The sequence below is a fragment of the Macaca nemestrina genome, chromosome 3, assembly GCF_043159975.1.
Source record: "Macaca nemestrina isolate mMacNem1 chromosome 3, mMacNem.hap1, whole genome shotgun sequence".
Lineage (NCBI taxonomy): Eukaryota > Metazoa > Chordata > Mammalia > Primates > Cercopithecidae > Macaca > Macaca nemestrina.
Window position 1 is genome coordinate 78,258,090 of NC_092127.1, and position 144,179 is coordinate 78,402,268.

Here is a 144,179-nt window from a genome sequence, read left to right on the forward strand (position 1 = left end):
GGAGTAGTTATAGCTATCACTTTAAATACTTAGCATTTCTTTGTGGTGGCAATGTTCAAAATCTTCTAGCTGTCTTGAAATATACAATACATTGGCATTTTCTGTAGTCACTCTACTGTGAAACAGAACACCAAAACTGAAAGGTTATATTTTAAAATAATCCTTTTCTACACTTCAAGTCTACATTCTTTAAAAATAATAATAGATCTGAATTCTACTCGTTCAACTATTAATTAAGAATAACTATAACTTTATAACTTTTTAAAATAAGATTTGTACAGAATTTTTGTTTCCTTGTTTGTTTGTTTTTTTGGTTGATACTTACACAAGTGACAGGCTCTGCTTATATGCATGGCCAACATTATCTTAGTCTAATCCCACAACAACCTCATCTGGTAGGTATATTTTCCAGATAAGGAAACTAAGGCATAGAGATGTTACATAACTAGCCCAAAGTCACACAGCTATTAAGCTGAGAAACCAAGATTGAGACCAGGCAGTTTGTTTCCAGTTTTCCTTTCCTTTTTTTTTTTTTTTTTGAAACAGAGTCTTGCTCTGTCACCCAGCCTGGAGTGCAATGGTGTGATATGGGCTCACTGCAACCTCCGCCTCCTGGGTTCAAGTGATTCTCCTGCCTCAGCCTCTAGACTAGCTGGGATAAAAGGCACCCACCACCATGCCCAGCTAATTTTTGTATTTTTAGTACAGATGGAGTTTCACCATGTTGATCAAGCTGGTCTTGAACTACTGACTTCAAGCAGTCTACCCGCCTCAGACTCCCAAAGTGCTGGGATTACAGGTGTGAGCCACTGCGCCCAGCCCAGTTTTCCATTTTTAATCAGTGGGCTCTTGTTTGAGAGTATTTTGTTCTTAATGATGGTATTACTCATTTTTGTACTTTATACAATTGAGTACTTCGTGCTTCCTTGTCCATATCTTTGTAAGGTTGAGGCCAATCTTTTCTGAAGGTTTAAAGATCAGGCCCAAAAGAGAGCCCACAGAATCACTTTGCAACTTTGCATTCCTTCCTCAGTAATCTCCACAACTCATTTTGTGTCAGAAATTCACCACTGCACAATAATGGGTCAATAGTGGCCAGAGTTGTCTCCCATGCTGTAAGGTTGGAGCAAGGACACACAAGGCTTCCTAAGTACTTCACACAAGGCTGCCAAAGGATTAGCTGGATGTTCCTGTGCCAGGTTCACTTAACAGGAACATGTCAAGTTGTGGAGACTAATTGGTTCTCACAAGTATTTGGGGTAATGTAAAAATACAACTGCAGGAAAGGCAATTTCCCCCTACAATGTGACTTGCTCCTGTAAATACAATATATTTTACAGATTTTAATGCATGTGAAATATTTATCATTGGCATGAAAATTTAAAATATATACCCTTTTCCTCTTCATGCCAAAAGGCTTCTATACGCACCACAATTAAAATTAAACATGGAGTAATAGCATAGCTTTTTACTCTGATTCCCTTTTCCCCATTTTGTAAATTCACGGCTTTAACCCATGGCCATGTGCCTGAACAAAGGCTTATTTCCAACTCAATGCCTCTTTGTACATACTTTATGAACATATGTATGTATGTGTGCGTGTGCATATATGTGTGTGTATATATATATATATGTATTATGTACTCATATATCATGGAGATTTAATTTCCATTTTTAATCTATGGTATAACTTCGCATTGATCATATCGTCGTGAGCCAGATGAAAAAGTTTCAGTCAATGACAGACCACAAATATGACAGCTGTCCCATAAGAATAAAATGGAGCTGAAAAATTCTTACCACCTAATGGCATTGCAGCCATCATAATGTAATAGCAAATGCATTACTCATGTGTTTTTGGTGACGTTGGTGTAAATAAACCTACTGTGCTGCCAGTCATATAATATTATAGCACATACAATTATCCACAATACATAACGCTTGATAACGATGAATATGTTACTAGCTTATATATTTACTATAGTAAACTTTTATTGCTATTTTAGGGTATACTGCCTCAACTTATTAAAAAAAAAAAAGTTAACTATAAAACAGCCTCAGGCAGGTCCTTCAGGAGGTATCCAGAAGAAGGCATTGTTATAGGAGACTACAGCTCCATTTCTGTTACTATTTCCAGTTTTCCATTCTTAAGCAGTAGACCTTCTACTGGGACAAGAGGTGGAGATGGAAGGCAGTGATATTGATGATCCTGACCCTGTGGAGGCCTAGGCTATGTGTGTGTTTCTGTCTTAGTTTTTAACAAGAAAGTTTAAAAAGTAAAAAACTTATATAAAATATTTGAAAAAGAAAAAAGCTTATAGAATAAGAATATAAAGAAAGAAAAGATTTCGTACATCTGTACCATGTGTTTATGTTTTAGACTAAATGTTATTACAAAAAGAGTCAAAAAGTAAAAAAAAAATACAAGTTTATAAAGTAAAAAAGCTGTGGTAAGCTAAAGTTAATTTATTATTTAAGAAAGATTTTTTTTTTAATTTAGTGTAGCCTAGTTCACTATGTTTATAAAATCCACAGTAGTGGACAGTAATGTCCTAGGCCTTCACCTTCACTCACCACTTACTCACTAATTCACCCAGAGCAACTTCCAGTCCTACAAGCTCCATGCATGGTTAAGTGCCCAATACAGGTTTACCATTTTTTATCTCTTATACCATATTTTACCTTTTATCTGTTTGGAAATGTTTAGATACACAAATGCTTACCATTGTGTAACAGTGGCCTAAAGCATTTAGTACAGTAACACGCTGACTGAATACTTATTCAGAATTCTACTATTTGTGTTGGAGTGCTGCGTCATAGTCCTCAGAGGCACACAGATCTCACTACCTAGGGTCTACAGGCATCAAGTCATAGATCTGAGAGAGAGATTGAAGGATTAAAAAGAAGAGGGGCAAAGATAAATTAGAGTCTAAGAGGGGAAAAGTGATCACATTCACCAGCCCCACTCTATCTCCAAATGTCTTTTCTGATCAATCTCATAATCAATTGATAATAAAAGTAGCCAAAAGATTATACTAACTATATATCTAACCCTTACATAAAAATCACTCTCTGCCAGGCACTATTCTAAGCTCTTCATAAATAATAACACATTCCATCCTTGTAACAACTTTATGACAAATTATAAATTGCCCCCATTTTTAATCTACCTTAACCTTTCCTTCTCACATCTCATGATTCTAAGCTAATCTAAAGAAATGCTTTATTTTCTTTCATTTCAAAGCAGATATTTCAGCAATATTCTTTTCCTCCCCACACCTTTTTGGGCCACTAAAAAGAAAACTAACGTGTGCCCCTTTGAGTCCTTTCATCGAAGGAACCTTTGGAAGGCAAACAGAGCCATAAAATCTGCCTATGGGCTTTAGACTGAAGTACTGGGTACTAAATCTAATCTCCCACATAGAAAGTCAGTTCCTGACTTGGGGTCAGAAGAGAATGAGAGGGACTCCCCTCAGCGGCTCCATAAATTATTTACCTGTATGCACACAGTAGCATTCAGGGTGTCAAGAGGGCCACACATTCAGAATATGAAAATAACAGCAACAACAATATTTGATCTGAATTTATTTTTTAAAAAAGAAAGAAAAATATTTGATCTCAATATTAAAAAGGAATTAAAGGCCGGGTGCTGTGGCTCATGCCTGTAATCCCAACACTTTGGGAGGCTGAGGTGGGTGAATCACTTGAGCCCAGGAGTTGGAGACCAGGCTGGACAACAAAGTGAGACCCTGTTTCTACAAAAAAAATACAAAAATTAGCCAGGCATGGTGGCACACGTGTATGGTCCAGGCTACTTGGGAGGCTGAACTGGGAGGATCAATCGAGCCTGGGAGGTCAAGGCTGCAGTGACCCAAGATTGCACCAGCCTTGACAACAGAGCAAGACCCTGTCCCCGCCAAAAAAAATAACAGTATTAAATAGTTGTAAATTATGATAGTGCCAAACTGAGCACTAGCCTATTGGCTTTAATGTTTGACAAAGCGATTTAATACTGACCAACATGAGAGCCATATGAAGAATAGTAAATTATATATATCATAAATTGTAAGTATTTCATAATTAGTTTTTCTCATAGTGTAGTAAAAAGCAAGCACTGAAACTCATTACAGTATTTAACCTGCTAATACCTTGTTGCCAGAAGTAATAATTGTAACTGTCAATATGGCCGTTAAATTTACCTTCACATGACCATTAACACTTTGTCTCAGTTTTCAAGCTTTGTTTGTTAACTCCTAGTTAGACTTTGAGATCTTTCAACACAATTAATTGTTATGATTTGCCAGTGATGATAGAACAGGCCACTGATTCACCCTGTTACCCAAAGCAGCCTTACTGCAGAATAAAGGTGCATTTTTGCAAACTACCTGTTTTCACAGTGCATAAAGGAGAGGCTAGTAAAAGTCTATTATATTGTATTATATTAATATAATCAATGCTAGATACAAGGTTTTCTTTTCTTTTGATACATGATTAAGAAGTTTTTATTTAGGTCACCTACATTACTCTGAATTAAGTTCTCCCCCCTACAACCACCTTTTCTAAGATTTCATTTCAAGGACTTGCATTTTGAATGGCACTAAATTCAAAAAGCGCTTAGGTGCAGGTGGCACTGAATTAAATGTTATGTTAATAGAAACCTATTAGCGTAATTCCTAACCTACAATAATTTTCTAGGGTGAAGAATAGTCATGGAAACCCATAAACCAAAATTTATGTGATCAAATAAAATATTAAGAGAATAATTGATAATCATGTGCTAGGCATTCCTCAAAGCATATTACATATAAAAAATTATTTAATCCTCACAACAACACAATGGGTTTCATACTATTATTTTCCTCATGCTGCAGATGAAGAAATTAACACAAAAAGATAGTAAGTAGCAAGCAGAAGATTCAAATCCCAGGGTCCATGCTTTTAACCCCTACACTCTACTACTGCCTCTTGCCCGTAAAGGGATGCAATGCCACCGATATATGTCTAGGAGTATGAGGCTGCTGAAAAATATGAGATTAGCCAAGAATGAGCTCCATATTCAGATTATATGTTTAAATCTAGGAAAATTCTTCAAAAGACAGGGTCTAGGATATTATTATATAATATAAATGCTTAGGTATTTCAATAATAAAAACTTTTTATGAAAAGGGAACTCTTCTAAGGGAAAGCCAAGACAAGGTAAGTAGAACAAAAAGGTTAAATTGTTACATGTTAGCATCAGATGGAAATGAGGCACAAAGGTGTAGGTCTTTGCAGTACAGGGTGAGGATCTTGGGTTTGCTCCAAAAATAATAGGAAATTGTGTGATAAGTAGGTCATGGCATAGTAACAGAGAGCAGCAGAATAGTTAACACCAGCAGTCAGATTAAATAGGGTACTAGCAAATAGAACAGAATCCTGACAAATTAATGATACTAATTCTTTACTAGATTTCCTATCTTCCTTTTACTGAGATGACTGATACAAGAACTGGGGCCATACATTGGGTTAGAAGAAGAGTTAGAAAAGACAGATCTTATCTGTCAAGATGTTAAATATGCAAACACTAATATACACAATTTCTTTGCTAAGTGCCAACAAGTTTTGAATTTTGAAAAATGCAAATGGCCAATGACTACTAATGATTTATAACAGTGATTTTTCAAATTATAACTTGCACCGGAATCAGCTGGACAGCTTATTAAAAGATTGCTAGCCCCCACCCCCAAAGTTTCTGGTTTAGTTAATCTGGGGTGGGGCCTAGGCATTTACATCACTAAGAGCTCCCAGGTGACGCTTATGAGTCTGGTCCAGGGACCAGGCTTGGAGAACCACTGATCAGATAAAAAGGAGTCGAACATTTTAAAAGCATCCTAAATGGTCCACTTAAGAAACTACATTGGCACATTATGTTTATAAATCAGAATCTAAAACAACTGAAATGATATTGCCAAGGAAAATAACCTGAATCCAACTCAACTTTCAATTTTTCAAAGTGCATAGGACACAAGAACATGTTTAAAACCACAACAGGAATATAATCAGCAAAGTTCAGACTGTAGGTAACCCTGTAGGAAAAATATGTAGTTTCTTGAACAAATAATCTACAGGGGGAAAAAAGAGAAAGAGAAGGACGGGAAAGCCTATTGATTAAAAGAGTGTTACGGACATATTAACCAGTTGTGACGCCTGGAGAGTTTTTGATGCCAATGCAAAAAACAAACTTAAAAAAAATTATGATTTTTATGAGACAATTGGAAATGTAAACAGTGCCTATATTTAATGCTACTAAGGTAATATTACTGCTAACATTTTCTAATATTTTAGTTATGATATTGATATTGTGGCTATGTTTTCTAAATCTTCAGGGATAGTTGTTAAAATATTTACAAATAAAATGAAATGTCTGAAATTGCTTCAAAATAATGTTAGTAAGAGGGAGAGTAATAAATGATACAAAATTAGCTATGAGTTGAAACTCCCTTGGAGATCAGTGATGGGCATATGACGATTAGTTGTACTATTCTGTCTACATGTTTATGATTGAATTTTTAATAATAAAAAATGTAAAGAGGCCAGGTTCTGTGGCTTACGCCTGTAATCCCAGCACTTTGGCAGACCAAGGCAAGTGGATCACTTGGGGAGAGTAGTTCGAGACCAGCCTGACCAACACAGTGAAACCCCATCTCAAAATTAGCTAGGTGTGGTGGCACAGGCCTGTAATCCCAGCTGCTTAGGAGGCTGAGGCACAGGAAACTCGAACCTGGGAGACAAAGGTTGTAGTAAGCCAAGATCACACCACTGTATTATAGCCTGGGCGACAGAGAGAGACTCTGTCTTAAAAAAAAAAAAAAGAAAAGAAAAAAGTAAAGATGACAAACCAGAAGTATATAGAGTATATAGAGATTATTTTTCTGGAAAGTTGCTTTTAATTTTTAAATTTTTCTTCTATACTCATTTTATGGCACCAAATTTTCCAGAGTTCAGCATGCTTCTCAGCTTCACCAAACAAAGGGATGATAGCTAGAGAGACAGTATAGCATATAACAGGTTCCTAACAAAACATGTTAAGAGAAAGTAAATACCAACTGATATGTTCTGGCTGTGTCCCCACCCAAATCTCATCTTGAATTGTAGCTCCCATTGTTCCCACGTGTTGTGGGAGGGATCTGATGGGAGGTAACTGAATCGTGGGGGTGGTTTCTCCATCCTGTTCTGGTGGTGGTGAATAAGTCTCATGAGATCTGATGGTTTTATAAGGGGTTTCCCCTTTTGCTTGGCTCTCATTTTCTCTCTTGCCTGCTGCCATGTAAGACATGCCTTTCGACTATGATTGTGAGGCCTCCCCAGCCACGTGGAACTGTGAGTCTATTAAAATTTTTCTATATAAATTATCCAGTCTCTGGTACGTCTTTATCAGCAGCATGAAAACGGACTAATACACCAACCAAACAGAAAATACTCTGGGAGGAATGCAACTAAAAACTGAGAAGATTCAAATATAAAATAGAAAACTTTTTACAGGAAACGGGTCATAGAACATGCTTCTTTGGAATGTACAGCTAATTTAGGAAAGCAGGAGGTTGGTCTGTGTCCCTTGATCGTCTTCATCTCCCAGAATGTTATCAGAGTCGAGTTGTTCCATGGTATTCAGACATTCTATGGAATTAAAGTTCTTTGTCTACACGATAACCATGCCAGAGAACACAAAGAGAATGACAAGCTATCAGATCCATCCACAAATAACGACATTCCAAAATACCATAGGCAGAGAGCCCTTGGGAAATCTTTCATTTTTCCAAACCACATATGTAACAGACTGACCTACTAATTAAATGAGACAGATGCTGTGTCTGGCCAGAGAAGGTGACACATGGCATGAACAGCTGCCAGGACTACCACAAAGTGCTAAGGGTAAACAAACTACTTCCTTCTTCCTAACCATGCCTTGCCTACACATACATAACTTGGGGCTACTTTAGTTCAGAAAAAAAAAAAAAAGTTTTGTTTTTAGTAGCAGTGACTACCTGAATGTAGTTAACTTATTGTATATGCTAATTTAATACAGGAGAATGGGGAACCAATAATATTTGTAAACTACAACTAAATATAAATGGACTTTACTATACCCAGATCTCACATGTTTATGCTAGAATAAAATTTGATACTATTGTGTTTTATTATTTTTTTTACCACAGAGATTATAGCACTTTAAAAGTGAAAGAGAAATTCTCCTTTGCTATTTTCAACAGGCAGGAAACAGGCTGTAGGAAAAAAGTGACATGTCTATAATTCTGCAGCATGTTAGCAATTCAGCTACAAATTCTCTGTGTTACAGAAAAATATCTTTTCATTAGTGATTACTGCGATTCATGCTTTAATGTCATTTAAACAAGTAAAATAAGTTACAGATGCCCATTTGGTGCCAGCTACTGTGCCATTCAATTATGAAGACATTAATATAGCTATAAAACTATAATTGATATTTATTGAGTGTTCACTATATATAAGCACCAAATTAACTATGATTCTCATCAGAACCCTGCTGTGTATTATTATCATTTCTATTTTACCGATAAAGAATCTGAGGCACAGAGATGCTAAGTAATTCATCTAAGGTCACACAGGTAGTAAATGAAAGAAGCCAGTGCAAAAAAAAATTAGGGATAGAATATAAAACTGAATATGTGATCTTGGCCCTTTATATAAAAGGAAAGATTTTAGTCTATAAGAGAGACCTATAAACAATCCTTAATAATATTAATACTAAAAAATGAAGTAAAATTGAAATGTGACAAAAAGATTTGGCAGTATTTCACGGTGAATAGGCAACTATTAGGTTGGTGCAAAAATAACTGCGGTTTTTGCCATTACTTTTAATAGCAGAAACCGCAATTAATTTTGCATAAACCTAATATTAAAATAAAGGTTTCCCTTTCATGCCAAACAACTTTCCCTGCAGAGAATATACCTTTAACCCTTCCTATGTGTATTGATGACTGCAACATGTAAGAAGGATGCCAAGAAGAGGAAGATACGTTCCCCGCCACATGTACAGACACCATGCACTGGGCTGACTCCCAAAGAAAGAGAAACTCTATCCATTGCTCACCAGAAGCTCACGCTTTAAAAAAAAAAAAAGAAGAAGAAGAAGAAGTGTGCACACGAAGCAAACTGTTCTAAATTAATTTTTAAAAGAAAGTATGTTTTATTGTTGTACTCTGTCTTCTCATCGTAGACACTACCATTGTGATCTGAGGTACTCACTTTTTGGTTTACGTTAGTGTATTCTGGCTGCAAATAGCCCCTGACTTTATAGATAATAAAAAGTTTATGTTTTATTTACATTAGAGGATTCTGGCTGCAAATATCCCCTATCTGTGTCTTCATTCTAAGGGGTAACATTTTTTCTTTTGAGGTTATAAAGAAAGAGCCCTATTTAAGTTACAAGATTTTGTGTATTATAGCTAACATCTTTTAAATATTATACACAATATTAATTATAGGTATTTCCATTCTAAGATGTACTCTTAGGACTTGGCGTACTGTAATAACCCTAATCACCAAACATTAGGAGGATATTATGAGTGATCCAGAATATGGAATTAATGCTAAATTTTGCCCGCTGAAGTTTCCCCCTTTGATCTGAATCTAGATTAAAAGCCACAAATTTGTCTCCCTCCCTCAGGCATACCAACCACTTATACTTTCCCAAAGATATGCACAGCCTTCTTAGAGAACACACAGCATCTCAACATGAATACCAATCAGATCACAGTCATGGTTATAACCTGAGACTCAAGCGTCTGTATCTCCAAGGTCAAGAGTGTAACAAGACGGCTTCAAAAGCAGCTCCAATGTGCTTTCCACACTGGCAGATGTCCAAATCTAGGTTCGATTCTAAAATATTCAAACTGAGAAAAGTCCAGTTTTCCAATCCACCAAAAATGAGACAAGTTGATTTAGGCAATTCTGAGCTCAGCACAAATAACCTAAAAATATTTCATGAAAACCTATCATAAGCAGAGTGGTCCCTGTCATAATATGCCTGTGTGGATCTCACAGATAAAATATATATATATATGTATATATGGGGTGATATTGATGGGTGTAGCCCCATGTGCTTATTTCCCAGCATACATTGCTTCAGTCATCTTAGTAAAATCAGTCTATAGACACACCGCAATTATGAAAGTTATATTTCTGGCAAATACCTTAAATGCATGCTGTTACTGTTTGATTGTATTGAAATGAAATGAAATTGCTTGACAATTATAAGAGGCTACTGTTAAAGAAAGCATGAAATACGTCAATATATCCTTCTATACTTTCAAAGGCATAATTTATTTTGGTACTCATGTTTGTGCTCTGATTTTTTCAGTGCATATTGTGGGCATTATCTAGTATTCCATCAAAGAACAATGGCTAGTGTTATATTACCTCCACCTTTTTAGGAGTTTTCCTCCTTCGGCAAGGCTGTCCTCCTTTTAAATATATCTCATTTTAGCATAGAGACTCAAATCTCATAAAAGTAAGAATGTCAGACTTGATAAATCTGCTCAAAGCCTTTTACTGAAGTGGGAATTCTCTGTTTCTGAGAAATTGAAAGATTTAATGAATATATTCTTGTCATATTATGACATCTCATTTTTCCCTCTCATAAATACTTGTCAGGTTTATGATTTCCCGCCCATTGGCCAGGAATGGCATTGCACTTGCTGCAATGGTGGGTGCTCATACCAAGTTTAATTTCTCTCACAAGGAGAGTTGACAAAAGATCACAGCCACTAAGCCCTGGAATTACCCTAGATATTGCCCTCTGTGCTCTGCAAATGAAATCCTACAGAAGACCCTTTGGAAAAGAAGAACATGATGGTTAACACTCAGAAATCCATTTTGCACAGGGCAGCATTCGTACACACAGAAGTGCGGAATGACAGGCAGAGCCGCCAGTTCCTCGATGAGAAAAGTCAGATGCTTAGCACTACACACACACACACACACACACACACATACACACACACACACAGTGCCTCGCAGATGCATGCACCCCTCCCCCTGCGGCTTAGAGTCCCCAGCTCTCCTCTCCCACCCATCCACCTCTCCCTCATTCTCCCTCTCTCATGCCCTTGATTGACTACCAGGTCAGATAAGAAATTAAGACCAGTGAAATCAGAACCAGACCGCACCTGTCCCTTCTGCAGCCAGAAGAGAACTGAAATAAAGCACTTATGAAACTGCTGTGATCATAACCTTCAAAACACTGAACTTCTCCCAGCTGTCGGCTTTCCCAACCCAAACGTTCCACAATAGAGATGCTGGCACCAAGTCCCTAATAATCTATTTGTAACAGAATGCTGTCATTTTGGGACGGGTCAAAGTGTTGCACACTGTAAAGGTCCCTTTATAGCTACAAAGATTCTGAAAATAGATGTTGTTCTACTGATTTAGACTTGCTAATAGGAGGATCAGTTTGCTTCTATTTAAAATGATTCATTTGCTCGGAGAGAAAAATGATAGTAAGCAGTGATAAATACTTTGAAATGTGAACAACGATTACTATCTGTCTTCATTTGACAGACATTGACATTTTTTTCTATTTCTTACAACCTAACTATTGACTTTTGTAAACAGCTACTGGATGACCTGCAATAAAGTTGAGCTCTTAGCTAGAACTGTCAGTTACTCATTACTAGCAGCAAACAAATAAAAAAGGGAACAATTTATTTGCACAATTGCCCATCTTATATGTCTGAGTGTATATTGCTAGCTATATTTAGCAAGGAAAACTTCAGTGAAAACTTTCAGGACTTCATTAAATAATAAAGATTTCATTTTTTAAACTAAGCTATGTAAACTTAGTCCAAACTACAATATAAAGTAACAAACTGCTAATTCAGATAGAGAAAGATCTCTACTCCGGGAACATCAAATGAGAATTTTAAAGATATAAAAGGATGTCTAACCACATTATTTCACTAAGGGGAACTTTATTATCATTCTCGATAACATTTTATTTCCAAGCCATGACTGGCAACAATTAAAATAGAATGCAACTGAGATGTGGCATATTAATTAGATGTAAGGATCCCTGCAAAAATACACATTTCTGTATTCATCATACTTGCCCTTATTTTAGCTTAGAAAAAGTTCTGCATCATCACATTGCCATAACAATTGCATATGGAAATTAGGTATTTGTTAAAATCATACAAAAGACCAAAGGTAAAAACATTCAAAAGCTATTTTTGCCCGATGTTAAATCCTCTTACATTTTCACGTGATGTTGCAAATATACATATACACAAGAGTGGAGCCAAGAAATAGGAAAAGTTTGTAAATATTTATACACAGAGAATATACACTATGTTCATATGCATACTACCTCTAATCTCCTTCGTCTAATGATTTATTTTATACTCTCTCAATAGACACAATTTTTCAACTGTGCTATTTTTCTTTTGAAATAGTAGATTGTTTACACTGGTGCTTCAAAATATTTATGTAATTAGGGTTCTATTTCTACGTTGGCTTTTAAATCCAAGTTCCTCTTGTTTTGGAATGTCATGTGCCCACAAATAAGCGTAGCCATGCCACACTGCGAGTCAAGCCTTCCACAGAGGCAGGGAGGGTGGTGGTTAAGCACACAGACACTGGAACCACATTGTCTGGTTTTGAATTCTGGCTCCTTCGCCTCCCAGCTGAGTGACCTCACCTACCAGCATCTCTCTTCCTCAATTTACTCATCTTGAAATGAAGAAAATAATGGCACCTACTTCATAGGCTTGTGAAGATAATATTTTTAAAGTGCTTAAAAATAATGCCTAGCACATAGTAAATGCTATCTAAACGTTTGTTTAGATTAAAATAAAATGAATATTCTTAACTATTACTGTGTAAGTTTTAGCATGTGAATTCTGACATATATCTAATAGGAAGGCTTTCCAGTATACAGCTATGTGTGTCATTTATTTTCTGTTTCTGCATAATTGCACATTGATACAACAAAAACAAGAACAATAATTTAAAACAATATCAACAACATATATTGTGTTTACTATAGCCATGCACAGTTCTAAGTATTGTCTCATATAATCTTCCCTATCAATCTATGAGATAGATACTGTCACTACTATTTCACAGATGAAAAAAACTGAAATTTAGGAGAAATTACATAATCTTCCCAAGTCCCAAAATTTGTAAATAGCAAACTAGGACCTCAAACAAAGCCTGTGTGACTGTAAAGCAAGCGGCCAGAAGAGCTGGGCACTCCTGCCTCCTTCAATACATGTTTATTCAACACCTTAGTCTTCTTGGGCTGTCATTTCTTTGTACTATGGTGACTCAGCTATCTGGGACCCTTCTTATACATAGTTATGGTTTACACTGGTTAAATAATTTTACTAAAAAATAAAATATTTGGTGCCAGGCCCGTGGGGATGATCACACTCGAATTTGTCTCAAGCCGGGATAGAAAGAATGCAGGACTGAGGATCACAAAATCAGGATCCCAGCCCTGATTTCACCACTAAGTCCCTGTGTGATTAAACAAGAAACTGAATGAATCTGGCTTATGAAGGGTTACTGTGACATAGTTAGCTGTGTTTTAGCACTTAGCTAGTACTTATGACATAAATTTAAATGGAAGACAAGGTTTTTCTTTAAAAAATACATATTTCCTTGAGCCTAAAACTATAAAACTAAAATTATCTGGTTTCTCCATATATTAAGATCATTTTAAAACTTAATTTTTAAACACAAGCCTAAACTTGATACTCTTTACAACAGAATGAAATTCATAGCACTTAGCTTCTCATAATTTAAAAGGACACCATTTAACATCCAAAACATATTATTACAAGAGTATCTTTTCCTGGTTTGTTTCTTCAAGGAAGAAGAAGAAAAGTTTGACATTTTAAATTCAACATTACGAGAGGTTTAGTGGCATTCAACCAGGTTAAATTGACCAAAGGTATATGTGTGTGTTTGTGGTGTGTGTGTGGGTGTGTGTATATATATGTGTGTGTGTATATATATATAGTTTTCTCTCTTTTCTAAGCAGTTTTGCTCTCAATGTGCTCAAGTACTTCTCTGATACTAAGAAAAGGGAACCAAATGGCATTGGAGGAAGAAAGCCCAGGGTAGTAAATAGTGACTTACTCCTGTGTTCTGCTTTTGAACAGCCACAGGACCATCAGCTGGACATCCCATAGAAGTCAGTCACAGGAGATAAGGCAGCAGAGGGGTATGTGGACAGAAAAGAAAGTCCAGAGCTCCTCAGCTTTATTAGCATGAGTGGAGTGGAGCAAATGTCTAGGTCCTGGAAAGAGTGAGACAACAGGACCTATGCCACTGTGGTGTGTGTCCAGGGACATTCGTGTGAGTGCTCACGTCTCTATAGATGGCCAACGTTCATCATGTCATCAGTCTCAAAACATCCTTAGCGACAACGAAATCATTTTTATATTAAAGAAGCAGACGACAAAGATAATTCACTGAGTTTTGCAAGAATAAAGCAGGCTCAAGAAGGATAAAGTCAGCCAATGAAACTGTGAAGTCCAACCAAATTATCTGAACGAATCTATTAACAACAAGCACACAGCGCCTGCCAACTTCAGTGGGTGGCAGAAAAAACAGGCTGAAAGATCGTATTTGACTTTATGTATTAAATCTTTCACATCCAAGAGACAAGGATTTTTAAATTGTCATATAGTACCTACAATATATATAGTACTAATATATTAAATATCCTCAGGTATAGTTTTTAAAGTGCCATTTATGCTTACTTAGTTACCACCCAGAAGATGAGCTTTTCAAGTTCCCAAAAGACCCTGCAAATATACTCAAAAATGTAAAGTTTTACAAAATTTGAAATATTATTTTAATGCCATAAATGTTCTTATTTGTCTTGACAAAATCTTGAATTAGAAACCATAGTTTAAACTCTCAGACTATGAGTTGGGGATTGGCATCTCTCTGGCGGTGTTAGGTCTCCAACACTTGTAAGAAATAGTTGGGTGACAATCAAATGTAAATTGGCATTCGACAACAATTCCACACATTTGTAAATTGCTTTGAAATTGTGAAACTCATTCAAAAAACACAATGGTAATTCTGAGAAGCAGAGATCTCTATGATTCCTAAATCTCTCTATAAAACAGTGACTCTCTAAAATGGATGTTTTTCTTTCCTCCCCAAAAATATTATAACTGAATTTTAATACAAAATATAATAGAGATTTACAAACCACTTCAATAATTTTTTACAGCTGCTCTCAAAAATTATGTTAACTGGAATCTATATTAATCACATTTTTTCCATTGGTGAATTTTATTGTAAATAATACAATTTAGGTAAAATATAAACTGCAACGTTTAGTGCAAGAAACTTCCACTTTATTTTTTCATGAAATTCCAAAAACGCTGAGATGAAAAAATACATACACTATCTATTATCTCACATTAAATGTATTCTGAAATTACTGCTACACTATAAACCACATAGTGGTCTTATCCAATGATTTCATTTCTACTTACAAAAACACATACATTTGTGTCCTTTATATTAGAAAGATACACTCAGTTTTCCTTGCTAAAATGCCTATTGTCTGTAGAATTTATAACCAAATAAATCTGTATTTAAACATGTAACAGTTTGTCTCCTAATGAATATGTTCTTTATAACAATCAATATCGGAGCCCTAAAATTGATTATATGAAAAAATGACCACTTCTCTCCTTGCAGCCTAAAATATCTCACATCCCTTGTGAATTGCCTCACAGGTAAGTCAATAGGAGCTTCACATGAGACCTGAAAGAAGAATTTTGCCCTGTAAGTGTAATCCATTTATTGGTTTATGGACCAAAAAACCTCTCGGGAGTGTTACAAACTCATATGCTTTCCTTGAATGATGAGTTTTGCACTTGGATTTCTTATTTAATTGAAAGATGTGTAAAAACTTATGTATAAATAGAGTTCCCTATTGGTTACATATTTCAAGAGTATCTCAAGAGTATAAATTATTCCATCAAGGGGTTAGAATAAATTATACTCAATAATTGGAATCAATTTTCCCTAGAGTAAGCACAAAAAAATTCCCATTAACATGGATAGAGGTTGCATATAAAACATGAGATGAAAATATAATATCACCTACAAATTAGCTTTGTATTCCTGTATAGCCAGAGAAGTAGCAGAGTGAGATAAGCCTACTCATCTTGAACTCTATCCTTTCTGGGTGAAGTCCCCACTGCATTTTGGATATGGCACAATGTCAGTGGATCAATAGCAGAAAAGAAAATGCGCAAGCCTAAGTGCGGAATCACAGTGTTTTTTTAGCTGTCTCCTATTAAATGACAGTAGCATTGCCTGGTTCACACACATCTTATAGTCATTCTGTGTAGAATGAAGAGTCATTACATAAAAAGTACCTCCTACTTCTTCAAAGAAAGAAAGGTTAAGCGAGCCAACCTTGGCATCACTAGCAGCAGTGATCATGTACTGGGAACTTAACCCAGACACTGTTCTTAAGCATTTTACTTGTACCATCCTGTTTACAAGGGAATGTAGCAAATGGCTAAGCACACACACTTTGGACCCAGATTTCATGGAGTTCAAATATATTTCCTTCTAGCTGAATAATCATGTGCAACGTCTGTGACTCAATTTCCCCACCTGTAAAATTGTGATAATAAAACTACCTACTTCACAGGATTGTTGTGAACATTAAATGTGTTAGTTTATATATAGCACTTAGGAGAGTGCCTAGCATAGAACAAGTGTTTTTCATTAACATTGCAACTATTGTTATTAATTAAGAGGGAAATAACAAGGTTGTATATAACCCATGTGATCTGGAAGCATTGAAAATTGAATGTTACTGCTTTTTTCACTTGCTCATATAGTAAAGGGATTCTTTCAGCTGCCAGTTTTGAATAATGTATCACCCAGAGTGATGTTATCTGTGACAGCAGTCACCAGCTTTAAGCAGAGCCATTCTATGAATATGAAATAAATAGTACTCTCTGTACTTTAAAAAAAAAAGAATGCATTTGTGGCAAGAGTCCCAAAAAGAGTCTATCCTGTACAATGACCACCGGAGCAAGTATAGAGCTCAAGTCCGAAGCCAAAATTGAGCAACTACGTAAAAAGGTCTTTATGGGCCTCCCAGAAAGAATGTCGATTGGAGCTGATGACTAGTCACCTAAACTGGGATTCTTGACCCAATAATGGGGGAAAGTTAAAAAAAAAAAAAAAAAAAAGTTATCCTTTAGCCTCTGTGCAGAATGCATCACTCTTCGCCAAAGGTTTCTCTCCCTGCTAGAGGATTATACCTCCTCCTCATTATACTGAAGTCTTGTTTGTTCATCTGACTTCCTGGGACCAATTAAGTGTGAGAAGTAATATAGTATCACTTCTGGGCAGGAGCTTTAAAAGCCTACATGTGTCGCACCAAGTTGTTTTTTCCCTCTTCCATAGTTCTGGGCAATGTTCTCGGCTGGTGTTTTAGAAGGAGAAAAAATGACGCTGAGAAAGAGAGCCCTTAGGTGACTCCTCATGGGCATATAACACAAGCAAGAGATGCATTCTTTTTGTTGTGAACTTCTGACACTTTGAGGTTGTTTGTTATTTCAACACAACCTAGCCAATCATAACTGATGCAACCGCCAAGACAATGTCCCAAGTGAGGAAAGGGACTCACCCTGAGGTGATGAGAGCCAGTCTGCTTTGGTGAGAAGTATCTGCTGCAGGGGTGTGACCTGGTCAAGATGCCAGATTTGGGAGTGGCTAAGCCAATATCACACCTGAAACAAAGAATATTTTCTAAAGGTGGCCACAAACCTCAACAAGTAGAAAACAATTAGGACCCCATACTTATATGGAGAATCAGAGAAGACAGAGATCCTGGGACAGAAAGATTGAGTGTCTCTTCAGAGGAAATGGTATATCTCCCCTTGTCTCTTCCGATTGGAAAGAGGAATGGGAGGAGCGAGTACTCCTCAGATTCCTCCAGTGGAGGCTCAGGCCACTTTCATTCCTACTTCGAATGTAATTCAAGCCTTTTTTTTTTTGCACCATCCTCCTGATCCCTGACTCTAGCCAAACTAGAAAGCCTTAAGAAGTGGAGTTACATATAGAAACAAACATCTAAAAAGACATCAACAAAATAATTAGGCAACAAATATAAACTGAGCACTTGCTGGTCACGAGGCACTATAGAGGTGCTACAGATACAAAAAGAACTGCCAAGATCCATCCCCGCCTTCAGAGGATACCAGTAATTACTGAGGGTTTTCTATGTACTAAGTGTTTTGCTAGGGACTTTACATGATTTATGGCCTGAATCCTCAAAATGACAGAAGAGGGTTCTACTGGGGCCGGGCACGGTGGCTCACGCCTGTAATCCCAGCACTTTGGGAGGTCGAGGCGGGCGGATCACCAGGTCAGGAGATCGAGACCATTCTGGCTAACATGGTGAAACCCTGTCTCTACTAAAAATACAAAAAATTAGCCAGGCGTGGTGGTGGGTGCCTGTAGTCCCAGCTACTCGGAAGGCTGAGGCAGGAGAATGGTGTGAACCCGGGAGGCGGAGCTTGCAGTGAGCCGAGATCAGGCCACTGCACTCCAGCCTGGGCGACAGAGGGAGACTCTGTCTCAATAAATAAATAAATAAATAAATAAATAAATAAATAAATAAATAGAGTTCTACTATAGTCCCCATCCCCATTTTAGAGATGAGAAAGTTAGGCTTGCAAGGGTGGGTGGGATTACTTTCCTGAGGTCCTACAACAAAAAGACACATGATTCATTTGATCTTTGAAATTCTGACTCCAAAAGGTGAAGTCATAATCACCTTCTCATGCTCTTACAAAGAACCTTTATTTTTGTTGGGGGACAAAAGTATAGAGAAAGATAAAATTCAACTGCAATGGCAACCATAAGAGAGAAGATGATTAATTGCCAAATGATTGGCAGAAGAAAATGAAGAGTTGGATTCACACAAAGAAGATAATCACAGTCATTTTTGTTGCTGATGGGGCTTCATATGGGAAAAGGACTCTGAACAAGGCATTAGGGAATGGTCAAAATCAGACAGGTGGTAAAGAGGGTACTGTCTGAAGACCATTCCAGAAAAAGAAATAAAAAATAAAAACCCCTAGTAACCAGGTACCACTGAGAAAAAGACCACCAGAAAATCACTACTAATAAAAGGCAGATCAAGTCTTTCATCTCAGCTTCAAATACGAGTCCACTGCTAGCATACTTCAAATATTTCTTGATTCTAAAGCTGAGAAAAAGAGAGCAAAAACTTCAAAAGGACCTTTTTGACATTTATTTCCTTGATCTAAACACAGCTATAACATTATCAAGATTTCATCCTTAAAGAAACTAATCTCTGGCATAGGCACCACTAGTTGGGTAGCCAAACTGCTCTTATATTTATCTTTCTGTTTAAAAGGCAGCTATGACTTTAGAAAGCCACTTTTTTGGAAATATTTCCAATTTTGCTCACTTGCCACACCGATGAGGAAACTGAGGTCCAGAGAGACAAAGAAATCTCCTGAGGTCACACAGCTAGAGCAGCCTCTCTTAGGAATCTCCAAATTCCTAGAGAGTGGTGGCTGGTGCTGCAGTGACAATGGATTTGTGGATGCCTCAGAGAAGCTGGACAGCTAGTTGCACTGAAAAAAACAGACTGTAATATAGAGACTGAAAAGGTCTGGAAAATAAATTTTAAAATATGAAATGTTTTTGACACCATGTATCCTATACACTGAGCTTCAGGAATTTCCAGAAATTTTCACACTTGCATCTTACACAATGAATAAGATGAAACTGCCTGCATAGCTTAGAGCATTTCACTCCATGTCAGAAGAGAACACTAGATTCTCCCCAAATCGGATAAAAAGGTCATAGCCATCATAAGAGTTCCATCAACTTTATATATTAACATTAATCTTTTGTTCACCACACACACATATCTCTTAATGCCACATGAACTGCAAATTCATATTATTCCTCTTAGTTAATTTGAAAAACAAATTTTTTAAAGATATTCAGGTGTGGCTGGGCGTGGTGGCTCACACCTGTAATCCCAGCACTTTGGGAGGCCGTGGCAGGCAGATCACCAGGTCAGGAGATTGAGACCATCCTGGCCAACATGGTGAAATCCATCTCTACTAAACTACAAAAAATTAGCTGGGCATGGTGGTGTGTAGCTATAGTCCCAGCTACTCAGGAGGCAGAAGCAGGGGCAGGGGAATCGCTTGAATCTGGGAGGCAGAGGTTGCAGTGAGCCAAGATCGTGCTACTGCACTCCAGCTTGGTGACAGAAAAAAATAAAAATAAAAATAAAAAAAGATATTCAGGTGCAAATAAAACTTCCTTAGAAAGTACATTATTGTGGACCAGTTAACAGGGTATTTTGCCTCTTGTTTTAGAACCACCATGCACCAAAACAAATATACATCTAGAAACATGTTAAGTTGATGTGCTGGGCTGTGCCTGAAGAGCTCTTGGAAAACTCTGAAATTATGAGTGCAGCAAGCAACTTCCAGGGCCTACTCTGTTATAAAATTCTGCTTGGCAGAATTGGTTAGAATAATGCTGAAAGCAAAATTTATTCCCAAAGCAAAGGCAAAACAGTGGAGTCAGAAATCCTTTCCAAAGATATTGTAAAATTCTGCTTTTAAAAAAATTAATGTTTTTATTGCTCTGTCTTTCAGCACACACAAGAGTGGCAGGAAGGGAAGAAATTTACCTCAGCTTAACCGATGATTATATTTAATTTAAAAAAATGTTCAAATAGCATGATCCATTGAGTTTAGATGATTTAGATGTGGTAATAGGATTGCTATACTAGCTTTCAGTTTTGACTACTTAAACAAAAGAAAAAAGGTTTACTTGCTACCCAGAATCTAAGTTCTCTTTTGCTGAGTTCTCTAACCACAATAGCCTCAAGCAAACAAAAGATAAGGAGATGAGGAGGAAAGATGTAAAGAAAACGATTTTTGTTTCATATTTCATGAATGTTATCTCTAATTTGGGGTCCCACCAATAGAATTTGAATCGGATGAAATAAATAAAAGTAGAGCTGGCTCATCATTTAGAAGAAAGTCTCTGAATCATAGAAAACATTCCCAATTTATGATCCATGAAGCCTTACTACATTATTCTAATTACTATGAACCATTTAAATGTAATAATTATTGAAGTATTATAGCATAAAATCTCTCCATTAAAAGCATGCTAGGATTATCTAATAGTCTAATAACCATAGGAAACTCCATATTTCTGCTTTGGTTGTTAACAGAGTGGTGCTTCCTCAGAACTATAACACAATTCAAAACATTTCAAAAACTTTTTTATCGCATTGTTAACCATAAAATCCATATTTAAAATTGAAGTTAAGAAAGATATTATTCCTATGTTTTTCTTTGAATATTGCAAATTTTATTGCATCAGTCAAAAAATGTGACTCGGGTAGTAAAATGTTACTGTTGCTCAGTGTAATGGTATGTGTTTGAAATACAATCCATTTGCTCTTCATTCATTTTGCCTTAGTAGTTGGCAACATTACAAGATTTTTTCTATAAAATATTCTTTGTTGTGCTGTTATCATATTCATATAATTTCTCTATTTTATCTTTCTTGATAAAATACTTTCCACCCATGTCTGCTTTTTATCACTTTACAACTTACTACCACATGCCCTTTTGTCTTGGCAAGGTTTATGAAGTATCTTGGCTAAGAAAATGCTTGAACTGGCTTATCAGCGAGCAATTGTCGCCTAGGACTTGAATGACCACAACACATTATCTGAGGGTCGATACTGGAACATCCTCCCTTTTTCTCTAGCATCATGTTATAGGATTGCCTTCAGAAAATGAGCCAGATATTTTTCATAATTTACAATATAACAACTAAATGCATACTTCATTTTTTTTGTCGTCCATGTGTGGATTTTCCATAAATCACAAACACGTAGGGGGTTCCTTGATACTCTTTGTGCCAATGCCTTGGTGGCTGGGGCGTACACTGTGGCAGCTGAGCAAGTTGAGCATTTAAATACCCTACTCATCCCTGGTTTTGGCTTCTTTGCATTCATCTAGCTGTTTATGGACACCCAAAAGCTCTAAAAGCTGTTTTTCTTGGCTGTGAATTGGACTCTATAAAGTGTGTCTTAGTAAGAGTATTGTATTCCTGTCCTTTAAAACCTAGCCAGGTACTTTTCAGCTTTGGCAGCTTTTCTGTTGCCTGCATTGGCAGGGCTTTATTCCTTTACAATTACTAACAACACACAGCTCCTACCACTCTGCTTGACAAAGTCATCTTTACACTTTGTAACATGACTTTAAAAAACAATCATGATCCTCCCAAACAATAGGTTATACTTGTTTAGCATTGTAACGCAGCTAATTATGTCTTCCATTGATAAGGAAAATATTGAGACATAAGTCAGTTCATTCATTTAGAAAAACAAAAAAGTCTTCATTAGACCTTCACAAAAATGAATTACCCTAACATGGTTATGGTAGGCACTACCCTAGGAAGTTTATAGAACACAAAAGAGAAATTGTATGATCCCTGTCATTAAAGAGCATTGCTAGAAAACTCCAAACATGTGTCTCTAAAATAACTGGAGAATATTTATAAAGCAGTTAGTGAGAATAAGCAACACACTATCAACTAAATATGTAACTGTGAAATAAGAAATTATTTTCAGTTCTGAGAAAAAGGTGTATGTCTTTTAAACTGAAAGAATATTTCAGGGGAAAAAATTAGTAAACATCTCATCACAAGGAAAGAACCTACATGTATCAAAAAATACAAGTAAGCATTAGATTTATTTTAAAATGGATTTCCCAGACCAGGGTAGTCCTCTAATATTAACATTCAGGACAATATATGGTTGTTTGTATAAATTTAAAAGAATCTTAAAAGAAAGGACCTGAAATTTAAAGAGTCTTCAAAAAGGAGATAGGGTAGACCAGAAAATAAGTTAGTTTGCAAACTTCACCCTGGAACTCTCCTTCATACCAATGAGCCAATGTAAAAGGGGAGGTATATTAGTTCTCACATAGTATTCACCATTGTAGACTTCTTAGTTAGCATTAACGACCAGGATTCTTCTTGGTTTTACCACTTTGGTAGTTCATGCATAAATGCACATGTCACTCGAAGACAGATAGTTAATTTTGCAGGGGGAACATTCCACTTAAGAACTTCGTTAAAAATATTTTTTACCAGTGTGGTATCTGTGGAGGGCTTGTGACCATGGTGAATAATGGTTTCTGACCTGCTTTGAGTAAAAATACTGTAAGTCAAATATAAGTTATCACTTCTAAGGTACTAAAAAGTTTCCTATTGGACACAAATTTTATCTAGGTCTATACAGTATTAGATAAGAACTTCCTTTGTTATATGACTTTGTGTTGTCTTCTGAAAGCGACCATGGAGTCTGGAAAAGGAAAATTAGCTGGTTACACAAAATTTTACCTGTATTTATTTTCATTGACATTGGCAATTACTAACCTATTAGTCTTAGTTTACAATAAAACAAAACATTCAGCACATATTTGGAGCCAGCCACTGAATGAAACACCTTACATTCTGTCCGAAAGCAAAGTCTGAGGCAAAAGTTTATGGACTGCTATTGTATTAAGGAGTACAATCCCAAATAGCAACAGTGAGGGACAAAGGCAATTAGGAAGCAAAGAGGGAAAGCCCTGTATGAGGATGCATTACCGGCTGGTCACCTCGAAGTGTAACTAATTGCCTAATCTCATTGCATCATCCTTCCAAAAGCTTTGTAACTACATCTCAGCACAGTCTGTACAGGAGGAGAAAAGAGAAGATTGTATCCTCCACCCCATCTTCCAATTGCTGGAGTTCACCATAGAGCTCATTACTGCCCCCACGTTTCTGGGCCGTTCATGTGTGAGCCCTGAGCAGTGTCCCACAGCGTCTCCTCCCCAGCATCAAAAAGAAACACCCAGGGCAAACAGCGAAATGCATTTGGCACAGGCCCTAGGGTGAAGGGCTGTGAAGTTGTGCTTTTGTAAAGTTGATTCCCTTCCAGCTGCTGCACCTGCACAGAACTGATCACAGCTGGAACAGGAAGAAGGTGAGCTGGGGGATCTGAAGTGGTTTGTCAAGGTGTCTGATCACATCCATCACTTCATTTAATCCTCCCAGTAATAATATATATAGGTGCGCTTACATCTCCACTTTACACATGAGGAAATAGAGGTTCAGGGAATCTAAGAGGCTTGCTTAAATGCACTTAGCCATTAACAACCTGTCATTTAGAAATTTTAAATCCATTCCATTATCATCAATTGGTCAGTTTAGCCAAGACAATATATAGTATTTTCCATAAAAATAAGCATAAAATTATAAACACATGATCTCATGTAGTAAAAGGAGAAATTCTTAACTTGACCTTCCTAAATATCACACCTAAAAGTAACAATGACGCTGAGCAGATGTCAGCCTTCTGGTCCCCACCCCCACCCTACCTCTAATAATTTAGGATAGACATAAATTCTCAGGAGTGTGTCTCTCCAAGAGTGAGGAAACACAAAGAACCTCACAGCAGATGACACTCTGTGTTCTGTGTCCTAAATCCCATAGAAGTGATTATGTGAAAGCAAGCAGCACAGCCTCAAGACAGAAGCACCCTAGGCCATATGCCCAATGCTAAAATCATAATTGGAATTAGTAAATTTCCTCATTTCCACTTGTCGCTGTAAATTAAGTTGTGAGTTCTTGGAAAGCAGGAGCCGTGTCTCTTTCATCCTCATAGGCCCATTTCCCAATCAAGTACCAGGCACCTTGTTGATGCTCATTCATTATTCTTTCTTTCGATAAATATTAAGGCTTTCCTATGTATCAGGCACTATTCTTTGAGCTGAAATGCTGCATTAACCAGAGTTGACAAATTTCTTGCCTTTCCGGAGTTTACATTCAAATGATCTTCAAGTTTCTAACTTATGTTCAAACTACTAAAAATATAATTTTATGGAGTGATAAGTGCTAATAAGAAAATGAAGTAAATATTTGGTGGGCTAAACTGGACTTAAAGAGTCAAAGGAGAAAGAGAAATAGAATTATCTGGATGAAATACCAAGGGAAAAAAACCTTAAAAACACTGACCAGTGTAAATGTTTTAAGACACAAACAAAAAAGGAAACAAATTGTTCAACTTCTCTGAGCTATAGTTTTATTTGTAAAATGAGCATAAAATCAACTTTATAAGATCACTGAAGATTAAAGAGACACTATATGTGAAATGATTTTCTAAAATACAAAAACACTCAAGAAATATTAGCTGTTGAATGGCCCTAGTATTTGGAATCCATCTTTCATTCTTAGAACACTAATTCATCAGTTTTTTAGAACTGTAAAAACTGCTACAGTATACACACATGTGCACACACACACCTTTTTTAGATAAATATTTCGTCATTTCACAAAATAATTTTTCTCTCATCATTGGTCAATTTGAGAAATTTTAAAAAGAGAAAAAATGAACATTTTTGAAAAGGAATATAATCAGCAAACAAAGCTTTGTTGATTAAGGAAGTTATTTCATCATATTTTTGCATCATTTGAACAATGAAACTCAATTTTGCACAAGCAACAAGGCTTTTTTAGGCCTTTTTGAGAGTTTGATGAAATTTTTCAATTGTCTTTAAAGTGCAGTTATATTGTGTTATTCATGTGGCTCAATAAAACAGACACGGACATAAATCTATAAATTACAAATATTTCTATATTTAATTATTTCTTAAAGGTTTGTATATTGTCTAAGAGAGAAGAGGATGCGCTAAAAGTGAAAAGTTTGGTTTTGCAAACATTTCACAGTAACTGTCCAGAGAGGAAAAGAAAAGTTGAATTAAAATCTGTGATTGCAAAACAATGCTTTGCTTTCTGTGGTCCCTTTAGTAGATAAATTGCTGCATTAATGTTCAAAATGCAGCAACCTCTGCTGAAAATATGACTCCTACTTTATAGCTGAAATTTTCTAAGGGAGGTGGAATACATTCAAGTTGTAATTTAACAGTGTGAAATTTGCTGGTAATAGACCCTCTTAATCTAGGGTCCTTAATCCTACTTAAAGTGTTTTTATCATGAGAAGTGATTAAGTACAGAACACTCATTACATTCACAACATAGTTATTATTTGAATCCAAGTCTCTAAAACTGAAATTTATATATTGAAGAATGGCACCAAGTTTACAACTTAAAATGCCATACATATTTGCATGGTACACAGTAATTCAACAAAATATTGTCCTATCCTTCATTTTTCAGGCCCACTCAAACATGAAAAGGAAATTTGACCTGCATTTAGTGACCAAAACTGTTAACAGTTTTGTCATAGTACCTGCATCCTAGTTTGCCCCAAATGGAATATTTCTCCAGTACCAGATGTCACAGTCTTAGTTTTGTTAGTGTGAAAAGTCATGCGTGGCAGTTGTTAACAGAGGCTGTTTAAAGAACTGTATTTGTGTAGCATATTAAAACTCTCCATCATACTCCACAAAATATTTGAAGAGGAGCTAATACATTTTACAACAACCAAAATATTCAACCTATGTGAAAAGGCCTCCATTTCTCTATATAGTCAATAGGGGATGATTTATGCTTCCCAAGAGTATTTGCTAGGAAAAACTACAATTAGATGCCACTATTAGATTTTCTTTTTACTCCTTTCTTTGTATGATTTACTCATTTGATTTCATGAGAGCTTAAGCACCTAATTTGACAATCATATTTAAATAATTTCCATATATATTTGTCAGCGTTTTCTATGGATAATAGCAAAGAGTTAACAATAAGCTCACCACTACCACCCACCTCACCTGACACCACACGAAGAACTTGGAAACAAGTTTCCATTCTGGGAACACAGGGCATAGTAACTGTAAAATGGATCATAGAGAAGATGGCTTAAAGACTTAATTGTAACCAGGTGATGTGTTATATATAAATGGGAAAAAAATGGGCAGTTATATAGAAGTTAGGTCAGTCCCTGAAGCCTAAGATCAAAAGATGTAGAGATGGAGATGTATGTCTATTGTAGGATTATAACATTAACCCTCAGTGCTTTCTATCTGTCAACTAACATGACCATCCTGACAAAATGTTATGAGTGGGTATTCAGTGATAACCAGTTCATTTGACCTTCATTCACTGTGAAATAACATATTGGTATGCTGCTTTTATCTATTGGTCTTTAGAAAGCTTTGTTAGCATGAATCAGAATGACTGAACTTGTCCTGGTCTAGACCAATGAAAGTTTCTCAGCCAGCTAAGAGGGTGATAGCACAAGACGACACCTCTTGTGTTGACTGATGGGAAATTCCATTGTTCTTTCTTGGTGAAAATCCCTTAATTTTTCATTCAGACTTCCACAATGCCCTACTTTTAAGAAGAAGCAAAAGCCTCAAGAAACGTCTTTAACTTCCTGTTTACTACTCCCAGTTTATTTTCAGCAAAATTGACTGTTTCATAAACTGAGGTTACCAGCAGGGAGGGTTATTGAAATAACAACTAGGGTCTTGTCACTAGACCTAAAACCCCCCAGCATGGTACTGTGACTATGCGTCAAGAAAAAAAAAAACAAAATGGCATTTTGGATTTCTCTAAAATCAATCCATGTCTCTGCACAAAGTTCTGCTTTTCCTATATTGTATGCTGCTATGAAGACAATAGCAACAACAGTGATAAGAATAGACTATTATGTAAAATATTCCTGTTATCTTGAAATTTCCTCTTTCAGAATTGTTTATTAAGTTTCAAAAATATTAACTATACATACTTGCACATGAGAATAATGTTTACTCTTATCCCTTTTTTTTCAGACTGAAGGAATTTTCTCTCTTTAGGTACTCTATTGGCAGCCTCCTCTAAATGATTCCTAGATCTTTGATAAGCTTCCTCTATTCTTACAGGTCCAGCAATGACAACAGCAAGCAGCACTGCACAAGCAGACAAACTTTATTTTGAGCAATGTGTTGCTTTTACCATGAAAAATGTGAGAATGAGAAAGACTGCAGGTATAGGGATGATTTTCTTAAATATTTATAAGGTCATCAATAGATAAGATAGATTAGATTTGCTTTGCAGATTACCAGAGAATAATAATATCTAAAAATAACTGTTAGAGGGAAGATTTGTTTCAAACAAAATCAAAAAATTCCTTGTAATAAAGTTTTCTGAGAATGCAGTGGATTTGGCTCCAAGACAGAGAGCTGGAGATCTCTGAGCAGAGTTAGAAGACTCCTTTGTACAAATATTGGGATCATGAGGCTATATTGTCGCATGACAATATTCCAACATTCCATAATTCTTTTTGATGACATTTAGCTTATCTCAAGCTTAAAAACCCAGTGATTGGTGTCTTTAAATACACACACACACACTCACACACACATATATGTGTGTGTGTATATATATATCGATGTTTTTTGTTTTTTGTTTTTTTTTTGAGATGGAGTCTTGCTCTGTTACCCAGGCTGGAGTGCAATGGCGCGATCTTGGCTCACTGCAAGCTCTGCCTCCCAGGTTCACACCATTCTCCTGCCTCAGCCTCCCAAGTAGCTGGGACTACGGGCACCTGCCACCATGCCCGGCTAATTTAATTTTTTTGTATTTTTAGTAGAGACGGGGTTTCACCATGTTAGCTAGGATGGTCTCGATCTCCTGACCTCGTGATCTGCCCGCCTCGGCCTCCCGAAGAGCTGGGATTACAGGCATGAGCCACAGTGTCCAGCCGTCTTTGAATATTTTTATTATAACTGCTACACCTTTTTGAAAAAAGTTGGTCTAAAAAATGATTTTTTAAAACTATTAAATAATAGAACTAACTTCAATTACACAAAACAATTATTCTTCTGATTGAGTCTATATTGAGTAGCATTGTGGATAAGGACCAGGTTTTTTAAAAAATGCAATCTGTCAATTATTGTTGAATGTTTATGCTATTGCTTTATATTAGCTAATGTTAGTATCTGAGGATGAAAGAATTAGGAACAAAACATTGTCCTTGATAAGAAAGAGAGAAAACTATACCAAAGTTGGCAGGTGCAAAAATAAAGGTCTGCATAAAGTTTGAAGAGACCAAAAGAGTAAACAGTGTCTTCTTACTGACTTAATGTGATAAAATAAGACTGATTAACATGAAAATTAAGCCAATTATTGTTACTGCTTTCTTTTTTATTGAGATCCTGCCTCCTCTTTCTTCTTCTCAACACCTACATTATAGATCCTGACTTCATTAATTTTATCTTGCCATATATTATAATAATCAGATTGTGAAAATGATTTTTACATGTTTGTAAACTTTTTTCTTCCCCTTTTAAGTATTTATTCATTAGACTCATTTTTTATTTTGAAATCAGATATATTTCCAATTTTATTATATAATAAAGATATTTAAGCTCTCTACTCCCAAGAATTGAGGTATTATTTTTAAATGTGTTATTGTCATGCACACAATAACAACGATCCTCTGACAAGATGGCACAAGCTTAACGTTGGAATTATTTTGAGTATCAAAAGGTTATAGGTTTTCCTGCACATTTCTGTTGACTTATCTATGTTTACTGGGTATTTCATTTCCTCCTCCTTACCTTTGACAAGTCAGAGATAAAAGTATAATTCACAACAAAGGGGCAGAAGACAACTGGCCGTCAATCACATAATCAGTATGTTCTAATCAACAAAGCTGGCCAAATTAAAGAGTGGCTCAGAATAGACTTTATCATAATGAGTATTTCCAGTTTTTAGACCAAATAACAATATTTTCTGAGAATACTGAGTTAATGCCACGTTTATCAAGCATATCTGATCAGAAGAACCATCTGATGACATTCAATTGGTAGACCTCTCTCCTACAGAGTCATATTAAGTAGATCATTGGTGGAATCGAAAAATTCTTTTCACAAAAACCTAACATTACTCTATCAGGAACATTTAAGACAGATTTAACATATCATCATAAGTCACTGTCATCTTCTACATATTTAATTAACTTGTAAACTTTATGATACAATTCACTAATGATTTAATCCAATCCATGCCTCTTCCTAACAATGAATACTCAGTGTACTAAAGGCTTCCCAAAATAAATGATGTGTACCTTTCTATATGTTCTAAGAAAAATCGGTATTGGATAACATAAATAAGGAAGAGTTATTTATACCAGTTTATACAAATCTGAAGAAAGAAATGGAAACATTATACCAGAAAATGAAAAGAAATAACAAATACGCATTAACCACAAACTTTAAACCCAACACTAATTAGACTCAAAGAGTTATACTCTCCTTTCCTGACCAACACTCATGGTCTGTTGTTTGTAGCTACAACAATTCAGGCTCTCGTAGCTGCTGAGCAGATAAACATTCAAATTTTCTATATGTTTACATGCATCTAGGATGCCTCATTCTCAAATCAGTATTCCCCAATGTTTTCCCAAATGAATACATTCCTAGACCTTCAGCTCTCTTATATTTGGGAACCCTGTTCCCTACTACATCAAACATACTAAGATGATGTCTCAATCATATTAAATATAATTTCAAGATTTTAATAATTTGCCTTTTGATATTACTTGACCACAAAGAACTAATTTAAGTCACAGCTGGTCATGATTTCTCAGCAATTATAATGCATATTTGCTAATCCTTCCGAAAGAGAAAAGAACCTAAACTACAAATTGCTAATGTAAAAATCTTTATAAATAATAAAATTAAATATGAATGAATGGCAGATATTGTATTGAATATTAATCTCTATTTTATAATTTATTCTATTTAGAATCAAATGAAGGGTATTCTTTTTCTTTTTTGATGCTCTATAGTAGTTGTATATATTTTGGGGATATACGTGATATTTTGGTACATGTATACAATGTGTAAGGATTATGTCAGGGCAATTGGGATATCCATCACATCCATTCAAAGATGAATGTCCTCAAACATTCATCTTTGTGTTGGAAACATTCCAATTTTTCTAGCTATTTTGAAATACATAATAAATTATTGTTAACTATAGTCTCTCTACTGTACTATGAAATGAAGATTTTTTAAAATATCAAACAATAAGCCTCTGAAAAACTGAACAGCCCTGTAGGCTGTTCCAGTAGTGCCCAATGGCCCTGCCCCATTTACGCTTTGAAATAAATCAACTCATCTTGATGCTTCTTTCACTGTTCCATAACCCTTCCAGAATTCTTCAACTTTGGAATAGACAAAATAATGCTTGTGGGGTAATCAGATTTGGTCATCTAAGAAGAGCAGGTTTAAGAGAAGATGTTTAGACTGTTATTTATGTCTAGAAATTTTAGCAAATTCTCATAGCTTCATTTGGCAGTTTGTTACTTTTATTCTGAACTTTAGAAAATTATTCTAGATGGTTAGGCCTCCCTGCTGTTGCCATCTGTCATGAGGTGTCATTTGCATTGCAAAGAAACTACTGTTGGAAGGTGACAAAGGCCAATCAGTATGATTACAATGAGTCACCTTACTTAACTTGCTAACTTACCTCCACGAATGAAAGATACTTGTGAACTTGTTAGAATTCTGCTTCTTTGTGCTTATATACACAATTAACTTATTAAAACAAATCATCGACTCTTTCTCAAACACGTGTCTAAGGACAACAATTCATTGTCAATATGAGCTAAGTTAACTACCACCTTGGGGGACTAGGAATGAACTGGGTCTCAAATCCTGGTCTCAAATTTCACTTTTTCATTTTGAGTTTGACAATGGAAATTAGATGTAGAAATAACAGAATGCCAGAAACAGTCTTCTTTCTTAATATTTGTATCTGAGTTGGCAGCTAAATGCTGACAATCTCACAAGCAGTCCTGCTCTGCTAAGATTTGCAGACTTAACTGTGTTTAGGTAGTTCAGATAAGCTTTACATAAGCATCTGAATTTCTGGGTGCTTATGGAAAATGAACCAAATTCCTCTCCTTTTAAGACGTACTTATGTCTGATGCTAACACATTCATGTAAAAATAATAGAAGGTCTTGCTTTACATACCTAAGCTTACCATTAATATTAAACAATGAATTTAATGTTGTCAGCCACATGGTACTTCACTCATTTCAATGAGCAGGGATCTTTTGTGTTTATTTTCTTTGCAGCCAGTAAAATATATCACTTTCTTTTTTCTAAAGCAATGGCTATCGTTCCGAGGAATAAAGGCATTCCATGGCAAAGTGAAATCATGATTCCAAAAGACTGTATGTTATAAAAACCATAAAATTGTACATAGTGTCAAGATAGTAATATAACAGCTGAGGAGGATAATGATGACAGGCATTGTTCCCCTGGTCCGGTTAAAATTCAGTTACCACTTCTATTTGTTTATATATTAGATTCATGTTAACATTGGTTATATGATGTTACTGTCCTTTACCAAAATAAATTCACAAGTTAAAAAGTTGAACGCTACTAAGGACCTCTATTCCCTATAATTTATTTGCTTGCAATTAGGAAAAACTGTCACCTATTTGTGAAGCACATGTAGTTTATGGGTCCAAAGGTTTCAAGATATGATGCTTTCTGAGTCCTTGGGAAAAGTTACAAATATATGACTTCTTTTCTAAAAATCAAAAAAAGGTAAGGTTTCTGACACAGTCAAGCTTAGTAACAGTGTATAATAGTTTCAGCCACATTTTAGAACCAGATGATATTTAAACCTAAGTGCAAGTTTAACCCTGAAAATAAATAAATAAATAAAACCCATTGACTTATGTTTTAACCTTCCACCGTCTCCTAGGCATGGCGTTGCATGCTTCTGCCACACTGCTTCATTTCATTCTCACAGCAGCTTTTTAAAAAAGGTAGTATGCCCCCTCTCATTTTATAGGTGAGGAAATTCAGGTACAAAGTGGTTAGGTAACCCACCCAAGATCACTTAAGTATTAAATAATTGGACTCGGATTTGAATCTGTTGTCTATAACTTAAAGACACTGCTCATTTACTAGTATGATTTCAATATAATATGATCCATAAACTTGTTTATTATGAACACACTTCCCAGCTTCTGCAGCTCCACCTGGTGTCAAAGTTCGCAAAGTTTTTCTTTCTCTAGTCAAAGTGAACTTAGCTCCCTTAACCCCTTTACTTCTCAATGCCCTCATCTATAAAATGGGGCCATGTGCACCCACTTCAGGGGGTTATGACAAGGAGTACATGAGATGACATATGGGGGGAGCCTTGCCAACTGTATGATGTATATTCAAAACTCATTCTTCCCATCACCCCTATAACTCTATCTGCCCCACACCAAAGCAAAGTTCTAGTTGGCTTTTCTAATTATCCTTTTTTTAGTGTCTTCTCAACAGTGAAATGCGGAAAGAGCAGTTGTATCCTACTACAAAGTAATGTCGTAGAAACGTGTGCAACTTAAGCTCCTTGTACTAAATCGAAGATTTCCTGATGCTTAATTAACTAAAAACTATTCTTATTAATAGCTTAATTCTGTAAGAAAAAGTATGCCTAGCATATAAACAGCCTATTTATAATAGTTATTTTTTAAATATCTCAGTTTATCTCTAAACCTATGTATTCAAAAATAACTAGTTTGAAAACATTGTATCTGTGAACTATATAAGAGATATAAAATGTTTAAAGCACAAAATTATAGCCAGTTTTATATTCACCCCTAAAATTTACTTTACTAAAATTTATGTTTAAAAGATTTCTGTTTAATACATGAATTTAAATTTACTGCTTAATCAACTAGTCAAGCAAATGTTACAAGTTATGCTGGAACTCCAGTTTAGAGAGAACAACAAAACTTTGCTATTTTCAACATCCTTAGGTAGGAATAAAACAACTACATCAATTAAGTCTTGCCTAGCATTTGATGATTTTAAAAACAAACAAAAACAAGCACTTACACATACATTTTATTACCACTAACTACCCTACAAATAGATATTATCTCTTTTATTTAGATTAGAAAAAGGCCTACAGAGTGAGTGGCTGGCTTTAGGTCCACCACCAGCACACAATAGAAATGGGAATTAAGCAGTTTTTCTGATTCTAAATTCCTCACTATTTCCAGCACATATGCTAAAGGTAAAACAAGAAGCTGTGACATTAATACTATGAAACATTAATATTGTTTCAAAGGGAAACGTTAATATTATCATTGATATCCAATAATCATAATATGATTTTTTAAAACCTTGCAACCCAAAATATAAAGAAAATTAATGACCTCTCTCTTTCCTTAACACTTTCTTCCTCAAAATTTTATCTTGGGTGCTGGTAAGATTGTGAAGAAAAGGGAATACTTACACACTGTGGGTGGGAATGTAAATTAGTTCAGCCACTATGAAAAGCAGTTTGAAGATTTCTCAAAGAACTTAAAACAGAGTTACTCTTTGATGTATTATTGGGTATATACCCAAAGGAAAATAAATTGTTCTACCAAAGGATACATGCACTTGCACCACTGCAGCATTATGCACAATAGCAAAGACATGACTAGGTGCCCATCAACTGTGGATTGGATAAAGAAAATGTGGTACATATACATCACGGAATACTACATAGCCATAAAAAAGAATGAAATCATGTCATTTACAACAACATAGATGCAGGTGAAGGCCATTATTCTAAGTGAATTAACACAGAAACAGAAACTGAATATTGCATATTTTCACTTGTGGGTAGAAGCTAAATATTAGGTACACATAGACACAAAGATGGAAACAATAGATACCTGGGGCTATTGGCAGGTAGAGAGAGGAGGGAGTAAGGGCTGAAAAACTACCTATTGAGTATTATACTCACTACCTGAGTGATAGGATCATCCATACCACAAACACATACCCATGTAACAAGCCTGCACACATACCCCCTCAATCTAAATAGAAGTTGAAATTATTTTTTTAATGTATCTTGGGAAGTCTAGAATTTTTCATTCTCCATCTGAGGTTTCTAAACCTTGTTAAATTGAATAATTTTCACTTTCAACCAATTTCAACCGTAGACTTCAAAAACTTCAGCTAGAGTCTCAATTCTGTTATCATCACACATCTTTACATCTCTGCAATCTTAAACTCTTAAAACTCTAACCCCATGTTCTACCACCCAAGCTCCCTCAGATCCTTTCTTTATTCACCCTTCTCCATTAATTTATCAAAGTCCTGACCTTTTCAAGTTCTTCTGAGATTGTCAACTATCTCTTGGTTTCTCTCTTTTCCTGGTTCGACCTCAATCCCCATTGTTGATTTTCTAACTATACTTTAACCTCTAGAACAGGGGTCCCCAACCCCCGGACCACAGACTGTTACCAGTCTGTGGCCTGTTAGGGGGCCACACAGCAGGAGGTGGGCAGCCAGTAAGTGAGTGAAGCTTCATCTGTATTTACAGCTGCTCCCCATTGTTCGCATTACTACCTGAGTACCACCTCCTGTCAGATCAGCCGTGGCATTAGATTTTCATAGGAGCATACACCCTATTGTGAACTGCACATGTGAGGGGTCTCTGTTGCATGTTCTTTATGAGAATCTAATGCCTGATGATCTGTCATTGTCTCCCATCACCCCCAGATGGGTCCATCTAAGTGCAGGAAACAAGCTCAAGGCTCCCACTGATTCTACATTATGGTGAGTTGTATAATTATTTCCTTATATATTACAATGTAATAATAATAGAAATAAAATGCACAATAAATATAATGCACTTGAATCATCCCAAAGCTATAACCCCCATCCATGGAAAAATTGTCTTCCACAAAACCAGACCCTGGTGCCAAAAAGGTTGGGGACCACGGTTCTAGAACATTCCATTTCTTGTACCCATAGTATTAGTCCGTTCTCATGCTGCTAATAAAGACACACCGGAGACTGGGCATTTATAAAGGAAAGACGCTTAATTGACTCACAGTTCCTCATGGCTGGGGAGGCCTCACAATCATGGCGGAAGGCAAGGAGAAGCAAAGTCGCCTCGTACATGGCAGCAGGCAAGAAGAGAGCATGTGCAGGAGAACTCCCCCTTACAAAAAAAAAAAAAAAAAGCAAAACGGGTTTCCCCTTATAAACCATCAGATCTCATGAGACTTATTCACTACCATGAGAACAGTATGGGGAAAACTACCGCCTTGATTCAATTATCTCCCACCGGGTCCCACTCACAATACATGGGAATTATGGGAGCTACGATTCAAGATGAGATTTAGGTGGGGACACAGCCAAACCGTATTACCCATTAATGTCTATTACACCTCCCAGCTGAATACCAAACTCAAATCTATTATCTGTGCAAAGGAATGAGTACACCTGAAGATATCATACCAGAGTAATTTGTTGCCACTCACTGTTTTCATATCTTGCTCTAGCAAAGTGAAACACCAGCTACCAACACTTTTACTTCACTATAAGCATCATCATCATCTTATTTCCTTCATGCACATCAGATAATGAGTCCCACTAAGACTCTTGAATCATACCTGACCCTGGGACCTGACTCCGTGAGTCATCATGAACATGCCCAAGCCTCTCAGCCCGAAGACAGAGAATGGAGAAACAGAGAAAAGAAGAGATACCTCACTTGACTTCCAGTTCCCTTCAGAGTACAGACAATCTTTCACATGTTTACAACTTAACTTTTAAGAGTAACTGTATTCTTCAAAAAAGATACATTCCTCATTTCCAGGTCACTTCTCATCCCACTGAAAGCTGCTTTCCATTCCCTGTTAAACTCCAGAAAATCTCCAATGACTTCCTAGTTACCAAATGGCACTTTTTAATTATCATTGCTTTATTGACACTGTCAATTATTCCCTCCTTTAAAAAATTGCCCTCCTGTGATTTTTAAGATTTTGAGTAAATTCTTACTTTGCTGTGTCCTTTCTATTGTCCTCTTCCTCTGCTCGTTACTGAAGCATTTGCGTTTCTCAGGTTTCTGATATCAGCTCTCTGGTGTGCTCATTTTAAATGCTTTTCCTGATTAACTTCATTCATTCTGGTAGTTTCAACTGTATACTGATAACTCCCAAATATATATTTGGGTTCAAAAATATATGCATGTATATGTAAATGCAGATTCAAATATACATAGGTATTCGTATGTGTGTGTGAATGTATGTCAGTACACACACACACACACACACACACACATATTCATAGATATCCCCAGCCAGCCCAGCTGTCTCCCGCAAGCTTCAGAATCACTCACTTAACTGACTGCTAGATGTCTCTACTTGCATTCTATGCAGACATAAACTCAACACAATTAAAACTGTATATAATTTATAAGACCCCAAAATTAGAAATTGCCCAACTCTTCCTTAAACTTTTCCACTATGCATTTCTAATCAAACACTAAGTCTTGCCAATTTTACTCAATAAATATTTTCTCTCCACTGCCCTGGTTCAAAACCACATTTTTACTCTGCGGGATTGTTAAAAGACTCTCCAATATGTATATTGTCTCCATATGGTCCATCATGTGGAAAATACCCAAAGTATAAATACCCAGGTCACTTCCCTGACTAAATCTCATGGCTCCGTGGCCTGCAAAGAATCAAGCTTGGTTCTCTACAACTTTAGCCTCATCTTTCCAAGATATATTGAACTCAGAGGTGAATCCACTTTGGGTGAGATCTGAGGCACCTATAATTTAGGAGAGAGTTCTATTGAAGTAAAAGGATACAAAATTAGAGAAAAAAGTAAATATTTATCTAGAACAAAAAAAGAAATCACAACAAATACTGGGACTTAAAAATACGGGTCTCTTTCTTTGAAATCTCCTTTGGCAATTAAATAGAAATGTTTACACAGAAATGATTCCAGATTGCAATCTAGCATCCCCTTTCTACCTAAAACCCCTATAGTCCCTAGAAATCCTCAGAACTCATCAGGGACTGTTCAAGTGAGAAAACCTAAAGGCGGAACTTCCCTAGCTTTCTAGTAAACTCTGCTCTACTTGTATTTTAAGGCCCAAACACACTTCATGCCATTTGCTGCCTTTTTGCCTTGGTTCATGCATTAAATGAGCTTGTCAATTCCATGTCCTGCCCCGCCTTATCCTGCCATTTTCTCTCATCTTCAATCCATTTATCTTGCCAATTAACCATCACTTAACATCAAGCTAAAGTGTTGCCTGATTCAGACAAGCTGGGTGCCACCACTCCTCAGGACTCTCTTAATTCCAAGTGCAGCCCTCCCTTAATATTTGCAGGGTCTAGGGCAACAGTACAAATGGATGCTCACTTGTTATATACTCAAATATTTAAAAGTTGTAAATCAAGTTGACAAACTGTTAAATAAAATATATTATCTCCTCCTGCCCTGCGAAATATTTCTTTCTAGACAGTTAGGTTCAAAGTTAGAATTCTCAAACTCCTTGTACTTCTCTGAGTCAGAACTTGCCACGCTGGGAGACCTGCCCTTCAATCCCAGAACATAAGCTTCTCTTCTGAACCAGTCCTGCCACCTCTATCTTCATTCCACACTACAATAGCTTCACGTGTGTACACATAGGTATCTCAGCCCTGTCCACGTTCCATCCATTGTCCCTGAAAACAGCTAGGTATTTGGACGATCCCTTGGGCTTAGGTGTGTGCAAACCAGTGGCAGAGTCCAAGGAATGGACTCAGGAAAGAGGCACAGCCCGGGGGCTAGACCAGCAGATAATCCCATCGTCTAGGAGAGGTAAACTGCAGTTGATTTCATTATTTTGTCTCTCCAAATTCCCACTCCCATGGGAAGGGGCACAGCCAACTGGCAGACCAGAGAGAAGCTCTCTAAAGTACACAGGCCAAGGCAGGGCCTCCTCTTCCCTGGGCCTAAGGGTGATGCTGTTTTTAGGAATGATGTGTATGTCTCCTGGCTAGACTGTGAGCTCCTTATTTGCCAAGACTGCTTCTTATCCATTGTTGCCAGCAAATCACAAATGCCTGAAGAATGGATGAATAAATAAATGGATAAGGAAAAGAAAAAGAAAAGCATAACTCTGGAGATGGAAAGCCTATAATGTTATGATTCTTGGGATGCTTCTGTTCCAAACAATCCTCCCACCAGGATCCCCAACTAGTCTCTAGATTCTGTTCGTGGAAAAGATGCCTTTCCATCAAGAAGCAAACCTTCTTTACGTGCAGTAAACTGGGATGCATTTAAAATGTAGTGATTTAAAATACCTAGGTGGTGCTTAAAACTATGCCTTTTTACAAGTTAACTAGTGATTCTGATGTACACTACCTGAAGATTTAAAAATACTAATACAGTTTAGGTAACAAGAGGAATCACCTTCAAAATGAGGTACAGTTCTCTCTCGGTGAGTAAATACTATTGTACGGTAGCAGATTCTTCCCTGATTCAGTGGTGTGAGAGGAAGATGGCCTGATGTAGGCGAGGAGTAGGGAGAAGAATTTTTAAAATGGCAAAACCAGAAAACAATAAAGCTACACTACTTTTAAAAAAATGAACACAGAGTATCTAACTGGCATTCTAGCTGGCACAAAGTAACCACTTAATACATGGTAGATTAAAATGGGAAAATAACTTTCAGAAGTCTCTAAGCTATGGTCACAGCTGAGCAATGACAAATAGAAATAGTGCAGTGAGGTATTTTTATCATTCACAGCTGCATTATCTGCTATCACACTTAAGAAAATTCAAGGAGCATTTTTCAAAACATTTTATTATTATAAAAGAACGTTTTTTATCAGAATTCATTATCAAAGTAGCACTAAAAAGACCTAACTACCAAACAATTTGTAGATGAGTTTTGTACAAGGTCTGTGATGTTTCCTTCATTACATTTACAGAAAAGCAAGTTGCAACCACTGTGTGATGTGATAGAAAGAAAAAAAGACATTGGAATTAAAATCCTGTCTTTGAGCACAATCTTAGACCCTTGGAAAAATTATTTAAGTTGTCTTTGCTTTAACTTCCTCACCTCTAAAATGAAGTTGAGAATAAAATTGCCAAATCCATAGGGCTGCTCTTTAGGTTTAACTATGGTGGTTTACATGAGGCACCTCCTTGGCATCTCACAGTGAAGGTATCTGATAAATGTTTGATAGAGTCATTCACTCTACCTAAAATACAATCACCATACATATGGCACATCACACAGAAAAAAGATATGTTAGAAACAACCACTGCCGATTTGACTTTCTAGCAGATGACCAACTAGGTTTTCTTGTACTGGTGTAAACGTTCTTCACACATTGTATACTCGTTTAATCACGATGTATTTCTTACTAAGTCTTACTTTGACAGTCCATAAAACCCTGAGTTTCTCATATAAAACTGGGTACATTTACCAGAAGCTCATCTATCAGACTGCTTCAATTAATTGACATACATTATCACATTGAATTGTTCTTACCAAAAGCAATAAGGTTGGCTTGCATTGAACATAATTTGGGTTCTAACTTTGATTCGCCTTACTTAGTTCACTAATTTTAGCATTGTCTACTAGATTCCTATTAGATATGAGAATAAATCTGTTCTTTTGGATTTAGATTTTGCATGAAGAATATTAAGTAAGGCCAGTAGTTTGAATACCAATCCAGTAACTGAATCGACCTATATTCTTTTAAAATAATTCTCAAACCAAAAACTAAAATGTCAGACATGAGAAACCTTATACAACTATATTTTCAAAAATTAAAACGTTGTCACAGTCATTCTTATACATAAAACAATTTTTATAGTGCCAGTGTCACCATTCATGACAATGGTATCAGTGTCCTCAATGAATTTAGTATCAGAACTCTTGTTTGACTTTTACAATTCTTTTTGATGTCCTTATTTACATTCTATATGATGTCTCCTCATTTTCTTCAGCCTCTAAACCTGCAAACATCTTCTAATTTCTGTATATGTCATAAAGTGTGCCTAACTTCGAACTTAAGAGGATATTGAACTAGAAATCTAGAGGCACAGGCCGGCTGTTAGATTGACCACTACCCACAAGTGAATTAATTTAACCCTACCTGAAAATACTTTAAAGATATTATATTAAAATTGTAATTGTTTACATTTTTGTAACAATATTTCACACCTCATATTTTAATAGTTAACACATCACATTCAAACAACAAACAAACAAACCCATGAGTAAAGCAATGGGAATTTCTATGTTTTCAAGAAGCACTAACAATAACACTAACAAGAGGTCTTCCTAATTGGGTACACAAGCTTTAATTTATACACATAATTGTCCTTGTGCTTCATTTCTTAGATTCCTCAGAGGCTACATTTTACCTCAATTGGAAAAGTTGTTCTGTGGGTTTTCACCCCGAGACTGGCTAGGCTGCTCAGTGCTATTTCTACGAGTCGTGTCAATTTGTTGGAAACCATTAAATCGAATGGTACTTAAGTGTTTTCAAATTATTTAGACAATGAGCTCTACGCAAATATGAAACATCATCAAATTTTAACTTCTTAAAAGCATCTCCATGAGCAAAAATAAGAGAAATACTTTCTATTTTAATCTCCTCTAAGATTAAAGAGTGAATGCAGCTCGAAATGTCTCATAGCCCCCTCCACTCTTTCTACCATAAATGTGTCAAGAGCAAAAACAGAGGTGGCTCCTTTGGTGTCCATAGCTCTGTGTCTGTTAAAGATCTACAAATTGTACTCTTTCAATTAAAAATTATTTTTGTTGTTATTGTTGTATCCCCAAAATACTATTATCTGTAAGCAACATATAGTGTAGTATTTCTGTGAAGAGAATCAGGGAATTTACAGAGTTCCAGGAAATACTAGGTTAAATTATCCTGGTCCATTAGTAGCCATGTTGTGTAGTAAAAGCAGCATTGCTCTTTAGTTCCATTGCCACCTCACTGTTACGTTACCTTCATCACAATACTTCCTTACCTCACACCTCCATTTATTTATCCATATAGTAAGGAGACTAGACTATAAGATATTTAACATTGTAATATCTAATCACTGTTTTTTCTAAGAAACAAAATAAGAAGTTGATATCTGAGTTTACTAGCTATTCTGGTTTGATCTCATTAGTTTGAAATCTTAATGTACAACTTAAAGTCTCTGGTTTCAAATTTTAACAAGATATACAGTGAATTTAATGTCAGCCATTCAACTTAAGCTTGTAAACTAATCTAACATTTCTCTGAGCATGTCAGTAACCAGACTGATATTCAAATAATGTAGCAACTAACAATTCCTGTCTGGATTATGGTTCTATGCTTGTGGAATGAGAATATAAAAGAATTTTTGTAGCACACAAAAATAATTTGTAAAGAATGATAAAATCACACTGAAAGAATTTTTAACTGTTGTATTTAACCAAGTGTGTACTATTGGTATATAGTTCTAATTTATATGGTACTGATTTTTTAAATACTATGTATTTAAAAATATTGAATTGTAATTTACTTAATACAACTTAAGCTGACTTCTCCCATTATTCTGATGGCACACACAGTCAAATGCAGGCAGTTTTAAGTAACAGTTATCTCATAACAGAGATTCACAAGAAAATGCTGTTTGCCTCTCCACAGTTCTCTAAACCAAACAAACCACAAGTTGTAACAATAAGAATTAAGTGTGTTTCCTCCCATTTAACATATATGGTCTTCAAACATAGACATCAAAAGAAAACCTACTCAAAAAGAAGCTGAATATCCATTATGAAATGATAGTGTTATACACGAAGTTACAGAACATTAGCTTTTACACTTCCATGTACTTCAATACTGTATTATGTAGATGAAAACAAGTAGACTTCATATGTTATGTTTTGTTTCGAATAGTAATATTTTTTAAAAGCTCTAAAATAAAATGTCAAGACTATTGTTTTGATTTTGTTCCCATCCTTTATGTCTGGAGTTTTTATTTCTTCTTTTAACATTGGGTAATGTGAACCTCACCATAGGCTTTTATTTAAAGTTTTGAAAAACTCTGGATTCTTTCTTTATCAGCAAATAAAGATAAGAGTAGCATGCTAAAAATGCCAATCTTGCTTCTTGTCCTTAAAGGTGATAATGTGCTTTCCAAAGCAAATTTTCTTTCTAAATCCAAAGACCCAGTAATATCACCTTAATAATCTTTTCATCTTGAATAGCACGATTCTTTGAAAATATTAATTACTGAACCATTCACGATATCATTTTGAAATTATGTTATACCACTTGTAACACTTTAGCAAATTCAAAATGTTGTACAAAGAGAAATCAATATTATTAGAGGGCTGTTGACCAAGATCTTTTCAGAAATGCCACTGTTCTAAGCATAAGTGTGTACAACAAGCTCGAACATTAATTAGGTACTGAAAACAACAAGCTTTATTAGGGTGGAGAAACATGCCATTAGTCATAGGTCCTACGAGTGGAAAAATTTTAAGATACTTGAATCATGATCTTTAAAAATAAATGCAACTATCTATAATAAGTTCTTCATTCTAACCAGTTTTTTGCACACTTAATTGATGCAATCTTGTAGCAAATAACTATGTAATGAAAAGACATGGTTAAAAAAATGAGTTGCATGCTTATTTTAAAACCCAACCATTTTTATTGATGTAATAGGGATAACAAATCTGAAAGCATAAACGTTATATTGTAAATAATATAAGGTTTTTGACTTTTCATTTATGCTTCAGAATCCTAAACACATTGTCTTACTTATTTGTAATCCATCAACCCAGGTGACAAATAGTCTTCTATATTTACCCACCCAGAATATACAAGAAGCATACTGTATTAGCAGCTGAAACTACAAACGCTACTGTCAATCAAACAGTCTGGCAGAGTACCATATTTCTTGTCACCAAGAGGCTTAAAGCAAAGAATCTGTGCCTAATTCTTTTAAACCTTATAGGTCAAAAGGTTTTAAAATTATTTTTGACACCATTTCTTTGCTTTGTCAACAGGCCTGAGTACTTTTTAACTTGTAAAGGATATAAAAAATGACTCATTCTAACATTGCAAATTTATGGGTTTAAGACATCACTTTTCACGGTAACATAATTCTTCAGGCAGATTAGATGATTGCTATGCCTCAAAAATATTTTGATCTGATTTTGAAAACTGTGTCCCAAAAGCTTGGCTACACAGTACCTAGAACTGGGTCAAATGGCCAATGGGCACTTGGAGGTGTTTTGGGCTATGATAATGGCTATGGTCCTAGGGTAAAGGGTCTATACTCAATTGAGCTGATTACAGCTTCTAAGAACATTATCAATTCCCTGTGGCCTATACGGGAACACAAAGAACACATTTTAACAGTTCTTTTAAATTAATTCCTCAAAGACTAAATCATATGAATCCACAGCTTTTGATAAAAATTCCCTCTCTCTGTGTATAAGGAATATTTCAGTACACATGTTTTCTCCTTGAGTTTTTGCTCCTCTCTTACTTGTTTCATATTCAAGCTACTTCAGTGTACATCCTGACATTTCTAACCCCTGTCCCATCTTTCTTCACACCTCAAATATCTCCTCTCAATCCTATGAGCTAGACAATATCAGCTGACTCTCTCCCACTCAGGTACATTTCTCTCTATTTGATTCTTGACACTTTTGCTGAGGTTATTTTTCTGCTCATCAATCTCTTTTGCTTGCATTAGCTCATGAAAACATATCATTGTGTTTTTATATACCATTCCCAGGAAGCAAATCTACCTTTTGCCTTCCTTATTTAATCTTCTTACTCTAATAATAATAAGCCATCTTCATGACCACATATCTTACATCTAACACACTCTTTCTCTGCAAACTTAGTGACTTCACTCCCTTCTTAATCTCTGTCTCCATGAAGTTTTTCTAGACATACTGAAGGGCATTGACAAGCTCCTCCTGGCCTCACCCTGAGTAAACATGAAACACTTTTCACAGTCTCTCAGTTACCACCCAATAGTGATATGCCAGGCTACTGTGTAGGTTTTTATTATTTCTTTTATTTTTTCAGTATGTGCTTATGCTGTCAGGTGTATACCTTTTATGTCAGTCTGTGTGGATATGGTTGGTGAGCAACTATAGAGTTCTAGAAGTTATAAGTGAGGCAGCAATGCATCACATGCAGTGGCCACACAGTTAACATTTTCATGATGATGTTGACAAGCATTTAAACTATAAGGCTTCTCCAAATTCCACACTGACTTGATGTGTATCCTTCCTCCTTTATCCATTTATTAAGAGGCCCAGAGGTAAAGAGGAAATGGTTCAGAAAAGAGTGACTATAATATTCACTCATTTACATACACATAAGAGAAGCAAATATATATATATAACTACACAATCAAAATAAATATATAATTATACAATAAAAGTAAACCAAAAACAACTACATAAGTATATAATTTCCAGAGAGGATGAAACATCTTTTAGATGTCTTCAAATTCTCTCAGCCCAAACTCTCAACACTTAGAAAAACAATCACTATTATAGTAATGGTTGCTTACCTATGAATTTTTTAACGCTATCTTCAATAAAAATTGAGCTTACTGAATCCATTGCATAAAAATTCCCCAACACTTTTTTTTTTTTCCCAGAGGTGACGGTGGTACACACTAAGCCATAGCTTAGGTTTATACTTACTGCGAATGTGTTATAAAGCTAAGGATTTTGTGGTTTTTAAAATTTACCATATTATATCCAAATGGCATTTTGCAAGCAATATGTGTATAAATTTGGGCTGTAATTGAAATTGTAAATGAAGAATAAGTAATAAACATTTGCCCTGAAATGTTTTTCAGTTAGGATAACTTTACATGTGCTTGATTTTTTTCATATGAAAAAAATGTTACAATTACCAATATGTATACTATGATGATGTGGGGTATGGTTGTAAATCTCAGCTGAGCTTTGTCAGTAAGCTTTTTTTTAATAATTTTGTTTCTACAATTTTATTTGTACAGCCTAAGATCTTAAATAATTTTTGTTTTCTTAGCCTTTTTCTCCTTATTTACTTTCCTAGATATGGTTTTTTTAAAAAGGGGAAAAAAAAAAGTACCCTATGCCAGAAAATCTTAAAGTAAGCTCCCTTCTTAAATCCATGGTAAAATCTATGGCTTCTACATTTGCAAATAATTTTATAATAGACCCTTCTACCATATTACTTGGAACTAAACAAAACTGGGACTTTAGCAGAGAAGGTCTGCAGATATTTTATACATAGAAACATAAGGTCATTGTCTTATAAAATTCACCTGCTCTTAAGACATTTCTTCAGTACCAATAGTTCACTTGTTATCTACAGACATTTTAGTGCCGTGCATGTATGTACTAAAAAAGAGAAATATATATAAAGTTTAGAGTTAATCTATAAGTCTGTGGGAAGGCTTCCCGATTTCAGGGATATTTTATAGCTCACAGATATAAAACAATGATGTTTTGATAGAGTTTTAGTGGTAAACTTTACAAGTCATATCTTGTGCTAAATTACACTTTAGAGAGAATAGCATTATAATAAAGCTCTGGTTTATCATTTCCCCTTTTACATGACACATATAAATTATATTTTCCAAGTCAAGCCAATAGAAAGCTCATTACTGGGTAAAGTTTGAGCTGTGTTTGAGCCATGGTGAGCGAGCTTTTCCCACTCCCTTTCACCTTTCACTTTCAATTGCTCTGCTTTAAAAAAAAAAAAAAGCCAGGCAATAGAGATAAATTTGACTTTAATGACATTACATATTAATATTAAATATTCAGGATCTCCTTTTGAAGAAGATTACCATATAGTACTCGTATCTTTCACAATAATGTGACGAAGATGATTGCCTATTTGAAAAAATAAATGCTCATTATGCCTGCGCATAGAGGGAATTCAATCAATATGGAGTTTGTTAAAGGGAACTCAGCCTGCAACTGTGAAATCGTAAGTTAATAAATAAAATACAATGGTGATTTACCATAATCAAATTAGCCAGTAACATACATATATACACACATATATATATATTACAAGTCAGCTCTCATAAAAAGGCCTTTGCTACTGTTTCTGACACAACAACTGCATGATTCTTTTCATTCTCTGTACATTTATGTGATAAACTCTCATTAGAGTCTAAAAAGTTTGATATTCCCCTTATAAAACATACACAAGAAGAGCTCATTAAAGTAATGGATTTATTTAACAATTGTTTTTTTCTTCAATTTTATTTTATTTTATTGTCATCTAGCTGTAGGCTGATCTAAGTCAAATACAAAAGTTTCTTCTGAGAACCAGAAATGGCAGCTCTGACTGTCATGGAGTATAGAGGTATAGTTGCTATACACATACATTACTGGATAGACTATCCCTTAACCTATAGCTGATGAAATACTCTGTGCAGTGAGATTCAGTTCCCTTTTCATAGATTACACTGTGTTGATTCTGTTTTGCTTTTGGTCAGATGCCAGAGCAATACATTTAGCAACAAGAAAGCAGTGCCGCTAATTAAAACAACATATTCCATACCAACATATGCAAAAGAAAACAAATATTTAAATAAACATGGATTTGATAAAGACTGTCATGATTAAAATTATACAAAACAAAATGATAGCCTAACTATAGTGAGTTCTCTCCCCCAAACCTTCCATCTTAACTGGGCTGCAAAAGTACTCAAATCAAAGCATGTTTAAAGATAGATAGGATAGTAAATCTAAAATTAAAAAGCAAACACAATTAAAAGAGAGAAATTAGTATTACGAAATATTTGTTTTAAAATAAGGTTCGCTGATATTGTTTTTAAAGTTTTTCCATAACATTTTGAAGTATACATTTTTTATTTTGATTACATTAAATTATGTTTTAATTACCTATTTAGACCACACATTTCTAAATTCCGGTATTAAGTTATTCAGCATACATTGACGGAGCACCAGTTAGGCGCAGGGCGCGGTGCTAGGTGGCAGGATTAAAAGGATAAATAATACAGATATATCCCATTATCTTCATTGTTCAATGAAGCTAGTAGTGCAATGAGGGGGAACAGAAAGAAAACATATAAATAGATATAAAAGATAATACCAAGTATGACTGAAGAAGGTAAACTGAGTTTGAGATAAACTACAAAACTTTAGACAGAGTGGTAGGAGAAGTTCCTCTAAAGAAGAGACATCAAAGCTGAGACCTGAAGGATGAGAAGGAAATGGCCGTGCAAAAGAGAGAAGACCAAGGGGCAGTCAGAGAGACTACCAGATGCAGAGGTCATGAGCAAGAAGTGTTTAGAGAAGGACTGGAAGAACATAAGTGGGATCAACCTGGGAGGAATAACCTAAGTGGGGCTAGAGAAGGAAAAGAAGTTGGATTATACACTCTGGAAGGAATTGTGACCAGAAGAATGGATGCTGTTAAGATCTATTATAGAGGTAGAATCAACAGGACAGGACTGTACTGTTAAAACTTAAGAGAACTTGGGCAGTGAGACCCAGAAATGTTAAACACATCGGACAAAGTTACCCATTTAATGGCAGTGAGGGCACTAAATCTCAGGTATCCCAAGTCATAAATCTAAAGGCCTTATAGTACAGCAACTGTTATACTGTGTCACATCATGTCCCACACTTACAGTGTACGTCTTGCAATATCATCCCTGAGAATTTATTCAAAATATATTTATGAATATGTATATATATATATAAGTATATTAATTGAGTATAAAGTATAATCTTTGGAAAACGTAAACTTTTTCCCAAGAACTCAGTAAGAATAGATTTTTTTCTTATAGTCTCCTGGTCACAGTTAATGTTGGATAATACAGTTGTACACCTCAAATTTCTCAACAAGGCCTCTGTGGTGAGACTGGAGATTACCCTCCAAAAACCCCTTCTCCTCTTCATCTAGGACACAACGGCAGTTAGAGTACCTACCATTCTCAGCCTCTCTCCACTGAAAGCAGCCATGAACGAGGTCCCTACCAGTGGAACTAAGGGAAGGGTCTTTGCCACTTCTGGGACTGGCCTGTAGGCTTGCCTCCTTAGCATCAAGCATGCCATTTTCACTTTCTTATTTCTCCTGCCACCAGCCTGAACACAGACATGGTGGTGACCCAGCACAGACCATGCAGATTATGACAGTTCCCCAGGAGATGTCAGAAAAATGACTTTGAGCAAACCTGAGTCCTTAAATGTACACAAGGAGCATGGCTTCCTGTCATGTTGGAACTCTAATGTGAAAAGAAATAAAATTCCTTGTTTTTAAGCCACACTGTTATAGGATCTCGATATTTCAGTGCCCTTGCTATATACTAAACAATAAAGACTCCAAAATTTCTTCATGTCTGTGCAATTATACTTCCCATGTTATGAATAATCTTGAACCTTAATAAGAGGAAATATAAAAAGTCTTAATTGAATAAATCACTGGCTTACCCACGTGGTATTTTCAGGATGTCTTGTTGGGAGTGAAGGTAACTCTGACACATTCATTCCCATTCCATTCCATATGCACATACACAAGCACTGAGATCCATTGTTATACATGGCTTTCCTAGAGGAAGTGGCAGCTCTCAAATAGAAGGCAAATAATCCCCCCTGTGACGGTCAGTCACTCTCAAGTCTGCAGGCACAACTGCAAAACATATTACTAAGGCAATGCCTGTGGGTTAAATCATTAAACTGCATGGGTAGGCTATGGGATACTCTCGATGTAAGTACCTGTGAGGAAGGCATAGACTAGTTTCAGTTCAGTACTGGAACCGTGACTCATGAGCACAAAGGTGGGATGAGTATCACAAATAATTACACAGCCACATAGTGCCCAAGGCAAGTCAGTCACTGGTGCTATAACTGTGAATAGACTTCAATCTCTCCAAGGCTGGCGAAAGTTCTACTATTCAAAAGCTTGTCAACACGATAACTCAGAATCATTGGTTGTAGGTACCAACTGCCAGTTCCATCAGTTGTGGGCAGGACGGTAAAGTCACATGACAACTTTTACAGTAGGTAACATTTATGACTGTATTCCTCAGAAGGGTGATTTGGAAGTCAATGTTGAGTAATTCATCCACTATCCGATAGTGGTAGCAGTCATAGTAACAAACATTTTTTGAATACTTACCAAGTTCCAGGCACTATGCCAAATGCTTTATATATACTATCTAATTTAATCTTTATATAACCTTATTATCATCCCCATTTTATAACTAAAGAAACTGAAGCATAGAGACATTAAGTGGGACAACAAATACTCAAACTCAGGCAGTCTAATTTCAAAGCTTCATGCTCAATCATTATACTGTATTATAACCTTTCTGTAGCTAAAGCCCATCATATTCATATTTATGTTCCTAAAGCATCTAATGTATAGTTACATGCATGCAATAAGTAACAAAAACACAACTGGGAGACCCATGTTTAATTAACTAAAACAATGCAGTTAGAGTTTCTATTGTCCATTCTTACTACTGCTGTAATTAAAAACAATTTGCAAGGTGTAAGTGTCAACATAATAAAGATTTAGTGCAGCATCCTAGAGATATTTGCAGATTAACAACTTGTTTGCTAATTGTGTCAGTGTTCAACTTAAGTTGCAAAATATGAATGTAAAGAGTATGAGAGTCTTGCAGATGGGATTGTTAAAGCAAACAGCTCCACATATGTTTCAGCTTCAGCTCATAGAAATAAGGCTTCTACTGTCTCTCCATATGGAAAATCATTGAAGAGAGCATTTGTGTCCCCTCTCTTGCTGGCTCATTTTTCACTCCTATCTACTCCTATACTCAGAAAAATGAGTTCCTGATCCAGTTGACAAGAGCTGGGTTGATTTACTAATAATGGGCAGGGCTACCGTGCCTCAAAAGCAGGAACTAGGCTAGCACTGCTGTTTCTTTAACTTACTGGATTCAGGGCAGATCTTCGCTATTCTCTCACTCCCAGAGTTCACACACTGGAGCCACCTTGTCCTTCACATCTCTCTGTGGTAAGAAAATCTGTTTTTGTGGACTCACCTTTGTCTCTCTGCTTCACTTTGATGGAGATAGGATTTTAGCTTTCTAGCAACTGGCTCAATTCATGGATTCAGAGTTTGTCTTAAAGACTGGAAAAGCTCTACAGACAATCTGAAATGTGTGGATCCCAGGTCAAGACAGGAAGTCCCAAATGTGTGGATCCCGGGTCAAGATGAGAAGTCCCAAATCCAGCATTTGTAAGACAACACTGGATGGAGAGGTATAGCACACCTGAACAAATACTCAAAAGAGGTGCTTTATACATATGTGTGTGTTTATATATTATATATATATAATATATTAATATATTAAATGTACTATATATTATATATTAATATATATGTATTATATATTTTATACACATACACATATACTTCACTTTAAACATGGGTTCTATCAGTCAGATCCCTTAAGGGAGATAAGTGCCAAACAAAACCCACAAAAAACCTCTCTAATCATCAAGAAGTAAGACTTACAAAGTTTTTCAGACTTAAAACAGAAAAACTGCCAGAATCCATTGCCACATTAATTTAGGCCATTGCATCATCCTCAGAATAAATCCACATCTTACTGCTGACTATGGTTGAGATTTCAGTCACAAATAAGATACCTCCTTTAGGTAAATTAATATTGAAAATTTTATCACAAATAAAATAATAGAAGTAAACAAAATCAGTTCAATTCATAGGTCAAACGTGTAAAAGTAGGAGACACATAAAGGCAGACACGAAGATTTAATCTTCACATCAATCCCAACATTGCTTAATACAACAATACAGCAGGGAGAGTTGATGTATGTGTTCTATTGTTTTCAGAAAACACATATAAATAAAAAATGAAAATTCCAAAAGAACACTAGCTTCCATACCACAATATTTTTTAAGATATTTTAGAAAAAATTTAGATTTTAAATTTCAAGCTTTCAAATGTGCTTTGTGTACAGAAAATGTTTGATATATTTGCTAAATATTGAAGAAATGAACATCTTATGGGCTTTGCTCTTACACTTTAAGCTGTATTAAACAGTGCTGTGCGTATTTGTATACATATATAAAATAATTGACCTTTTTCCATATTTTATTGCTATATTATATATATATTCTGTGAATTGCACATTCTTGTGTTATGCCATATGTGTGTGTGTGTGTGTGTGTGTGTGTGTGTATGGGAATTTTTTGCCAAATTTTACCATTGCTTATGTGTACTATTACTTACATTCCCACCAACACTGTATAAGAGTATAAATTGCCCCTCAAACTTACTAAGACAAAGAAGTTTTTAAAGCAACACATAAGAAATTTAATTAAATACAAATGTTAAATTCCTATATGTCAAAAGGTACAAGAACAAAGTTAGAAGACATCCAAAAACTAAAAGAAGGTATCTTCAACATTTAAAGCAAAGATTAATATTTTACATTTCAGACAGATTATCCATATGAAAAACAGTCATAGCATAGCATTGTGATATTCACAGACTATATACATACATATAGCAATAAACATATGAAAAGAAGGTCAATTTCATCAATAGTTTAAAAAAACTTATTAAAGCCGTAATAATTTTATCGTTATTCAGAATGAAATAAATTTAACAAGTCGATACAACCCTTTGGTAAAGGGTATAAGAAAATTTAACTCCTGTATACTATTCCTGGAAGTACAAATGGTGATTTTGTATTGTAGAGTAGTTTGCATTGTCTAGAAAAGTTTTAAGTATGCAATATTCTACAACTGAACAACCCCACTTTCAAAAATTTATACCAAAGAAACAACATAGAGTAGGTACTTAAGAATGGTCAGGGCAGCATTGTTTTTAATAATGAAAAAAAGGTGGGAAGGAAGAGCCACATCAAGTTCCAATATGAGGAGGGGCTAAATAAATGAGAATATAACAATATAACAGAATATTATTTGGAAGCCACAAATATAAATGCTCCAGATCACTAAGCAGATGTGATAATAAAGAATTCAGTGAAATTAATAGGAATCAGAAGGTCTGTCACCAAAAGGGATGTAAATTCCATTTTTTTCAAACACATTACATGACTCAAACCAAGCAAAATTTATGTGCAGTCCCTTTCCCCAGCAGACCTCCAGACTGTGACATCTGAGATAGAATTAGATAGAAAGACAGAATAAGATAGAAAGCTAGCAATAGATAAAAAGAAAAACAAAGTTAAATTACAGGACCAATGAATAGCACAGTTAGCTGTTTTGTAGATATGCATATATAGGACTGCCTATAAACACATAAAACTTGAAAAACGTAGGTTAAGTGGGTTACCACTGTGTTGCAGAATTAGTGAAGCAGGGCAGGGCGTAGGGATGGCTCTCACTTGCACATCTGTGTTGTTTCCTAAATTGTTTAATTCTAAGTAGTTTTTGCATTTTGGGTTTTTCAGAATTTTTCAAATAAAATTTTACACAAAATAGAAGTAATACAGAAATTCACAGATATAATTTCAGGAAAAAGAATAAGAATTGTATTTAGAGTAAAGAGACAAAGCATTACTTCCTTCAATGTCATAAACTTTGGTTATTTTTAATTTGGGCTGTATCTTTTATAATTAGTCAATCATTCAACCAAATATTTTTTTCTAAGAGAAAATGTAATTAAAATTTAAATTAGCATAAATATTTAAATGCTGAATTTGCACCAAATAAAGACTTCAGGAAGAGAAAAAATAGTTTGGAAAGTTTTGACAAGACTTTTCAATATTTAAGAAATTTTAACTCAACTTATACCAAAACTAGCATATTTTTGATGACGTTACCAATTCACAGAATTGCATAAATGTTGAAGAAAGTTATTTGAATATAGCAAGGAAAGGCACAATTGAGTTCTATTTCTGTTTACTCTGTATAACTTTAACTTTGTGGTAGAAGATTACTTAAGTGAGCATTTTAGGTTAAAGAAAAAAACCTTGACAGGGCATTTTAAGCTGAAAGCAGCTGATTTTTTTATTTTTATTTTTTTTTTACCATATTATAGTTTTTAGCCATCAAGACTTGTGTGTTTAGAATTTGTTGTTACTAATTCTTACTAATCACGTATGTGTGTGTGTGTGTGCGTGCACGCACGCTTCCTTTATTTGGCACGTCATCATCCATTTTTACAGTCAGGTTGAATTTGAGGAAAGCATTACTACAAATACAGATTTTCTCAAGGATATAGAAAGCAGGGTTGATTTTGTTCTTGCAGAAACTCTAGAATCTTCAGGCCCAAGCAATTTAAACCATTTGTTAATTGATTACCTTCCAGCCCTATCAGTGGTACTTAATGTATCATCTATGGTCACTTAAACTGGCTTCTAGAATCAAAAGCAGAACCAGCATCTCTTATGTGACAATATAGAAAACATAATGAGGTATTCTCCTAAAAGAGACATAAACCATTAAGTAGCAAGGAATACAGGCCTTAAAATCTGTTATTAAATTAATTATTCTAATAATTAAATGTTGAAAAATGAAACTTTATGGCTAATCATTTATCTCCAGCTTTTTAGGGCAACTCTCATTCAGATCAAGTCCAAAGAGAGCTTTGTAAACAACAGGAAACATATGTGCATAGGAGCCCCAGACATCCTGAGATCCACCTCTGAGGTAGTCATTGAAGAGTCTTAAGTGCTGAAATAGTCTGGGCTCACACAGGACTCAGTAAGTGAAAGCTCATTTGGGGCTATTAACAAACAAATTAATAGTACAGGTAATAATGCCAGAGAATTCTTGTAGTTGTGCTGTTTAGAGATTCTCAAGCATACTCAAATGTGAAAAGGAATAGATTTCTTTCTCCTCCATAGCTCAGTCTCAGATTTTTGTTTCCAGGATTCCCCCAGGTGAAAGTAATCTCTCACCTCTGGAATTCCATTTCTGCACTTCCATTTCATCTCCCCTGTAGTACACAGTTTGTGTGCTTTTAAAACATAGATCAAATCACATGACCGGGTGCAGTGGCTCACACCTGTAATCCCAGCACTTTGGGGGGCAGAGGCGGGCAGATCACTTGAGGTCAGGAGTTTGAGACTAGCCTGGCCAACACGGTGAAACCCCTGTCTCTACTAAAAATATAAAAATTAGCCAGGATGTGCTGTTGCATGCCTGTAATCCCAGCTACTCGGGAGGCTGAGGCAGGAGAATCTCTTGAACCTGGGAGGCAGAGGTTGCAGTGAGCTGAGATTGCACCACTGCACAGGGCAACAGAGTAAGTGAGACTCTGTCTCAAAAAAAAAAAAAAAAAAAATTCACAGTACTCTTCTATTCAAAACCCCTGCCATGGTTCCCCCACCTCATGCAAGGAAAAAGTCATGGTCCCTAGTTGACTCTCTGACTTCATCTGAACTAACCTCCTCCCTCTGCCCCACCTTCTTCATATTATTCCAGTCACTCAGACCCCTGGCTATTCCTCAAACACCCCCAGCCTTTGCTCTTACTCTCTGGAGAATTTACTAAGAGAGCTACAAAGAAATAAAGTTATGTGTTTTAAGAAGAGGTGCCCTCATATGAATAGAATTTTGAACATTTAGTGCCACTTCTGCTTGTTGGCACAGAGGCAGCCAAATCTATTTGACATTTTCTCTCTATGTAGGTTGCAAAAAAGTCTAATAATTGTCAACAAAATGTGTTGATTCAGTAATACATCCTAATTAGTGTAGCAGACATTGCTTTAATTAGCAAACCTAGTCATTTGGCAACAAATCCATTTTTTAGTACTTTTAAAATTTAATTATTAATTGTGAATTAATTACATATCACATAACATTTACCATCTTGATTATTTTAAACATACAGTTCAGGACTACTAAGTACATTCACATTGCTGTGTAACTACCACCATCATCTATCTCCAGAACATCTTTCATCTTTCCAGACAGAAACTTCAGACCCATAAAACAGTAATTCCCCTCCCCTCCTCATTCCAGCCCCTGGCAACCATCATTACATTCTGTCTTTGTAAATTTGTCTATTCTAGGTACCTCATATAAATGGAATCATACAGTATTTGTCCTTTGTGACTGGCATATTTCACTTAGCATAATGCCCTCAAGCATTATCCCTGCTGATGATGTGTCAGCATTCCCTCCTGTATAAGACTGGATAATAGTTTGTTGTATGTATAGACCACATTTTGTTTATCCACTCACCAGTCAATGGACACTTGGGTTGCCTCCACCATTTGGCTGGATATGAATAAGACTTCAGGAAGGGAAAAGTTAATAGCTTGGAAAGTTTTGACAAGACGTTTCAATATTTAAGAGATTTTAACTCAAGTTTTCCAACAAAACTAGCATATTTTAAGACTATGAGCATAGGTGTATAAATATCTCTTTAATTATGTGGGGTACATATGCAGAGGTAGAATTGCTAGATCATATGATTATGGTAAGCTTGTTTTTAATTTTTCGAGAAACTACCATGCTGTTTTCCACAGAAGCTTGCGTGTTACTTTTTTTTTTTCTTTTTTTTTCTTTTTTTCCGAGACGGAGTTTCGCTCTTGTTGCCCAGGCTGGAGTGCAATGGCATGATCTCCGCTCACCACAACCTCCGCCTCCCAGGTTCAAGCAATTCTCCTGCCTCAGCCTCCCGAGTAGCTGGGATTACAGGCATGCACCACTACGCCTGGCTAATTTTGTATTTGTAGTAGAGACGGGGTTTCTCCATGTTGAGGCTGGTCTCGAACTCCTGACCTCAGGTGATCCACCCGCCTTGGCCTCCCAAAGTGCTGGGATTACAAGCGTGAGCCACCGGGCCGGGCCGCATGTTACTTTCTTACCAACAGTGCACAAGGGTTCCAATTTCTCTACATCTTTGCCAACACTTGTTACTTTCTGGCTTTTTTGATAGCAGCCATCCTAATTGGTGTGAGGTAGTGGTAACAAATCAATTTTTATAGCACAAAAAGTTTGCAAATTGATTATCTTTACCATTACCTAAATACCCCAGCTGACCATGTCTTGGCAGAGAGCAGAACAAAATTCGTGTTTTGCAAAGATTACATACTGTAGCACTTAGTCGAACGTTCCACTTCCTCACAGGTAAAGCAGCATAGCTATTTTTCAAATTATTAGGAAAACTAGAGTAAAATGCTAAGGACAAGTAAAAAGGAAGTAGAAGGGATGATGAAAAAATACACATCTTTAGGTGGCTTGAAATTGATGAAAAGCTTAATTAAAATTCTAAAGCTCCAAACATTTTGGGTTTTTTTGACGGAGAAAGAATGAAAATTTAGTAATTTTATATCACGTGTTTTTTCTTTTGCATTTTTCTTTTGCAACAACTTTATTTAGATCTGTTACTCAATTGTGATAATTTCAATGTCCCTGCTATTTTGAGGATTATTGTTAATATTTTAGTGGATGGTTATTTTCCTTTAAATATGTATTGTCAAAAATGTTGCATACTTGAGAGTGATCTTATTACATTCTAGGAGCAGCTTTTTTTTTTCCCCAGAGTAATAGTCAATAATTGTATAATGCTAGTCAACAGAAAAACAGGATTCACTTAAGAAAATTTGTTTTTCAGTTAGCTTTGCAGGGACACACTAACTCCATTGAGAATAGGATACCTGCACTGACATCCACTCAGAGAAGTAATAACTTGCCAAATCCTACTTATCAACGTGTATCCTTTTCTCAATTAATTCAAGATTTCCAGTTTGTTTACTTTCATCTCCAAAATAGCAACAACTTCCTTTAATATTTCAGACAGTCTGGCATTTAAGTAACTGATTGATGAATGTTCAATTGCACTCAGAAGGCGACAGCCGTTCTCATCATCCGTAATTCATTAGCATATAATGGAAATGTCATGCCAATCAAATTAAAGTTGCATGTGATAAGAGCTCTTTGTTATTGATTGAAATTTTCTTCTCAGCAACTGTTGTAACTGCATTTGATAGAAATAGGTTCTCTGCCTGTATCCAAGTTGTTTTTATTCTTTTTCCCTCCTCTAGGAGGTCATATTCTCTTTCTGTGCCTAGGCAGCAACGAGCATCATTTCTCCACCAATCTTGCTTTCAGCTGCATGTTTTTGTTTTTCCTCTCTTCATCTCTTTGCATTATTCATTGCTGGGCTACAGCAAAATATTGGAATGTGTAGCATATGGCAACAGAAGGAGAAGAACATCTCTTCACAGAATTTATGCTGTATACATTTAAAAGCTTTCTGCTTTAAGAAACTGCCATACAAAAATAAAGCTAGTTGTATACACACTAACCACTCTTTAACCTATGGCGTGATGCCACTACATAGAAGATCATCACCAAAAATCCATGTCCATGTTTTCTGAAAGACATAAAAATATGATTTATATACATTTTTTGTTGTGCTTTTTTAAACAAGGGTTAAGTAACAAAATAAAACATGTCACATTTTGTTTATTCTTTTAGGCCTCACAGCCGAGGATGCCTTTAGTCTGCAAACATTTAAAATTTTTAACTTCAACATTTCACCACAGAAGACATCTGAAGGTTATCCTCTTCCCTTTACTCTAATAAATTCTATAACTCAGAGCTTGATGAAAGCACTTCTCTCTTGACTCTAACAATGTAAAAAAAGAAAATTTTAAATTGAAGTCATTTAGAATTCCTCAGTAGTTAAAACGTTTTTCATAGACACAATCAAACCTTCTTCAAAGTTGCAATTAATTCTTAGTTAGGGGAAAAATACCATATGGAATAAAATTCTCTTTGGAAATCACATGTTTGCATTCCTGCTGTATGATTATTCTTACCACACCAGAAACTTCTTAATTAATTGCACTCTTCATGGCTACACTAAAACAGATGTAAATAAGTGCTTTTTATAACCATTAACTTTCACGACAGACTTTTCCTCAAGAACTGTATGGCTGAATTGTCGAGAGGCAGTTGGAGGGTGTAGGCTGCTGAAGGCTGGCACCCTCTCATTTACATAGGCAGTTTATTATTCTAAATCCAACAAATGGGCAGAAAGACATTTCCAAATGCAAAGGCACAAGAGTTGCCCGTGTTTAAAAACAAATTGGACTTAGTGTGTTGACTTTTGAGTGGTGATTATACAATTAGTGCTGTGAGTTGGGGGGAACCCGCCCCAGTGCTAAGTTGGTTTTATTTGTTTGTTTTTAAATTGGCAAGAAAGCAAGACTGCTGAGAGCTTAAACCAATGAAAAAGGCAACAGTGAGAGAAATTAGAGTAGTAAGAACTAATAAAAACAAAATACGAAGAAGGTTTTGTAAGGAGTCCAAAAGAAATCGACCTGGCCTGACGCCAATCGTCACTGATTTCAGGGATGGAATTCGTTAAGGAGGGAGCGTGTCGTGTCTTCTAGGAACTGCAGCGTGCAGCACGGTGGAAAAGAAGGGAGTGAGCCTATCTGTGTACACTCTAATAGCAAAGTATTAATTTCAAGTAGTCTTGTTAACATACTTTTTTGTTGTTGTTTTTGAGGTTGCTTGGACAAAAAAATAGCAAAACATGTTACAACTACACAAATCTCTTGTGCCCGACTCTAGTAGACACATGTTTACCTCTTTGCATTAGGATTTTTCGTCATAAATTGGCTTTTAAATTAGAAGATTACCCTTTGATCTGAGTGAATCTGAATGAATCTTTGACGGGAAACTTCTTCAATTAAGCCAGGGAGATTCTCCCAAAACAAGAAAAAGAAGTTTTCATTTCAGGGTAACAGGTGATCAGATGCAAATCAAACTTGAAGCATGTGCTCTTGTGATAAATCCAGGTAAATTTCATTCCAGAGATAAGATTGTCTCATGGGAAAAGGAAGACTATCAAAGTACAAACCATCATGCACCAACGAGAGCTAGCTAGTAAAGTTTAATCTGTGACAATTCATCCATAATTCCTCTCACAGACTTAAGTAGCATGTGTTTTCAGAAGACAGACCCCATCGTGATCTCACATGAGCCATCTGATTGTGATTTCTGAGGACTTTTCAGCTTTGCAATCAAACAGTAATATCAATAATAACAGCTACCAATTATTAAGTGCCAAACACTGTGTACTTTACTAATCATCCCTGTGTGCTTTTATAATCATCCCTAATTCCCAAAACAATTCTGTAATCTGGGTATTATCTCCATTTTTACAAATAACACTTGGGGTCAGAGAGGTTAAGTAACATGTCCAAAGTCACAAAGCTGGTCAGTGGACAGCCAGGATCCAAACTCAGAGCTGCTGCACCCCAAAGCCTAAGCTCTTTTTATTACCCCCTGCTTTGAAGAGACACCCTCATTCCATTCTCTGGATAACAAGAGCAAACCCAGGATGTCTTCCAGGTACCTACCATCATACCCTCTCAACATCCTTTCCCAAATTTCCATTTTGCAAAGATCTCTTGTTTTTCCTTAAGTAAAGCTGAAAGACAACTTTTCTCTTTATTTACAGCTACCCATAAAATAAGATTAATCAGCTTCACAGAATTTACAACTCTGATTTAAGAGATGGGGCCAAAGTCCAAATACAGATGTGGAAATGATTATTCTTACACCTATTATATATAAGGAGATCTCTGCATGATCACACAAAGTGAAGTTTGTATCTGTCTCTGTGACTTAAGCCATCCCATCTTTTATGTATGTCTTCCCAGTTTACCACCACAATTCCTGGTTTTAAGGCATATTGTTACACACACACACACACACACACACACACACACTCTCTCTCTCTCTCTCTCTCTCTCTCTCTCAAAACCCCCAAAGTTTATCTATCTACTGGTCCTTTTTTCCTTCCAAATATATGACACTGGAGGATTTAGAATATTTGTGATGCTCAATAACTATTTATCATCATTAATTCGTCAATTGCCTCAAGAAAGCCTAATGAAAAGGAAAAGAGTTTGGTTTAAGAAAACATATGATTAGACCTCCCTGAGGACATCCCCTTTCTCATCAGAGAATTTGCCATTTGGATTCACTGAGTAACTGCCTTCTCATAGCTATGTTTCCCTTATCCAAACTGATCTCTATGTAAAGGATCAAGACAATTACAAGAAATTAGTATAAATTAGAATTAAACTGAAATTCCCCACATTGTATCAAATTGAAGCCTTGTTACTTAATCTTTACATTGTCTTCCTTGGGGGTTTTCTCCTTCCTTCACTGTTTAGGCAGTAATTTCTCTTAGGCCTTTTAGTTAGCCATCTTCAGCTTACTCAGGAAAGCGAGGGCTGTTAAGAGCTGTTCTGGTGTCCTGGGATTTGTATGTAGAAGATTCCCTTTCACTATTTGATAGCCTCAGAGCTGAAACGGCTGTTACACACCACTCATCACCAACAGTGTCAGAAGTTGTATCAGCATCTTCAAAAAGAAAGTCAGTACATTTTCAGTTAAAAATAGCCATATTCTAAGCTTACCTATGTTCCCTGCACAACTTTTTTTAAGTTGAAATGAAAATACCTTTGAACCTGTCTTCGACATGTTCAATAATTTCCATCAGGTGTAAAACATCTTTCTTTTATTTCCAGAATTCAAGAGCTCCCTAGCAGCAGTCAAATCTAAAAAGTCTTAAGGTTTGACTTGGCTAGCATCCCAAAATGTTGGTCTAGTCTCCAGTAGATATTTCATTAAGAGAATATGTATCAAGTCACATTTATTTTAGTTCAGTGGCTATTTCATTTGCTTAAAATCATAGTTTTCCCACTTATGTAATAAAGGGCAGTGGAAAAAAATGCCAACACTGAGAATAATTATAGTTAGAATAATTATAGTTAATATAATTAACTATAATTTTATATGATGAATTAACTATGAATTTTATATGATGTTGGCGCCTTTTCTAGATCTAATAGTGGAGGGTGGATAGGAAGATTAGAGAGATACTTCTGATATGTTCTTTAGGCTATAAAAATTACATATAAGGCCACTGTGAATTGGATTGATTTTCAAAGATCTAAAGAACAGAGGAAGAAGTGATGATAGCCTTTTGTTTATAGAAGCAAACTTCTAGTACTAAATGACTGTATAGGGGGTAGAGCAAAGTATGGTTTTAATTCTTTCCTGGATCAAACCATCAATAAAATGACATAGCCCAAGCAGCCTGCCAGCACGTTCTTCTGCTCAGATAGTCCACCAAGTCTGAATCAGAGAAGGCTTTGACTCTAGACTTCTAAACAAGCTGATGTGGATGAAATGTATCATATATCTTATATAAATTAACCTGATCTTAATGTGACTGTAAGAAATCACTTAGAACATATTTTGTTCTAATTTTTCTTTCCCATTTTCTTGGTTTACATAGTTTATTTCAAAGAAACATGTGAGATGACTCTATAGTTTTGCACACTGAGCACTAAATGCTGAAGGGCTCTCACTTATTTGTATATCGCATAAATGTAAAATAAATTTCAACTCCTTGGGAAATTTTACATTGATTTACAAGAAATAGAGTATTATTTGGAAACAGTTTATAAATTCTATTTATAATTATCCTATTGAACTAACAGATCTCGGCAAACAAATCATGCCATCACTGACGACTTTAAGAATAAGCATTTCAAGTGGATTTGGATTAAGTTGTTAATGAGAACTAGGCCACAGGCTCAGTTCACTGGATTTTCACTTCTTGAGACATGGAATCATGTACTGAATAAATCAAGTGCAACTGGCTTCACCCTAGCCTCAATGACCAGCACCGTAAAGTCACTCTGTATCTAACACCATCAGCAGGCTCCAGCCCTGAAGCCTAGGAGCCCAGAGTAGAAGGAGGGCTACTAGCCAGCTTTGAAGGGATCTATATGAAAAGAATTCAGGATGCAAAGAGGGCATCAGGAGACAGAAGATCTAGTCATATTTTTGGGCCAGACTTACTGGGCCGGTTACCACCCCTCTCAACATTGTCTCTCTTGGGAGAAAGAGTCTAGGGTATTTTCTGCTATTCCTACAGGGCCTTATTAGAATTTACAGATTGTAGGAAGAGCACAAATATGACACAGACAGGTACCTTCTGTCTTCCTGACATTTATAATTCCAGAGGACTAGGCAAAAACATCAGAACTCTCTCAAAACCCCCAAAGAAGAAGGAATGAGACAGCTCATCTAACAACCCCACCACAGTGAAATACAGTCAGGTAGTGTAACTTGCTCAAGTTCTTCCTCAAAGCAGGTCCAAATCAGAATAAAACATGATTATCATTTAAGAATAATAATATTTGAAGGTAAAAAAAGAAACCCTTGTACCCAACTGACTTTTCATCCACTTGCTGTCATTACTATGATCAAACATGCTTATTAAAAATAAATGAAATAAAATGATAAAACTCGTAAAGGGCTCAGTGCCTGGCACATAATAAGCACTCAATAAAGGTTGGCTCTTAGGTCTTATCAGTAAGAAGATCAGAGTGAGTACTGTAAAAGAAGGCTAGGGTTTTAGGCAAAGGGAGGGCATACACATTTTCAACACATATAAAATTAAATTATAGCACAATTGGACCAAATTGAGAACCTCCTGTAGAAGTATGGAGTCCTGAAAATACCTTTACAGCATAACGGGGACTTGTTGGGACTTTATAAGAAAGGATTAGGAGCATTTGTTTATTTTTTAAAAGACTGCCCTATGGGAACCTAGAGTAAGATATGAGGCTTACAGACTTGGGCTGATCCTCCCCAAATTTGGGGGTTGTTTAATGTAAGTCATCTGGGGTTTTAAGCTGGCTATTCCGGACTATTCCCTTAACTAAAACAAGACGGCCCCCTACCTTCGCTGAGAGATCTCAGAATCCCCGAAGTCTGGCAGCCTCCGCTAAGCCAGCTGCTGTTTGCAGGATTCTGATGATCTGGGACTTCCCAGGTGTCAGAAGCAAACAATAGATCACAGCTGGCATTAATTGGCAGCACCCTGGTTGGCAGTCTTAGCAGAGAGAGGCCAAACACTGAACAGGCCACAGAGAGAGGACTCCCCTCACTCAGCTAATATTAATTGAAATGTCTTCATGGAATGCTGTTTTGCACATTGCAATGAAAACAGTTTGTTTTTAGGATTTAAACATCCCTCTGCTGTGTTTGCAATCTGAACACTACAGCATGTGTTAAAACATAAGATCCAGGGAGGCAAACTGACTATAAACAGAGTAGTTTAGGAGCTGGGGGGCGGGGGGCGGTGGGGAAGCCGTGTCTTTCTTTTGCAATTTTCAAGCTCAGTGAAGTGCACAGGAGTGATAATCCAGCACAAGCAAGAGAAAAGAAAGAGATATTTAAACTTCAGAGGAATTTTTTTTTTCACTGTGTGTATTGTTGGTTAGAACCCTGGAAAAGGAAAAATGATTTAAATCCATGACTTTCCCCCGATACTGTCCTTTTAAAATCCCAGGCCACCATACTAAATATTATCCTGGCTATCTGGGGCAATAGTCTCAATCCATCCAGTTAAAAGATACCAAGGAATGTGGTTCACGGCCAGTAATATAGATTAGTATGCTAATATTGTTCTAAGGGTAGCATTGTTAAATAAGCCTGAGATATCCCTGGAATCAAACTGAGCACACTATGCCAACCCATGTGTATCATTTAGGATTATACACGGACTGTTAAGAATACAGAACAATTGCTTCACATTTCTCTGTGCTGGTGTCATCTCCCTTTCGTCTCTGGGAACAACACCCATATCTCGTCTTCGGCTACTGACATTTGTCATAAATTTCAACTGACCTTTTGCCAGAAGAGCTTCAGTATGATTTTCTTTTTATCTTTCCACAGTCTTCAGCTTGTCATGATTCATTCCGGAAGTATTTGGGGCCCGGTGCTGTGCTCAATGTTATAGGAGATGAAAAAAAAGCAGGAAAATCAGTTCCTACTTGGGGAGTCGAAACACGTATTTATGACACAACTAGACAATCTGGAAGACAATGATAACTTGTTGATATGAACTGAATACATCAGGGTCAAAGAGGTTAGAAATAAGGCAAAGATATTTATGCATTTGGTTTATTCATCAAAGTTTTCATGAAGAATATAAGTTTGGAGCTGTGTTGTGAAGAAAATATAGAATTTGGATAAAGAAACATATTCCAGATATTTTTAAAAAGCAGAAAGAAAAAAATGATAAATAAGAAGGCCATAAGAAGAGAAAGCCATAAAAAGCGGGCTGACTAAGGGATACTGCCAGCTCTTTTATATAGTGAAGAAGGGCTGAAGCTGTGGTTATATTGGTCCATCCCCCAAGTTTTAGACTATTCCAGATTTTATACATTGATATGTTGACACAAAACAGTTAAATAATTCTGCAAAAAGTATGAATCCAGCCAGTGATAAGAAGTCATAATAATAAAATTGAAAAGATAATAAAAGCTAGCCCTGGAGTAGTATTCACTCAAGTCCTGGTCCTGCTTGAAATGTTTGCTTAAACTGATTTAAATATTTTCCTTTTCCTCCAGATCCTGAAGTAGGAACATTTCTCCAGTTCGTTTTTAGTACCTTTAAATCATTGTTTTCTCAGTGGGTGTAAATACCTCTTTAGTCTTCCTTACTCATCTGTGTACCTTTCTTCATTTCCTCTCTCCTATTTTTCTCCTGCTTTCCCCTTTCCCACTCATATTCAAAGGATGAGTGGATAATACACCCATATATTCAGAATGTTTTCTATATCTCAAAACAATCCTGCTTCGAATTTGCCATGTAAACATAAGCCTGCTAATGTCTTGGACTCAGTTTACACAACTATAACACCTAACAGTCAGCGTGCTGTGAGGAACAAATTTTGTATAACTGAAAGCATTTTGCTCAATTTCAGTGGACAGAATGTCATGCAAAGAATGAAACCATTACCTTAAAAATATAAGCAAGTGTCTTCATTGCCATACACATAGCTTAATGTAGGAACGCAATTTATATCTTAGATTGAAAAAAAAAAAAGAAAGTCCCATTTAACTTCCAGGACAAAAGAAACTTTGTTCACTTCTTATCCCAAGAAAAACTGTGTTATTTAGGACAACCCATTGTCTAGCCAATCATTACCCTGTGATAATCCTTCCCACCTACTGAGTATCAGTCATAAGGGTGAGGGAATTTAAGAAGAGTTTTAAAGTTAGGAGTGCTAATGCAAATTATACTAATAAATTTAAATGCAATCTCTGGGGAATCAACTTACCGTTATAAATAGTTGATTCATTTATCACAGTTACAATATCTAGTGGTAGAAATAAACTAACACATCACTCTCTATTAATGTGCTTAGAACCTATCAATCCAATTGTTTACCAACGGGATTCAAAAGGAAAGGATTCATTTATTACACTTGGAAAATCCTTTGTAACTTCTTGAAGAAAAGACAGACATGCAAAGATTCTACATTTTCATAGGTGACATGTTCACATGTTCTCCTGGATTTAAAAACTGCAATGAGAAAATAGGAAAGCCTGAATTTTTTTCACTCTATCTACAACCCTGATAAGCTACTAATGTGAACTTGAACAAGTTCTTAAGCATTCAGAGCTCATTACTTATGACCTAATAAACAAAAAGGTGTGAAAACCAGAGTAAAAATTGAAGCTTCAAGTCAACCTGAGAGATTTTGCTCTGGAATAGCTCAGATTAAGGCAAGCTCTCACCAAACAAAGATAATGCAGAAAGAAAATCATACAATTATAGAATTTTAAAGCCAGAAACAACCTCAGAGCACACAGATTCCCCCCTGCTCATTGTGCAGATGATGAACATGAAATCTCAAAAGAATAAATAAGGCACCCAAGGCCTTGCAGCTAAGTTGTGCAGCCATGAAAAGAACCTGGGAACTGAAGCATATGAGTACATGCACACACACACGCACACACACACACACAAATCTTTAGAAAGAATAATTTCATATATAATATTCGTGCAACAAGAAAGTTACTGGCAAAAAAAAAAAACTATATTAAAGCCTTTTTCGTTCTTGATTTCTTTTTTGTAGATGTGTTACGCAAAAGTGGTTCCAGACCCAAGACAAGACAAATAAGGCTGTTACCAAATGGTATGTGTGTCCCCTGCACCCATACTGGTTATGAAGCAAAAGAAAAGATTAAAGACAGAAGCTAAAAAAGAAAAAAGAAAATCATCACTACTAATACAGTCACCCAGCCCACAGGTAAAATCATATCAACAAGACTTCACTGTATTGTAGATTAAATGTGTTTCCTAATGTACTAATTTTGTCTGGTAACAATTAATAGTTAGACAGATGATAGACCTGAAATAAGCAACACCTATACTTGTTGCAATTATTCAATATGTTGCTGCTATAATTTATATTTTCATACTCTCCTTCATAATTAATACAATCTATATTTTGAGCTCTTAGTAAAGAAAAGATTCTGGGCCAGCCTAAAGCTCTATATTTATCTGGAATCACTGGCACTTCCCTATCAGTCCACCATGTTTCTAGTCTCATGTTCTAAAATAAGCAATCTCCCTATTCTTTTTGCCTCTTTCTCCTCTTCTATCTTTTCCTAACCAACCCCTTAAAGAAGTAATCTAGATTCACAATCTCCACTTTTTCTTGTTTATTCTTCCACCTACTGCAGTGTCACTTTCACATCACTCTTCGATAGCTGTCTATTGAATCCGTTTCACAATAATCCCCGGATCACCAAATCCAAAGGCCTCTTCTAAATTCTCATTCTCCTGGATAGTGTTTGACACCCAACCACCTTCTTTGGGGAACTCAGCCTTTTTGTGCTGTCTTGATGCCACTTTCTCCCAATCTTTATGAACACTTAATGGATCCTCCTTCACCACTTGATCTCATCCACTCTCCAGGTTTCATTCACACCCATGGTTCTCAATGGGGGATGATTTTGCCACCAAGAGACATTAGGCAATGTCTGAAGACATTTTTGACTGTCATCACTGCAGAGGGTATTGGCTGCTGGCATCTAGTGGATAGAGAGCTGGAATGCCAATAAACAGCCTACAATGCACAGGATAGCCCTCTAAAATGAAGAATTAGCAGATCCAAAATGTCAACAGTGACAGGATGAGAAATGGTCTACATCTACCTGTTTATAGATGTGGCTATATAGTTATCCACAACCTACATCTTTCAACTAAGTTCTAGACCTATTTTTAATGCACTCCCCCATACATGTGCAGTAATTACCATTATTTGCCTCCAAGCCTTCTCTTTTTATAGACCCTCACACAAGTCGTCTTCATTCACTCTGAGCTCAAGTTAGAAACCTTGGAATCATTTTCTATTCCCTTTGGATCACCACACACAACCTCTGTGTCACCATGTTCTATTTTATTTTATAATCCCATAACCTCCTGCATGATGTGGTTAACTTCAGCCTCTCCCCATTCCATTTCATTGTTTACATTACAGCAGTCATCATTCTATAACCAAAGTTTCTCCTGTCCCTCTTTCACTGAAATATTGTCAGTGGCACTCACTGCCCAGAGAATGAATTCTTAACCTGGATTCCAGGATCTGGGGGAGAAAATGGAAAGGGACTAGAGGGAATTTCCATCTACCACCTAGAATTATGTTTAAAATTCAATATGCAGTACATTTTCTGGAAAAACTAACAGCTTCATTAGATTCTCTATGACAGTGACTCTTAAAGTTTAGCATACATCAAAACCTCCTGGAGAGCTTTTTAAAACACAGATTGCTGGGCCCCATCATAGTTTCAAATTTACCAGGTCTGAATTTTGGTCTGGGAATTTGCATTTTTACCAAGTTCTTAGCTGATACTAATGTTAATGATCTTGGGACCACACTTTGAGAAGCACTATTTTGCTTCTGATCTTGGGACCACACTTTGAGAAGCACTGATGATCTTGGTACCACACTTTGAGAAGCACTATTTTACACTGAAAGCGTCTAGAGATTTCTGAATTACTGAGTCCTGGATCTCATTCCCAGAGGCTCTATGGGATGTGACCTAGGTTTTTGAACAATTTAAAAAATCTCCATAAGTGATTCTAATATGCAATGAATTTTGCAAACCACTGCTCTAACAGGTCCATGACCCAAAATAGGTAAGGAGCCTAGAGGATAGAGAAAAAAACTGCTGAGGATAGAACCTCCTCATCTGGCCTCCACCTACCTTCCGGGTCCCTATGCTACCCACTCCTCTCTCACTCACACTTGACTCTCTAAATGTCCACACTGTTTAGAATCTCACACTGTAAATGTTGCTGCCACCGCATTTATTCGCAGGCTTCCCTCTACCAGGAATTACATTCCCTAAACTTTCTGGAAAATTTTACTCATTCTTCAAAACCACCTTAAATATTACCCATTCTAATTTTCTATGATCAAAATCAAAACACAAGTACCACCAAGGCAGAATTACTACTTCCTAGTTAGTTTATGTTCCCATAGCACTTCATTAATACTTCTGTTTTTTCACATCATATAAAAAGTAGCTGTTTACATTGCTACATCTCATTAGACTGTGAGAACCTGGAGGGCTGCTAGTATCTGGGGCCTCAAGTAGAACCTGACACAGAGCAAGCAGTCAATATGGTGCACTAGTTCATTCATTCATCCACCCAAGCAGGAAAAGGGAAGTCTCCTTTGCCTAAACTTTTCCTATTTTATAATTTTTCTGTATTTTAAAAAGCAAACAAATTCTGAGTGAAAGTTCTCTGAATGAACTGGAGTCTTCTGAATGTTTATGAAAGTCAGAAAGGGAGTCGTACATGCAAGACAGAACTCAACAGCTTTATTTACTTAACTATCATAACTGAATATTTAATTTAACATATTCAAATACTTAAAAATTCTCATTGGTAAGCCTGCAAATAACTACTTAAAAGAGTGTGTGTGGTGGGAGAAACGACTATAAAAATGTTAAGTTAGGAAAACACTGATCTGTTTCTCTGGGTCTAATTATTGCCCTGTGTAACTCAATGGGAATTCTCACAGTGAATTACATAGACGTGAATGCAGCCCAGATGTGCTCCTCAACTCTTCTCAGCTTGGTTTCTAATAGACTTTTTAAAATTATTTCTCTTCCCTACCCTTCTGGAAGAATCACAGATAAATAAGGTGCATTCTATACTTTAAGCCATCAAAAAATATACTACACAGTATAAATCAAGTCTTTGTAATTTTGTGGTTCAAAAGGATGAATGGAGGGGATTATCATAATCTTAAATTTCTACAAAACTCTAGCAAAGATACTAACTGGTGTGACTTTTTTCTTTTTTGTATCATAATGTACATATGTGAATCCACCAAGAAGCATTTTTAAAGAGTAACAAAGCCCTGAGTGACTTTGATGGAATGTGATACATTCTGTAGTCACTTTCTTTGTCATAGTCACAACTGAAAGCAACAAATTTCTTAGAATTTTTGATAGTTGGACTACCATTACTTTTCATTGTAAAATTGTTAGGGAGAAAGAATTTGTCATTTTCCTGACTCTACAAATATTTATTATATTGAACAATATGCATTTTTGAAAACAAACCATTAAAAATCTACAGAAGATTTAAAACTATGTAATTTAGTCATCATCTGGAATAGTTTTTCTATTTTGACAGACAGAATATACACAGTTTTTACTCAGAAATTCCATCAAAGGACCAACACTATACATTCTGCCTTTTCATTTCCCACATTCCTTAAATATAGGATTTAAGCAATTCTCATTTGACAGAGAAAAGAAGTTTTAAGCATAACTTTTTTTTCCTAGGTTTAAAAATAGGAGTCTATTTTTCAGTTTATACTTCTTCACCTCATGAAGCTATTTTATTTTTACCTGTTTACTTGTTAGAGATAAACAGGACGCAAATTATCAAACAACATTTTTATGAAAACTTTTCGTGTGTGTGTGTGTGTGTGTGTCAATTTGGGTTGGTAGTGTCATCAGTTTTTGTCAATATGGGTTGGTAGTGTCATCAGTTTATAAGAATAACTCAATGCAACTATAGGTAACTGGTAGCATAATTTTTATGCGAGTGCCTCCAAGGCAGCCTTATACAATTATCTTTTTCTTTCTTATTGACAACTTAAATGAACCGTCAGTGAGAATGAGTCTTCTCTGACAGTTTTCCTGAATCGCAAAAGTCCATCGGCTAAATCAATGACCTGTAGTTAAAACATCATTAATCAGACTTAAAAATAACTACCAAAATTTACTGTGCTCTTTCTTCTCCACGTTCCTTAACTTCTCCTCATCACCCCAAGGCAACATGAGGAATAAATCTAATTATTTAATTTAACAAATTAAATTACCTCACTGGAAAGTTGCTATGCCACTGTCCTTAGGCGCCCTGTCTACCAAGACAAGGCATACATATAGGTGAAATGTTTTCAAATGAGATTCTTCTCTAGTATTAACTCTAAATAAATTTTGTTGGACAAGGTCTGAAATGAACTCAGCTTACCGTAAATTCCTGGCAAAAATAATTTAGCTAATTTTGTAGCAGTGATTCCACACACTGGCACAACTCTCAGTGAGTAAGTGGGTGGGCAGTGTGATGTGTTCTTCCAAGTTAAAAATACATTTTAGTTAGAAAGAGGGTTTGAATTATATTGCTTACCTATGACAGCTCTATAGATAAAAGATTCCTTCTCTGGGGTGACAATTGAATACTAAACAAACCCACTCAGGAATAATTTAGTGTTATAACTGTAATTAGTGATCTACATTTAAATTCAAGAATTATATAGACCTCCTCCCAAAAACGTAGGTGGAACATTATGCTAACATTTTCGTGGCTTTAGGAAATCTAAATCCAAGCTTAGTTTAGTGACTGAAATATTTTCAAGCAGTCAAAAATTATCCATTTCATAGTGCATAATAATTTCAAGGGAAATATCTTACTGTACTATAGAATATTTTAAATACTTTTTATTCAACATTATGGCCCTAGTTGGTTCTTGCAAATTATTTTGATGACCAGTAAAATGTTCGTATGAAATTCATTACGGCCAAAATCAAAATCTTCAAAATACATTTCAAGGAAAAATAAACCTGAACAAATAAAGCAGCCCTTCAATTGCTTTCTCCCAATAGAAAATTTCGACTATGAGAGACCATGATAATGGAATGTCGGAGGAGAAAAGGAAAAATACATCACAATAATGGATACCTAGGGATGTTTCTATTAGGTATAACAGAGATATTCTGTGGACCAGGAGTCAGTGATGAGAGAATTTATAATTCTGTAGGAAACAGGGCCAAGATGGCAATACCTAATAATGAAACATATTTGCAGGTATTTATAATATTCACCAATTGGCTAATGTACAACTAAGTTCATCAAATGACTGTGTTGACATTTCCTATAATGAAGACCATGAAACCCCTTAAAATTATTTTGTTAAACCTGGAAAAGTAATAAATTTGGCTTTGTTTAATCTTTTTTTAAACTCTGAATGTTGGTTTTTCTATAGTATTGAATATCATAGTAACATAGACGACTAGTATTCCAACATATTAACTAATGTGCTTTCTCCTCCGTGATCCTTTCTTAACCTGTGTCCCTTCCCTATCAAAGACTTTGAGATGTCTCTTGCTTTAGGATAGGGTTGATACTTTAGTGAAGAGAACAAAAGAATTAAATCCTTGCCTTTGGAGTGCCAAAGGCTGATATCCAGGCATAGGACAAAAAGATCTGTAATGATAAGTTTCTCAGAACCAGTTTTTCCTACCCACCCATCCCCAGACAGAGCTGAAGTTTGCCACTGGGAAGGAAACAGAAGGAGAATGCAAGAAGTAAAAATGGGGTTTGAGCTGCTCTGGGTGTCTGAACAAGAGGAGAGTTGATAAGACTGGAGTCTCCAGATAACTTTAGTGGATCTGAGAAGGGAGAGATACCATGGGCAGAGGTCAGAGAGGTGGTAAGCCTTGCAGAATATCCCCAGACACCAGCCTGCCACAAGGAACACTGTAATAAAGATGCCTGCATCTAAATTCTGGGCAATAGGGGTCTGAGATAACTGCAGAAAGTTCCCCATAGTCCCACCTAGAAAGATTCAGAAGAACAGAGAAATATGTCCTGCCCAAGAGAAGGGGTTCAGAAGTATCTGAGAGAATGAGAGCTGAGAGTATCTGAGAGAATGAAGACTATTCAGGGCTTGGAAAGAGATCTAAGTAGATCAACAACCAGAAACCTGATGAAATATGGGGATTTCAGTGGATACCAATAGGAAGAGATGACAGCCACCATGACCTGACACCCTGTAAACTTCCTAATTAGCAGGTTCAACCAGGGAATGCGGGTAGAGATCTTGAATGCATTATACTTCATAGGGAAGTATACTTCCCTATGAAGTATAATGTATGTGGTGCCAAGGGCTTCAGTTAAGATATTGTGACTCTACACTATTAAGCCTATATTAAAGCTAACAAAAGAACATTCACACCAAGGTTTGAATTTAGTTATTTCTCATTCCGAAAGCTGAGCTAATGCACTTTATTAGAGTAATAATGAGTCATTAACATATTATCCAATAAATAATGTAGTGACAACTGCTTCATCATTTTGAAAAGAAAGTGACTCCTCATGCCAAAATAAATTCCAGATGGATCAGAAATTTTGAATTACAAAATGAAACCATAAATGTATCAAAAGAAAATATGGGGGAATATTTCTTTAATTTTGTAATGTGAAAGGCCTTCCTAAACGTGACACAAAACCAAGAAACTATTAAGAACAATGCCAAAAAATACAAAGTTAAAAGATCAATAACAAAAAAGAAAAAACTGGCATCATGTTTTGACAGCTGAGAGCTAATTTTCTAATTTATACAATGCTTGTACAAATTAGCAAGAAAAGGACAAGAAAAAAGGTAATTAAAAACTGATCAATTAATGTAAATAAGTAATTCAAAGAAATGAAAATAAAATGACCAGTAAACAGCAAAAGGTATCAATCTGAATCAAAAGTAAAAAAAAAATGCAAATCACATGTAAGTTTTCACCTTTCAGATTGGTAAAATTTAGTAATGATCAAAATCAACAATGAATAAACATTCTTTGACTCAGTGATTCAATTGTTAGAAATTGAGTCTACTGAACAGATAATGTTCCCACTGACTAGAATGCTCTTTACAGAATTATTTATAATAAAAATAATCAGGAAAATAATCCGAAGACTTATTAATAAGACTAAAATAAAATATTTTGTGATACTGTCATAAAAAGGACATTGTACAACCACTAAAAACAGTATATTTCTAGGGACTCAAACAGATGGTCACTTAGCCTTCTGATTAAGCTAAAAAACCAGGTATATATCAGTATTTATAATACAACCCCATTGGTGAAGACTTTAAACACACACACACACACACACACACACACACACACACACAGATGTATGATATCCATGCTAATTTTTCTATAAAAATTATGTAAGAATCCAAGTGGTTACCCTTGGAGAAATCACTGGGGACACGAAGTGGTGGCCAGAAGAAAAAGGTGAGTTTTAGTTCTCATATGAAACTGTCTGTACTCTTTATGCATATATTACTTTCATTTTGACTTGTTAAATAACTTTTTCTTTTGAAAAATCAAATACATTGGAGTTGTTTTTCTTGGTTTAAAATTAAAAACCACATTTCAGTAAGTAAGATGCACCTCTAAGGACCCAGACAGCTGCAGATGCCAGCAAGGAAAGACTTTTGTCAGGCTTAACATATTTCTCAATTACTGCTTTTGTTATTACAAATACCTGATTGCATGTTCACATCTCAAATGACTTCTATGAACCCTAACTCAAAATAACTCAAACCCTAACCAAAAGCGAGTCACCCGGAGGATTCACTACTTAACGATTCACTACTCCCAGTTAAGTTAATTGGTGAGAAAGTGTCTGTATGTATTTCTAAGCCCCATTTCCTAGTGTGATGGCAAATGGGATATGGAGAATAACAAGAGCAATGGAAGATATGTCACCTGCATTCGGTCAGGCAAATATGTAACTGTACTCATTCATCCGCAGCCATGAGGCCACATGCCACAAGCCCTCCTGTCTCAGCTCTGACACCACTTTCTCAGAGAGGCATTGCCTGAGCACCTAATGGGCCTCTCACCCATACCCTCTTTATTCTCTACCTTGGCTGCTTTATTCTCTATCTTGGTTTCTATCTTGGCTCTGATGAATTGCAGTTATTTTTTATTTGTTTATGAAATTGGTTTTGGTTTGTGATCCTCATTGGAATGTATACTCTGTGGGAGAAGGACCAAGGTAAACTTGTCTACCACTATGTTTCTAATGCGCACCTAGTATAATCATGGCACATAATTAATATTCAATAAACCTATGGAGTATAAATTAAAAATCATAGTTATGTGTGTGTGCATATAGAAAGAGAGAAAGAATATAATATTAACAATTGCTAGGTTTATTGAGTGTATACACTGTGTATAATATTCTAAGTACCTGCACATTATATTCATGCCATGTCCAAAACAACTTTATGAGATAAATTCTATTATTATTACTATTTTACACATGAGGAAACTGAGACATAAAATGGTTAAATAACTTGATCAAAGTCACACCGAGCTAATGAGGAAAAAAGGAAATATATATTATTAATAATATAATATATAATAAAATTATATTGTATATATAATACATATTATTAATATGAGCTACACATGTAATATGTATAATTTTTATTTATATATAAAATACAAAGTAGAGATTTGCTATTTAAATTCCACCTTCAAGGTTGATACAAAATCAGAAAGAAATGGAAACTCTATCCCCAAAAAACCATCAAAAGAATCCCCAAATTAAAACACCCAATTCTACTTCTCCTTTGACATGGAAGGAGGAAGCACATTTCTGGTGACTAATGAGAAAGGATATCCTTCTCACACCATTCTTTGGAAAAGTACATCCAAAAGTACCTTTTTTTCCCCAAAAAATCCTATAAGTAGCTTCACACTTTTGTATGAATACAGAGGACTCCAGTGAAGCCAAAGCAGCAGTGATATATTCTACTGTATGCAGTATAATTGTCACTTCACTATTTATATCTGGCATGAGGTTATATAGTGTCACCATTATCATCAGCAGAAGCAACAAAAAGAATTCTGAAGCATAGTGCCTGGTGTCTTCAAAGACAGCATGAAAACTCATTCCCTTTACTTTATGGATTTTTCAATAAAAGAAGGTAGTATGGATGATAATACAAAAACACAGGGCATTTTCTATGAAAGTTTAATAAGAATGAATTGAAACAAAAGGATTAAAGCAAAAGGAAGATTAATTTACCTTTACAAAAATATCCTACAATTCATTGCTGAATTCTCATTCCTAAAGTCTTTCTTTTGTCTTCAACACACATGGGCAAGCTCTGTAAACTGATATGCAGCCTAAAACAGACACACTAATTTTAACAGTGCGTATGTGTTTCTTTCTGTTACCCCGTGGCTTCACTCACATCAGCCATGAAAATCATGCTAGCCACCCCCATTTGTAAAAACAGTAGTTATTCACAAGACTCTGTGAAATCAGATCTCCATTAAAGTGTATTTATGGATGTGGAACAACCGAAGAAACAAACTTTCAGCAGGCAACATGAACTACTATTATAACTTTTTAATATTCATGAGTGGAATATGATTGCCAATCAGTCAAAATCACCGTAGGCCGAGGTTTTCAACTGGGCACAGTTTTCCCCCAAGGGATACCTGTCAATACCTGGAGACAGTTTTTGTTATCGCAACTTGGGAGTGAGGTGGGAGTGCTACAAGCATCTAGTAGGCAGAGGCCAGGGATGTCACTAAGCATCCTACAAGGCACAGGATTGCTCCCACAATAAAAAAATTATCTGGTCCAAGATGATCTGGTTCTTCTACTGAGAAAGCCTGCATTCCATTTATAGTGTGAGACAGGGACAGCTCTGGATTCCAAATTTAGTTTGAACTCTAGCTTCAAGGATTACTAGTTTTGTCATCCTAAACAAGACCATTTATTTATTAAATATTTTTGAAGCTCTGTGTTCTACGTACTGGGATACAGTAGCGAACAAAACTGATAAAAAATCCTTGCCCTCAGTGAGATTGCATTCTACTGGGAGATATTGACAGTAAACAACAAACAAGTAAAAATATGTGTACTAGGTTATTTTCTTCAAGGAGGAGACTAACATTTATTAAGAAGCACTCTCAGAGCCCATTCCTATGAAGTGCAGAGAGTGAAGTAAACGAAGCAAGAGTGGCAAAGGGAGAAGATGGGCTGTGATGAGTCTCCACAAGAGTCTCAGCAGGTCCCATGGGGAGCTCTGAAGCTGAAGCGGCTCTTCCGAGTTGCTCTCCATTGAAGCAAAATGACCAGGCCTTTATTCTCCCACATCAACCCTTGAATCTAAAAAGTTGAAGTTAGTATTATTTTATTCTATAGTATTATAATTTTTAGTGAGCACGTGGCAACTCAGAATAAAGCTTATCATTTACCCCTACCCTCACTCCTGATGTTTGGTGTACTTACGTGACAAAATTTTGGCTAAGAAAACCATAAATTGCCTTGCCCATCTTCACTTCCCCTTTCTGGAGGCAGCACACATCTACTGGCTGTTGAAGTTATTAAAAAAGAATAAATGGAGCCTATGTCCTAACCTCTTGAATCTGGGTGGGTTTCTGAGTCACAGCCAAAAGAATATAGAGGAGATAACACAGCATGGCTAGGTCAGAAAAGAAGATGCAGCTTCCTCATTATAATTTGGAACACTTGTACTTGGAGCGATGGGTAACCACGTGCAGGCTGTCCAATTGGCAATTCCTGTTTTCACTGGCTGGTGATATATGCGGTTCTTAGCACTTCAATTAAGGGGCGTGAGTGAAGACGGGTCCAGCGTGATGACCCTTGGATCCTGCATCCAGCTCTCAGCACCCTACTTATGGCTAGCTTCAGCATCTAGGAGGACACACAAGGGAAACTTATTTTGCCTCTAATTATTCAGCGAATAATTAGGAAAAATACTATTTTGAATGACTAGAGTTATCATCCATAACCCTATTTACCCTTGCCTGGTGTTGATGGGAACATAGTTGTAACATGGACGGTATCTGGTTGGTCTGCCTGAGTATTGAACTTCCTGCCTCCCCACTATGTTCCTCACCTTCCAAACATACATGCGCGTGTGTGTACTACACAGACACACACACACACACACACACACAAACCTGTAGGAAAACATATTCACCATCAACACCATGTTTTTCTGTTACCTGCCTGTTTCTTTCATTTCCTGCCACTTTAAATTATAAAGTCCCAGATGCAAAACTCGTTTATCTGTTTATACACATTTCCACATCATCTAGAGTGGTTGTAGACTATCTGAACGTGCTTTTGATGCTCTGGAAAACTTTACATCTTTAAAATTGCTTCATATTAGTTGATTTTTATTATTATTGTAACCATAGTCCTCTACAAAGCTGCTGAAATAAGATGAAAAATAAATTTCATGGACCAAGAGAGTGCTTGTCCATCTAATTTTTGTTCTACAATATATAATACTAAATTATGTAAATCCCAACAGAATGCTCAAAGGAGTAACATAAATAACATATTACTTGCTCAACCCTTAGAAGGCAGCATCCTATAGTTTCATATTTTTAGGTATATTACTCTGTTCACTAAGTTCTTTGATTTGAAATAATCATTTATGAAATATTTCCCTAAAATAGAGAGTAAACAGTTTTAATAGGACTGTCAAATAATGTATGCCATTTATAAGATTACCCATGGTCCAACAGTATGACTGCAATGAAGTGCTTATAAGTGAGAATGTAGAAAATACTGCCAAGGTGAGTTGACTCACACCTGTAAACCCAGCACTTTTGGAGGCTGAAGCAGGAGGATTGTTTAAGTCCAGGAGTTCAAGACCAGCCCGGGCAACATAGGGAGATCCCATCTGTACTGAAAAAAAAAAAAAAATTAGCCGGGCATAACAGTGTGCACCTGTAGTCCCAGCTACTCAGGAAACTGAGCTGAGAGAATCACTTGAGCCCAGGAGGTCAAGTCTGCAGTGAGCCATGATCCAGCCACTGCACTCCAGCCTGGGTGACAGAGGGAGACCGTGTCTCAATAAAAATAAAAAACAAAAAAAGAAAAAACTAACAGTACTCAAAGGATGAAGTTATTTCAGAAGTAATTACAAATCCCAAGCTATTATTTATGCTTCCCTATAGAATAAATTTAGAAATAGCCATTGCCCGCCTTAACATTTTTATTTCCAGATTTATCAGCAGAGACAATGTCAGTTTCAGAAAAAAAAAATCATAACAGATGAAGAAAACAGATATAAATTGTCAATGAAAAATAAACTCAAATTCAAGCAAAATTTAAGATTCTTAAATAAAGAAAAGACCTCAGGTAGATGTCAAGTATGTTTCTTTAACATATGATGATTACCAAGCTCTAGGCAAGTGTGATTTTGCAATTTTAAGGTGGCTAGTACACTTGAAGGCTAAAAATCTTAAAGTCTTACCAACTGCCCAAAACCTACACCTTCACCTGCTCTTCTGTTTCCAAAATAATCCCTATCACCATTCTTACCCACTCAACTTGTTTAAATAATATAAGATATAAAGTAAATAGTAGGAAAAGTCATAGGAAAGTAAAAATTTAATTTCACTACCCCTTATTTACATTTTACCAACTCTAAAAGTAATTTTCTCCAAGGTAATATAGGGAAATAAATGAAATATCCTAATGACTTCAGAGGAAATATATTCTCTGGATATGGTATACACATACACTTTAATTTGACCAAAACCAAATAATAGAAGATTAAAATTTAAAAAAACAATTATACAAAAACATTTAATTTCATATATATTTTTTCAACTAATAATTAGTTGAAATTAATAAAATATTTACCATGGGTCATAGGCAGGAAGCATTCATTGCCAACTGTCACTTCCCTATGGTTTCCTAGAAAATCGGAGGATTGAAAATGTGAGAAAATGTTTCTTACTACGATTGAAATACAGGAGAGGAAGGAAGCATTTCTGAAAATGCAAATCCTGCTTTAACACAGCAGTTCTCTACAGGAGAATTTATTCTGGGTGTCATTTGATGGGAAGTACAATTTGATGTCATTGTTCCATTCCTTTATGTGCAACATCAAAATATCAGTTCTTTGGTCCTCCAAGTCAATTTCAAATACACAAAAGAAATTTGAAGAGTTTGGATGAGAGTAGTTTTGATCTTGAATTACTGAAATACTTGCTTTCATTTCTCTTCAATTCATATGAAGAAAAAAATTTTAATGTATTAGCAATATATCACACAATATATTTTTAAATCATAGCCTCAGTCATAAAGTAGAAAATATATAATCAGAATCTGGAAATGTTTATCATGGTGAAACATATTGTTTAAGGTATTATTTTTGAAAAATGTTACTAATATATGAATCCTAATAAAGTATGAAATGTTATTAATTAAATAATTCAAATATTTAGAGTGTTAAAACAACTTACATGTGTTTTATCTCATTTGATACTTGGGAAAGTCCTTCACGTTAGGTAAAATATGTATTGTTATCTTCACCTTTCAGATGATGAAACTGATACAGAGGTAAAAGATCTTACTGGAGAACATGTAGCTTTGGGTGGTAACTGACAAGAGAACCCAGATATTCTGACAACCAGTCAGTATCCTTGTCTTTGACTGCTTTTGACTCTGTGAAGCTTGAAGTTAATTCTCCACTTTAATCAGCTTAGTGACAAAAGTATAAATAATTAAAAATTAGCCAAAAATAGAATCAATACACTCCTGAGAGCTTGATAAGAAGCTCATAACTAGGGAACAGTTTATATACCAATTACGGGCAGACACTGCTACAGAACAGGCCCAAAGTGACCAGGGAGAAAAAGTGTGCCTACATGTTTTAACTTTACAGGATCTTCAAGTTCTATTTTACAGAAACTTGTGCTCAAATAAAGTTTTAACATCTAGACTGACTACAGTGAAAACTCTTTTTCACATTTTTTCAAAGGAAGTCACTTTTGGAACACAAAGGGAAAACAATAGATATGATCTCTCATGACTTTAGCAAGGTTTTGGATTTAGCCCTGCATGATAGAGTCATCAATGAACTGGAAACACAGTATGGGTCACACAAATGATTGAGGGCTGCACAGCTGTTGAGTGGTTATCACCGGCTCAGTGTCAACCGGGTGGGAAATGAATAGAAAATCCCAAATGTAAATTTGTTTAACATTTGCCATCAGTGACCTAGAGAAATGAAGAGGTTATTTAAGTTTGCAGCTGGATAAAATAAATGTCCTTTCTGGCACTAAAATTCTCAAAAATGAAGAGAAGAGATACAATAGAATCAGAATTCTGCATATTATTGATTAAGAAAATGTGTTCACAGAAATAATCAAGATCAATATCACATAGAACAGTAAGTACAGCATTTTTTGAGATATATGATAAAAATATACACAGTGAGAAATTACTAGTTGTTGTTTGACCTTTTGATTTCTGCCTCTTGTATAACTCAAGTTCACAAAGGGTGTGTGCATACATACATACATACACACACACACACACAAGATATACCAAAAGGAAGTGTAATTCACATGAAAGAAATTGTGGTGGGTGGTGGGTTTTCATAAAGAAACTTCATTTTCCTTTAATAAGACTCAGAAACGGCTAGTGAAAGAATGCTTCTCCTTGAAGTGTTGTTGTTCTTGTGTGTGTGTGTCCTCCAGTTTAACACAGGCCATATCCTTTGAAGTTGTGTACTGCCCTGGGTAACACAAAAGAATGGGAGGTGAAGGAGGACATTGTTATTTTTTTCTTTTAAAAAAGACAAGTTTTTTGATCTCATGGAGATAGAGAATAGAATGACAGATACTAGAGGCTGGGAATGGGTATGAAGGTTGGGGAGAGGGGGATGAAGGGAGGTTGGTAAATGGATGTAAACAGACAGAAGTTCTAATGTTCTAAAGCAGAGTAGGGTGACTATAATTAGCGATAATATATTGTATATTTCCAGGTAGCTAGAAAAGAGGACTTGAATATTACTAAGACATAGAAATAAGTACTCAAGGTGAGTTACACCCCAGACACTCTGACTTGATTGTTACATATTCTATACAGGTAACAAATATTCACATGTATCTCATACATATGCAAAATACTATGCATTAATTTAAAAAATAAAAAGATGTAAAGCAGTAAATAATTAGGATGAGATTATCCAGGAATTAAGCACACAACAATGTGTTAAAAAGTTATTTTGGCCGGGCGCGGTGGCTCAAGCCTGTAATCCCAGCACTTTGGGAGGCCGAGACGGGCGGATCACGAGGTCAGGAGATCGAGACCATCTTGGCTAACCCGGTGAAACCCCGTCTCTACTAAAAAATAAAAAAACTAGCCGGGCGAGGCGGCGGGCGCCTGTAGTCCCAGCTACTCGGGAGGCTGAGGCAGGAGAATGGCGTGAACCCGGGAGGCGGAGCTTGCAGTGAGCTGAGATCCGGCCACTGCACTCCAGCCTGGGCTACAGAGCGAGACTCCGTCTCAAAAAAAAAAAAAAAAAAAAAAAAAAAAAAAAAAGGTATTTAATGCTATGTGTACAATTTCCAAGTAGACAATTCTGCCTTCTCCATTCAGCCTCATTCTAAGACAGATTTTTTTTTAAACAATGCAAAATGTTAAGAGTATGACAAACTGTGAAACAGAATAGAGGCTAGAGGAAATGAATCACATAAAAATTTTTATCTCTAAATTTGCAAACTGAAGAGTATTTTATTGTCTATTGGCAAAACATCTTTTTCCTAATAATTCCCACAAATATTTTATATGGAATATTCTTACAAGCCATATGGAGTATAAATTGAGACCACGGCAATATCATGCAGTTCTGGTAGACAGGGCAAATTATAATATCTTTTATTTTTTTAAAAAAATCAATTTTTGCTTATGAGTAGGATTTCACTCTTTGAAGAGGGAGGGCAAAAGGACAATACTTTTTTTTTAATCTCTGTCATATAGTAGGAGAAATGTAACTTCGGTAAAACAGCATTCTCTTTGCTCTCTTATCTGACACCAAGACAGACAACTGTAAAATGTGTCAGAGTTTTAAGAAAATTAAAGAGTTGGCTGTCATTTTATGTAATATCTAGTAAGAAAAAGTTTACATTTGTATAGTTTTCATAGATCAGTCTACTAAAAATTTGTCCACTTAATTTGGAGGTATCATATATAATCTGTGATAAAAGGTTCTGAGATCTGTAATCTTTTTTAGCCTTTCAAATCAAATATATTCATTTTAAAACAAATCTTATAAAATACTTTGTGTCTGTGTGGATATACATATATATACATACTAATACAAACATGTATGTAAAAGGTAGGGATACCTTTCACTAGAGTTCTGTTTTCTTTCTTGTAATTAGCCAACCTCTGAATCTAAATCCTTGGCTATTAGTCCAGAATTTAAATATAAAGGGGTTTGGCTTTAATTAAGAATTTAACTGCATTTTTTATATTTTTTCCTGTAGTTCCATAGAAGAAATTAAGTTTAGGACAATTATAATTCAAGAAAATTGTAATAATTTTTAATGATTATTTTATGACAGATTTTAAAGAAAGGCAGCAATGAAAATGTATAAACATTGGGATTATCCTGAAACTTCTTAGATTTTTTTATTGAAGGATTTGCAGAAAAATGTATGTTCTGAAATATTTTAAGAAAGCATGAAATACCATATCGCATTACATTAATTTTCTAAATATCAAAGTATAGAAACATAGAAATTGCCACACATGCTACAAATATGGCCCATTCATTTTCTTGCCAAAAGCAATCTTCCCTGAAATCAGCTTTGAATATTAAATACATTGAATCTCTTCCTTTATTTAGTTTATAACATTGCCATCCTTGATTTTTCCAAGTGCTTTCTTAATCCATTTCCAGCTCTACAAATAACAACAACTTGTAGTGAAAGCTCTATCAAATTAAATCAAATGAAATTGTACTTCTTTTTATTTATCTCACTCAGGTTTTAATGTGAGTCCCTTTTGCCAGTTGTGTGACTTTTCCAGGGTTGCTGTAATAAAGTATCACACACTGGATGGCTTAAACAATGAAAGATTATTGCCTCTCAGTTCCACAGGCTAGAAGTTCGGGATCAAGGTATCCACAGGGTTGTTTTCTTCTGAGGGCTATGAGGGAAGGTGCTGTTTCAGGTCTCCCTCCTGGGCTTGCAGATGTCCATCTTCTTCCCACGTCTGTTCACATGACATTCTCCCTGTATGTGTGTCGGTATTCAAATTTCCCCCTTTTTATAAGAACACCAGTCATATTGGATTAGGGCCTACCCTAATGATGTCATTTCAACTGGATTACTTCTGTAAAGACCCTATATTCAAATAAGGCCACACTGAAGCACTAGAAATTAGGACTTCAACATGCAAATTGGAGAGATTCAGGGACCACACAATTCAACTCAAAGCACCACTGTAAAGTTTTTCTTTATGCAGAAAATTCTTTACGTTAAAAAAAAAATCATCTGATTAAAGTGAAAATATCAGAGCATGTCTCTTTGGGTGTGGTCAACTTGGGTAAGATGAAAACAATGAATCTATGCATAGGCAAGCCACCATCCAAACAGATTCACTCCAGTTTTTCTTAGAATTTAAAAAAGAAGAAGAAGATAAAGAAGAAGCCCATGTCAATGTGAACTCTTTTGGTTGCAAGTGACAGAAAGCCCAACCCATATTTGGCTTAATCAAAAAGGAAGTGTATTGGCTCCTGTAATTGAAAAGTCTAAAGGTAAGACTGGTTGGGGGCATGTCTGGCTGGATTCAGGGCTTAAGCAACATCCTAGGACAGTTTTTCTACATTACTGAGCTCTGCATTTTTCTTGTTGATTTTATCCTACTCGATTTAAGTCCAATAGGAAAAAAAAGTCTCACAATCACCTGCAAAATTATCTTTGTGTCTTCTTGTTTGACTGAGTTATGTGCTCACACTAATTATCATGGCCAGAAGAAGGAGAAGCTCTGAGTCAAGGCTGAACTCACTAACCACACATGTAGAATCAGTGGTGGAGTCAATTCTAACTGGGTAGCTAAAATAGGGAAGAAATTGATTTCTAAATAAACAAAGGGTATTACCCAAACAAAGGGTAAATGGATAAGTGATGCCAAAAACAAGTATCTACTATCAAGTGACAAGTCCACAAATCAGTGGATCAACTTAGGAACAGAGTTTCTTTACTTACACAAGACTTCATCAATCCAGTGAAATATTAAGAAAGGGCTTTAAGAATCCATCAAAATTCTCACATAATGCTGAAATTATAGAATGAATATCAGCTAACCCTCTGATTTTACATGTAAATCCCCATATCAACTAACCCTCTATACAAGATCATCAAAACTAAAACTAGGCCAGGCGCGGTGGCTCACGCCTGTAATCCCAGCACTTTGGGAGGCTGAGGCGGGGGCATCACGAGGTCAGGAGATCGAGACCATTCTGGCTAACACGGTGAAACCCCGTCTCTACTAAAAATACAAAAAATTAGCCGGGCATGGTGGTGGGCGCCTGTAGTCCCAGCTACTCAGGAGGCTGAGGCAGGAGAATGGCGTGGACGCGGGGAGCGGAGCTTGCAGTAAGCCGAGGTCGCGCCACTGCACTCCAACCTGGGCAACAGAGCGAGACTCCATCTCAAAAAACAAAAAAACAAAAACTAATTGCTTTAATTTATTGTGTTTGAATAACCAATGTGGCTCAAGAATGCAAAAGAGTACAGGCAACAGCCAAAAGATAACAAGCTTAAGTGAGTCTAAGAAAGATATTTTCTCTCATGGCCTTTTTTTTTTTTTTTTTTTTGGTCTCTTGAGTGCTAAAATTTATCTAACCACTATATCTATTCAGGAGGAACCAATATTTCCTTTTGAAGGCCTAACGTACTGAATCCGTATATCTCCTCTTAGTTCATTAAGATAGTACCATAGATTAGTGGAAACAATATACCAGGGTTCATACTCTACAAGATCATGTAAATAAGCTATGATAAATTATTGATTGCTCATCTTCCATTTCGACTCTTATTGTTCATATATTTATTGAATTGTATTTAAGACCTAGAATTTGGAGCATAATCAAGAGCATGTATGTGGGAAGTAGCTTTTTTATTTAGAGAGGAACTACTTTTTCTCTAGACGACTTTCTAACATTGTTCTTTAGCATTATACAATTTTTTGTTTTAACATCAATCTAGTAGATCCTCTAGACTATCTCAACCTTTGGATCTGTTTTTCCTGCTGAGAAAACACCAAGCCATGAGCCTTATAAGTATGACTTACTTTATCATTTTTAAACAAGAAGTTTGGTCTGCATTACATACAAATGTATGTCATTGAAAAGTATTATTTTTCTTGTCTCTCTTTTCTGTATTGGGGAAGAATCTATCTTGGAACAATTGTCTCCTTCTCTTTCCTCTATTTATCTATCAAAGGAGTTTGAATGAAAGAAGAAAGAATCAGACCAGGCAGAAGAACATTTTGGACCCTACTTAAGATTAAATGAGTACCAATTATTAAGTTTCCTACAGTGCACACCAATGAACCAGCTGAAAGTAGTTAGGAAATGTCAGCAATTTTAAATGTGTTACTAATTATTTCTGTACCTCATCAACAGCTCAGCACTTTTATTCTTGGTAACCATGACTCACCCTCTTCATCCACTCATCACCTCAATTAACTTTTTCTCTTATGGTAATTTGCATGGCTTCATCAGAAAAATGAAGGCACTAGGTCCCGGATGTCATTTAGAGACTCACCTTCCAGCCACTGCTCCCCATTGCATATACTGCCAGTCCTTACTCTGTTCCTAGATCTAAGTGGGAGGACCAGAGAGTGAGTACAGAGTAGCTGAAAAACAAAGTTTAATTCTGACAAGGCTCTTTTAAAATGTATGCTCTAACACCAAAGCAATGTTAGTATATGATATAGATACATATATATCTATGTTTTAACTTTTTAATTAAATACCCATGAGGTCAGGGACTCCCATCATATTACTAAAAGCCTAATGCCTGAACCAAAGGTTGCATTCAACAAATACTTTTCAAATAAACACGTAAATGAAGGAATATATATTGCTAAACATATAAAACAAATAAAATAAGGAAATAGTTCACCATTGAATTTTCTCTGAAAAATGAATTATATTACTAGAAGGTCACTGATGAGTTGACCACTGATAAATGTCTAAATATAAGTTTAGGAGTATAAGCCAGAACACATCCAATTATTTTCCAGGAAAATTGGGGTATTCCTGGAGTGGAGAAGAGGCAATGTGAAAGGAAGGAGGTGCTCAATAAAGAAGGGAAAAATCGCCCGTTATGGCAGCAGAGTAACAGAGGGGTTTGGAAGAACAAGAATCACTAACATGGAGTTTAATAATTGTTTGTTCTACCATGTGCCATGTAATCAACCCTTCTTCTGCCCTCCTGCAAAATATTCACTAAATTCTACGTTTTTCACTAATGTGAGGGTATTCTTTTAGAAAACCTAGATCTGTGGTTTCTTTCCTTGTTAGAAATGTTGCTGGGCAAAGACAGCTCACAAGAAAAGAGGATTATGAAAGCATAAATCCTTGGGTGGATCTTTTGAAGAACTCTTGGGAGGTCTAATGGTATATGCAGGTTATGAGATAGGGGGTGCAATTCAATTTTATCTTGATCCAATGGTGTAGGGAGACCAACTTGTCATCTGAGATCTATGCTGCTCACTCAGTGTGGAAAAATAGAATGTACTCAAGCAATAGGACTAAGATGTTCTTTGAATATGTTTTCTACTATGCAGCTTTCAGTTCCCTAGTGAGCTATCATCTCTCATTACCATCAAACAGCTGTAAGCAAGATATCTTTCTTCTGGCTAACAACGTAATAATTATCATTATTGGTTATAATTGTAATAGCTAACATTTGTTAAGATTATACAAAGTGACAGGCATGGTGCTAAGCATTTAACAAGCCTCACTTTATTTGTAGATATTTATCTATAATATTACTCATTAGATGAGAAATGGTATGCATAGAACAGTATAACTGCTATATAAACATTTTTTCAATGAATAAATGAATAGAATAGTTAGCATTTACTAAACCCTTCAGTGGTGCCAGTCTGTTCTGAGCATTTTCTAAGTACTTTAGCATGTACTAACTCGCTGGATCTTCAATACGATCCTATAGGGTAGGTAGTATTACCATTCCCATTTTCAGAGGAAGAAACTGAGGCACAGAGAGGTTAAAGAGTGCCTACAGTATATACTCTTAACCATACAGTCTTCTAAATGAATGATCTAAGGAAAACAAGCCTTAGAGAGGTTAAATAACTTGCCCAAGTTCATCCATCAAGTAAGAGGAGACACAGGACTTAAACTCAGGTCTGGTTGTCTTCACAATTCATGCTTTTAAGTGTTAAGTGCAAAAAAAAAAAAAGAAAGAAAGAAAGAAAGAAAAACCATCCATCCATCAACTCATAACTAACTGGGTTCTAAAGATCAGAGTCCAAATATTCTTCAAAGTGATCACAAATCCTGGAGGCTCTGGGTAAAATTTGACAGCCTAGAAAAAATGCCAATTGGGCAATCAGAAGAAAGAGAAGCCAGAAGTACCAGTAAGAAAGACAAAAGGCAATCATTAAATGGAGACTTATTTTTGGCTAGGCAATAACAATGTCACCAGATCAGGGCTGGCTTCATGAGAGTGCAACCAATGCAGTCACACAAGACTCAATGCTCAAAAAAGCCCTATATTTGCAAATTTAATACTCTGCAGCTACCATACTGTAATGATTACCTCAGGAAAACAGGCTTAGAGAAGTTAAATAACTTGGCTAAGGTTATCCATTGAATCTGATCATTAGAATTTGCATTTTTAAGTGAAGTTTGATGGGACAAGGGAGCATGCACAGGTGGTTGGAACCTCATTCATGGATAGCCTCCTCCTACTGTCTCTCCCCTTTCCCACCAACTTAATATGGGTTCTTGGCCACCTAGGCCCTGTTCAGCCTCCTCCTCCCTACACCATCCGTGTGACCACTAACACCTTCACCTTTGGCAAGGAAAGACTCACATTCTGTTGTTTACCTTCCAGCCCCAAGAGGGCCTGGATGCAAGCACATAAAGGGTCAGTGTTGGGTGCACACCACGTGATATCTTAGGGCAGGTCAAGGCAGTGACTCTCTACTCTAGGCTGGCTGCAACACAGAGCATTTCATGGGCAATTTGGCAGAAGCCTCTTACCACTCCCAATCCGGGTACCAAGCACATGTGAGAGAGGAGGTGATAATCTGTGGATGGTCACCTGTTTACCATGGATTAGAACAAGGACCCATAAGAAGGAATCATTGACTTCCCTTCCCTATCAAGAGCCCCACATTTTTATTGCACTGGGGCCCACAACTATCCTTGCAGCAGATCAACATGGAGCTTTACATAGTTGGAAACTGAATTTCCAACACAATTAATAAAGTATGGGATGTGGGGTATAAGAGTCAGAGAATAGCCAAAGATTAGACAAAGGCTTATGGCCTGAATTTTCATCAACCAAAGTAATATTGTTATGCTTTTTGTATGTTTGTTTGACAGTGTGGAAGGTTTCAGAAGTTCTGTTTTTAATATGTTGAGTTTAAAATAATCTATTAGATGTCCCAGTAAAAATATCAAGTAGCCAATTGGAAAGAGATTGAGCTGAAGTTATAAATTTGGGAGTCATAAACATACAGATGATATTCAAGGCCTCAAAATCAGATGAGAACAGGATCACTGAGATAGTGAGTATAAAGGAAAAAGAGAAAAAAACTAAAGTGCTCTAGGACACTTTTCAACTCTAAAATATAAGAGAAAAAAGAGAGAACCGGTGAAGAAGACAGAGGAGCAGAAGACCAGCAAAGCAGGAAGGAAAAGGAGTGTGTGATGCCCTAGAAACCAAAAGAAGGCATATGTTAAAAAGAATTGAACAATCAATAATCAGAAGTAAATGTTACTGATGGGTCAAGACTAAAATGAGGGGTAAGAACTAGCCTTTAGCAAAGTGGAGGCCATTGGAGACCGTAGGGGAGGGCAGTAGAAGCCTAATTGATTAGAATGGGTTAAGAGAGAATGGGAGGAATGGAATTGAAAACAAGAAGTATAGACAATTCCTTCAAGGAGCTTTGTCGCAAAGGGGACAAAAATTGTGCTGGATGGCAGAAGAACTGTTTCAAGAAAAGCTTGTTGATATTGTTTCATATGGGAGAAATAGCAGCAGGTTTGTATACTAAAGGAGAATAATTCAGTAAAGTGAAAAATTAATGTTGTAAGAGGCAGTGGGGAGAATTGCTGAAGCAATGTCATGGAAAAGGTGAGAAGGGACCACATCTGCTGCACAGTTAGAGAGACTGGCTTTTGATAAAAGCATGTATATTTCATTGAGGTGGGAAGGAAGAGAAAAGGAATGTAATGCTGATGATCAAACATGGTGTTGGGAAGTTCTCTCTTGATTGTTCTAAATGCCTCCTTTTTTAAAAAGTCATTCAGCTAAGATTGAGAATGAGGAAAGGTACTGGAATTTTGAAAAGAAATAAAGTTGTGAAATAGTCATCCAGGTGAGTGAGTACCTGAATATGTGAATGGACTAGGGACAGAAAGTATGTTTGCTTGATAACGTTAAATTTAAAGCTATGCCATTCAGTGTGGTTGTATGTTTTATGTTTTGCATAAACCACGCTCAGCTGCACAAGTACAGGTGGAGAAACTTGGATTTAATTACAGCTGAGCCAAGCCAACTACAGCAAAACCCAAGAAGGACAAAGGAATCAAGGAAATATACAAGACAGTGATTTATATTAATTGTCCATGCAATTTAAGTAATGAAAGAGGAAAATGAGGATATCATGGAGGTGAGGGACACTGAAACATGGGTAGGATCAATAGACTGGGAGTCACAGTGAGATAAAAGAATTATACATTTTGATCTGAAATGGCTTTATGTCTTGCCAAGTTGTTTAGTTTTAAGAATTTTTAAAAAGTTTATCCAACATTTTTAGTTGAACAATTAGTTCAAATGATTCTAAGCAGTATTACTGGAAATTGGACCTTCCCTTGGCTTTAAAACTCATGTTTATTTATTTATTTCATTCCCTCAAACATCCATGCCAATACAAAAGCCTGCTGACTCACCACTCCATTCCCTTGCCACCACTCAAGTCCAGGTATTCAGCAGCACATATCTAGATAGGTGCCACGGACTCCTACTGATTTCTATTACAATCTAATTTATGGCTATTAGGATGTGGTTTTTTTTTTCTCAAACATTATTGCTTAGCATAGCTGAACATGGAGGAATTAAATTCATTTCTGTCTTCAATATCCCAAATCTAGTATGGTACGTAACTATTTTTAAATACTAAGATTCCCCTCCACAGGCATTCTAATGTCTTTAATATTTTGTATTGTGTGTTTTCTTGCAAAAAAAAAGTGCATTATTTTGTGTTTCTTAAAATATTTGTACATTGCTTATTCATATGCTTTATTTTTCTATTGAGATTGCTGTCTTTTCCTTATTAATTTGCAAGTGTTTCTTATGTATTCTAGATATTTACCTTTTTCAGATATTAATATCTTGAACATACAGATGCTCTCATTTTGTTAGCTCTTAACATTTTCTATTCATTAATCAGGAATCGTTAGTTTAGATATAAACAAATTCACCAACATTTGCCTTATAGTTTATCCTTTGAAAGTTTTGAGAAATCATTCTCTAGGATCAAAGGCATTCTTCTACTCTTTCTTCTGTTAAGTGCATAGTTTTACCTGTCACATCTAGAGTGTACTTTTGAATGTGGTTAGTTAGCAATCAAGTTTATTTTTCTGCATATGGTAAACCACTTTTCCCAACAACATTTTCCTAATAATCTATCTTTCCCCCCTTGACTTGCAGTGTCATTTTATTGTAAATTAAATATATTTCCACATACACACAATTCTGTCTTGGCACTTTTTGTTCCATTTTGTTGGTCAATTTGTCTGTTCTTGGGCTAATTTCTCAATATTTGATAGAGCAAGCAAGATTCACCCACATACACTTTTTATTGTTATTAAATTTAAATTTATTATTTGTGAACAATTATTCTTCCCAGTACATGAAAAATATAACTGATATTTTGATTGAAATTATATTGAATGTATAGATTAATTCAAGAAGTATGTGGTATTCTCACAATATTAAGTCATTCCAGCTGGAAGCATGAAATGTCTCTCTAATCATAAAGATTGTTATTTCCTTTAGTACAGTTTTAAATTTTTCCACGAAAGATAATTGTGTTATTTATTACATTGATTGTAGGTATCTTACAGATCTTACTGCTACTTTGAATTATATTTTCTAGTTGATGAAGAGAATTATATTTTCTCTCTTACGGCAACTCATTCAGTGTTCAGAAACAGACACTAGCAGGTGTACCAATTCCAGTACAGCTAATTTGAATACAGTAGAATGTTGCCCTGGCAGAGTAGCTCAACCTGAAAACTATGACAGATCAACAGGCTCCATTTGAATAAACAAACTTTATGACTGGCCCATGTACCTCTTGCCCCTTACAGCTTTGTATAGACCTCCAAATGTCCACTGAAAGAAGGAAAATAATTCAACCTTTTTTCAATATCAATAGTAGGACATTGCTAACTGTTTTTACTGAACAAAGACACTACATAGCATAAGAAACTGAGTGACTTAATCTATTCAGGTTTCAATAACAAAATAGCATAAACCGGGTTGCTTACAAACAACAAGAATTGATTTCTCTCAGTTGTAGAGTCTGAGAAGTGCCAGATCAAGGCATCCAAAGATTCAGTATCTGGTAAGTTCCCAATTTTTCATGGATGGTGGCTTCGTACTGTGTCCTCATGTGGCGAACAGGGCCACCAAGCTCCCTTGGGCCTCTTCTCTAAGACACTAATCCCATTCACAGGGCTCTGCTCTCATGATCTAATACCTCTCTGAAGGGCCCACCTCCTAATATTATCACCTTGGGGGTTAGGACTCCAACATATGAATTTTGAGGGGATACAATCATTCAGACCATAACACTGGGAGATGTAGTTTCTAATGTTCAGAAATACGTATGTTTGTAGCTTAAAAAGAAGTAGCTGTAGAAAATAGAGAGCATACACCAAGGTAAGGTTCTGGAGTTCAGAGCGAAGAAGTTGCAGAACTGGAGGTAAAAAACAGATGAAATAGGTTCTTAGGAAAAGGAAGACAAGCTATCTCTCATGGCTTCAGAACACAGACATTTCCTGAGTGTCTATAAGCCCTGTGCTCAATTCTGAAGAAACAATGATCAAGAAAACAGTCACAGTCTGTGTTCTCATGGAGCTGGGAATATAATGAAAGAACCAGACATTGAGCAAGTAAGTAGAAGAAAATAGGCAGAAATACAATCTTAGAAAAAAGTGGGAGACACATTATCCTCTAAGATGGGAAGAAGAAAGAGGGAAGAGCGAGATGTAATGACTTTCTGAGGCAAAAGGAGGCAGCATTCAGGGAGATGATGGATTACAGCTTTTTATCATCCGAAAAAATAAAAAGTAAAAGTACCTGCTAAGAATAAGAGGTATCGATTCATATTGGGTACCATAAAAAGCAGGCAAATTTTAAATTACAACTCCAAGGACAAAATATGAATGAGTACCAGCATCAAGGCACCAGTTGAGGCAAGAGATCATGAGAGTGTGGTCATAGGACCACCTGTTTCAAATCATCTGGAAGGCTTCTCAAACATGATTTCTGCATAAACTCTCCCAGAAACCAACTAATTCAGAGTCCCCGGTGGTAGGCCGAGGAGCTACATTTTTTGGTAAGTAATTCAGGAAATTCCTATGCTCACCAGAATTCAAGCAGCCCTGATGCCATTGAGCTAATCCTTACTATGTTTCAAGTTTCTGCCAAGACCCAGCATCAAATTTCATAATCTAAATTTCTTCCAAAGAATTTGCTTTTGAATATGTTTAATTGAATCTATAGGCAAAGATCTTTATGGTTACACTTTCCTTCCTTCATCTCAACACTTTTTTAAAAGATTTTTTCTATTATTTGCTCTCTTTAAATTATTGCAAGTAACAAGGAATAAGAAGGTAATTCTATCATCTGTGGCTATAAATGGTTTTACATGTGCAAAGCATTTTTTGGCTTTTCAAGGAGAAAAGACCCATTTTAGAAGGATTAAGAAACTGTATTGCAAGAATGAAGATTAGAAAACACTAACAAATAGTATATGTTTAAGTGTTGGCTAAATGTATAGTTTTCCAGTTCTGGTTCTTTCTACGTCTACATTCTCTCAACATCTACCTCTAAGTGAAATCTAGGAAATTGAAGTTCGTTAAATTTGGGCTGTACTGGAAAGCAACTGACAGTTAAGTGGGTGTGGGAAACCTGAAGTGAGGAAAAGTTGACAAGGCATCTCCAAGTGAAATTCTTGAATTTCACAGATAGCATCAAATGCCAAACAAAATGGATAATGTAGTAAAGATCCACAGGAAATAGTCTCCTAGAAAACTATTGTTTTCAGTGACTAATAGCCACCTTTTCTTAAAATTGCATTTGTTACAAGAAAATAAATGGTCTGATAGATAAGTATAGATAAAGATACACAAGTATATATTTCTATTGAAATGTGAATCCTAATACATTTATAAATCTGTTCATGTTGAAAAAGAAGGTGACAGAGTGAGACTTGGTCTCAAAAAAAAAAGAGAAACAGAGGGAAATGTAAATGTTTGATAAATTTAAATTAAAATGTACAGAAAAGTTGGTCCATTGTCTCCACAAAATATTACCTTTATTCTTTATTCTTGCACTTTAAATTTTAATGGCAATAATAATTTGTTTAGAACATACTACATATTCAAGGCATATAGCTACTATCCAATCCAGAATTTTTAAAAACAAGACCTACTAGAAAAAATATTTTTAACTTTTTCCACTAGGACATACTGCAAAAGTATTTCTTTAAGTAACAATAGAGAAAACTACATTCTAATATTTTTATTTGAAGCTGTATTATTCATTGTGAATAACTGGCATATGTACATTTACATGTTGTTTTATTTGTCAAGAAATATGTTTTGGGCAATAAATACATTTGTTTAATATTCTAAAGGTATTCTGGACTCTGATCTCCCTAGCCACAATTTATGTTGGTTTTTTAAAAAATACTACTTATAGCCAATTTAAAGTTGACACACTTAAGCATCCAAAATAAAAATTTAATCCTAAAGTTTCTCGAGAGACAGACCACAACCACAAGGAATTTTTCCTCTTGAGCCAATTCTCTATAGATCATCACTTCAAAATAAAAGAGGACATGTGCAGCAGGGTTAATCATTTTTATGTAGTCATTTCAGTAAAATGAGTGACCGTGTCATGTTTCATGAATCTTCTTGTCAATTCATTCAACAGGCACAGTCGAGCAACAGGTAAAGACCACAGTAATTGTAAAATTAGCAATAGCAATGTACACTTGTTTTGCCTTACTACATATCAGGCCCCTTGTCCAAATTATCCCTCTGTTCTGTACACAGCAATAGAAGTGATTCTAATACAGCCTTAGTAAGATTACGCCTCTGCTCTACTCTGACCCCTATAATAGCTTCCCAACTCAGCCTAATGCCAGCATCCTCACTGTGGCCCCCAAGGCCACGATGCATATACACATTCTCTCCCTTGCCTCATTTCCTTTTACCCTCACTCAGGCACAGGAGCCTCTTTGCCGTTCTTCCAATGTGCCCATCACAGTCTGCTTTTGGGTCTTTACAGCTGCTGTCACTTTTGTCTAGAAACATTCATACTCAGACACCTGCAAGGTTGTCCCCTCACTTCCTTCAGGTCGCTATTCCTAAGCCACCTTCTCAGGAACACCTTCCCTGTTGGCCTTATCTAACATTTCATAACTCTCCTTGAACCTTCCAACCCACCTAGCCTGCTTTATTTTTCTTCTTAGCATTTTTTGCTAACATGCTTTATATTTTTCTTGTTTATTTTCTATCTACCCATGTTTTCCATGAGGAGAGAGATTTTTGTCTATTTTGTTCATTGCCATGGCCCCAGTGCTTTAAAAAGTACATGGCATACAGTAGGAGGTCAATAAATATTTGCTGAATTAATAAAACAAGGAATTAACTTTCATCACTTACTTCTGAACACAGAGAGGACAGGCTTTTATAATCGTGGAAAAATTTAAAGTGTAGAAGCATTAAACATTAATAATAACATAGATTCGACAAAAGTCTCCTGCTTCAGCTATTACTCCTTACCACGGTGAGAACTGGGGGAGATGGGACAAGTAGTCTTTTACATGTCCCTCAGTTCCTGATCCATATTAGGTGCTTAATAATTGCACAGTGTTTGACCCAATCTGCTAAATTTTCTAGCTTTGTGAAAATGCTGCATTCCTGCTCTTTTTTTTTTTTTTTAATCCACAACATTTTGGCATCCAATCAGTCTCAAAGCTTGATGTGTGTGTTCTGCTTTGAGCAAAACCTAGACTGAAATGTTTCATGACGTAAAAAAAAATGAAGTTGGAAGACACAAGAGCTGTAATCATGAGCACAAATCAAGCACAAAGACCGGCCTCATTCTTGTGGCATCTAAGACATGGCTCAGAATAACAATTCTCCTTTAAAAGATTAAGATGAATGCAGAATGCTGGCTGCTGGCAACTTGTTCTTTATGAGGAGTGGAGGGGACATTTCTCAGGTCTTATTGTCTCCCACCAGACTCCCCTGCCCACAGGGTGTTCAGCTCAGCCTTTCTGCATGCCCATGCTGGCTCTGCTCACCTTCAGAGCCACCTGTTTAGGCTCAGCTGTTTTCTGTGACTAGTGATTGCCACAACCAAAGAATTCCAGTCACTAGCTTGCCAATGACGATGGAAAGTTCGGGGCTATCAAGGAGTGGACTCTTAATAAGTACACATTAAATGCCCTTTAAAGAGTGTCCAGGCTGGGGTGCTGCCAGTGTTGTCACCATGCTAGTTGAGCATGGCACTGTGGAAAGGTCGCAGGCTTTGGGATCAGTCAGACCTGGGTTCAAATTCCAACTCCAAGTTTTCAAAAGATAGTTCACATTTACAAAGAACATCCTACATACCAGGCACTAAGCTAAGCACTTTCCATATATAAATCATACAGCACTCGTAATGGTATGATCTAAGTAGTATTGTTCCCATTTTTACTGATGAGGAAATTGAGGCTGATTAATGTGCCCTAAGCCACTTAGCTAATGGCAAGGCAAGGCCTTGACTTCTACTTTTTCAAACCTATACTCCTAACCACTATTTTATACTTTGTGAGTTTAAGAAAGGAAATTAACTTTATTAGCTCTTGTGGATTGAAATGAAAAAATACATAAGTAACCAAAAATGTAATGACTGCTCCATAAATGTGAAAAGCCTATCTCTTAAATTTGATGACATCTGAACAACTATGATTAATAAGCCCAGGTGTGTCAGTAGATTGTTTTACATATTTAAGGAAGCAGTCTTACTTTTAGAGATGTACATGGAATATTTACAGATGAAATAATATTATGTCTGATGCTTCAAAATAATTCAGTAATGTGGGGAATATATGTGAAACAAGATATCATGATAATTATCGAGGTTAAATAATGAGCTCACAGAGAATTATACTATTTATTCTACTTTTGTTGTACTTGGAAATGATAAAACATGTTTTTAACATAGCCCTTAGAATAACTTTTAAAAACCATGTGTGTATATAAAACACAAAAAGTGTGTGTGTTATATATAAACATACACATATGTATGTGCATGTGTACATAGAGAGAGACTTATTTTTCTAGACAGTCTCCACAATAAGTAAACCATATAAACCATTATGTTTCCCATGAATGAAATGCATCTTTAGATATGTGGCTCCTTAAATGAAAAGTTACTGCAATATAAGACAGTGATTTTTCTAGAGCCACATTTAAAAAGTAAAACATGCAGTACCATTAGCTATGTTGAAACTGTCCTCACAACCACAGCTGCATCTCTAGAGTGTTTCCCTGGATTTATATGGTGACTAAAATGAAGAAAGTAGGTGTATTTGCCTCACACACAAAGCATTAAAACCTGATCAACTGCAGTAAGCAGAAGATTCTAACTTTTTAGCCAATAACTTGTTTTGAAGGCATAAAATACAGATGACTTTTTTCCCAAAACACCTTTGAAAATACTGAATTGGAAAAAATATCAAGAAAATGCTAGGTAAATACTGCCAATAAGGGGGTAAGTTTAATTCACACCTTTCTTATTTTCTTATAAAAACCCAAAACACATAATATGGGTTATATATTGTTGCATTTTTTTCCCCCAAGAATTAAGTAATGTTAGAGATCTAGAATTTCCAGGAAGGCTCACTTGATGAATTTGTTAGGGATGTGACCTACGTGTTCAATTCTAATATGCAAATGATAGGCATGATAAAATGTCTATTTTAAATAAAAGAAAAAAGATTATAAAGTTATATACAATGAAGTGGATACCAGGTTAAAATCTAAGAACTGTCAGCCCACCAGGCTTTTTTCTGTTGGGGAAATGTGTACTGGCCTTTGTCATATTCACCAGCAAGGAACATCTCTCCTGGAGGACAATGTTAGTGGTCAGGTTTTTCAATATTCTAAATTTCTCGCTTGTTTAAAAACCAACTTGTCATTTTATCAGAAATAACCAAACCTAACAAAGAAGGAGAAAATTGAGTCATATTCAATTGAATATTCAAACCCTTTGAATATATATCCATAGAGTTACAACCTAAACTTTAGGCCTAAAGGCAAGCATGGAAATGTCTCGTCTGTTCCCTTCAATATTTTTGGTGAGTCACAGTCAGAGTACAATTTTCATCCTCTTAGGCCAACCCCCTCTAACAGAGATAAAATATATAATTAAAAAATAAGTTTAGATTTTTAAAAATTATCAAATTATAAGTAAAATTAATAATGTATAGAAAAAAATAGTTTTGAGTGGCTATGTTACTTACCGTTGCCTCTCCCACCATTAACCAAATCAGAAAAAAAAAAAAACTAAACTTTCAAGTAGAAGCTCCAATTTTCAGTCCCAGCATTGTCTCGTACCTGTGAAAGTCCTTTAACCACTCTGAACCTCAGTTTTCTCATCTACAAAATAGTAATAATGATACCTACCTCAGAGCTGAGAATATTAAGATTAAATCAGACATCCAGTTAAAGACCTAAATGAAATAAAACAAAATCTATAATTATGTTTCATTTACAAATACATAATTTTAATGGAAAACACTATTAAAGTGTAAGCTAAAGACATAAATAGAAGTTAGAGCATGTTCTATTTAGCACTGGGATCACTCGCTATCCCTAATGGAGGCATAGAGGAAATGTTCTGTGGGAAAGATGATCTTCCAGATGACCTTTATCACATGTATTAAAGGTTACTTCACTAGTTTGGGCAAAAATAGTTTTAATATTTGTACCACTTAGTCCTACAGACTTGCCTCTTTTCGTTTCTACCAAATCAAGCTATTTTCCTTTGGGAGCATTCACACACTGATTATCTTTTCTTTGCTCAATAAACTAAACAGCAGCTAAACCTTCATGCTTTAAAAGTCATACAGATACACTTTTAAAAATTAAATTCAAAGAATATTTATTTTCCAACACTGGTTTTAATTTTAGTAATAATTTTCTTCAAGCCAAAATTAAAATCAGGTCTATGTTTTCTTCCCCATCACATTCTTTCCTGTTGTGACGAATTTAGTCTCAGGAAAAAAATAGTAATTGGGATTAGAAAGGAAAAAGAAATGAAGAAAAAAACAATAATGTAAGAGTGAAATACAGAAAGAATTACAATGATAACTGAGAGAAATATGATTACTATAAACAAGTAAAAGTGATTTTTTAACATGACTAATCTTGATGATTATGCCAAAATCTTGTGTTAAGTTCAAATTTGAAAGTCTGTCCATTTCATTAGTTTAATATGAAACCTAATAAAAGTAAAATATAAATATTTTGCACAAAAATTTCCCTATAAATGAGAAATTTGGAACTTGCTAGTATCTTGATGACTTTATTTTTTAATTTCTACAACATAGCTAGTATTTCACTAGGTCAGTTTCTATTAAAACACAACTTGATAAGCACAGGCATAAAAAAGATGAATTTGCAAACAGATGCTTTAAATGTGCAATGACACATCTCCATAATGTATTTCAATCACTTTTCTGTCTGCCTATTTGGATGACAGAATAAGAAAATGAATCTTGATCATCTAGATGAAAATTGAAGCATAGTATATTATTGATATCTTCATTAAATACAACCCCTCCCCCCACACATGATGCTTTCAGAAATGTGTTTGGCAAACTTGATATTGTTCTTGTAGATCACGATGCTTCAGAAGCATGACTTCTCTGAGGAAACACTAGATCTTGTAACAGAAATATCTTTAAATCTTTTAGATAGCCAGTCCACAGGGAAAGGTTTAAGAAAGGATCAAAGCTTGTTCTTTCAGCTTGAATTATTCCATTACAGCTGAATGTGACATAATTACAAAAGATGTTGGATGTGGAATCTCATCAGGATTATCTGACACTCATCTTTGTTGAAAAAGTCTCCCCAGCTGTTGCTCTGATCGCCCAAATGTGACAGGAGTACAGAGTACAAAAGTACTTGTAAGTGACCACTGCTTGGGGCGAGCTTAGCTTCCTTAGGCCATTTTGTGACTTTCCACAAATATCAATAGTATGGAAAAACAGAAAGCATTGTTCCAAATGTAGTTCCATTTTCATCTGTAAAGCAGCTTAAAAAGCATAAAAAAGAAGCACCAGCTAGGGCTTATCTTTTGGCATATTTGTGTTTAATTCAGCCAAACTCATTTAGCTATAAACATTTCAATCAGAAATGATCATTTGCACTCCTATGTGAGTCTGCGTATGTTCTTATTTGTTTTTACAATCTCATCTTAATTTAGCAGTCCCCTATTTTGATGCCTGTTAATAGCTTTATTGGTAGAAATTCTTGTTATTGGGAATGACTCAGAAAGAACGTTTATGACCCTGAAAATGAAATAAGCTGAATAAATATTTAATTTCCTACTATGTTTAACAAGCTCTGGCCATCAGTAAATCGCATTTAAAATTTTAAAAGGTGTGTTTTTTGCTAGCATTTGCCAAAGTTTCTTTTTCAAATATCACTATGGAAGTTCAATTGTAAAATATAACATCAAACATAAAATGTTGAATAATTACTCATTCCAAAGGATTTGGGAGAAGCAAAAAAAAATAAAATAAAATACTTTTCTTTCCTTCCTTGTCGTGGATTACATTTTCTTCATACATTATTAATGAAGTTAAACTACTAGTAACATGCCAAATGTGCTGCATAGGAGATTTGCGCCTAATCCAGCACAAAACAGGCCCAGTCACATAATGATAGAAAAAAGAACAAATGTCAACAGTTTCACACTGGGACTAGATTAAGCAGACCGTACTTACTGATTTCTTACACAGGGATTATCTCACTTTTAGTGCTATGAGAAGGAAGGCCACACTTCTCTTATATTAACACAGAATTGCACCTGAGGAAAAAAAAATGAAGAAAAAAGGCTTCATCCCCACTCCCACTCAGTCTCATGGCCATGGAAACTTGATTTATTAAATACCACAGACTTAAGCCATTGTTTGGATAATGGGCTACATAAAAATGTCTAATAGTGATATACAAGTATTAATACCTTAGAGATCAAATATAATATTGCTTCTCATTGAACTCTGATTAGATCGTGCTTAAAATAACTGGTGTTTACTGTTTACCCTTCTACTTGCTAGGTTCAGAAAGCTCTATGGCTTAGGTCATGGCTGGATTCCTTACAGGCAATATTAATGTTGAAAGAGTTTAAGGATTTTTTTTCCCCTTTAATCTCTGGAGGCTAAAGCTTGCAGCCCTTACGTAAGCAAACTCCCATTGACTTCAGTGAGAATTTAGCAGTTGCATAAATATCACAGGAGCTGGCTCCCATTCCTCATTATTCGTCTTGCTCAAAGGATATGTGTTCATTGAAAGTTTAGTTTTAAGAACTTTGATTATTCATGCTGACTGAGTTGCATCTATTATCCATGTCTAGATTATATACTGTTACATTAAGCCATGTAAAAAATAAATTTATTTGCTCCTTTATTTATACTTCAGAATACAGACATTTCTGTATCCTCAAAAACTACAATAACTGACATCCAGCCCAAAGAGTGTCTTCATCATATCAATGACAAAATCTTCCAATGCTTCTGTATTCAATAATCTCCTGAATGTATCTTTTAAAACTTGATTCTCAGAAAAATATTTCAAGGAACTTTAACTAAAATAAATTGGTATCTTATAAGGTACTCCCGTTTGGCTCATGAATTATTTGCTAATTTACCTTACCTCTTACTCCAACTACTTAGTATGGTGGCTCAGAAGCCAATCCTTCAGTTAAGGGATAAAACACTTAATCAGGTAGGGCTTTTTGCTTATATGGTACCAAACAATGGTTAATCATGTTGTCTGTATGCAATTCTGAAATAACTCTTTTAAAAATTCTGGCAATAAAAAAGGAGCAAAAAATGAACACTTGGAAAATAGAAAAAGGGATGAATAAGACTATATTGATTTGATTTACCAAAATAGCACGTAGAACTTACAACTATTCTCTAACTGTGAACACCCACAAAGAAAAGAATTGGTTTTTCATATTTAAGGAAATCATAAAAATAAACATATTGCCAGGTAACAGTCTTTACCCTAAATTTTTTCTCCGCTAATTTTGATTAAACAGATCTCTAATATGAGTCTTGTTTTTTGATATTTAGTAACTCTACCTATGCCCCTGCTCAAGTACTCATTTCAAAAAAAAGTTGCACAAATGTTACTTTAAAAAAACTACCTATACTACACCTTGAATACTACATTATAAAAGGGTAGATACAGGCATATCTGTGCAGAATCATAATCCTTTTCCCATAAAACTAGACAATTTTAAAACATAATTGTAATTTATCTCATTTACATCTGACAATACAATCAAGTGAACATCATTGATTCTTTCTACCAACAAAGATTCTGTGGGACTTTCTGTCTCATGCAGCAAGGACGTAGAAAAACAGGGCGTTTAAATTCATGTCTTCTTACTATAAATCTAATATTTTTTCCATTCACATTAAGGTAACCGTTCTGTTAATGCTTACCCTAAGTTCCTATATTTAACCCCAAGAAAATAAAGTAAAAAGTTTAAAACCTCTGGTGTAGAACTTTGACATATATTTGTACCCTCTTTCATTTATATTTGTTTCACTGATTTCCAAAAGTGTACCACAAAGATAACTCTGGTATTTAAGATGACTTCAGATAGTAGCCAAGTAATATTTTCTTTTCATGTTTTCAGTAAATATTTTATATAGTTTAATACATATTTTTCAAGATTCCTATATGGGAAGATACCCTGATTTCCATTTATAGTTGTATTAAAAATCCCATTCTAAAAATGTTGATTTAATTTTTTAAAAGTGATTCCTTTTTAAGTATTAGTTAAGTATTATCATAAATGGCACAAGACTATGGCAAAAACGTGAAGATGGAATGGGAATGACTGAGGTTTGGAAAACACTAGTTTATGGGTGCTTCTCTTTGACCTAGAAAAATACAGTGAAGAATAAAGCACAAATACTGACTTCAGAAATGTACAATCTATGATAGTTTTCACATATATTATGATAGAAATTAACAGTGCTATTAGAAAAGAAGAAACATCTAAAATGAATAATCTAAGCTATCTTAGAAAGCTGGAAAAAGAAGAACAAATTAGATCCAAAGTAAGCAGAAAACAAAAAATAATAAAAGAGCAGAAATCAAAGAAATTTTACAAAACAAAAAGTAGAGAAAACAAATGAAAATAAAAGCTAGTTCTTTGAAAGAGGCAATGAAATTGATAAACCTCCAGCCCAACTAATCAAGAAAAAAAAAAGAGGGAAAACCCAAATTACTAATACCAAGAATGAAAGTGAGAACATTCACTATAGACCCCATACACATTAAAAGGATAATAAAGGAGTATTATGAATAATTCTAGGCCTACAAATTTGATAACCTAAGTGAAATAGACCAATTCCTTGAAAGACACAATCTATGAAAACTCACACACGGGGAAATAAATCAACTAAATAGACCTATATTTATCTTTTAAATTGAATCAATAATTAATTACCTTCTAAAACAGAAAGCACCAGATTCAGATGGTTTCACTGGTAAACTCTACCAAATATTTAAGGAAGAAATGGTAACAGATCCCCTATAATCAACTCCTGAAAATAAAGACAGAGGGAACACGTCCTAACTCATTCTATATGGTCAGCATTACCCAAATACCAAAACTAGACAAAGATATTACAAGACAGAAAAACTATAGATCAATTATCTCTCATGAACAAAGATGCAAAAATCCTCAATAAAATACTAACAAATTGAATCAAACAATGTACAAAATGAATTATATATCATGACCACGTGGAATTTATTCTAGGTATGCAAGGCTGGTTCAACATTCAAAAATTAGCTAATGTAATCCATCCCACCAAGAGAATAAATTAAAATCATATTATCATATCCCTAAATGTGGTAAAAAGATTTGACAAAACTCAACATCCATTTATGATAAACATTCTCAGCAAACTAGAATTAGATGGGAGCTTCCTCAACTTGGGCTTTTTTTTTTTTTTTTTTTTTTTTTGGGAATCTGCAAAAGCCCACAGTTAATATCACATTCAATGGTTTAAAAAAAATAGTTGCTTTCCCCCTAAGATCAGGAACAAGACAAAAAGGATGCTCTTATCTCTTATCACTCTTAGTCAATATTTTATTGGAAGTCCTAGCCAATGAAATAATACAACTAAAGGAAAAAAAGGTATACAGATTGGGAAGGAAGAAATTAATAGTGCTCACCAGTATTTCTGGTTCTTCTCTCTTTTCTGCACATTCAAAGGTTTTACACTTTTCTAGCGACTTAGAGGTAGCTTGCTTTGGCCAATGAAATATGAGTGAAGTGATGTGTATCAATTCCAGGCAGAAAGAAGCACTTAAGAGCTGGTGTGTGATTCCCATGTAGCTCCTTCTGCTGTGACAACTGCGAAAGCATTTCTTGAGATAGAGGTGTCAAAAGCAGCCTTGAAAGTTGAACTGCAACATGGAGCACAGCTAAGCCATTAAGATTTGGTGGAGTTTTTTGTTAACACAGCATAATGTCCCCTCACCTGATTAACAACATGTCTGGATACATTTAACCAACAGAATAGCTTCAGCTACTCTGAAATAAAATTATTTTATAATTTATGAAATAATAGGAGAGAGAAAAGGGAAATTGCCTTCTGCTGGAGGTTAGGAAAACTTTCTTGGGAGGTGGCTTTTACAAGGAATGGGTCAGAATGTTAAAGGTCAGAGAATGGGAAGGGGCAATCAGATAGAAGAAATCATGGGAATAAATTCTTAGAGGGTAAAATACATGGTAAAAAATGGGAATGATGTGTAGAAATATGAGAATTGGAACTTATAGTGGAAGATAACATTGGAAATGTAAATTGTAGCTGGATTGTTGAAGGCCACAAAGATAACCCAAGGTCTGAGACTTTATTCTGCAGGCAATAGAGAGAGCCACTGAAAGCTTTTCAGCTGCAAAGTATTATTATCAGAGCTGAACCCTAGGCAGGGCAGGTTCAGAGAGGTGCACTGATGGCAAAGGAAGTACCTGGAGGGTTTGCATATTTCTGGTTGAAAAAAAATAAAGAGCTAAATTGTAACAATGTCACAGATGACGGAAATGAACCAATGAGCATGAAAAAACATTTTTAAGATAGAATTGACAAAACATAGTCAACTGAGAGAAAAAAAAAGAGGCAGATTTAAAGAAAATGAATAAGTAGGTGAGTCTCAATAAAGTCAGAGAGCATTGACGGGGAGGTTTTGTGGAATATGACAAATGGAGATGAAGACCTTGAATTTGAACATTGTAAAGGTTTGCTACTGATCTTTACCGTGATTATAATATCTAAGTGAATTTATTTAGATTACCTGTCCCATAGTTCAGGGTAAATAACCAATTTGATTAGTTGGACTTAGTACAAATTGTGCTGAGCTCCAAAATAATACAATAGGATAATAACTCATTAAGATAATATAATCAAGATAATAAGCATATAATTGCAAACAATTGTGCTTTTATCAACTAAGCAAATAACGTTATTTTATATCAAAATATTCAATGATCTAAAGTCACTGAATTCAACAAACTTGCTATTATTTATTCTGTTCTATTTCTTTCTTTCTCTCCTGAATTATTTAGATATTAGTATAAAAAGAAGTAAATATTCAAAGGTAGCATATATTTTTGTGATTAAAAATGGTAAATAAGCTTAAAATTTTGCAAACTCTAACTCAAATCTGTTAGTATAGTGACCTTACACACTTAAAATAAAATTATGGTTTTTAAAAATATGCATTAATATGTAAACAGTCAAAAACGATAGTCAATTTTGAGAAGTATACATTAGAAAATGAAAAGCCATAGCAGATTATCTAAAAAATGAACACAATGTTAATGACTAAAACAGGAAAACTGAGGTGAATTTTCAGTGACCCAGAAATCTAATTTTCACAACCTCAACTAAACAATAATAATGGGCAAAAAAAATGGCAAATAAATGAAAGTTTTAGCTTCTTATTTCTCAGCATCAGGTCCTCAAGTCACCCTCACCACCTTTGCACCTCCACAAATCAGTGCTTTAAGCAAAATGGCATTTCCTCTTATCCAGTGTCCTAGCTTCCAAGCGCCTAAGTCAAAAACTGCTTCTACAGAGCCTTCCTCTTAGATTAAAGTCAAATCCCCTCTAAAGCGTTAACAGCTAAAGTCTTGATATTTACTCCAAGAGATATTTGCTTTCGAATGGGAGCCTAGAAGTCCAAAAGATAATTGCTGCAACTATTGCATTAACTAAAATTGCTGTGACACAAAGACTATACTTTGTTTTTTGCATATTTTTAACCTATCACAGGGCATAGCACGCAATAGCTGTTTATTATATATTAACTGAATAGAAAAATTAACCTCTAATAGTTTAATTTTAGGTAAACAGTCAGGGGAACCTGCAGTCTAGAGGGGATTCCTATTCCTCAAATTATGCTTAACAGACATTGCTATGGACTGCAGGTTTGTGTTTCCCCAAAATTTATATGTTAGAATCCAATCCCCCACAATGTGATGACAGCTGAAGGTAGGGCCTTTTGGAGGCAATTAGGTCATGGGGGCAAAGCATTCATGAGTGGGATCAGTGCCCTTTAAAAATAGACTCCAGAGAGCTCCCTCCTCCCTTCTACCATGTGAGGACACAGTGAGAGGACGGCTATCCATGAACTAGCAGGTGGGCCCCCACCAGACACCAAATCTGCAGGCACCTTGGTCTTGGACTTCCTAGCCTCCAGAACTGTGAGAAATAAATGTTTATTCATTAAGTCACCCAATCTATGGTATTCTGTTATAATAGCCCAAACTGATTAAGACAGACAACGTACTCAAAGGTCCAGTCTAGACTGTGAATGTGAACCCTTGGTATGAGTAGCATATCATTAATACAAACTCACAGCTACCAAACAAAGGAAGTCAAGGTCAAGATAAATTGGAGAAAGAATTCAACAATAAAATTATTTTGAAAAAAATGGGGATGAATAATGTCTTGAAGGAAGGAAACAGGGAATAAGAGAGAAGGAAGGGAAGAAAAACCAAAGTTTTCTGTCTTTAAAGAGGAAAGACAAGTTTTCAGATGTGGTCAGAACTACATAGAGAATTGCCATTTGATAATTCTGCACTCATGCTATTTCCTGTGTCTGCAAATGTGGCCAAATACACTCCACAGATTTCTATACACTTGTATCTTCTTGTTCCTAAATAAAGACTGCTTCCATTACCCCCTACAGTGTGTTGATTTGGAAATTCTATTCCTAACCTTACCATTTAACATAGTCTTTTTGCTCAAGTTAAATATCCGTGTCAAACAACAATAGCCAGAGTATCTGTTTACTGCATTCAGAAAAGGTTGGCTTGCTATTTATTTCCATTCTGTGATAATATTATGGTAATGTGCATAACTTAAATATGCCTCTGCAGGGCATTCTTACCTTCTCCACTTACAATTGGCCCTTAATCCACTGTATAGCATTGGCCATTCTCATTATGTGACTGGTACAGATGCAATTAGCATAGTTTCAATGATGCTTGTAGAGTGATTATGACAGTTTGCAGTGCCATTCTGGCTGACCGTAGCTTCTAATACCATGATGAATTAGCCCTGCTTCCTAAGTATTTTCCCAACACTTACTATTAGTTGGGAAACTGAGTCAAATATATGCGAAGATAAAAATTCTACTTTCTGATCTGTTCTCTGATAGTTTTACATTCTTTTTTAATCTTTCATCTACAAAGCTGCATGGTATATTAACCATACATCCAACTTCCCTTTGAAATGAGTTTTTCCTTTGAGTGTTTCCATGAGTGTTGGATCTTATAACCTTAGCTGACTATATCATTGTGCTAATGAGGTCAAAGTCGATCTTCAATTCAATTCCCATGTAGTCCAATTAACTTTGATGTGTTCTATTACCAGAGGTCCCAACCGAACTATGTTGTCTGAGTAGTGAATAGGTGTAGTTCATCAAAAGGAAGACCAAGGAATAATAAATAGATCATCAGCCATCCATCATTCTATTGAAAAGCAACTTTCATATTTTAAATATAGATTAATATATGAAATAAAATGAATATATGCTATTATACACGAAATTGGGTTCATCTGCATGTGTGTGATCTATTCAATAGTTCATCATTTGTAAAGACTGAAAATAGACTCAGTCTCCAAGAGTAGTCTCCCTGTGCAAAGGATTAATGCTAAGTAGGATTGACCAGTCTCTTCCATACAGGGTCATCAATAAGGGCAAAACTCCAAACATAAATATAGAGAGAGAGATACAACTTGGTAAACTACATTCCTCTGTTATTCACGGTATATTTCACATCTTTTCTATTACATAAGGCAAAATTTTAGTTGCAGCCTGGCTTCATGCTTTCCATAGTATATTTGATGTCTTCAACTGGTGCATGCTCAGAAAATACTAATTCCTTTTAATCTTAGTTTAAATAAGACAAAATTAAATGAGGTAAATGTGTTGTCAAATTATGTCAGCTAAGTAGGGCTAAGTTTGAGGATGGTATATAATAGCTTTTCCAAAAAGTGGTACTCACATACTGTTGAATCACAATTTTACATGGTACCTAGATAAAAATTTTATGGTATTATTTATGCATTTTGTTATAAATAGAAAGGTGCAACTTAAAACATCAAACTCGTGCTTTTCCAGATGTTAATATTAAGTTAGAAATACACACACTCTCACACGCACATACTAAAACAAATGAGACAGAAATATTTCAAAAATCCTAAAGATGGAATGCAAATGACTAAAGTTTAGGATGTAAGAATATGATCACCAAATAAAAAGTCTGAAATAAAAGCTATGATATGGGAAAATATATATTTTAAAGTTGCATTTTTTAAAAAAAAAAGCACAGGGCAATCTCAGGAACATCAATTAATACAATTCGTTTTCACTTATTATTTTGCATGCAAAGCAGCTTCTAGCATGTCTTTTTCACCTATATGTTACTAAATCAATTCAGGTGAAAAGAAAAATCTTTTTCACCTATATGTTACTAAATACCTCAGAATGGGTATAAAACTCAAAGGAATCAATGGTTTAAGTGGAAAGAATTCTGACCATATCCTCTATCCAAGGAACAATTATCTGCATGAAATCACCCTTATGAGGACTCTTTAATGCTGCAGGTCCACCCACCAGCTGTAGTTTCAGTCCATACACCATGTACAGGTTAGAAATCCTCCACCTGGCAGACTATACCTTATTGAACCCCAAATGACTGAACCAGGAGAGCACCCCAACTTCCTTGCTACAAAAAGAGCTTCCCAGGTGGCCCAGTCCACAATATGATTTAACTATGTCTTTCCTCATACCATGTTATTAGGTTAACATTTTTGACAGAAGGAAGAGGTGAACATGTCCTAACACAGAAAAAGCCTTGGTATATTCAAGAAATTCAAGCCAATTGTATGATGGAAAGAAGTGAGTGAGGAATGGGGGTACCAGGATGCTGTTCTACAGGTAGAGAGGGAGGCAGGGACATGGTTACAGAGGGCCTTGACGGTCACTGGAATAGGTTTGGATCTTAATCTAAATGCAACAGGAATTCATAGAAGAGTTTTAAGCAGGAGAATTAAATGATCCTATTTTCATACATACATATATTTCTGGATACTATGTGGAGACTTAATGAGGGAGGGGAAGGCAAGAGGGGCAGAAGAGAGATTAGTTAGAAGCTGTTTAAATTAGTTCCGTACTAAATGATGGTAGCCTGGACTATAGTAGCAGGAATGCAGATGGAGAGAAACCGGTGGCAAGTTAGGGGAAGAGAGGAATGAGGACTGACTTCTAGACTTCTGGTGGATTTTGCTGAGATAATAAAGTGTTGGAAGAAACAAAGGCTTGGTTGCATGGGAATAAAGAATTCAGTTTGGAATATGTTGTTTACAAGATACAATGACATTTCCAAATAGAGATGTCAAGTAGGTAGGTAGTTGGATATAAAAGTCTGGAACTCAGAAGATTCATCAGCATATATATAATATTTAAATCCATGAAATTGAATGAGACAGCCCAGGAAAACAGAAGAAACAGAAAGGAAAGGAGGACCTATGGCAAAGCTCAAAAGAACAGCAACAAATAAAGAACAGATAGAGCAGGAAGAACCAGCAAAGACAGAGGTATGTCCAGGAAGATATGGTGAAGAGCCAGGGAGTATGGTGTCACAGAAGCCAGAGAGGAGTTCCAGCAAGGAGCAAATGGTTAACAGCGCCAAATGCTACCAATGGGAGGAGTAAGATGAGGGGGAAATGTTGCTGGCATGGGGTCCTAGACCCTTGACAAGGGCAGTTTCAGTCGAATGACAGGGATAAAGCCAGATTGGAAGAGGTTTAAGAATGAAAGGAAGAAGAGGAAGTGGGCAGAGTGTGTATAGACAGTTCATATAAAAAATCTATTCGTGCAATGGAACAGAGGGGGAAAATGTAGACTCTAAAAAGGGTTTTGTTTGCTTCCTGCTTAGTTTGTGCTGCAGGGTGAATTGGCGGAATGGATTGTGGCAGTTGGTGCTGCCCCAGTCTTCCCAGGGCATTCGTTTCTGGTTTCTGGACCTGGTCCACATTCATAAACATTCAGTTCATCCACAAGAAGACAGTTCTTCCAAGAAGAACCACAAGACTCATTGGTAAACACCAATTTGACTTCCCAACACAGAAGTATCTTTTCCAGATAGATTATTTGGCTAATTAAAAGGAACAGTTTATTTGACAAAAATATGTTAATATTGACGAACGGTTTACCTATTGCAAGAAAAATTCCCCCTAAATAAAGTGTTTTCCCACCATATTTTAGGTTAGAAATAGATCAGGAAGTTAAGAAGTTATTAATAAAGTCGTTATTTTAGCAAAGTGGGTGTCTTTAGAAATGTGTTATCTCACAGTTCTAGAACCCACCTATCCAAGATCAAAGTGTTGGGAGGATTGATTCCTTCTGAGGGCTGTAAGGATCTGCCCCAGACCTCTCCTCTACCTTCTAGAGAGTTGCTGGCAGTCTTTGGCATTCCTTGGATTATAGACACGTGACACTGATCTCTACCTTCTTGTTCACATGGCATTCTCCCTGTGTGTGTGTGTCTGTCTCTGCGTGTAAATTTTCCCTTTTGCCAGGCATAGTGGCTCATGCCTGCAATACAAACACTTTGGGAGGCCAAGGCAGGAGAACCGCTTGAGTCCAAGAGTTTGAGACCAGCCTGGGAAAAACAGTGAGATCCTGCCTCTACCAAAAAAAAAAATAATAATAATAATAATAATAATAATTAGCTAGGTGTGGTGACATGCAACTTTAGTTCCAGCTACTCAGAGGCTGAGGTAAGAGGACTGCTTCCGCCCAGGAGGTCAAGGGTGCAGTGAGTCAAGTCATGATGGCATCACTGCACTCCAGCCTGGGTGACAGACTGAGGCCTTGTCTTGAAAAAAAAAAAATAGAAATAAATTCTTCCTTTTTATAAGGACACCAGTCATATTGGAATACACCAGTTGACCAATACACCACCTTATTGACCTCACTTAAAATTTATTACTTTTGAAAATACCCTTATTTCCAAATAAGGTCACATTCTGGAGTACTGGAGGTTTTAGGAGGACACAGTTTAACCCCTAAGATGCATTTAAACACAAACAGCCTTTCCTCTTCTTAGTAAAAGAGAGAAAAACCACTTTTGTGAGCGGTATCTTTAGCTTCATGGTATTTGCTCAGATTTTGATCCTACAGTTCTTATGCAGGCTGACTTCTGTGGGTCCAAGAACTGCGGGATGCACATTGTGGGAAGCAAAACCTCACAGGTACTCTAGATTATTCATGTAGCTGGAAATTCAGAACAACTCATTGTAATCTTTATTTTGAGAACGATAATTTATACTAATTGCTTTTTATAAAATATGAAGTTTTTAAATATATGTATGTTATTTTCATAAAATATAATAAATAATATAAAATATATATTAATAGTTCTGTGGAATGAAGCAGTTTATAAACTCTCATAGAGTTAAAGATGATATGTCCATTTCATTTTTAGAATATATGACAAAAAGTGTTATAAATTTCCACTGCATAGTCAAGAGCAAACAAAATTTTGAATCTGCATTTAATATTTTATATATTAACTTACTGAGACCTGCGAGCATTTCAAGTAATAACAGAACACATAAAATAGCTAATCAGGTCATATTAGAAACTTAAACTTCGATGTTATATACAAATTATAGCTACAGATATACAAAATGAACTGCACTTCACTTTTCTTTTTTGCAATAAATAGTAGTCTTAATTTTTTTTTTCTTTGAGACAGGGTCTCACTCTGCCCCCCAGGCTAGAGTGCAGTGGCACCATCACAGCTCACCTGCAGCCTCAATTTCCTGGACTCAGGTAATCCTCCCACTTCATCCTCCTGCATAGCTGAGACTACGGGGTGCACCACCACACCAGCTAATTTTTTTTTGCATTTTTTTGTAGAGATGGGGTTTCACCATGTGGCCAAGGATGGTCTCGAATTCCTGGGCTCAAGCGATCTGCCAGCATTGCCCTCCAAAATACTGGGACTACAGGTGTGAGCTACTGCACCAGGCCTTAGTGTTCATTCTTAAACTAATCCATGAAAGTTTACATTGTGGGGGAGTCAACATCTCTGATCCCTGACAAATATAATAGCTTAAAAATAAAGGGAAAAAATCTTTAAAAATATATAATTTATTGTTAAAAACATATATTAGAAGGAAAAAGAAAGCATCAAGAACATAAAAATGTCCTAAGAGAAAATCTCCTGAAAGCAAAGCATATCTTCAATCCAGCATGGCATTTGGCATGCATAAGTTCTCATTCTATTCTTGTGCCACAAAAGTAGTAGCACGTTTGCCAAAATTTTTATTGAGGTATTAGTACCAACACCAAGTAAAGTTTATAGAATTGCTCTTTATTTTCTGTCCTATTTTATTTAAGATTAATTATTTTATTTAAAACTAACTGCTAATGTTTAAATAATTACAGGAAAATGTAGAAAAATATCTATGAAATTTGTGGCTTTAAAAAGATGAGAATGCTAAGAGTGAGAACAAAAACACTGTGCAGTGGAATCACTTTTCAAAAGTTATAATAAACTACAATAAGGACTTGCATTTTTCACAGAGATAAATGGAAAAAAGGTTGAACTTTTTTCTTATGTTAAAATCGTGGAATGGAACTTTTATAGCAAGACCCAAGTCTTTTCCGACCCACAGCCCAACACAAATTTGTAAACTTTCTTAAAACATCATGAGATTTTTTTGTGATTTTTTTTTTTTTTTTTTTTTTTTTTTTTAGCTCATCAGCTACTGTCAGCGTTAGCGTACTTTATGTGTGGCCCAAGACAATTCTTCTTCCAATGTGGCCCAGGGAAGCCAAAAGATTGTACGCCCCTGCTTTATAGGTAGAAAAGCTATTTTTGTTCAGCCAAATATGTTCATAGTTTCTTTACCCCAAAAAAGGTGAAGTCCTCAGTGAAGACAACTGACTCTGCAGCAGAAACTAAAGGAGAAGGGAAGGTTGGCCCTGAGAGCCTGAGGAGAGCAGAAGGGGAGGAACCGACCTGCCTGATGTCAACCTGGGCTCTGTGCCAGCAATGGGCCCTGGGAGGAGTTCACAGAGGCCAGAATGATAAAGATACTTCTAAGGTCTAATATTTATTTTTGTTTTGTTTTGTTACTATCGAAGCTGCATGTGCTATCTCTTTTCATAACTTCAGACCTTCAGTAAAAGTCTACATATATAAACCCGGGTTGGTAGAACCTTGGGGGAGACAGAAATTGAAGTATCCAGCCTAGGACAACAAAGTGCAAAAAAGTGACAGTGGCGTGGAACATAGGATGCAGATTGGGAGTTGAGAGCTCAGTAGAAATAGATGATTAGCCAGAGATGACCAGTCATAGTGCCAACTTCCCCAAGAAGCCTTGAACATATGAAGATGGAAGAAGTGATTTCCTCCACTCTTGAGATAGGACCCATGGTAATTTGTTTAAATTTAAAATGTGACCCCAGAGAGCTAAAGACCTGAGGACATGTAGGCAGCTGACAATGGGCTTACCTAAGTGTAACAATGTCCAGTTTCTGACACCTAATAGGACTTGAATATAGCACATTAATTTTTTTAAAACTTAACAATCCTACAGAAATACAGGATGGGAAAAACCTCACCAGTATTTTACATGAAAAAAAATTGAGGGATTATAGTTGGTGAAAAGCTCAATATTAGTCAACAATGTTCCCAGGAAAATAATGAATTCTTGAGCTGTATTATAAACAAGGTGTCCAGAACCAGGGAAATGTTATCTTCATTGAATCTTCCTGAGTCTAATCATATCTACGTTCAGTTTGGGATACTTAAAAAAGACATTGGCAAAGTGGAGTAAATACAGATGGAGGAAATAAGGATGGTGATGAATCTGGAGGCCACATCAATTAACAAGCAAGTGAAAACAATTCTTATGATAACCTAAAAATAAGTTTTAGAGATGTATTAGTCAGTTTTCACACTGCTATACAGAAATACCTGAGACTGGGTAATTTATATAAAAAAAAGAGAGGTTTAATTGACTCACAGTTCTACATTGCAGGGGAGGCCTCAAGGAACTTAAAATCTTGACGGAGGGCAAAAGGGGAAGCACGCACCTTCTTCACAAGGCTACAGGAGAGAGTGAGTGCAAGCAGGGGAAATGCCGGTGCTTACAAAGCCATCAGATCTCGTGAGAACTCACTCACTATCACAAGAAGGGCATAGGGTAAATCGCCCTCAAGATCCAATCACCTCCCTCCCCTGACACATGGGGATTACAGGTCCCTCCCTCGACACATGAAGATTACAGTTAGACATGAGATTTGACACAGAGTCAAGCCATATCAGAAGACAAAACGTTTATTCAAATATTCGTGAAGTTATACAGAAGAGTGTGGCAAGCAGAATAATGGCCCCCAAAGATGTCCACATCCCAATCCTGGAAACTTGTGAATAAGTTATCTTGCATGGCAAAAGGGACTTTGCAGGTGTGATTAAGTTAAGTATATTCAAATGGGACAATGGATTATCCATGTGGACCCAATGTAATCACAAGGGTCCTTAAAAGATGAAAGAGGAAGATAGAAGATCAGAGTCAGGAAAGGAGTTGTCACAATAAAAGTAGAAGTTAGAGTAGTGTGGGGCCATGAGCCAAGGAATATGAATGGCCTCAAAAGCTGGAAAGACCAAAGAAAGAGATTCGTCCTAGAGCACTCAGAAGAAACACAGCTCTGCTGACCTTTTTTAAACTTCTGACCTCCAGAACCATAAGATAAAAATTCGTGGTTGTTTTAAAAGATTAAATTTGTGGTCATTTTTATTGCAGCAGCAACAGGAAATGAGTACAAAAGGTAAATAGTCTACATAATGCTAAATAACAAGAAGAGAGAAAGTAGATGCGAGTTAATGGGATAGAACTTCAGTTCACTGCAAAAGCCTTGTCCACAGCATTAGCATTGAGACAGATTGACCTTGCCAGGCCTCAGATGTGGAGCTCAGCCACCAGCACTGTTGTCCACATGGAGGGCAAACCCTGGAAGCCAGCTGGACATGCCCACTCCAGCCGCAGTCCAGCCACAGTCCTCCCCACATATACCATGTTAATGAATAAAGGAATTTTTTTAATGGCATAGGAATGAAAGAGTGAGAAATAAGAAACAGTGGGTGGGAGTTGTCAACACATTTTTGGAAGACTGAAAACAAATGGAGGCGTGCCAGCAGTGTATTAGCTGATTCATTTAATTGTGGGGTAATAGGAGGCTTTGATCTGATAAACAAATCTCTGTATTTGGGAAGAACTTTTAGTAGATATATTAAAAATTAAACAAACTAAACAGAAAATGTTTTTCATTCCAGGAAATATTAACCCCAGGGGAAAATACATTGTTCAAGAAAGAATACATTATCATAGTATTCTACTAGTTCACTTCAGTGAACATCTACAAAGTCGTAATACTGAAAGCATTGGGTAGTTTGTACCCCAACCTGTGATAGACTGTGAAGGGTGTGTGGGGTCCTTGAAAAAAGTTAACTCATCATCTTATAAGTTAAGTGTAAGTTAATAAGTGGTATATAAATGTATACATTAAGAAGTACCTACCATTTGGAAATATTAAGGGAATGGATACCAGGAAAAACAACTAAAGGAATTGAGAACTAGGGTTATTTTTCATGTGTTTGTTTGTCTCCAGCGTTGCAGAATCTCCAGCGTTGCAGAGTATAAAAAGGGGACATAGTTCTATTCTGGAAGAGTTGGTAGGACCAAACACTGATATAAACCAACCTACCCTTTGTTTCAGGTTTCAGCATAAGTGGCTTGTTTTCTTAAATCTCAGAAAATATAGAAAACTGGCAGATAAAGTACATGTTTTGCAGGAGAGAAAAATAGGAAAAGAACAAAAAAGCAGCATCAGGATAACATGCATACATGTATACATGCGTACAGGCATGCTTCTATGCACACACACATGCATATATCTATGCTTGTGTGTTTGTACACACACACACATGCATACATACAAAGGAGAGAAAGGGAATCAACTTGATTGAGCTCCCACTGCTTTCAGACAAAGAGGCAGGTGATTTACATGAATATTTCATCTAATTCTCACAATAGCTCCCAGGAGATTGAAATTATTATGCCCATTTTATGGCTAAGGAAGCTAAGGTTAAATAGTGAATTGTCCACATTACATAGGAAGGAAGGTTTAGAGCTAGGACACAAACACAAGTGTGTGACTTCATACCCTACGCCTTTCCCACTGCACTAAGTACCTCATTTATTAGCCAGTGGTAGAACATGCTAAGTCCCCACTGGGACATCTGAAGGGCCAAGTCCAAATAAAATAGAAAGAAAGCATTACCAAGTAATACAAGGATGACCAAGATCAGGAGTGTCAGGCCTGGGATGTGGTTGTAAAGTAAATTAACCAAGGTCCTTAGGGCAAACCTGGCACAGGCCTGGGATGTCAGGGGTTTCAGAGTCTTCAAGGACCTTATAGGGCATCTTGAGATTACCTGAGAAATCAATGCAGGAAATGAACTGAAGTAAGTATTAAAGTTCTAGCTGGATCCACATACATCAGAGAACAATAAATCAGAGCTCAAAGCCAGAATCTAAACTTTCAGTCCTAGGACTACTGACTTTACATCAGGGAGAAAAACGCCAGTTTTCCAAGAGTTGCCCAAGCACAAAAATCAGGGGTTGGTTCTCCAGGGGCCTCTCTTAAAGAAGAGGTATGAGAAGGGAAGCAAAAGAACCTCAGAGCCCATGCAGAGCAAATGGTAGCTCTATGCAAAGAAGTCCACCCACTTTGTACCTACAGATTTCCCTCTAAAATGGAAGCCATTTACTTGCTTTTCTCCAAGCTGCTAAGAAAACAGCCTATTTAAGAACTCTTCCTCGTGAAGTCTCCAGGCAATCATTGGACTATTTCCTACCAGAGGAACTCTCGGAAGTCAGAGGAGTCCAATCAGGAAAAGGTGGGGTACAGTATGACATTTTCAAAAAGCCGGGGGAAAGGGAACAAGAAACTGAGAAGGAAGCAAAGGATAAGAAACAGGAGAGTAAGGAAAGAAAGAAAAGATGACACTGCTGAATGCAGACCAAGAGAAATGAGAAAGGAACTCATCGATAGGCTAGCTGTGGAGGATTCTACATATATCTGCCTTTTGACTCTTGGGTTTTTAATTTTGATATAAAATTTATTTGTTTTCTTTCTATTTTGCATTAAAGTAACATAAAAATCCCCTATTTACATAAAAATTCTATTAAAGATTTGTACCAATACAACTTTATTACTTTTACCTTCATTTAAAGTGGAACATGACTAAGGTTGGATGTTTCTTTTTCTCAGATGTTCTGTGTTTTGTACACTGTAGAGTCAAAAGGAAATCCTGCTTTCTATCTAAATCTGAAATGGATTTTTGGAAGGTAATAGATTCATAGAGGTTAAGAAATGTGGGTTCAATATCTATGCTTGATCATTGTCCACTTTCTTTGTAATTCAGCTTTGGGTGAAAATGCACCACTACCCAAATCAGAAGATTTGGATATCACATCTAATTTTAACACTATTCTTATAGGCAAAGTACTGTAAAATGGAAAGGATCTTTGAGTAAATGAAAGAGGACTAGATTTTCACAGGTTCTAAGTTACATCCAAATCAGTCTTTGTAATATATTGGTGATAAAGGGATCTTTTTGTTGCCAAGGTCAGCTTTTTCTGGAACATTAGTAATATAAAGAGATGGAAAACTCACATGCAAGTTCAATACAAGGATAGAAATTTAAAACAAAACAGATCTCTACATTGCTTTCTATTATGTTTAAATTACCCGTTTCTTATTTTAAATCCATCATTTAAATCTCCTGGAATGATTGATATTCTATTTTTGTTTTCTAAAAGCAATTCAAATTAGAAAGTACAGACTCTAGACTCTGAACTTCTCAAGGTCAGGAACCATACTTCACTCATGTTTATATTTCCCAATCTTGGCAAAGCACCTGGAACCAAGTAGCCTTTCAATACATGATTGTTTAAATGAATTAAATTAACAGGTATCCAAAAAAGAGTAATGAAATACCCAAAATGAAAGGTAGCCATTTTGCTGATGTGACTATTTCTTTTTTAAAAGCAATAGAGAACATTTTCAATATTGACAAGCACACCCATCAAAAGTGAATTTTCCATAGGTAAAGAAGAAAAGTATGTTCTCACTCATAAGTGGGAGCTGAACAGCAAAAACACATGGACACAGGGAGGGCAACACACATCAGGGCCCATCAGGGTGGGGAGGGGAGGGAGAGCAGCAGGACAAATAGCTAATGCATGTGGGGCTTAAACCACCATGGCACACGTTTACCTATGTAACAAACCTGCATGTTCTGCACATGTATCCCGGAACTTAAAGTAAAATAAGATAAACAAAACAAAACAGAAAAAAAAAAAGAAGAAGAAGAAGAAGAGAAGCAAATTTAAGCTCTTGAGACTTTTGTATCTTGTTCCTGGGAGGGGATTTTAATTTTTTGATTAAAGAAAATGATTAAAATAAATTCAATTTTAAAAAGATGAAATTACCAACACATTTTATCTTATGAACAGATTTAATACAAATAATATTGTGAATTAAAATTTGAAGGAAATTCACAGTAAAAGACAAGAACAGATTAAATATTCAAACTAGCCTCTAAAATAAGTTACCTCAAGGAATAAAAAACTGAAGGAAAGTAACAAGTGATTAAAAGCCATCAAAAGGAAACACTCTATCCAGAATTGCTTACTTAATAATATGCCATTGCCTCCAATCATACTGGGCCATGCTGACCTAAAAGACAAGGTATCAGACACTAGTTATCTGATATTATTAGTTAGTTAGTTATCTGATCTGATATCAGACCCATAAAAGCTATTACCCAGAATATACATATATTCCGGTATATATATACATACACACACATACATATCACTAGTTTGAAAAAGAGAAAAACTCTACTGATGTAATTTAAATGACTTTACTATTTCAACTGAATATTCATTACAAATTTTAAAACCACCATCTAGTTTACCCACATAGAATTTATTATTTTGACATTTCAAATTACAACAGGGTATTAACCTTTGTTAAATTGGAAATTATACATGCAGTAGAAAGACCACCCATACCAGCATTGGGAATTGATGTCTTTCTGTTCTGTTTTACATGCATTTGATGAAGGATGCAATTCAGCTGTTGTTATACTGATTTCGTTCTTGGATGACTTCCCCTTGGGCAGCCGAGTGACCACTTCACACTTGTTATTCATGTGCTTTATTGATTGACACCCAGGGACCAAGTTACTAAATCCTTCTTAAAATATATGGTTTTCCAGTCAAAAAAATAACATAGAATATAATATATATGCTTCACTGAAAGCAAAATAAACTTACTAGAGAAGACATCCATACTTCCAGAATGAGAAAAGAATCCAGGAGATTGTTTTCCTCTCAATAACAGCTAAAAAACAAAAGCTCAAGAATGCAAGTTAGGCTTCAGTATTTTTGATAATTACATGTAAAAACAACGACAACAAAATCCTCATAATAACCACCTAACTCAAACTAACATAGTTATATATACCCCCTTCCTTTTTTTTGCTGTTTTTTTCTCAGTCTTCTGGGACACATTTTAAATGTCTCTGTAATTGTTCTTGTGTCTAAGAAGCTAGCTTTTTCCCAATGTTTGTTCTCTTCCTCATCGACATGGATAGACTATATTTCACAACCTCCTTTGTTGGTAAGTATATACATTTTCATCCAGTGGACAAATTTTATACAACATTCTGGAGACCTTCTTTAAATAATGCACACTATTTACCTTTTCTGTTGTACCTTCCTCTTTTCTGCTAGCTAGAATGTGGACATGATGGTTTGAGCTAGAGCAACTATGTTGAGCCATGAGGTGACCTTGGTAAATTAGGAGCTACACACAAAAGAGCAACACAATAGAAGGAGCTGGGGGCCTGAGGGCTCGGACTCTGTGGAACTGACCCACCACATCAGTCTTAAACTACTTATCTACAAATCTTTCAGGGTCAGAGAAATAAATTTCAATTTTACTTAAGAGGGTATATTTTGGGTCTCTGTTATTCTCAGTAAGCACTAATCCTAAATAATAATGCCCATTGGCAATAGAGAATTTGGGGAAAGAAGTGATTTATCAACTTTGGAGTTTTTAATACCCTTTCTTTAGGATGTATATGCCTGCAAATCTCTGCACTGAGAGAATAATAGTATAAGAGTAGCAAATACAATAGCTACCATTTTTGAGGGAGAGGAAAACTGGTGCCTAGTTTATACAAATTAATGATATATACAACTCTTCTTTTTATAAGCTCAGAAAAGTTAGGTAGCATGTTACAAGTTCACATGCCAGTAAGTGCTAGAGCCAGGACAAAAAAGACTAGACCCAAAGAAATGAAGGTACCAAGTCAGAAGATTCATGGTACCGTGTCTGCCATAGCCTTTATTTCAACAAGTAATCACTTCTGTGAAGAGTGCAGAGGGCCATACAGTATTACTCAGACATACCCTTATTCTACTGATGGATATTGCAGTAAGCAGGATCAAGATAGCAGAATTATCAAATCATGCTGCCTGTATGTGAACTCCTACTAATGCAGCAGGTCTCCAACCCAGAGAGATATTCATAAAACATTATTGCTCACTCCCCAAAATTAGCAGTTGGAAGTGATTTATCTTTGCCATGGCAAAAGATTAAACTACAATCTTTACAATGTTTTGCATTTTGTAATTCTCAAAGAGAATTCTCCTATAAAACTATTTTCACTCATAGTCAACTTATAATGTATGCAGAGCAGGCATTATCCCTTTCTTCGAAGATGCAAAAAAATTAAGTATCAGAGAAATTAAGTGACTTAGCAATGTCACAGAGTCATTTAAAAAGTAGGGCCAAAATTCAAAATAAATCTTTAAAACTGTAGTATTCCTTTCACTACACAAAAGGAGTTACATGGATTTTGAAACTATTTCTTATCTCACCAATAATTCTAAAGTTATTGCCATGCATATTGATACCATACCAACAGCCAGATTCTCCAACAACAAAAACGAATCTCTATGGTTAATCAAGGTCCTGGAAGTTTCATTAAGAAATAGCAATCAATGCACCACAGTTTTCAAATAACTTTAATTTAGTCCTGGGGATTAGCATTAATTTAGCACACAGTCATCTTTGTTATATAATACGGGCATGCAACCATAAAAACATCAAAATCAATGAATTTCCAAATTTGGAAGATGAAACAGAAAAGTCTAAAGCCAGAGAAATTCTTGGGCATCATCTAGTACAACTCTTTCTAGAGATGAGAAAAGTGCCCTTGCAATATTAGGAGTTTTTCTTGATGTCACACGGCCAGTGACAATCGGGAAAAGAACCTAGACTTATGAGACAAAGGCTTGTGTTCTTTGTACAACTTGCTAAATCCTAGCACGAATATCGAGATGCAGTTGATGGAGCAGATATTATTCTTATATTAAGAAGATTCTTATGTATGTTTTCTTTCAAGAAAGAACTCCATTATTATGTTTCGGGTGTGATTACACTTGTAAAAATTAATGATTTTTTTATCATTATAGAGAACTTTTTCTTTTATAGGCTGGTAAGACTCACTTTATATGAGATTGTATTTAGAGAATACAGTGAACCATGGGTTAACTACACAATTAGCCATCAAATTTCTGACACAAAAATAATGAAGAAAAAAAAAAAAAGAAATGCTTAGATTTCCTGAGTCACTGTCTAGTTCACTTTAGCTGACCACACCGCAAAGGTTCTGAGGTTAAAGAACTGACATTGTTTTACATAGTGTTCGTAATTGCCTAGATACACAGAATTCACACATTTTACCAGTTAAGAGTTCTCTCCACTAACCCTGAGTGTGTGCCATGCTACTGTAGGATACCTGGGAAAGTGCTTCAGTGGTTCCATGGGGTATCTGAAGGAAAACACGGCTTAACCTATATTCCCTGAAACTCCCTAGCCCCACTCTCCACTCTACTCACACCCCTGCCACTGGTAAGATATATATTTTTTAATAGACTTTATTCTGTAGAGCAGTCTTAGGTTCACAGCAAAAATGAGTGGAAGATACAGAGATTTCCCACATATCCCCTGCTTCCCCACATGCATGGGCCCAACCAACATCCCCCACCAGAGTGATACATTGTTACCACACAATTGATGAACCCACATTGACACATCAATATCACCCAGAGTAAATATATTTTTTAGACTGATATATATATATATATATATTTATTTCAAACCTCTTTTTATATTGCTGTCATCTTAATCTTACCCCATCTCAACCCTTCTTGCTGGCAACTAATCTGGAACACAGCATATTCAAATTATGATGTGTGTATACATTGCTGGTGGGAATGTAAATTAGTTTGGCCAGTGTGGAAAGCAGTTTGGAGATTTCTCGAAGAATTTAGAACTACCAATCAGCCAAGCAATCCCATTAGGAAATATATCCAAAAAAAAAAAAAAATTATGATGTGTAAATTGATCATCATAAAAAGATGAGACACAGGTTACTCTTTTCCCAAAGAAGACTGAAAAGCAAATGAAAACTAAGAAATATTAAACCAAAAATCACTAAGTCCATTTTCCTATAAGCATTAGAAATTACTAGAGTATATGCGTTTGCTGTGGGGATTTTTTTGGAGGGGGAGGGGGAGGTAGTATTTTACTAGTAGCTGGTATCTAAATATAAATATCTAAATTAAATTAAAATCCTTTTATTACCAAGTTATCTATATTGTATTTACCCACATTGTATTTTTGAAACCAGATGGTCCTCCTTTGTTTTATAGAAACTACAGTATCATATCCAGTCAGAAAGACAAAAAGTCACTTTAGGAATATCTGTAATTTACGTCTGACCTGGTTAGAGTTCTACACACATGGATTTCTTCAAAGGGCCTAGCTGTGGTCCTGATCTTGCTTGAGCAAGCTGTAGGCCACATACAGAGCAATAGGGAAAACTACTCACTCATATGCCTAGATTCACAATCCCTTGAAAACAAAGATGAAAAATGGAATTCCATACTAGACTTGTTTACTAAAATGTCTCAGTTTAAATTCACTAAAATGTCATTTTAGTACAAAACGGAACTGCACTATTTTTGGATTTCTGGTGACCAGATTTCTATGTTGACTACTGAGTCCCTTTGTTGTTTTTCATCATTACTATTATCATTAAGAAATGGTGTTTGGGAAACTGTGCAAGATGCTTAAGAAACAAAAGATGAGCAGACACAACCTTGCTCACATGGAGCATGAATTCCAATGAGGGATTTTACAATCATAGACAGATAAACAAACGGATAAACAAAATGATTGCAGATTTATGAAGCATAATATTCAAATAAATGACTTAACAGAGGACAATGACATGGTCTTATTTGCTTTCTCAGAAATCATTCTCGCTTCTTGAAGAATAGAATGGAAGTGATTAAAAATGAAAATGAGGAGACTGGTGCAACAGTCCAGACAAAAATTAGAAAGACCTGTTCCAAGGTAGTTTCATGAGACAAGAAGGTGAGTTAACGAATTTGTACCATATTTTAGACATCGAGATGACAAAACCTGATAGACAAAACCTAATGTGAATGAAAAAGGGACAATTTACCAAGAATAGTATCCAGGTTCAAGCTTGTGAAGCTATTAGGTGCTCATATTATTCACTGAGAGAAGGGACAAGAAGGAAGCCTAAGTTACTTGGGAATGTAGCAAATTCCATTCTGGATAGCAAAATTTGAGGTTTCCTGTGGAACACTGAAATTAAGATGTTGACTGAGTACTTAAATTTAAGGACCACGATTTCGGAAGCAAACCCAAGGTTAGAGATAAATTCAGAAAGTCATCAGCATATTATGACAATGAAGCCATAGAAGTAGATCCAATTGATTAGGGAGAAAAATTCAAATGAAAAGTAAGTAGATATTGGCAAATTGGAAAATGAGTCAAGACCCATCAGTTTGCTGTACTCAGGAGACCCATCTCATGTGCAGAGACACACATAGGCTCAAAATAAAGGGATGGAGGAAGATCCACCAAGCAAATGGAAAACAGAAAAAGGCAGCGGTTGCAATTCTAGTCTCTGATAAAACAGACTTTAAACCAACAAAAATCAAAAGAGAAAAAGAAGGCCATTACATAATGGTAAAGGAATCAATTCAACAGGAAGAGCTAACTATCCTAAATATATATGCACCCAATATAGGAGCACCCAGATTCATAAAGCAAGTCCTCAGAGACTTACAAAGAGACTTAGACTCCCATACAATAATAATGGGAGACTTCAACACCCCACTGTCAACATTAGACAGATCAACAAGACAGAAAGTTAACAAGGATATCCAGGAATTGAACTCAACTCTGCACCAAGTGGACCTAATAGACATCTACAGAACTCTCCACCCCAAATCAACAGAATATACATTCTTCTCAGCATCACATCGCACTTATTCGAAAATTGACCACATAGTTGGAAGTAAAGCACTCCTCAGCAAATGTAAAATAACAGAAATTATAACAAACTGTCTCTCAGACCACAGTGCAATCAAACTAGAACTCAGGACTAAGAAACTCAATCAAAACTGCTCGACTACATGGAAACTGAACAACCTGCTCCTAAATGACTACTGGGTACATAACGAAATGAAGGCAGAAATAAAGATGTTCTTTGAAACCAATGAGAACAAAAATACAACATACCAGAATCTCTGGGACACATTTAAAGCAGTGTGTAGAGGGAAATTTATAGCACTAAATGCCCACAAGAGAAAGCAGGAAAGATCTAAAATTGACACCCTAACATCACAATTAAAAGAACTAGAGAAGCAAGAGCAAACACATTCAAAACCTAGCAGAAGGCAAGAAATAACTAAGATCAGAGCAGAGCTGAAGGAGATAGAGACGCAAAAAACCCTTCAAAAAAATCAATGAATCCAGGAGCTGGTTTTTTGAAAAGATCAACAAAATTGATAGACCGCTAGCAAGACTAATAAAGAAGAAAGGAGAGAAGAATCAAATAGACGCAATAAAAAATGATAAAGGGGATATCACCACCGACCCCACAGAAATACAAACTACCATCAGAGAATACTATAAACAGCTCTATGCAAATAAACTAGAAAATCTAGAAGAAATGGATAAATTCCTGGACACATACACTCTCCCAAGACTAAACGAGGAAGAAGTTGAATCCCTGAATAGACCAATAGTAGGCTCTGAAATTGAGGCAATAATTAATAGCCTACCAACCAAAAAAAGTCCAGGACCAGACAGATTCACAGCTGAATTCTACCAGAGGTAGAAAGAGGAGCTGGTACCATTTCTTCTGAAACTATTCAAGTCAGTAGAAAAAGAGGGAATCCTCCCTAACTCATTTTATGAGGACAACATCATCCTGATACCAAAGCCTCGCAGAGACACAACAAAAAAAGAGAATTTTAGACCAATATCCCTGATGAAGATCGATGCAAAAATCCTCGATAAAATACTGGCAAACCGAATCCAGCAGCACATCAAGAAGCTTATCCACATGATCAAGTGGGCTTCATCCCTGGGATGCAAGGCTGGTTCAACATATGCAAATCAATAAATGTAAGCCAGCATATAAACAGAACCAAAGACAAAAAACCACATGATTACCTCAATAGTAATCAACAGCAGAAAAGGCCTTTGACAAAATTCAACAGTCCTTCATGCTAAAAACTCTCAATAAATTCGGTAGTGATGGAATGTATCTCAAAATAATAAGAACTATTTAGACAAACCCACAACCAATATCATACTGAAAAGGCAAAAACTGGAAGCATTCCCTTTGAAAATTGGCACAAGACAGGGATGCCCTCTCTCACCACTTCTATTCAACATAGTATTGGAAGTTCTGGCTAGGTCAATCAGGCAAGAGAAAGAAATAAAGGGTATTCAATTAGGAAAAGAAGAAGTAAAATTGTCCCTGTTTGCAGATGACATGATTGTATATTTAGAAAACCCCATTGTCTCAGCCCAAAATCTCCTTAAACTGGTAAGCAACTTCAGCAAAGCCTCAGGATACAAAATCGATGTGCAAAAATCACAAGCATTCTTATACACCAGTAACACACAGAGAACCAAATCATGAATGAGCTCCCATTCACAATAGCTTCAAAGAGAATAAAATACCTAGGAATCCAATGTACAAGGGATGTGAAGGACCTCTCCAAGGAGAACTACAAATCACTGCTCAGTGAAATAAAAGAGGACACAAACAAATGGAAGAATATTCCATGTTCATGGATAGGAAGAATCAATATCGTGAAAATGGCCATACTGCCCAAGGTAATTTATAGATTCAATGGCATCCTCATTAAGCTACCAATGAGTTTCTTCACAGAATTGGAAAAAACTGCTTTAAAGTTCATGCGGAAACAAAAAAGAGCCCGCATTGCCAAGACAATCCTAAGCCAAAAGAACAAAGCTGGAGGCATCACGCTACCTTGACTTTAAACTATGCTACAAGGCTACAGTAACCAAAACAGCATGGTACTGGTACCAAAACAGAGACATAGACCAATGGAACAGAACAGAGCCCTCAGAAATAATACCACACATCTACAGCCATCTGATCTTTGACAAATCTGACAAAAACAATAAATGGGGCTGGGAAAATTGGTTAGCTATAAGTAGAAAGCTGAAACTGAATCCTTTCCTTACTCCTTATACGAAAATTAATTCAAGATGGATGAGAGACTTAAATGTTAGACCTGAAGCCATAAAAACCCTAGAAGAAAACCTAAATAATAGCATTCAGGCCATAGGCATGGGCAAGGACTTCATGTCTAAAACACCAAAAGCAACAGCAACAAAAGCCAAAGTTGACAAATGGGATCTAATTAAACTAAAGAGCCTCTGCACAGCAACAGAAACCACCATCAGACTGAACAGGCAACCTACAGAATGGGAGAAAATTTTTGCAATCTACTCATCTGACAAAGGGCTAATATCCAGAACCTACAAAGAACTCAAACAAATTTACAAGAAAAAAACAAACAACCCCATCAAAAAGTGGGCAAAGGATATGAACACACACTTCTCAAAAGAAGACATTTATACAGCCAACAGACACATGAAAAAATGCTCATCACTCACCATCAGAGAAATGTGAATCAAAACCACAATGAGATACCATCTCACACCAGTTAGAATGGCAATCATTAAAAAGTCAGGAAACAACAGGTGCTGGAGAGGATGTGGAGAAACAGGAACACTTTTACACTGTAGGTGGGACTGTAAACTAGTTCAACCATTGTGGCAGACAGTGTGGTGATTCCTCAAGGATCTAGAACTAGAAATACCAGTTGACCCAGCCATCCCATCACTGGGTGTATACCCAAAGATTATAAATCATGCTGCTATAAAGACACATGCACACGTATGTTTATTGCGGCACTATTCACAATAGCAAAGACTTGGAATCAACCCAAATGTCCATCAGTGACAGACGGGATTAAGAAAATGTGGCACATATACACCATGGAATACTAAGGAGTCATAAAAAAGGATGAATTCGTGTCCTTTGTAGGGACATGGATGCAGCTGGAAACCATCATTCTCAGCAAACTATCGCAAGAACAGAACACCAAACACCGCATGTTCTCACTCATAGGTGGGAACTGAACAATGAGATCACTTGGACATAGGAAGAGGAACATCACACACCGGGGCCTATTGTGGGGAGTGAGGAGGGGGGAGGGATAGCATTAGGAGATATACCTAATGTAAATGACGAGTTAATGGGTGCAGCACACCAACATGGCACACGTATACATATGTAACAAACCTGCATGTTGTGCACATGTACCCTAGAACTTAAAGTATCATAAAATAAAAAAGAAAGTAGGTAATTTAAAAAAAGAAAAGAAATAGTCAGAGGCCTTTAGAGAAGGCTGCAAAATAGATTTTTGTTTTGAAAATTATAGATTTCCAACATTTAAATTTTAATATTTGGTAGAAATGTTCATTTTAATAAAGACTTCTGCCTTACCTTGAAAAGAAAGAAAGAAAGAAAGAAAGAAAGAAAGAAAGAAAGAAAGAAAGAAAGAAAGAAAGAAAGAAAGAAAGAAAGAAAGAAAGAAAAGTGAGAAGATGCTAAGACAAAACACCACTATTTAAAGAATGCATCAAAAAAAAGTAACCACGCAAGACACTGAAAAGAAGCAGCTGGGAAATTCAGAAAGACTACTAGATTTACAGATTAAGGACCTAGAGGATGGTGGTACTATCACTAAGATATGGAGACTGAAGAGGATTACTGGGGAATGAGAGACTGGAAATCAATAATTGTGTTAACCATGTTAAGTTTAAGATGACTGTGATTCCTTCAACTAGAGATATCGAGAAGATAGTTTGAATGTTTGAGTCTATAGCTCAGAGGAGAAGTCTGCGGAGGAAATACAAATGTGGAAAATTCTAATTATTTGATATTAAAAGTCATAAAGTTGGGAGGGGGAACCTTGGAAAAAATATTTTAAGAAAATACAGGCTGGACTAAGTCCTGAAGATGGCCAACATTTAGAGTTTAAGTCAAGAGGAAAAGCCACAAAATGTGAGATATTACAACCAATACTACAGAAATACAAACTATTTTTCAAGGCTACTATGAACACTGTTATGCACACAAACTAGAAAACCTAGAGGAAATGGGTAAATTCCTGGAAATATACAACCTTCCTAGATTAAACCAGAAAGAAATAGAAACTCTGAACAGACCAATAAGAAGTACTGACAACTGAAACAGTAATAAAAAAAATTGCCAACAAAAAAAGTGCAGGACCAGATGGATTCACAGCTGAATTCTATCAGATATTCGAAGAAGAATTGGTACCAATCCTACTGACACTATTCCAAAAGATAAAGAAAAAAGGAATCCTCCCTAAATTATTCTGTGAAGCCAATATCACCCTAATATCAAAACCAGAAAAGGTCATAACAAAAAAAGAAAACTACAAACCAATATCCCTGATAAACATAGATGCAAAAATCCTCAACAAAATACTAGCCAACCAAATCCAACAACATATCAAAAAGATAATAAGCCATGGTCAAGTGGATTCCATACCAGGGAAGCAGGGATGGCTTAACATATGCAAGTCAATAACTGTGATACACCACATAAACAGAATTAAAAACAAAAATAATATGATCATCATAACAGATGCCAAAAAGAGCATCTGACAAAATCCAGCATCCCTTTATGATTAAAATCCTCAGCAAAATCAGCATAGAAAGGACATACTTTAAGGTAACAAAAGCCATCTATGACAAACCCATAGCCAACATTATGCTAAATGAGTAAAAGTTGAAAGCATTCCCTCTGAGAACTGAAACAAGGCAAAGATGCCCACTCTCACAACTCCTCTTCAACATAGTACTGGAAGTCCTAGCCTGAACAATCAGACAAGAGAAAGAAAGAAAGAGCATCCAAGTCGTTAAAGAGGAAGTCAAACTGATGCTATTCACTGATGATATGGCCCTACATGAAGAAAACCCTAAAGACTCATCCAAAAAGCTCCTAGATCTGATAAATGAATTCAGCAAAGTTTCAGGATACAAAATCAACATACAAAAATCAGTAAAACTGCTATACACCAACAGGAACCAAGCTGAGAATCAAATCAAGAACTCGACCCCTTTTACAATAACTGCAAAAAATAAAAATACTTAGGAATATACCTAACCAAAGATGTCAAAGATCTCTAGAAGGAAAACTACAAAACACTGAGGAAAGAAACCACAGATGACACTAACAAATAGAAACACATCCCATGCTCATGGATGGGTAGAATCAATATTGTGAAGATGATCATACTGCCAAAAACAATCTATAAATTCAATGCAATTTCCATCAAAATACCACCATCATTCTCCACAGAACTAGAAAAAAACAACTCTAAAATTCATGTGGAATCAAAAAAAGAGCCCACATAGCCAAAGCAAGACTAAGCAAAAAGAAGAACTCTGGAGGCATCACTTTACCTGGCTTCAAACTACACTACTACAAGGCTATAGTTACCAAAACAGCATGATACTGTTATAAAAGCACAGATGTAGATCAATGAAACAGAATAGAGAACCCAGAAATAAAGTCAAATACTTACAGCCAAAGAATCTTCAACAGTGCAAACAAAAAGTAAAGTGAGGAAAGGACAACCTGTTCAACAAATGGTGCTGGGATAATTGGCAAGCCACACGTAGAAGAATAAAACTGGATCCTCGTCTCTCACCTTATACAAAAATCAACTCAAGATGAATCAAAGGCTTAAATCTAAGACCTGAAACCATAAAAATTCTAGGGGATAACATCAGAAAAACTCTTCTAGACATTGGCTTAGGCAAAGAGTTCATGACCAAGAACCCAAAAACAAATGCAACAAAAATAAAGATAAATAGGTGGGACTTAATTAAACTACTGGGAAATAGAGTAAGATAAGAACATAATCATAAATACTGGATTTGGCACAAGTGATTTCAGTGAAATGGTAGGGAGATGCAAGCCAGATTTGAGTGGTTTGAAACTGCATAGAAAGGGTGACAGAATATAGACTACTTTTCTAAAGAAGTTAGCCAGGAAGGGTGGCAGAGAAAGGAATTAGTAAATTGAGGGTGGGAAAGATATGAGGTAAGTTTTCTTTTCCCTTAAGAAGAGGAATACTTGAGGAAAACTGGATACCCCATTTTCCATGATGTGATTATTTCATCTTTCATGCCTGTATCAAAACATCTCATGTACCCTATTAATATATACACCTACTATGTACCCACAAATATTAAAAATTTTTAAATTGAATAAATAAAATAAAGTTTTATTAAGTTCTACAATAAAAAAAGAGGAATACTACAGCATATTCTTACACTGATGAGAATAATTCAGTAGAAAAAGATACTCATAATGTAAAAGATAAAGGGAAGGACTGGAATGTTTAGAAGATAAGAGGAAATAGAATCTCAAGCAAAACTGGAGGGATTGGTCTTCAGTAGAATTGACTCTCCTTCCATCTTTTCTGTAAAGAAGAAAAAGATACAGGTTATGGATAGACTCAGCAGTGAGAGTTCTCCAGTGACTATAATTTTTCTCAGTGATGCATGAGATGGGGTCTTCTGCTGAGAACTGGGTGGGAAAGAGGGGGAAGAGTAATGAGAGCTCTAAGGACCAAGCAGACAAAGTAGTCATCTCATAGAATGGAAAAGTAAACTTAGTAGTGTAACAAGGATAACAATTTTTGATATATATTAATGTGCTTTTCTCTTTTGCATCTCTATGGACGTGACCTTCTTTCTACTCAGAGGCATTCATCTATAGGGGAGTTAGAGAGCAGGTGAAGGGGGCATAGAATGGTGATTAGTACAGATAGCACAGGAATAGAAAAATGCAATTAACACTAGCTGAATCCCTAGCAATTCCATCTATTTTAAAAACAGGGTTTGTCAAGAGAAAAAAGATCTTCTAAATTTCTTAAACTCGCAATAATGTATTAAAAGTCAGTCTGGCTGGCTTAACCGTCAATTTTACTATCAGTCTGAAGAACTAAAGACAGGACACAGGAAAAAGACATCTAATTCAGCTGTAGAATAATGGGGACAGGAGAAGAGCAAAAGGTACAGCAACCTCTTTGCCTTTCCTCCCCTCTTAGCATTCAGCCTCAGTACTGAGGGCGTAGAAACATTCTGATAGGTACAGAGCCGCCCAAGAACATTAGAGCTAGCTGACTGCTTCTCCAGGCAGAGCCTAGAGGAGACATAAACCACTAGCAGAAGTCCCTCATTGGGACAGAACCCAATGTTCAATAGGCACAGAACCAATAGCACCCATATGCCACTGGCTTCTTAAAACTTGTGTGGAGTGTGAGTGGACATAAAGGTGCTGAGAGGGCTGGTTAACCAAAAGAGATCCAGCATCAGATAAATAAAGGGGGGGGCGGGGGGGACACATAAGTACAAGATCCTAGCAACCAGAAAAAACAGCTAAGACTGCAAATTTCAGAAACAGCTGCACACACAAGACCTCCAAAAGGCCACGGGGGACCAAACATACCTCAGTGGGTACCCATGCCAAGGGTCAACTATCAGTAAAGATAGGGGACCCCTCCTCCTCTGCAAAAACAGCAGCTGTCCAGTTTATTAAGCATATCTGAGGCCTCCTTCTCCTCTATCATAAAATCAAGTAAGCTGTCCCATATGTCTAGATATTATCCATGAAGAGGAACTAGAGAAAGTGAAGAGATCTAGAAGACAAAACACCCAAAAGTTACCTAAAGCAGTGGAATCTAAACTTAAGACTCCATTCATTAAATTTATATCTAAGTTTCTCCTACCCTACTGCTTCAGCACCACCACCACCACCACCACCACCACCTTTCACTCTGTTATAACGTGTAAAATTTTGACCCAAAAACAGGAGGAAAAAAAATCAGTGAATTTCTAGATTTTGGTTGAGCCTATGTGAAGTTTGAAATCAAAAATTTAGCCATCAGTCAGCCTCAGCCAAACAGTGCTCATGAAAAGGTGATGGTTGGGTTCAATCAGGGTTGAGCTTTTGCCAGTCAAATGTGAAGAAGGAAAAGAGGAGCAAGGAGGTTTAGGGCATTAGCAAGGGAGTAATAATAATGATGGACCATGACACTACGCTGGACAAGAAAGGAAATGAAGACGGGAGGAAACTGATGGATAGGGCACACTGGGTCCCTAGACGGGAGGTCTCTATGACATTGAAGAATTGTTGCAGTGGGTGTACTAGAGCAATTGAGCTGGAAGAATAAGACACAGGCATCACAGAGTGGGATAGTTAAAGATTTCAAAGGCAGTGGTGTCCCTCACAATATTCTAATTATGTACAATTTACCAAGTACATTCACATACTTGTATTTATTTAACTCTTCCTGCCTACAGGGAAAAAGAAATTTAATAAAGTATATTAATAAAAATTCAGGAAATTATTTTAAATTATTTAAAATATTTAAGAAAAAAAGTCTAAGTTGAAGCACACTAGGAAATTTAGAAACAACCATGCAAATAACAACACTTAAGTACTAATCACAAATTGACCTTTTCTGTTCATTGATACAGGTCTCCTAAGAAACTAAACCAAATTTTTATCGAATTACTTAGTTGGTTAATTATTGGGTTAGCTAGTTGAATTTATTCTACTATTTTGCTTACATTTTAAAAAAATAACACTGCTTTTGTTTTTTCTATATTATCAATTTATACATCGCCCTTATAACTAAACCAAATTAGAAAAAAATTTAATCTAAATATCTAGACATAGAGATAACCAAATTGAATCATTACAAATTCCTTTCAGTTAAACACAATGATTAAACATTCTAATTTTTTCCCATCTGACTAGCAGAAGTCAATTCATCACAGAAATAGAGATTAAGCCACTCCTTCAGTTTGGCTTTAGTTTTCTCCACATCTCCATAGAATGCAAACATTTCGTATGCTAAAAATGGAAAGATTCTGATAACATTTCTATATTTAGAATTTGAGATGTTCAGAAGCTGATCAACAGAATAATTCTATATATCCATCACTATCAGTGAAAAAAAAAAGTCCATTTGGTTTAATTAAAATCAACCCTTAAAATTTACAAAGTTAACAGAAGAAATGTGTTTATATAATGTCGTGTTTAAAAATAATGTTTTAGTTTGAAATATGTAGTAAACTGATTAAAGTACCATCTTTTTAACTAATATTGTCTAAATCAAGGACCACAACGTTGAGTACAAAAGCCTGATCTGGCCTTCCCAATTATGCTAAGCCAGCATAGTACTCCAAAATGATTTGAATTTGAATACCTTTAGGCAGGGCAAGCCCCTCTGAAGTTCCCACAGTATTCACTTTATGTTTTGAACCCAGTATTTTTGTTCTCAGCCCATAAATGATCTTTAATTTGTGACCTTTGGCCTATAGTAGTCTCTATTGTTTTGTATAGCATCTGCTTAAATTATATTGTTCTTATTTTCATTTTTAAAATATTAAGCAATTTTGGGTTTTTTTAATTTAAGCTGCCCTTTTTTATTTTAAAAGTGTCCAAAACACTTAATCTTTTCTAGCAACTGTTTGACCTGAATTCCTTAAATAAACATGTTATTGCCAAAGGTTTGAAAAGACAAGATAATTCTCGAGTATCTTCCAGTTTCAACCACAAAGAAGTTAACCCTTTTTTGCTAAGATTTGAAAATGTGTATATATATATTATTTTCTAACATTCAAATTCCTTGAGGCATCATTCAAACTTCACATGAGGTTCAGAGTGTAGTAATTAGCAGTGGGCTGCTTACATTTGCCAATATATTTGTACAAACATATGTTGGCACTCAGTTCCATATCAGCTACACATCAAAGAAGGGCGCTGAGGAGGAAGTATTCCACCTCAGGGCTGGATTAGTGTCTCTGCCTGAAATAGGCCTGATTTAAGAGCATAGTTTGGGGAAAATTAAAGAACCTTCATGGTCTGGGTATTGGAGTGAATCCACTAACAAAAAGCTGCACTGAATATTTCTGCCATTTTTTTTTTCCAGCCCTGCTACTATAATCCTGGGGAAAGTTGTAATCTTTTTTATCTTCTGCTTGCCAGTGCGCAAAAAGGGAACCATCTACTTCTCTATCAACCACCTCACAGAGGATGGGGCATGTCAGGAATCCTCATGCTAGGAAAGTTGGTGCTTCTTTCTGCTAACATCCTTTTTGAATAAAAGCATGCATAAGCCTTCATATTGCCACGACCCACACCCACCACAACTCTCTGTAAAGATTAAAGCCCAGGGTCCCCAATAGAGTCAAAACAAGGACCAAAGACTGGGGAAAATCTCCCTAATTTTCTCAAGAAAGGTTGCCTTTCTTTTCATTACTGTGAATGTCAATAGCATTACTACCTACGTGAACCCATATATTTTACAAGAAAACCAAAGAATTAGAAAAATATTAGAGCTGACAATGTACAAAGTTCTGTTCATATTTCCCTCATTCAATCTACCACAACAAACTTTTAAGGTAGTTATGATTATCCCCATTTTGCACATGAGGCAACAGGACAAAACACTAAGTCACTTACTCAAGCTCACACTACCAGTAAGTCACAAAACCAAAACGTTAACTGAACTCTGACTCCCAAACTAGGTCATTTAACTGTTCTACCATAGCTGACTGTTGAGGTAAAATCATCAGAAACTAATCGAGGAGAGACTGTCCCTCAGAAACGTGACAGAGTCAGATCATACCAGCTTGGAAAAGCCAACTGGTAAATGTTCAAAAATGTTGTGATATTCATTATTAAAAATTGCATTATGTAAATCTATAATTGAATAAATCATATGAAGAACAACGGTAAGAAGTAATCAAAACTATGTTCTTTTTTTTTTTTTTTTTTTTTTTTTGAGACGGAGTCTTGCTCTGTCACCCAGGCTGGAGTGCAGTGCACTGCAAGCTCCGCCTCCCGGGTTTACGCCATTCTCCTGCCTCAGCCTCCCCAGTAGCTGGGACTACAGGCGCCCGCCACCTCGCCCGGCTAGTTTTTTGTATTTTTTAGTAGAGATGGGGTTTCACCGTGTTAGCCAGGATGGTCTCGATCTCCCGACCTCGTGATCCGCCCGTCTCGGCCTCCCAAAGTGCTGGGATTACAGGCTTGAGCCACTGCGCCCGGCCATCAAAACTATTTTCATGGTAAATGGGGCAACACAATTTCAAAAAGACCTTCTATGACAGACTAACTCACGCTCCCAAAAGATGCACTGCTCATCCAGAAACACTGGGAATGCAAATTTTAAAAGCCTACTGTTTTACCTATTGACTTCTGCTTAACAAATTACCTCAAAACGTAGTGAATTAAACAATAATCATTTTGTTATATCTTACGTTTTGTTGAGTTAACAATTGCAGCAGGACTAGGCTGGACAATTTGTCTGCTCTGCATGTTGTCAACTGATGTGGCAGATGGGCTGGTCTGGATCATCCAAGATGGCTTCACCCATATATCTGGTGCCTTTGCAGAAAAGGCTAGAAGGCTGAGCTCAGCTGGGACTGTTGGCTGGAGCACTAACACATGCCTCTCCACAGCTGTCTCAAGGTAGTTGAAATTACGCGAGTATCAAGGCTCCCAGAAAAAGTATTCTAAGAGGTAATAAGTGGAAGATCTTAAGATGTAGACCCCAAAACTGATACAATTTCACTTCTGCCGTATTGTAGCCACAGAGCCTGCCCAGATTCAAGGAAGGAAACACAGACTCCACCATGTAATGAAAGAGTCAAATAATTGTTACCACCTTCAATCTATCACCAAACAAATTGTTATTGTTTCTTTTATCTACATAATATTTATGTTTTTAAAGTTATTATTTAGAGATACGTGCTGAAATATTTACAGATGAAATAATATGATATTTGGGATGTAAGGATAAGTGGATCTGGATATACAAAAAATAAGATTAGCAAAAAGGTGATATTGTGGAAGCTGGATGACAGCTAAATGGGGTTCATTCACCTATTTGTAAGTGTTTGCACTTCTCTATATTAAAAAATTATTTAATATTTTTTACCACTTACTCTGTTTTCTGTTTTTGTTTTAATTTCAGCTTTCATTTTAGATAAGAGGATACCTTGTATCTAAATCCTTGCAGGATTGGTATATTGCACCACGTAGTGAACATAGTATTCAATAGGTAGTTTTGTTTTTGTTTTTTTAGAGAAGGTCTCACTGTGTCACCCAGGCTGGAGTACAGTGGCACAATCTTGGCTCACTGCACCCTTGATGGCTTGAGGATGGGCTCAAGCCATCCTCCCACCTCAGCCACTTAATTAGCTGGGACCATAGACATGTGCTACCATGCCTGGCTAATTTTTGTATTTTATGTAGAGACAGGGTTTCACAATGTTGCCCAAGCTGATCTCAAATGCCTAGACTCAAGTGACCCTCCTACCTTGGCCTCCCGAAGTGTGGGATTACAGGCATAAGCCACCATGACCGGCCTCCAATATGTAGTTTTTCAACCCACATCTCCCTCCCTCCTCATTTTAGTAGTCCACAGTGTCTATTGTTCCTATGTTTATGTCCCTGTGTGCTCAATGTTTAGCTCCCACTTATAAGTGAGAACATGCAGTATTTGGTTTTCTATTCCCACATTAATTCCTTTAGATGATGGCTCCAAGTTTTATCCATGTTACTGCAAGGAACATGATGTTACTCTTTTTAAAGCTGCATAGCATTCCATGGTATGTATGTGTGTATCACATTTTCTTTATCCAATCCACCACTGATGGGCACCCAGGTTGATTCCATGTCTTTGCTATTGTGAACAGTCTGGCAATGAACACATGAGTGCATGTGTCTTTTGGTTATAATGATCTATTTTCCTTTGAGTATAAACCCATTTGTGAAATTGCTGGATCAAATGGTAGCTCTGTTTTAAGTTCTTTGAGAAATCTCCAAACTGCTTTCCACAGTGGCTGAACTAATTTACATTCCCACTAACAGTGTATAAGCATTCTCTTTTCTCTGCAGCCTCGCCAGCATCTATTGTTTTTGACTTTTTAGTAATAGCCATTCTGACTAGTGTGAGATGGTATTGCATTGTGGTTTTGATTTGCATTTCTCTGATTAGTGATGTGAGTATTTTTTCATGGTTGTTGGCTGCCTGTATGTCTTCTTTTAAGAAGTGTCTGTTCATGTCCTTTGCCCATTTTTAATGGGTTGCTTTTTGCTTGCTAATCTAAGTCCTTATAGTCTCTGGATAGTAGACCTTTGTCAGATGCATAGTTTATGAATATTTTCTCCCATTATGTAGGTTGTCTATTTACTCTATTGATGATTTCTTTTACTGTGCAAAAGTTTTTCAGTTTAATTAGGTCCCACTTGTCAAAAAAATAAGATTTAAAAAACCTATTTCAATGCCAACTAAACAAAAAGCATTAACCTAATTGCATACACCAAAAATAAGGGAAGATTTAGAGAGAGTGCAAAAACTAAGCTGTTTAAAAACTGATCTGAACAGGACTCTTTGAAGAAATGGCTGGTTCTAGGACTTAGGTAGGAAATATATGAAATGAGCCAGGAGGATCTTTTAGTACAAGAAAGGAAATAAGTGCTCAAACAAAAAAAGGAAAACACAGTGGCAGGGGCAACTTTCAGGAGCCAAACGAAAGAGCTCCCAGTAGCCAAAGCTAGCATAATTTGTGCAATAAAATAAAAGAAGTAGTATTAGATTATAACCCAAATGGAAAATAAATATCTGAGTCTGTACTGATATAAATAAATAAATGATCGAATAAGTAAATGGGGGACAATAAACAAATCTCCCCTGCAGAAAAATTCTAATAATTTATGTAGATACTCCACCCTCCAGGAGGTGGAGAATAACTTCCCACTTCTTAAATGTGGGCTGTTTAAAGTTACTTCCTTCCAAAGAATACACCTCAGAAAGGAGGAAAAATGAGTTACGTTGCAGTGGAACAAACTGACAAACACTACCTCAACTACATGATCAAGGTTAAACTCAATAGCGATAAGTCATGTTGATAGTACATACTCTTGATAGAATGTGATGATAAAGCACTTTACCTCTGTAGTCATCATATCCAAAATACATAACCCCCGTCTAATCATAAGAAAAACATCAGTGTCTTATTTCATTTATGCTCCTATAACAGAATATCACAGACTGGGTAATTATAAAGAACAGAAATTTATTTTCTCAGAGTTCTGGAAGCTGGGAAGTCCAAGATCAAGGTGCCAGCATCTGTCAATGGCCTTCTTAATACATCATCACACGGTGGAAGGCAGAAGGGCAAGGGAAAGCAAGAGAGAATGATGCCACCTCACATCCCCTTGTTGTAACAGCATTAATCCATTCATGAGAACACAGGCTTCATGACATAAACACCTCCCTCCCCTTCATGACATAAACACCTCCCACCTTCCAACGCTGTTGCACTGGGGATTAAGTTTCGAACACATGAATTTCTGGAGGACACATTCAAGCCCTAACAATCAGACAAACCCCAGTAGGGGAAAACTGCCCAAAACACCTAACTGACACTCCTCAAAATTGTCAAGGTCATCATAAACAAGGACAGTCTGAAAAGCTGTGATAGCCAAGGAGAGTCAAAGGAGACAAGACAACTAGACCCAATGGGGTATCCTGAATGGGATCCTGGAAACAAAACAATTAGGTAGTGTCTTAGTCCATTTGGGCTGCTGTAACAACATAGACTGGTTAATTTATAAACAACAGAAATTTATCTCTCACAGTTCTGGAGGCTGGGAAGTCAAAGATCAAGATGCCAGCAGATTCAGTGTCGTGTGAGGATGTATCTCTTATAAATGGTACCTTATATATGTCCTCATATGATAGAAGAAGTGAATGAGGTCTCTCAGGCCTCTTTTATAAAGGCATTTATTTCATTGACAAGGAGCTCTGCTCTCATGACCTAGTCGCCTCCCACATGTCCCATATCTTAATACCAATACACTGGGAGTTAGATTTCAACACATGAATTTTAGTGGAACACAAGCAGTCAGACAATATCAGGTAAAAACTAAGAAAACCTGAATAAAGTATGAAGTTAATACTCATATATCAATACTGGTTCACTAATTGTAATAAATATACTATACTAATATAAGATGTTAGTAATACGGGAAATAGGGTGTAGGCTATATAGGAACTCTCTGTATGATCTTCGCAGTTTTTCTGTAAATCTAAATCTCTCCTAAAATTAAAAGTTCATTTTAAAAAGTTATAAGCTGGTTCTGCGGCCTTGATGGAAATCTGACAAGATCTACAGCTTTGAAGTAATTTCTCTGGTTCACTCAGAAGAGACTTGGAAGAAGCAACAGAAACCTGCATTTCAGCCCACCTGAGACTACTGCCAAATCTAGTTATTAGATGAAAGAAGATAGCATCGAGAGAGACATCCCTGATTGAAAGAGCCAGCGTCTTTCCATACCTAATATACTGCCTTTTGTGGATGCATTTCTGCCCTACAGCACAAAGCAGTAAGAAAACAAGATCTAATGTGACTGAAAGACAGCAGAGGTGCTGTGGATAGGCTCAGTTACAAACCAAAGAACATTCAGGAGACAGAAAGAAATTCATCCATTTTCCAAAAATGTTAAAAGGGAAGGTAGTTTGGTGAAACTCAGAGAATCTGGATCAACATATCTCTTGGCATCCTGGAAAGAAATAATTCAAGTATAAAGATTCATTATAAAGAGATCTTAACGATGCCACAAATCTTCTTAAATCCACACTGCAGTTTGCTCAGTTCTAGGAGAAAACGTCTTGACCTTACAGCAGTCTTCAGTCTCAGAACATTTAAATATGCCATTACCATGAGGTCAGCCCTTATTCTCATCCTTGCAATTGTAAAAAGGAAAAGCACTGGAAAACGAGGGCATTCTCGCTTCTCAGGGTACCTTTAATAAGCATCTGTAGGCATCACTGCTGACCATCCTATCATAGCATGTGGTCAAAATAAACCTGCCTCTGTTGCTGCAATTATTTTTGGCTACCATTGAGGGGAGTTCCAATAGCTACTACAATCATTGCTTCAGATGTCCAGGAGGAGTCAATATTTAAATCTAGACCCAGGCTCATATGTCAAGGACCACACCTCTCGAGGATGCTGTAACCACTCATACATCCTACTTGTGTGTGACAGTCACAGTGTCCCCTTGAGACCACTGCTCCAAATAACAATCACCTGCTGCAGAGGGAAGTCGGGACTCACCCACCAGCCTTTAGTACTGGGGTTTATACACCCACTAGACTTGGAGCTCACAAATTTCTCAGATTCTACCGCATCATACAACCCGTCCTCAAGCCCTTGTAATTTCTCTTAGTTTGATAAATTCCCTTAGGTAGAATAAACAGAAAACCGAATTTACATCAAGTATGTGAAAATGAAGTTAAATTTAAACTTCTTACAGAGTCAACCATCCATCGTTAGTATCAACTGGGAAGTGTAATAACAGATAATTCAAATGTCCTATATATATCATTACTATATAGATTTTGTGAAATAAGCATAATTGCCTTTCACTTAGACAATATTAAAATAAGTTTTTATTACCTAAGTGCACAACCAATGAATGGCGCAGAAACAGACCAGAAGAATCTTGGGGTGACTGAAAGATGATAATATCTCAGATTAAGCACCATATTCATTATTCACTATGTGTAGAAAAGCCAAATCTTCCTTTGTAGGGACCAGCCCAAAATAATTCTGACTCGTCAAAAATGGTCAGGCAGTCAGGGGATGGATAGATTATCATCCTTAAAAAATAAATAACTAAAAGACAATCACAACCATAAATTCCAACCAAAGTTTTATTACCTAAATTCAATTTGCTGTAGTTTAATTAAGTTGCATCAGCCAGCACTATATTTAAGGTCTGCAGGCTTTAACAACTTTAGGGACTAGTACAGTGACCAAAGAAACTCTCATTACAAAATGGCATTTAATTGGGGGCCCTCATGAGGCACTCAAGAATATACCGTCCCAGAAGCGACTCACTAAGACAGACATGAAACGAAATCTAAAGAAATGGTCTCTCAAAGGCATGATGCGACAGGAACAAGAATAAAACCTGGCAGACATAGGTACATAAGATTGATTGTAGATAATCTCCATTTACTACTTTGATGGAATCTTAATTATTCTTTATTTACTAAAGAGGGGATAGATTGAGTATAAAATATAGAGATGTATCTAGATGACATTTTTAAAGTATTTGTTTTAGAACAACACAGAAAGTGGGCATCTATTCACCAATTAATTAAATCAGTAAAATAAATTTTACTAAACAAAATGAATGACTTTTCTTAAATGTGAACTTTTACATGGATGGTAATTTTTAACTGATCTGCAAAAATGTTTGCAGCATTTAAGGGAAAAAATCTTTTTATAAAGCTTTCAGCCTTACCAAGAAAATTGTTGCATGCACATTTACTTTTCCTGCCTATAGCAACAATTTCAGTTATTTGGGCCAGGTGGTTTTGTGTGTGGAGAATTGCACCAATTATCTAACATTTTCTCTGCTTCTGAGCATTTCATTTATATAGTTCACACTCCAAAGCAGTCATGGAATGACATAGAAAACAGAATTCATATTAATATTTTCGGACTCCTAAAATATACATGCCACTACCCAAACTCTAAAAATTATCCCAGATTACTTTAGAAATAAGGAAAAAACTCTTATCAGTCCCTGTTATATTTCCATTGTAAGGTTCTGTATTAGGCCATTCTTGCATTGCTATAAAGAATACCTGAGACAGGATAATTTATAAGAAAAGAGATTTAATTGGCTCACCATTCTGCAGGCTGTACAGGAAACATGGTACTGGCATCTGCTGCTTCTGTGAAGGCCTCAGGAAGCTTGCAATCATGGCAGAAGGTGAAGGGAGAGCAGATGTCTCCCATGGTGGGAGTGGAGCAAGGATCTTGTGAGAACTCACTCACCACAGCAAGGACAACACCAAGCCATGAGGGATCCTCCTCCATGACCCAAACACCTCCCACCAGACCCCACCTCCAATGCTTCAATGTGTGATTTGGGCAGGGACAAATATTCAAACTGTATCAGGTACCTAATGTTTACAACTATGCTTAAAGTATTTAAAATAATTTATCTAATTATTGGCTTCCATTTTTATAATTTTGTAAGTGCATACAAAGTTCGCATTTTAAATACATCCAATGATACTATTTTTCGGTGCAAAATGTAGATAGTTTGGTAATTTTACATAGCTTATATGTTTCATGACTGCCCTTTATTGGGGTTGGAAGCTAGAAGAAATGAAGTGATAATTTTATTTTCAAAAAGTGATAACTTTTAGCAAGGTTTGTCTTATCCTTAGATGTTAAGACTCTAGAATCTATGTTCTGATATGCCAAAAATATTCTTGAAATCGTTTTTTCCATAAAGAA